We start from the raw sequence: 144179 nt of genomic DNA, 5'->3' as shown, positions 1-144179 counted from the left end.
AAAGAATGTTAACTAAAAACCAAAGAAATTTGCATAGAATATGTGTTTTATATATGTTTCGAAACATCGAAGATTGATATTGGTTCACTAATTGTAACAAATGTACCACATCTTTATGGTGGCCCAAGAAATCTGTTTAGATTATGCTGCATTTAGGAAAAAAAGTACTTCCTAGAGACCATATGTCCTATTAAAAAAATTGTTTGTGTTGGAAGTTGTGTGTAAATCTTCAGCCTTATTATAGTTAAGAAAACCATATGAAGAGTGAAGAAGGCTTACCTAGACCTCACAAGAGAGGAGAGGCTTTGAACAGAAAGGAACTTGAAAGGTCAAAGCTCACCCTGAATTTGTCTGATATGTTTCGGAGACTTGTAACTGAATTGCTTGGATGAAACCATCTGTGATGTGATTCTCTGCTTAGTAACTCAGACATTTGGGAAAGACATTGCTGTGGGTTAGTGTGACATGTTGTTTGCCTGGAGGAGGAAGGTGATGAAATCTAAGCTAAGATCAATGCTTGTGGACTGCAGATGTGGTTTTCTGAAAGGCAAGTAGAGACTATTTGAAATAAGAATAAAAGAATATACTTCTCTCAGAGAGAAAGAAAGGAGGCTCTCAAGATAGAGAACAAGATTATGAACTGAAAGATACTTCCCAAAGGATACGGCAAAGACCTCCCCTTCATCACTCATCCACCCACCCATCCCTCTACCCATCCTCCCATCCACCTGCCCATCCATTCACCCCCCACCCTTCCATCCACCCATACACCCATTCACTTATCCATACACCCATCCATCCATCCATCCACCCGTCCATCTGTCTTCTCTTCATTCGTTGTCTTATCTGGGGCTCTGGGCACAATCCTATTTCATATCCCGCTCTAAGTTATTGTTTCCTCTGTTGGATAAGAATAGTTATTCCCAATGCTGTCATTATATCTGCTATAAGATTTGTATGGTTGGGCTGGAGGAATTAAGAAATACAAGAGGAAAGGGAAGTACCACTCCACGTTTTCCAATCCCCTGATGCCAGCATAGCAGCAGCAGAACCACCTGAAGAAGGATAACAGTTTCAGAGTTTCCGGTACCAGCTGGCAGTGCAGTGAGAGTTGTCCAAGAGGCAGCAGAGAGGAGCCAAGAGGAATATGCAACCCAGAGAAGCAGCTGCCCGTTGGAGCAAGAAACCATTTTAAGACAAATCCCCCTCTCCCAAAATATGGAGGAAGGTAAGCCCAGTACTTGGGTTACACATGGATTATGTCAGATAATATATATTCTGCATATAGTAAGCACTGGATATATGGTAGCTATTAAAATAATAATAATAAATCTAAACGAATTCCACCTGGGACTATTTATCTGCGCAGGAATCTGGAGAGAGGTATGGCAGATCTGGGGGCCTCTGGGAATGGAGTAACATTATTTAAAACATCAACAAATACTGGAAACATAGAAACATTGAATGCCAGAGCTGGGAAACCTGAAGAAGCATTTTAGGTCAACACTCTCATTTTACAAATGTGTAAACTGAGTCCCCAAGAAGTCAAGTGACTGGCTTGAAACCATTCAACAACTGTAGCAACTGAGCTGAACACACTGACTTCCAATTGACTGGGACTTTTTAAAAATTATTTTTCAAAAAAATCCTACAAATCTAAGGTCCATAAGTAAATTCAAGAAAATTCTGGATAATGGCTCTCCTAGATTTAGCTTAATGGGGAAGTTATTGGCAGATATCATCCCAGAAAAGTGGAACCATTCAGTGGGAAAGAAAGTGCATTAGGGTTTCAGTGATAGACATGAATTCTTAAAGGAATGAAAATTCTTCCCCAGAAAATGCTGTAAAGATGCCCATTTTGTGGGTGTCTTGAAAACTTCATTTTCTGTTTTCCATGTTCATACAGTCAGGAAATCTTGCTGAGATGCTAACAAGGGTCTGTAGACCTTCTCCACCCTACAGAGGTGGGAGCATGTGCAAGGAAAATGGACAGAAGCCCAGAGCCATCAGGCTCGTGGTCCATGGGATAAGGAGGGAGCCCCAGGCCAGCAGGTCCTGAGATCAGCTCCGGGGAGAGAGGCTAGTCTTGTGTGTCCATCAAAATCCTCTATCTCCACTTGGAACCTTTCAGCTAGGATCATTTTTTGTCAATAAACATTCATCCTGGGAAGCAACCTTACAAATAGAGAAACACCCTCACTTTTGGGAAGTCTTTGACCTCAAGTTTCAGAACCAAGACGAGAACATAATTTTTTAATTTCTAGGTCTTCCTGGAAAGTCATGATGTTATAGTATCATTGTCAATCCCAGATGAAGGGATTGTTGTTGTCAATCCTAATTCAAGGGACCAAATTGAAGATCAAGATATTATAGCATCACTGTCAATCCCAATCCCATCACACAAAGGTCATTGTTACGTCTGTGGTCCATTGGTTTATTTGCCCTTTAGGTCTGGTTCATGAAATCAACTCTCTCTCAAGTAGTGGAACTGAGTAGTTTAACATGTTCTTTCATTACTCTAAATCCTGGTCAACATCTTAATGACCCAAACTAGCCTATCTCCTAAAGTTTATTATCCTAACCTACAAGTTCCCTTGGATATCATGTAGGTCAGAGCTCATACAGCCTACCTGAGCTTCTAACTATGCAAGCCTTGTCTTCCCTTGTCTCCTAACTTTTTTTTTTTTTCCTGTTGTACCAAACAGATGTTAGTTCCCTGACCAGGGATCAAACCTGGGCCTTTTGCATTGGAAGTGTGGAGTCTTAACCACTAGACTGCCAGTGAAGTCCTTAGGTTTTCTTTCTAGTAAATATCTTTCCAGGTCAGGGCCCCTTAACAGGGATCCTTACTTCAAGTGCTGCCTGGAAACTACTAATTGATGCTAAAGTTTTTTATTATTGCTGTTGTTGGTTTTATTTTGTTTTTTAAGGAAAACTTCCTCCTACAATAGGTGCTAAACAGATTATACGACCTTGGGAGGGATGTGTGTGGCATCCTCGGGCATTTTTACAACTATGACAGCTATTCGTGACATCCCCTGATGGACATCTAAGTTTGGTATGAGATCTGGTGCTAGCCAGAAATTCCCAACTTGGCAGATTCTGATGCTGCTTTAAGTTGCCAAGGATTTTGAGGCTGCTGAGTGTGGAGGGGCGTGTAAGTGATGCGTGTCTTCTCATCCCATTTCCGTTGTTTATTCAAAAAATACATACTGAGCTTATAGCAGGTGTACGAGGCCATACAACACGGGGTCAGATAGTCTGGAATCCCCCCCACAATGACACTCGTGAGAGTCTACAAGAGCCTTTGAGGCAGGCCACAGAGCCTTAGAAAAAATAAAGTGATTCCTCATCAAAGACCATGTGGAGTTTCAAATGCAACTCACTCAGCCATTAGGCATGCTGACATATTTACTGGGGAATCAAAATTTTACTTGTAAATAACATGACTCTCGCCCTCTTGGAAAGTCTTATGAAGCCCATCGAATGAATGTTTGGTGAGTATCTGGATCAAAGGAAGCCATCTTAGGACATAAGAAGAACCTTATAATGGACCCAGACAGGAAAGAGGCCTTGCATGTGAAGGCCAGGTTCAGAGGGCTGCCCGGTGGGAACTGTGCAGGCTCAGGGAAGCTTCCTGAAAGACTTATCTGGGATGGCCTTGGGAATCAAGTGAGATAGGAGGTGGGAATGAGCTAGTGATGAGACAGTTCTGAGCAGAGAAATCAATGAAGAGCAGTGGAGACTAGGTTTGGTCATAGAGTGAAGAAACCCTGAGCATATTTGCTTTGTACAAAAGGAGACCATACAGTCTGACGTTCTGCTTCGAACACCGTGATGGGCTTTTCTATATCTAAGATCAGTTTTGGCTACACTATTGCAAGCTAGTCCTCTCAGGTGGCGCGATGGTAAAGAATCTGCCTGCCAACGCAGGAGACGCACCTTCGATCCTTGAGTTGGGAAGATCCGCTGGAGAAAGAAATGGCAACCGACTCTAGTATTCTTGCCTGGGACATCCTATGGACAGAGTAGCTTATAGTCCATGGGGTTGCAAAGAGTTGGACACAACTGGATGTACACTCTGTTTAAAAAAGGTTCAGTGTTATTACATTTCTCTAGGGACCAGCAGAAGCATTTATTACATGAATGACTATCTTGTGTTTGTTCTGAACAAAGTATGACTTACAAAATCTTTAAGGTTTATTTACCATCAATTTGGAACAACACCCTGAATAGCCATTCCCTTAATATGCAAAAACTTATACAGTTCAGTTCAGTTCAGTTCAGTCACTCAATCGTGTTCGACTTTTTGTGACCCCATTGACTGCCAGGCCTCCCTTTCCATCACCGACTCCTGGAGTTTACACAAACTCATGTCCATTGAGTTGGTGATGCCATCCAACCGTCTTGTCCTCTATCATCCCCTTCTCCTCCCATCTTCAATCTTTCCCAACATCAGGGTCTTTTCGAATGAGTCAGTTCTCCACATCCAGTGGCCAAAGTGTTGGAGTGTCAGCTTCAGCATCAGTCCTTCCAATGAATATTCAGGACTGATTTCCTTTAGGACTGACTAATTTGACCTCCTTGCCATCCAAGGGACTCTCCAGAGTCTTCTCCAACACCACAGTTCAAAAGCATCAATTCTTCAGCACTCAGCTTTCTTTAGAGTCCAATTGTCACAACCATATGTGACTACCGGAAAAACCATAGCTTTGACTAGATGGACTTTTATTGGCAAAGTAATGTCTCTGCTTTTTAATATGCTGTCTAGGTTGGTCATAACTTTTCTTCCAAGGAACAAGCATCTTTTAATTTCATGGCTGCAGTCACCATCTGCAGTAATTTTAGAGTCCCCCCACCAAAAAAATATCTCTCACTGTTTCCACTGTTTTCCCATCTATTTGCCATGAAGTCATGTGCAAAGTTTACACATGAAAACACAATTTAAATAACTTGAAATGTATTGCTTTCCATATATTGTAGTGTATTTTTTTTGTCATGTTCAATTTGACTTTTGTTGTTGTTGTTCAGTTGCTAAGTCCTGTCTGACTCTTTTCAACCTCGTGGACTGCAGCACGGCAGGCTTCCCTGTCCTTCACTGTCTCCCAGAGATCTGGCTTTAGAATGACATTTTTCACTTGATGAGAGTAGTGTGGGAATTACTTTATTTATGCAATACAGATTTAAGGGGGAAAAATGTCTTTGTATTTTTTACAACAGAATCGTACAAACATCCATCATGGAAAAGAGGTTTCCATAGATAGCCTGCATATCAGTACTTTGCCAACAAAGATCCGTCTAGTCAAAGCTATGGTTTATCCAGTAGCCATGTATAGATGTGAGAGTTGGACTATAAAGAAAGCCTACTGCTGAAGAATGGATGCCTTTGTATTGCTGGAGAAGACTTGAGAGTCCCTTGGAAAGCAAGGAGATCCAACCAGTCCATCCTAAAGGAAATCAGTCCTGAATATCCATTGGGAAGACTGATGCTGAAGCTGAAACTCCAATACTTTGGCCACCTCATGCGAAGAACTGGCTCATTTGAAAAGACCCTGATGCTGGGAAAGACTGAGGGCAGGAGGAGAAGGGGGATGACAGAGGATGAGATGGTTGGATGGCATCACTGACTCAATGGACATGAGTTTGGGCAAGCTCTGGGAGTTGGTGTTGGACAAGGTGATGGCATGCTGCAGTCCATGGGGTCCCAAAGAGTTGGACACGATTGAGCAACTGAGCTGAACTGATACTCAGACCTTGTGTCAGCAGAAGGTGCTATGGACTCCACTGTGTCCTCCCACCAAATTCATATGCTGCTGCTGCTAAGTCGCTTCAGTCGTGTCCGACTCTGTGCAACCCCATAAACTGCAGCCCACCAGGCTCCCTTGTCCCTGTGATTCTCCAGGCAAGAACACTGGAGTGGGGTGCCATTTCCTTCTCCAGTGCATGAAAGTAAAAAGTGAAAGTGAAGTCATTCAGTTGTGTCTGACTCTTAGTGACCCCATGGACTGCAGCCTACCAGCTTTAACTCCCAAGGTGACCGTATTTGGAGACAGGGCCATTTTGAAATTAATTAAATTTAAATAAGCCTCTTGAGAAACCTATATGCGGGTCAGGAAGCAACAGTTAGAACTGGACATGGAACAACAGACTGGTTCCAAATAGGAAAAGGAGTACATCAAGGCTGTATACTGTCAGCCTGCTTATTTAACTTATATGCAGAGTGCAACATGAGAAATGCTGGGCTAGAAGAAGCACAAGCTGGAATCAAGATTGCCGGGAGAAATATCAATAACCTCAGATATACAGATGACACCACCCTTATGGCAGAAAGTGAAAAGGAACTAAAAAGCCTCTTAATGAAAGTAAAAGAGGAGCGTGAAAAAGTTGACTTAAAGCTCAACATTCAGAAAACAAAGATCATGGCATCCGGTCCCATCACTTCATGGGAAGTAGATGGGGAAACAGTGGAAACAGTGTCAGACTTTATTTTGGGGGGCTCTAAAATCACTGCAGATGGTGACTGCAGCCATGAAATTAAAAGATGCTTACTCCCTGAAAGGAAAGTTATGACCAACCTATATAGCATATTCAAAACCAGAGATATTACTTTGCCAACAAAGGTCTGTCTAGTCAAGGCTATGGTTTTTCCAGTGGTCATGTATGGATGTGAGAGTTGGACTGTGAAGAAAGCTGAGCACCAAAGAATTGATGTTTTTGAACTGTCATGTTGGAGAAGACTCTTGAGAGTCCCTTGGACTGCAAGGAGATACAACCAGTTCATCCTAAAGGAGATCAGTCCTGGGTGTTCATTGGAAGGACTGATGCTGAGGCTGAAACTCCGGTACTTTGGCCACCTGATGGGAAGAGTTGACTCATTGGAAAAGACCCTGATGCTGAGAGGGATTGGGGGCAGGAGGAGAAGGGGATGACAGAGGATGAGATGGCTGGATGGCATCACCCACTTGATGGACATGAGTTTGAGTAAACTCTGGGAGTTGGTGATGGACAGGGAGGGCTGGCGTGCTGCAATTCATGGGGTCCCAAAGAGTCGGACACGACTGAGTGACTGAACTGGACTGAACTGGACTGAACTGAACTGAAGGTCATAAGTATAGGACACTGTCCTGATAGGGTTAATGTCTTTATAAGAAGAGGAAGCCAAGACTAGAGCTCTCTCACTCTCCACACACCTGCACAGGTGAAGGAAGGACCATTTGAAGACACAGCAGGAAGGTGGTTATGTTCAAGCCAAGAAGAGAAATTTCATCAGGAACGGAATCGTGACCACACCTTGATCCCAGACTTCTCGCCTGAAGAACTCTAAACAATTAATTCTGTTGCTTAAGCCACCCAGGAGAAGGTGTTTTGTTATGGCAGCCCAAGCTAAGACAGAAGGCATTTCAGTAAATAAAAATTTCCAATTTAAGGATAGTCAGTAACTGATAACAGTGATTCAGAAACCTGTGCCTGTTCATAAGGGCTGTAAGTGCAAATATACCATGTGATGTTGCTAATATATTTATTTGTAACACATAGTAATATTAATGTATATTCCTATTTACATCTTTATAAACGTAAAATAGGAAATAGCCTTTCACACGTAGAATATATGGGCTCTTTTTGTAAAAAAGAAGGAATCATTTGCGTAACCGAATGATGAGGTTCCAGTGGCTGATCTTGGAAGCACGGTTCTTTGGGGAAAATTCTTTCATTTTGTGATTTCTGCATCACTTATCTAGACCAGATCTCTTGAGTGTCATCTTAAGAGCTCTCCATAACATCAATCATGCCAAATGGGTAGTAAAACACGCTAGAAGGTAATAGGCTGATTTGAACCATTCTTCTTTCTGACAGTTCATGATGATACCTGCTCTGTGATGGTTGTAAGTCACAGAGCTGCAGTCTGCTCATCAATGTTCTCTGCACACACTCCCATGTAAACTAAAGGGCTGATCAAGACTCCCACAGAGCAGCAGAGCTGTAGCCAAAACTCAGCCTCTATACATGCGTACCCAGAGGAATCTCGGAGACAGAGTTTTGGGTGAAGTAGAAGGCAATGGCACCCCACTCCAGCACTCTTGCCTGGAAAAATCCCATGGACGGAGGAGCCTGGAAGGCTACAGTCCATGGGGTTGCTAAGAGTCAGACACAACTGAGTGACTTCATTTTTCACATTCATGCATTGGAGAAGGAAATGGCACCCCACTCCAGTGTTCTTGCCTGGAGAATCCCAGGGACGGGGAGCCTGGTGGGCTGTCGTCTGTGGGGTCGCACAGAGTCGGACACGACTGAAGTGACTTAGCAGCTTAGCAGAAAAGAATAGCTTTATCCATAGTGTCTTAATGTCCTCAAAATTGAGCATCCCAAACTGGAGAGGGTACTGAGGAGATTTACATCAATAGTAATGGCTGAAAGAGGAGCGTGTGATCAGCTCGTGGACATTCTTCTGATTGGTTGATGTGAGGTCAGCATCATCAACCTTCTTGTTCCAGACAGTCTGTGTTTGTGGGCTGCACACAGTTAACTTCCCCCTCCTGGAGAGGGTTTATCTACAAAAGGGCTCTGTGCATATCTTGAGGTGGAACCAGGACCTGCCTCGAGGCTTCACTGTGGTTTCTTGACCACTCCTCCCTTGTCTCCACTTCCCCTCCCTTCCCTGATTTGCTAAACAGTTGCTACTGTTTGGACCTGCTCTTTGGAAATCAGGGGAGATGTGGAGGCTATAATCAAGATGAGACTCACCTGGGTCACACATCTAGTTAGTGCCAGGGCCAGAACTGGACCCCAGGACTCCTTGTTGTTTGGTTTCTCAGTGGTATCTGATTCTTTGCAACCCCATGGACTGCACCACGCCAGGCTTTTCAGTCCTTCATTATTTCCCAGAGTTTGCCCAAACTCATGTCCATTGAGCTGGTGATGCCATCCAATCATCTCACCCTCTGTCATCCCCTTCTCCTCCTGCTCTCAATCTTTCCCAGCATCAGGGTCTTTTCCAGTGAGTTGGCTGTTTGCATCAGGGGGCCAAAGGATTGGAGCTTCAGCTTCAGCATCAGTCCTTCCAATGAATATTCAGGGTTGATTTCCTTTAGGCTTGACTGGTTTGATCTCCTTGTTGTCCAAGGGACTCTCAAGACTCCTACCCTCCTGTTTACAGATCCTTCCCACATCTCACAGCCTCCTGGAAAATGCAGAGGAGGGTTGTAAAGACCCCACCTTAGTTTCAGCCATGAGACTCTTTTATGTTGGACTCAACATGTAAGCAGAAAAGTTATGTGGCTCTTATTTTCCTCTCTTGAATTATTAGTACCAAGAGCTGATCTTATGATATTGAAACAACATAAACTTGGTATCAGAGTGGGTGGGGCAGGTGCAGAGAACAGAGAGGAAGAGAAAAATCACCGACTTTAGGCAACACTGCCTTGGCTTCAGGGCTTTCAGGCTTAGGACCAATTTTGGAAAGGGCTTTTGATTCCTCCCATGTTAGCTCTTGAGAGTCTTGGAGAAGATGCTGAAGCTGAAGCTCCAATACTTTGGCCACCTGATGCAAAGATTCGTCGCATTAGAAAAGATCCTGATGCTGGGAAAGACTGAAGGCAGGAGGAGAAGGGGATGACAAGAGGATGAGATGGTTGGATGGCATCTCTGACTCAATGGATGTGAGTTTGAACAAGCTCCAGGAGATGGTGAAAGACAGGGAACCCTGGCATATTGTAGTCCATGGGGTCACAAAGAGTCAGACACGACCAAGTGACTGGAAACAATGACAGCGTTAGCTCACCCGTGTGCCCGCTGCTCCCATTGCCTCCAGGCATGAGTAAGAAGACTCCATGAATATCAGCAAAACACTTGCTTTATCACTTCTTCAAGCAGAAGCATTGTTTCAGATGAGAGGTCAAATTGTAAATGGGATGAGGGCTTCCCTGGTGGCTCAGAGGGTAAAGCCTGCAATGCAGGAGACCTGGGTTCGATCCTCGGGTCGAGAAGATCCCATGGAGGAGGAAATGGCCACCCACTCCAGTACTCTTGCCTGGAAAATGCCATGGATGGAGGAGCCTGGCAGGCTACAGTTTATGGGATCTCAAAGAGTCGTACATGACTGAGCAACTTCACTTTGAGGCCTATAGATGGGATGGTAGGTATATGTGTTTAACGGTTAAGCCAACTAAAGAAAAGAAGTTTCACATTGGGAAAAAAAAAAAATAGGGCGTCCATGTTTTTCTGAGAAGTGAATATACGCAGCGATACAGGCCTTGCATTGTGACTTGGTGACAGCTGAATTAACTCAGTTTCTCTCCTCCACTGCTTCACTCACTCACATTACTTGTCTCCTCGGTGGACAATTGACCTGGTGGCCCTTGCTTAAAAAAATGACATGAATTACATAATATTGTTTTCTGCTTACAACTACAGCATGCCCTGAAATTAAAAAAAAAAAAAAAAAAACAGCTTTAAAATTAGATTTCTTTATCGCCAGTTGATGGCAATATTTGCTCCCACTAGACCTGGTCATAGTAGAACTCACATATATATACACACACATACACACACATGCACACATACATACACCCTCACACAGGCACTAGTAGTTAGATCTTTTCAGCCCTTCTTTTCTGCACTTGAGCATCACTGATTCTATAGTATTTCAGCTTTTAGTCCATTGCCAGTTGGAATATAGGCGTTAAATACCTCACTAGCATCTTCCTGGTACTCATTCTGAACCCTAAATATCTTCAAGGGGATTTAAAATTCTGTGGGCATCACTCTTTCCCTAGCAGAGCCAGTGTAACTAGCTCTACTGGAGTAGTGTAACTCTCAGCCTCTACTGGACCCAGCTTTCAGCTCTGACATCAACACCAATTTCCAAAACTGACTGAAACGACTCCTGAAGCACAGTGTTGACCTCAGTTGTCTCCAGTTCCCTCTCTCTGTGCAGCGAGAGTCACCAAGAATGAAATGCACCTTGGGTTAAAGCAAACTGCCACAGAAATAAAGATCAGACTCTTTTACTACGATTTGAAACTGAAACATTCCTCTACCGTAAAATCTGAAAGGTCCCGAAGTTTCATCATTTGCAAACAGACAAACATGTTTTTCTTTTAAGAGAAGGCAGCGGTGACCTAAGTGTTTTATATTCATTCTCACCCTGGGGAAAAATATATTCTTGGAAAGTTTTTACTTTTTTGAGCTCATTCCAAGGATGCGATGAACACGGCTCGATTCTGCGGCTGTATTTCATGAAGTGTCATTATCCTTCTGCCAGAGCAACTAATGGATGGCTGGGAGGAAAGACACAATTTGGAGGCAATTAATTCTGCTTCAAGTCCCAATTCACTGATGCTAAATAGCATTTGAAACGCGATTCAAGATTTAGAGGCCAGTGAAAGTCTGCCTGAGCTGCTCCTCTTCTGGGCTCGTTCTGCAAGGAGCCTCCTTTTGTTCCACTTCCTCTTGGTCCTGGGCTTGGGGGCATTTAGATGAGTGATGGGGCCCTGGGCTTCTTTCTGCCCTGGTTTGCAGTGGGGAGGGAGCCCCAGGTGAGCTGGTACTAAAGATCACTCCACTGGACCCATCCACGTCAGGACACATGCTGCCATCTGCTTGCAACACTGCAACAAAAACCCAACATTTTGTTTCCCTCAGTGAGACTGCTGGGTCCACTCTGCCCTGGAGACGCACCCAGCAAGCCAGAGAGGCTTCACACCAGCTGGCCAGCATTATCCTGAACCCAGGCAGAGCCAGAGGCCAGCCCGAAGATTTCACTGTTGGGAATACAAAGGCATCAACTTCCGCTCATGATTTATGAACAAGCAGAAATAATCATAAAGCAACCTCTGCTGAGAGAGCAGCCATCAGCCCACCTCTTTCCTTCTTCCTCTTCCAGGACAAAGGTACTGTTTGCAGCTCTGGGGAGCAGGAAGTCTGCTAGGAAACTAGCTCAAGTCAAGTGGCCTCCCTTCCCATCAATGCCTTCTAGAAAAGCCACTGGTAACCCCTCACTTGCTCTGTCTCTCGGGTCTCACATTAGACTCGGCCACTCCCTTGTCACCATGGACTCCTCACTCAGCATCCTGTGCCTCTGTTTCCTCATCTTTGTGCTGCACCTGTTGTGGCTGTGCCCAGAATGATGGACTGCATTAAACGGTGCACACGTGGCAGAAGCAGGAGATGTTAGTTATCATCCCCAGGTGGGGTTCCACTCTGACCACCGTGAGCGAGCCAGATTGCAACAGGAGGGTCAAGCAAATCCAGGGCACAAAGTCCCAGCAGTGGGCTTAAGGCCAGTACTTGTGTGCCAGCCCCCACTGAAATCAGTGCGAGGTGGACCCACGCCCTGACAAGGGGGCCCCGGCTAACACATGGTGGCCCTCGGTGCCTGGCGTGGCTCCATGCAGGTCACATATATTAACTGCTTGCCAATTTCATCACAGCCCTGGGAGATTGTAACTATGTGTATCATTTCCCTCATTTCTCTAATGGGGAGGCTAATGCCTTGTGGACATTAAGGAAACTCCTCAGGTCACCTTGGATCCTATGCCTGCCCTACTGGCTTGCAGTATGTGATCTCAACCACACCACCCTCCACCACTCAGAGTCATGGAGGTGGACAGTCCTGGGGCCAGACGGTCTGAGCTGGGCTCAACCTTCTACAGACTAGTTGCATTGAACTCCTTCATTTTGCAGAGGCAGGAACTAGGGGTGAAGAGACAGTTTTGGTTGGTGCCATGTAGTAGGGCAGCCTGAATCAGAGAGGTTGCTGAGAGTTCTAATTGTGCCACAAAACAGCCCCTGACTTCAGAGGGCTCACTAATCACTAAATCACACCTAGGTTTAGATTCCCACAGCTAGGGTCCTGCCTCCTGCCTGCCTCACAAGGTGCAGGGAAGACCCCCTGGGTGATGTGCTGGGCATGGTGAGTGCTCCCTGGGCAGAGGTGGGGCAGCTGTTCTTACCCAGTTTCATACAGTTGAAGCGGTGGAGTCCAGAAGTCTGACCTGAAGACTAACTCCAGCTCCAGGAGGCCTTCTCCTGCTGTATGCTGTCTGGAGAACAGAAATGAAAAATAAAGGCAGAGGTCTAGTGAAGCCCCCTGCCTGGACTTCACCCAACATGGTTTCCAAACCCTGAGAGCCAGGGTGGGTCACAGGAATGGGGGCAACAAGAAAAGGGGCTGCCAATGTAACTTGGGGCTGCCACTATGGTAAAGGGCATGAAAGTTCCTCAAAAAACTAAAAATAGAACTATCATATGATCCAGCAATCCCACTTCTGGGTATGTATCCAGACAAAACTATAATTCAAAAAGATCCATGAACCCCAATGTTCATACCAGTACTGTTCACAATAGCCAAGACATGGAGCAATCTATATGTCTGTTGACCAAGGAATGGATAAAGATGTGGTATGTGTATGCAACTGAATACTATTTAGCCATAAAAAAGAACAAAATAATACCATTCTCAGCAACATGGATGCAACTAAAGATGATAATACTAAGTGAAGTGAATCAGACAGAGAAAGAGAAATACCATACATCACTTATCTGTGGATAGAGGGACCTGAGGAAATGGCAACCCACTCCAGTATTCTTGCTTGGGAAATCTCACAGGGGAGCTAGGTAGTCCATATAGTCACTCAGAGTTGGACATGACTGAGACAGCTTAGCATATGTACATGTGGAACAGAAATGGACTCCCAGACAGAGATCAGGCTTGTGGTTGCCAAGGGGATGAGGGTGGGAGAAAGATGGACAGGGAGTTTGGGATTCGCGGATGCAAACTGGTATATATCGGATGGGTAAACAATAAGGTCATACTGTATAACACAAGGAACTGTATTCAATGTCCTGTGATAAATCAGAAAGAAAAGGAATATGAAATGAATACACACACACACACATATATATATGTATAACTGAATCACCTCAAAATTATCACAGCATTATAAATCAACTATACTTCAATTAAAAAAAGAAAAAAGAGGGCCTGCCTATGGGAGGAGCATTGACAGGGCGAGGAGTAATGAGTCCAAGCCCCGCCCCTCACCCATTGGCCTGGCTCTGCGCCAGAGAAGCCAGTGACCCTCTAGGCGTGCCCTGACCTCCCCTTCCCAGATCCAGGGCTCAGGTTAAATTGGTCCTCTTCCTAGTTACTAGATGTCCATTCTCTAAGGTTCAGTTCATTTCAGAGTTCATCGCCGGGTGCCCCGCTGGAGATACACAGAAGTACACGGGGAACTTAGAAATGGGAAACCTGGAGAGCACCTGGTTACCGTGCATGGTTGGGGGTGCCGTTTAAGCACACAGTGTGGGAATTCTAAGAAGGATGTGGTTAATGCGGTTTGGGGAAGTGAAACGTTGAGCACTTTGTGTATGTAAATGTCTTTCTCAGAGATGAACTTAGTTTTGCAGGTGGAGCTTCAATGACAAAAGTCACGTACTCAAAAGGTCAGAGTTAGATGTTGGGATCTAACTATGGAAGCAAAAATCCACGGCCTTGCTACTATCTCACATTGTTTCTCGGCGTTTATGGAGTATCTACTCTGTACCAGGTACTCTGCAAAACATGTTGCACATATTAGCTTATTTAATCCTCACAGAACCCTTGGGAGACAGATAGTATTAATCCCAATTGCTAGCAAAAGGAAGCTCTAGTAACTTGCCCACGGTCACATCAGCAGGACAAAGAGCAAGATTTGAACAAGATTTGTGGAGCTCCAAAACTATGCTCCTTCAACTACACCCTCATTTTCCCCTTTCTCTCTCTCTCTTTTTCCCTGTAAGTTTTAAACAAAACATTCCCAAATTCCATCAGGAGTTTGACAATAGGCTGCGATTGCTGCAGGTGAGCATAATCCTCACCATCCCTACCAGACCTTCTCTCCTTATTTCAGGGACCAAATATTACCTCTCAAGCCCTACATACCTGCCAGGTCCAATCACTTCCTGTGATGGAAGACATCTAGGTCAAGCAGCTGTGTTGTGACCTTTGCGTACTTAACCCATAAGCATGCCACCTGCCCCCCGTAATCCAAAGGGACCACCCGTAACCCTTCCTTCTACCTGCGTCCTGCATTCCATCAGTTATCAGATCCCTGATGTTCAAAGCCAGGCTCCACCTTTCCACAGACTTCCTCAAATTCAGGGAACCCCTCAGACTACATCTCTCTTTCAAATCTCTCCATTGACCTCAGGTGCCAGATACATAATTTCTAAAGAGCAGTAGAGGAGATATCAGGACAAACTAGCAGAGCATCCTAACTGAAATAGATAGCATGCAGAATGGGCAGTATAGAGAACCAACTGGTTTAATGATTTTCCAGATTATGGAAAGGTGACAAAAATATCCCTTCTCATTCTGAGTCCAGGAAGAAGCTTCTGAGCCTTTTCTCTGTAAAGGCAGCAAAACCCTATTTCTCAAAGAAGCCTTTTTTTTCTGATATAAAATCCACAGCCTCTGCATGATTGTCACCTTCATATGTGTGTGTGTGTATAATTTGATTTATATGTTTATTTTTGGCTATGCTGGATCTTCACTGCTGTGTGTAAGCTTTTCTCGAGTTGTGACCCTCTGTTGTGTTTGCATTATTAAAACTCTCTCCTTTGATGGTTTTCTAGTATCTTATCCAATCCAAAAGGTGATGGAACAGCAGTGCAGCAGCAGGCAGGTGGAAAGGCAGGCAGGTCAGTCCAGGAATGGTCAGCCAGACTCTGCTCCTCAGGTGGGGAGACCGACTGTTCCAGTTTGCCTGGGGACTTTCTTAGCCTTAGAACTGAAAGTCCTACATAATGAGAAACCCCACAGTCATGGACAAATCAGGAGCGTCAGTCACTCTATCTTTCTAAGATGAGAATAGAGAGGGGTAAAGATGTAAAATTAGTGTGAAAAAGCTTTTCCTAGAGTTTCTTCTCCTTGGAGCTAAGGAGACTTTCTAGAGATGGCAATCCCCTGGAAGATGTGCTAAAAACACGGATTGATGCTTTCACACTGTGGTGTTGGAGAAGACTCTTGAGAGTCCACTGGACTGCAAGGAGATCAAACCAGTCAATCCTAAGGGAAATCAACCCTGAATATTCTTTGGAAGGACTGATGCTAAAACCGAGGCTTTGATCCCCTGATGCGAAGAGCTGATTCACTGGAAAAGACCCTGATGCTGGGAGAGATTGAGGGCAGGAGAAGAAGGGGACGGTAGAGGACGAGATTGTTGGATGGCATCACTGACTCCATGGACATGAGTTTGAGCAAGCTTGGAGAGATGTTGAAGGACAGGGAAGCCTGGCATGCTGCAGTCCATGGGGTTGCAAAGAGTTGGGCAGGAGTTAGTGCCTGAGCAACAACCACGCCCACCCTAGTTTCTGCTGTGGATGTCAGGGTAGAGTGGGGAATCTGCATTCCTGGCAAGGTCCCATGTGATGCTGCTCCTCCTGGTCCAGGGACCACGCTTTGAAAACCGGAGAGGTTTACAGATCTCCCCTCCAGAAAGTACAGGATTCCTCCGACTGTGATTACACTGGAACCATCTTGCCACTAGGTCTGACCTTCTACGTGCCCACTGAGCCATTTTATTCTTGCTAAAGTCTTTATTGTTCAGAGAGAGCGAGTGAGTGCCAGGCCAGTGACGTGGCCACCACTGATTAATGAGCCTCCTGCAGCCCTTGCATCTTCGGGAGACCCTGGCATGCGGCTTTTGCCCTCAGAGCCCTGCATTCGAGGGGGAAAGAAATGAGAGGTCTCTTTAGAAAGGCCAGAGGGTGAAGGCTGGAGGGGCCGGGCGAGGCTGCAGATCACTGGAGAAAGACCAACCTGACCCTCTCCAAACCCACAACAAAACCTTTTCTTGAGTGATTAGCCCCAGAGAAAGGTGATTTGTTAAAGCCCTGGGTTCACCGCCTTTGTGTCCTGGGCCTTGGACATCTGGCAGGAGCCAGCGAGTCCTCTGATAGCGGGCTTGAGCCCCCATTCTCACCCAGTGGACTGTGCATCATTGAAACACTGGCTACTTATTCTCATGCTAATCCGTGAACTCGAGAGCAGATGCGAGGCGTTTGGTTCTGTTCTTGCGCGCTTGTAAAGAACGAATGCAACTTTTTGAAAAGGGAAGGGCAGGGTTGGGCTAAGAGAAGGGTGAAGGTGAAGGGGGAGAGGGAAAAGGAGGGGACCGGCGTGAATTCCAGAAAGAAAGAGTTTACTTGAACGACTTTCTCTCTTGGTGGGCAAAGCACTGCACGCAGTTCATGCAAACTCTAACCAAAGAAGTATAGGACAGGAAATGTGATTATTAAAGCTGTGGGACACCTCCAGCTTGCAAAGTGGACAATATTCATAGAATGCAAAGGCAGAAAGGCATAGAAGTTTCTCTCCCAGTAAGCTCTCATGAGTCTTTTTCTCTCTCTCTTGTGCAAAAACTTTATCTTCTGGGGCGTGGAAACTTTATTCCAGCCACTAACAATTACAGGTGGCGCAGTGGTAAAGAATCCACCAACCAATGCCTGCCAACACAGGAAAATCCCCTGGAGGAAGGCATGGCAACCCACTCCAGTATTATTGCCTGGGAAATACAATGGATGGAGAAGCCTGGTGGGCTACAGTCCATAGGGTCACAAAAGAGTCAGACATGACTGAGTGTACACACGCACACACAGATTGCTTGACAAACTCATGGCACCCTTCATTTTATAGTTAGAATGCCATTTGAAAATTGAGATAAGTTAAAGGGGAAGCTGGTAGTTGTTCAAAGAACTATGTCTCTATTTTTATATGCATTTCCTTTTTTCTATCAATAAAAAGATATGTATAGATTTATAGAGAGAAGGACAGATAAATAACTTTCAAAGCTGTCAGGCATTTAATACTGTTATTCCTGTGTGGTTCATTTGACTAAAGTGCCTATATTATTGATTACATTGTAAATCTGTTAATGACAACATCGATTCTGTGGAAAATCTAGATTTGTTTCCTACACTGTCATCAGGACAATTCTTAAGGAGAAAGACTTATGATGCATTTGCTGATGGTGGACTGTCCCTCTTGCCCAGAATTTGTGACCTATTTAATGCACGCCACGGACACAGGCTGACGTCTGCAAAGCATGCCAACTCAAAATTGTTTACAACTCTCCCCCAGATGTCCTCCCCAGGCCACCAGCTAGCATCACTCACTTTAACGGCTCTGCCATGTCAATAGCCTCTTCATGCTAAGTGACCAGACTGCTGCCTTCCACACTTGAATCTTTCAAGAAGTCTCTGAAGTCAGAGTTGTCTAGACTTCCCTAGGGGTGAGAAGAACCTGGAATGCTTGTTACACAAAGACCTCTCTAGAGGGCCCTCCACTACAGATCCTTATTCAGTAGATGAGAGCAGGCAAGGGTCCTAGTATACCTGCCAAGAGTCCCAGGTGACTCTGATCAGCAGACATCTCTGGATCACATTGTCCAAAAGAGCATGTTTGCGACAATCGTGGGGTGAGCAGGGGTCTTGCATGTAACCTGAGCTGCATGCCCTCTGCCCCTTCTCTGCGAATGCTGTCCTCTTTTGTTGGGCAGGTGTTTGGGTGTATAGTGTTTAGTTGTAATTTTTAAAATAGTACACCTGTTTCTTTCATGATCTAATTCTTCAGTACACTTGTGTTTAGCTACCTGTGACTTCTGATACCTGGCATGCCTGTTTTCACTGTACTGCCATTACCTGGGGCTTTTGTCTCCTGGTACCTGGTCCTCGGTCTGTGTCTTGTAGAACGATGGGCACGGGGACATTTGGTGATGAAATATACAGTCCAGCAAGTGTATGGGCTTCCCCGGTGGCCCGGACAGTAGAGAATCTGCCCACAGTGCAGGAGACCCGGGTTCAATCCTTGGGTCGGAAAGATCCCCTGGAGAAGGGAAGGGCAACCCACTCCAGCATCCTTGCCTGGGAAATCCCATGGACAGAGGAACCTGGTGGGTTACAGTCCATGGGGTGACAAAGAGCCCGACACAACTGACTGACTAACACACACAGACAGACAGTAAGCGTATAGTATTTAATTGTAATTTTTAAGATAGTGCACCTGTTTCTTACATGATCTAATTCTTTAGTACACTTGTGTTTAGCCTCCCTTTAGGCGATACAGTGGTAAAGAATCCGCTTGCCAAGGCAGGAGACACAAGCGGCACAGTTTTGACCCCTGGGTCAGGAAGATGCCCTGGAGAAGGAATGGCAACCCACTCCAGTATTCTTGCCTGGAGAATCCCGTGGACTGAGGAGCCTGGCGGGCACAGTCCACGGGGTCGCAAAGAGCTGGATACGACTGTGAACGCAGGAGCATTTTCTCTGAGTCAGTCACTCTATAAAACCTTTTATACGTATTAACTCATTTACTGTTCGTGTCAACTCAGTCATCATAGATAATCATATTACTGTTATCCTCCTGACATAGATAAGGAAACTGAAGCCAGAAGAGATTAGGTAACTTGCCCAAGATCAGGCAGCTGACAGGAGGTGGACTCAGGGTTAAACCCAGGTAGTTCAACTCCAGAACTCAGCATAATATGCACATCAGTTACCCTTTCATATAATCCCTCAGTTCCTCATCTGTAAAATGGGAGTGTTAGATTTGATCTGATGTAACCAAGTTTATTTCTATAATGGGTATATGATCAGAAATTCATCTCTGTATAAATTCCAAGGATTTAACAATAACTTTTACTGAATGAAGAATGTCTACATTTAGTGATTTTGAGATGTGACTCCACTGTGATTCAAATGGACAGGGGGTATATTGTAGACCTATGGAACAACAGACTGGTTCCAAATAGGAAAAGGTGTATGTCAAGACTGTATATTGTCACCCTGCTTATTTAACTTACATGCAGAGTACATCATGAGAAATGCTGGGCTGGAAGAAACACAAGCTGGAATCAAGATTGCCAGGAGAAATATCAATAACCTCAAATATGCAGATGACACCACCCTTATGGCAGAAAGTGAAGAGGAGCTAAAAAGGAGGAGCTAAAAAGCCTATTGATGAAAGTGAAAGAGGAGAGTGAAAAAGTTGTCTTAAAGCTCAACATTCAGAAAACGAAGATCATGGCATCCGGTCCCATCACTTCATGGGAAATAGATGGGGAAATAGAGGAAACAGTGTCAGACTTTATTTTTGGGGTCTCCAAAATCACCGCAGATGGTGACTGCAGCCATGAAATTAAAAGACGCTTACTCCTTGGAAGAAAAGTTATGACCAACCTAGATAGTATATTCAAAAGCAGGGACATTACTTTGCCGACTAAGGTCCGTCTAGTCAAGGCTATGGTTTTTCCTGTGGTCATGTATGGATGTGAGAGTTGGACTGTGAAGAAGGCTGAGCACCGAAGAATTGATGCTTTTGAACTGTGGTGTTGGAGAAGACTCTTGAGAGTCCCTTGGACTGCCAGGAGATCCAACCAGTCCATTCTGAAGGAGATCACCCTGGGATTTCTTTGGAGGGAATGATGCTGAAGCCGAAACTCCAGTACTTTGGCCACCTCATGCGAAGAGTTGACTCATTGGAAAAGACTCTGATGCTGGGAGGGATTGGGGGCAGTAGGAGAAGGGGACAACCGAGGACGGGATGGCTGGATGGCATCACTGACTCGATGGACATGAGTCTGAGTGATCTCCGGGAGATGGTGATGGACAGGGAGGCCTGGCATGCGGCGATTCATGGGGTCGCAAAGAGTCGGACATGACTGAGCGACTGAACTGAACTGAACTGAACTGATTTTCTTTTTGTCAGCAGTCCTTCATTATGTCAGTTTGGTGATGTCAATTTAATGAAGTGAAAGTTCAGCAGTTCAAAACTGTGTGACTAACGACATTGCACTTCAGTTATAATTGGCACTCGATCCCAGAATGCTAGAGGTATACCTGGCAAGGTTACTTCTGCAAAAGAACCAGTGAGACTGGTGGTAAATACTTGCTGTCCTGTGAGGTCACATGTGTTGGCTCAAGTGATAGAGAACTTTTGGTAACAAGCCTCTGGGACACACTGTTGGCCCCCAGGTCACACAAGAGCAGTGGGGGTAGAGGAGCGCACAGCCAGGCTGATCAGCAGGGCATCCTTACTGATACCTGCTCAGCATTTAAAGCATGGTCCAGCATTGAAGATGCTAAAGGAGACCTGTAAGGTTTAGAGTGGATACAGGTAAAGCATCTTGCTAGTATTTGGTGTGGGGTTGTTTGTTTTTAAAATATCTATTTACTAGGCTGCACTGGGTCTCAGCTGTGGCACGTGGGATCTTTAGTTGTGGCATGTGAGCTCTTAGTTGCAGAATGTAGGATCTGGCTCCCTGACCAGGAATCCATCCTGGGCCCCCTGCATTGGGAGGGTGGAGTCTTAGCCACTGGACCACCAGGGAAGTCTCATATAGCTAGTATTTTAGACTTGCCAATTGGTAAAGAGTCTGCCTGCAATGCAGGAGACCCAGATTCAATCCCTGGGTCAGGAAGATCTCCTGGAGAAGGAAATGGCAACCCACTCCAGTATTCCTGCCTGGAGAATCCCACGGACAGAGGAGCCTGGTGGCCTACAGACCATGGAGTCACAAAGAGTCAGACTCAACTGAGTGACTAACACAAACAGTACCAAAAAAGCAGCCTCTATACTCACAAAAGCCAATTCCTTTAAATAAATAGATGAATGAATAAATAAAATACATGGAGACAAAAATGGATGTAAAGATGCATATACGCATATGTGTGTGGGGTTGTGACTTTTAAAAATGTATCTTTTACTCTAGGCCACGGTCAAAACCTGGTGGTGCAGAGGTTAAAGCGTCTGCCTGCAGTGTGGGAGACCTGGGTTCGATCCCTGGGTCAGGAAGATCCCCTGGAGAAGGAAATAGCAACCCACTCCAGTATTCTTGCCTGGAGAATCCCATGGACAGAGGAGCTTGGTGGGCTACAGTCCACAGGTCGCAAAGAGTCGGACACGACTGAGCGACTTCACTTTCACTTTCAAGGTCAAAACCAGTTTTAAAAGTACTCCCTTAGGTCATCTCGTGACCTACAATTGCACCATCTCCAAAAGCCCTGCATCAGCACATGTTATTTTTCTAGTCACTCACTTCAAATTCATTGGTTTTTACTATTTCTCATTGTTTGATGCCCACTCATACCTTCCCTTTTCTCCCACTCAGCTTAGATTCTACAGTTTTCCATGGAATGGTTTTCCTACAATCCCTCCCTTAACTCCCTTTTCTTCTTGGACTTCAGAGTATTTGACAACCTCTACTTCGGAGTCCCTAATCTTGACGCATTTCAGCTGCACCCAGGCAGCTGACTGAACACAACTCAAGAAAACACAACTGTGCTGATCTGCTGTTCATGACAAGTGCCAAGCGGGCTGCTGTGCTTGCTGCGTTTCCCGATAAACTCACTCTCCTACTCTAGGGCGACCCCATTTCACACCTTTGTGTTTCTTTTCGCTCTCAGGCAACTTCTATCCACAAGGAGGCTAAGGTACCTGCCTTCATTTTGTTACATAGCCAAAGACTCCAGCTAAAGACTGATAAACAGTATATATTTTCTGACACTTAGTAAAGGTCTCATGAAAGGTTTTAATTAACTGGGTTTGGGTCCTTTGCCTGTTCATGAGCCAATTACTATGGCCAAGTTCTGGCTTTTGTGCTCACCCCTCTAAATCATGCTGGATCCAGGCTTTCCAGGCCACGAGGACCAAGAATGAGGGGGTGCTCTTTTCCCAAAGAGATATTTGGGGTACCTGCAATGTAAAATGAGACAGACTGTTCTTGCTTTGCATATGAGGTTCATAACACAATGCCCAGCACGCAGCAAAGAAACAGTAGCTCGATGCAAACAACACACAGAAAATCTTCGGGACGTAGACAAAGTTCTACTTAGATAAAAAGCAAAAAACTAAAAACTTGCATCACTGAACGACAAAAAAAAAAAAAAAAGAAAAGAAATAAAATATGATCTCTATTCTTGCTCAAGATTCTAGAACAGACAACAAAATACATCTAAGGAAAGAAGAAAAAAGGAAACAATGGAGTTTCAAGCAAAAATCAATGAATCAGAAAATAGAGAACAGTAGTTTACTCCTCAGTTGTTTTCTCTTTTTTTATGTATAAAGTAAATGAACATATATAACTCTGGCAAGCTTAGTTAAAAGTGATGTGTGTGTGTTGAGTCATGTCTAGCTCTTTGGGATCCCCTGGACTGTGGCCACCAGACTCCTCTGTCCGTGGAACTTTCCAGGCAGGAATACTGGAACGGGTTGGCATTTCCTACTCCAGGGGATCTTCCTCACCCAGACATCAAACCCAGGGATCCAACCCACGTCACCTGCACCTCCTGCATTGGTAGGCAGATTCTTTACCAATGAGTCACCTAAAGGGAGGCTAAACACAAGTGTACTAAATAAGAATTAGAATCATGAATAAACAGGTACAATATTTTAAAAATTATTATTGAATACTATCCACCATTTGAATACTTTGATGAAGAGAATGATTTTAGCATGTTTTTAACGTTCATTGAGCAAATATTATACAAAGGAAACATAAGCATATTGTCGTAGAAAAAAATCAATTACATACAGCAAAAAACAAGAACACTCCCTTTTCTGTCTCTCTAGCACTCTTCTTAAAAATAACCACCATCAAGAGTCAAGAGTTCATTTTTTCTTCCACTGGTACTTTCATGTATGTATGCATTTATGTCTTTGGTGTCATATGGGAAAATCTACCTGTGAGATAATATTATCCGCACTGCTCTGGGACTTACTTTTTCACTTAAGCAAATGAGTTGATGATAAATCTAGTGTTGACATGTAGATCTGTCTCATCTGATTTTACAGCTTCAGCATGTTCCTTAGGAAGGTAGCCTTTTATATGACTTAAACCACTTCTCTGTTGATGGACATTTAGGATGTTAGCAACTTTCCTCTTATAAACATGAAAAATGAGCGTCTCTGCATCTTTGGGCTCAGAGCAAGTATTTCTTTGGAGTAAATTTCTGGAAGGTTTTTATTCTGATGGAGGGTGGCAACCTGTCTTCCTAAAGGTCAACAACTAACTCTTGAATTTTCTTTTTGTTTATTCTTGAAAATATTCTTTGTCATCGATGTTTTTACTCTGCCAATGGGATGAGGACACTCGGTAATTTATCTCAGGCTTTCACTGCTCCCCAGCGGTAACTTCTATTACATATTGATCAGAACAGTCAAAAGATAAAACTGCTTCCTCAGTTTTCATCTCTCCAGACTTGGGAATATTAGTAAAATTTCTCAGGCTTATGTCCATTCACCAGAATGGTCTCTAAGGATTGAAACAAACATAGGCGCAGAATCAAACATTACTGCCCAGCTCTATTCCAATTCGTTTTCCTCTTTTTCTTTCCTTCTAGTAAACTTTGTAATGGGAGAAAAGTAGCTTGTTTCTCAATTTTTACCCTTTTCTTTAGGTAATGAGTAAAAGAAATTACTGTGAACATTTTCTGGGAAAGAGATTTTCTGTGAAGAATTTTCCATCTCAAGGGAGAGATGGAGTTGAATCTTTCTTAGGAATACAATATTCTCTTGATCCTCACTGATGAATTAATTTTGTTGTTGGAAAGTGCTTTTGTTGTTGTTTTTTTCTTTTCTACAATTTACCTACAGATATTGTTTCTTCTTTTAATGCAATTGAGTATCGATCTTTCCTGGTGGTTCAAAGGTTAACCAAATGTCATCACTGATGTTTGGCTATTTTGTAGCCTATGAACACAGTGAATTCATATCTTTCAAGTCTTGTAAGATCCTCTGTTTCTCTGCGTATGCTTTTCTATGTAGTTTGGGCACAGATAGGGTTACTAGCTGAGGTGGGCTGGCCCCTTGAGACCCAGAGCCTCTGAGAGCTTCGCCTTGCTGGACCAGACTGCAAGCAGTGTGGGTGGGAGGGGCAGAGGAAGAAGGCTGAGCATCTCTTCCTGTCTCGTCACCCTGAGGAATTACTCCTCCACTTTAAACCCACCTGTGACTGTGGCCTTGGGACCACACCGCAGCATACTCATCTTACAGCATGTTGGGTAGCACTTGGATCCCTGTGTCTACTGCATTCTCCTGGCTTCCTTTCACACACTCAGCAACAATTCTGGTCTACTCATTACACTTTTGCCTTTCCCCTCAAAGGTAATGAGTGCTCAGATTACCACATTGATCTAAATTTTCATGAATAATTTTAAGGAATAATTACTGAATCAAGAAATGGTGGAAAATCTGAATATAGCAACCATGATTTTTTAAAATTGTCAATGCATACCCTTTCCCATTAGGGCTCCAGATCCAAATTGCTTTGTGAATAATTTTTATATTGCTCTCATATAAATTATTTCTATTCTTGCAGAGTGTGGAGAAAAATATAGACTATTTGGAAAAATATAGATTTGGGGGATCATTTTAGAAATCCAGATTAGTCATAATTAAAAAATGACAAAATTGAATACAATAAAAGTTTAGCCTTTTGAATGAATATTGATATAAGCATCCCAAATAAAATTTTAGCTAAACACATACAATAGCAAAATAAAATAATAATAATAACAATAGTACATTACTAAGAAGGTGAATGTGCACACACTTCCACTTCGACACACACTGATGTAACATGAAACATTACAGAAAACAAATAAAAGAGAACAGGTATCTCAGTATCTGTAAAACATATTAAACAAAATCCCAGTTAATATGCACTTCTACATTTGAAATGAAGTTATCTAGTTCTTTAATAAGATAAAAAAAATCCATAATGGAAAAAGAACAAATATTACATTTTAATGGTCAAAATACAGAATTATTCCATAAATAACACGAACAGAAGGACATCTGATATTTTATTATTATTTTGCCTTGTTATTACAGTTCTAACCAATTCAATGTGGCAAGGAAAATGAATGAGGTGGACAATTTGGAAAGCAGATTTAAAATTTTTGTCTATTAGACATTAAATGATTGTCAACTGAAAAACCATGAAGCTAGTAGGAGTGTCCCCTAAGGGTGCTAGTTATTGAACATATGTGGAAAAGGCAATAGCTTGTTTACATATCAGGGGGAAATCCTGACAATATCTTGAAGAAAGATTTATTTACAAAATGATCATACATCTAACTCACATAGGAATAACCATAACAAAAGACGCAGGAATGTTATGAAGACAATGAAAAATTCATCCTGTGGCCATGCAATATAATTCAACAGAACAGAATAATTGTGGTGCTACAGTGTTCTTGGAAGGGATTACATTTATATGTATGTATATACATATATATGTGTGTTTGGGTGTGTGAATTTCCTCTCAAGCTCAGTAAACTGAATTAAAGTCCAATAAAAATGTAAACAGCATATGCTAAGTCACTTCAGTCGTGTCCGACTCTGTGCGACCCCATAGACGGCAGCCTACCAGGCTCCCCCATCCCTGGGATTCCCCAAGCAAGAACACTGGAGTGGGCTGCCATTTCCTTCTCCAATGCATGAAAGTGAAAAGTGAAAGTGAAGTCGCTCAGTCGTGTCCAACTCTTGGCGACCCCGAGGACTGCAGCCTACCAGGCTCCTCCGTCCATGGGATTTTCCAGGCAAGAGTACTGGAGTGGGGTGCCATTGCTTTTCTAAAACAGCATATAGGGGGGTGGTAATTGATACAACAAACTTCAAATTTCTAGGAAAATAAAGATGTGAGAATAGTCAACACATTCTGAAATGCTAGTCCAGGGTTTAGAGTCTCAAAGTGACAGTACAGAAGTAACACTGTAGCCCTGCCTGTAGCCCAGGCTCCTTTGTCCGTGGGATTCTCTAGGCAAGAATGCTGAAGTAGGGTGCCACGACTTCCTCCAGGGGATCTTCCCAACCCAGGAACTGAACCAGCATCTCCTGTGTTGCCTGCATTGCAAGTGGATTTTTTGCCCACTGAGCCATCATAGAACAAAGTAAAATGTTCCAGGACAGATATGAATATGGATCAAGTTAAATGTGGGCTTTCCAGGTGGCTCAGATGGTAAAGAGTCTGCCTGCAATGCAGGAGACCTGGGTTCTATCCCAGGGTTGGGAAGATCTCCTGAAGAAGGAAATGGCAATCCGCTCCATTATCCTTGCCTGGAGAATTCCATGGACAGAGGAGCCTGGTGGGCTATCGTCCATGGGGTCACAAAGAGTTGGACAGGACTGAGAGACTAACACTTTTCAAGTTGAATGTAGGAGAAGCATGTCATTTCAAGTCAGCAAGGAAAGAATAATTATTAGGAAAACTAGTTCATCTTTTAAGAAGGTAAAGTTTGAAGGTTAACTTGCAATAAGTAGAGAAATTGCTTAGGTAAGAAACATACTCAGAACACCCCATTTCCAGGTAATTTTTCTGTCTTGTTCATGATCTCTTAGGATATTTAGTACACTAGATTGAATTTCCCTGTTTATAAAGGGAAAAAAGAGATCTAATGATATACAAAGAAGAAACTACTTTTTAAAATCACTATAGAGCCATGTCTAGAATGTTATTTCTTTTTCTGGGCAAATGGGTCTATAAAAACCACATTCTTATACAGTCCGGGATTTGAATTATCCCACATTCTTTAAAAGGGTGAGAGCTGTGTCAGAGGCTAAGCTGTAAAAAGCTCAGACATGAGCTTGGGCTTTTAGTGTTTAATTAGTAAAGATAAGCTTTATCTTTGCAGCCCCAGTTAATATTATGCCCGAAGTTGAAAGGCAGAATGCTAAAGAGATGGGGTGCGATCAGATGGATAAAACGACCAAGTCCATGTGCAGAAACTATCAGCAGGAATGAATCTTGCACCCAGTTGCTTAAATATGTCTGGAAAGGGTATACTATTGTGTAGAAACAATAATTGGAACTAAGAAGTAAAATAAAAGCCATTTGTTGAAAGAAGTACTTTGCCTCAGTATGTCAAGGCATGTTCTAATGAGCTAAGCCTAGTGGTCCATACCTACTTCAGAGAGTGTGTTGTTTAGTTGCTCAGTTGTGTCCAACTCTTTGTGACCCCATGGACCATAGCCCACCAGGCTCCTCTGTCCATGGGATTTCCCAGGCAAGAATACTGGAGTGGTTTGCCATTTTCTCTTCCAAGGGCTCTTCCAGACCCAGGGATTGAACCTGAAACTCCTGCATTGGCGGGTGGATTCTTTACCACTGCCCCACTGGGGAAGCCCTCAGTGTTCAGTTCAGTTCAGTTCAGTCACTCAGTTTTGTTCGACCCTTTGTGACCCCATGGACTGCAGCATGCCAGGCTTCCATCTCCATCACCAACTCCCGGAGCTTGCTCAAACTCATGTCCATCACCGAATAGGTGATGCCATCAAACCATTTTATCCTCTGTCATCCCCTTCTCCTGCCTTCAATCTTTCCCAGCATCAGTGTCTTTTCCAATGAGTCAGTTCTTCCATCAGGTGGCCAAAGTATTAGAGTTTCAGCTTCAGCATCAGTCCTTCCAATGAATATTCAGGACTGATTTCCTTTAGGATTGACTGGTTTGTAGTAGTTAAGAGAATGTAGTGGGCACAAAAAAATCTCAAGTTGGAAATCAAGTATTCACAAAGTAAATTTTTTATACTTTTGAAAGCTGAACTGAATTTCCATTTTTAGTGCCTATTTTAACAAGTGGCAAAAATGTAATCATAGTCCATTCTGGGTACCCTTGGACTATGATTACATTTTTGCCATTTGTTAAAATACACACTAAAAATGGAAATTCAGTTCAGCTTTCTAAAGTATGAAAAAAAAATTGGCTCAGACTGTAAAGCTTGAGGCAGCCTGTAAAGTCTGCCTACAATGCGGGAGACCCGGGTTCGATCCCTGGGTTGGGAAGATCCCCTGGAGAAGGAAATGGCAACCCACTCCAGTATTCTTGCCTGGAAAATCCCATGGACAGAGGAGCCTGGTTGGCTACTGTCCATGGGGTCGCAAAGAGTCAGACACAACTGAGCGACTTCACTTTAACAAGTGGCAAAAATGTAATCATAGTCCATTCTGGGTAACTTTGGGGTCTCCTTCTGTCTCCCCTGCTCCCATCCTCTTACCAGTCCCTCTGCTCCCACTCTGTTATCTCTTGTTTGGTCTTAGAGATGCTAAGACATCACAGACAATCTGAGCTTGCGCCATTGTTACTGTCCACTGGGCATCTGACGAGCTGTACTTTGTCCTCCCTGTCCTTGGTCACAGCGCATGCCTATCACAGTTGCATCGTGCCTTGTTCCTGACCTCTAGGCTTCTCCAGACCCTGCATCCTTATCTGGACCCCACTGCCTCCTGGTTGTTGCTTCTTCCATGACTCTGGCGTTTTGAGGGGGGGAGTTGTTGCTGGTGCTTCCTGCTAAGGAATCCCACAGCCCTTCTGCTTTGCTCTGAGGAGGGGGATATCGTTGAGGCTTGCCCTTTCTCTGGGTTTCCCTGGAGGCCGTTGCACAAGTCTCCTTCGCTCTCAGATTCCCTCGGCTCATCTAGAGAGTCTAGCTCCTGCCAGACATAATCTCTGGAGGAGGGTGGACAGGAAGCTTAAGCCTGTTTCTCTTCTACTTTTTTTCTGACTCATATCTTCTCCTGCAATACAGGAAAGGTTAAAAATCTTCTCTAGAAGTGGAAAACTAAGGAAACTCACTCAGAATCACCTTATCATTCACGTTTATTGTTTACGCCTCACATCCTTCTAAAGTTCACCTAAAAGATTAACTCGGTTTGGATCTTCTACCATAAAAACTATTTTTTTTTTAAGGTTGACCAATTTTAAAATATTTATTGAGCTTGTTACGGTATTGCTTCGGCTGCTTTATGTTTTGTTTTTTTTTTTTTTTTTGGCTGAGAGGGACCTAAGCTCCCCGATCAGGGATCGAACACACACTCCCTGCACTGGAAAGAAAAGTTTTAACCACTGGACCACCAGGGAAGACCCTATGATATCTTTTAAATAAAAGAAACACCAATATTATAGTGAAACAAAGAAAATTATGTACTGAGCCTAAAGGAGATCAGTCCTGGGTGTTCATTGGAAGGACTGATGTTGAAGCTGAAACTCCAATACTTTGGCCACCTGATGCAAAGAGCTGACTCATTTGAAAAGACCCTGATGCTGGGAAAGATTGAGGGCAGGAGGAGAAGGGGACGACAGAGGATAAAATGGTTTGATGGCATCACCGACTCAATGGACATGAATTTGGGTGGACTATGGAGTTGATGATGGACAGGGAGGCCTGGTGTGCTGCGGTTCACAGGGTTGCAAAGAGTCAGACATGACTGAGCAACTGAACTCAGTTGCTGAACTGAACTGGGCATCCTCTACTTTCAGAAAAGAAACAGAGAAGACATTACAAACAAAAAACTCACATAACCCACCTTGATTCAACTTTTAGCTCCCTGTAATTTATGTAAATAGGTACCATTTTTCAATTAACTGTTCTTAATTCTTCTGATGCTTAGCTTTTATTGTACCCAGGCGATTTTGAGAACCTGAGCGATCAGTCTACTGAAAATGTCTCTTGATCCTTTTGCATGTTAATTCACCTCTTGATAAGGTGTATTTCCAAACCTGCACCCATTTCTTTCATATGTCACAGAATCAGAAAGAATTGACTCAGAACAGAAGCAAGATACATGAGTAATTATCAACCTTTCCAGTTACTTTTTTTTTTTTTCCAAATCAGTAATTCATGAAAATGACCATTTGTCAAGACCTTAGTTAAAGTCCTGTCCCTCAGGGGAGGTGGATCCCTGGAGAAATAATAGAACAAAGAAAATTCCAGATATATGGGTGGAATGTCCCCCACCTGGTCTCAAAGTAAAGCCAGCCCTCACTATCTGCAGCTGAGGCCCCTGTCTGTTCAGAAAACATTTGTCCTCTGAGGTTCCTGACAACAGCAAGCCTTTATAAAGTTTAGGATTACATTTCTTGAGGCATGTTCTGAGAACAATTAATGTTATGGGATAGGACATGGGTAAGAGGAGTCCATGGTCCAAGAGGCTTGGAAAACATTGGATGAAGCAAATTTAACTGGTATCTTTACTAAAACGTCATCTCAGAGACTGTAACATGCTAATGTCTATTGGGAATACCCAAGAGGGTACAGTCTTTCGAATTTATTCTATTGCAGAATACTTTGCTATGGAATACCCACCAGGATTCGAGATGTAGCTGGGGAAACTCTGGCCTCTTTCAACACTGGAAATGGCAAGAAAAGGCTTGAGCATCCACTCAGAGTAAGACCTGCTAGGAGCAAGCCCCAGCTCCTACCTGGCCTTTAGTAAATATCATTAGTCTCTCTCCCTCATCATCCTTTCTTTTCCAAACTTCAGAGACTAATACTGGCCACTAACAGCAGTAAGACAGCTTCCCCGGTGGCTCAGCAGGGAAGAATTCGCCTGCCAATGCAGGAGACACAGGTTCAGTTCATGGGTCGGGAAGATCCCCTGGAGAAGCAAACAGCAATCCACTCCAGTATTCTTGCCTGGGAAATCCCATGGATAGAAAAGCACGGTAGTCTACAGACCACAGGGGCGCGAACAAGTCAGGCATGACTTAGTGACTAAGCAACAACAAAAACAGTGGTAAAAACACTTCTTCATATGGTCTTATAATAATTTTGCTCATTTCTCAGTCTGGAAATGCCACTATGCTCATCTCCACCTGCAACAATCTTACTCGATCTTCAACAAGGTCCTTCTTCAATTCCGCTTTGGGAAATCTTGGCCATCTTTCAGGGCACATCCAGGAGCTGGATATGAATCTGGTGAGTGGGTAGCACTCAGTCATTTGCTGGAACAGTGTACTGTTGCATTCTAAAGAGTGTGTGCATGTTTTGTCTCATTGAGATTACAAGCCCCTAAGACCTGTGTTAGAGAAGGCAATGGCAACCCACTCCAGTACTCTTGCCTGGAAAATCCCATGGACGGAGAAGCTTGGTGGGCTGCAGTCCATGGGGTCACTAGGAGTCGGACACGACTGAGCGACTTCACATTCACTTTTCACTTTCATGCACTGGAGAAGGAAATGGCAACCCACTCTAGCGTTCGGGGGTCACACAGAGTCAGACACGACTAAAGCGACTCAGCAGCAAGACCTGTGTTTCCCCACATGCAGGACATCGGCTGCTTGCTCATCCAGATCCATGTCACCCCCTGCTTCTGCTCCAGGAGGCTCACCTGGAGAGCTGACATCAACAGGCTTCCCAGCTCTCCGGCTTCCTTGATGGTTTGGCCACTGTGGTGCCAAACACATGCTGGATTTTGAAGACTTTGTATGAAAGGAAAGAACATAAATGACTTCAGTCATTTTTATATTGACATGTTAAAATCTCATTTCTAGGTATGTAGGAGAAGGCAACGGCACCCCACTCCAGTACTCTAGCCTGGAAAATCCCATGGACGGAGGAAACTGGTGGGCTGCAGTCCATGGGGTCTCGGAGAGTCAGACACAACTGAGCGACTTCACTTTCACTTTTCACTTTCATGCATTGGAGAAGGAAATAGCAACCCACTCCAGTACTCTTGCCTGGAGGATCCCAGGGACGGGGAGCCTGGTGGGCTGCCGTCTATGGGGTCGCACAGAGTCAGACACGACTGAAGCGACTTAGCAGCAGCAGCAGCAGGATATATTACTAAAATTAACTTCACCTGTTTCTTTTTACCGTGTTTAAGGTGGCTACTAGACATTTAAAATGACCTATGGGACTTGTATTCACGGCTTATGTTTTATTTCTAAGGTACAGGGCTGCCCTAGAGCTAGATATGGTGTGAGTGGTTCTGAGAACCCCAGTCTCCTACACAGGGTGTGTGTTTAATACCCACGTAAAGGAAATACCTGTACTTGGAATGTGAAAGCCATGTTGGAGCTGAAGCTAGAAGGGAGCTTGGCCACCACCATTTCCAGATGGGAAAACCCAACCATGTTTGTAAACATTTATGGGATTGCACATGTTTTCAGAATAAGTTTAAAATTATCTTCTTCTTTTTTTTTTTTTTCCTGGTCTTACTTCTGCAAGTCAGACTGAAACACCTAGAGATAAACTAAAATATATTAAAGCTCAACTAGATTGTTGACATCCAGTATTAGGACACAATGAGGCATTAAAGCTTGGCAGGACTTACTGCTCATCCTTGTAAAAGCTCATTGCTTTATGGCAGCAGAACCTAACAAACTCTTCACCAGTGGACAGAAAAGGCTGGGATTGGCACTTCATAAACAGAAAACCACGTCCAGCCCTGAGTATTTATCCAGCTGGCACACATACAGCAATTCCACCCAGGCACCCAGAGTCAGAAACCGCCAGATCGCCCTGGAAAGGTTATAAAGACTTCACTTCCACATCAGATGGAACGCGGGAAGGCAAGCGGGCCAAGTCCCCACACTGGGTAGCAGGAGCCCCCCCCCCCCCCGCACCCCAGCTCGGCGGCCGCGGCCAGCCCTGGGCAGCACCCACCGGGCGCCCCGAAAGCCGCCCGCATGGCCTGCAAGGGTGAGGGTGGGGTGGCCAGGCTACCGCCCACATTGTGGGGCATCCTGCTGAGACCAGGAAACCAAGAAATCAGGAACAAATCGGATTGGAATTAAAAACCACCTCATGCAGGTTCCACGGGCCACCTCCCTCCATTAAACAGCAAGGCGATTTGTAGGCCTTTCTGACCCGCTCTCTGAGGAGCGCGGGGAGAGGATGTAGGGTCAGGGGGGGCCAGCGAACCAGGAAACCGCTGCGGGAGAAGACATTTAACTCCTCACTGGGGCGCGCGCACGCTCGCGCACGAAAGCACACACACACACACACACACACACACACACGTACAAACAACACTAAAAGAATTCCTTCATCAAAAACTGGGCCTATGGATTTGGAATCGGAGTTGATTTCTTTAAAAAAAAAATTCTGAATTTCTCCATTTGATTCAGTTATTGGCTCATTTCCTAAGAGGTTGGTCCTTTCCAGGTCCAGGGAAACTTTGATCATCCTAAAGTAACATTCGGGAAACAATGAAATGAAAAAAACTACAAAGCACCAAAAGCTGCTGCGGGCAGAAGGCTTCGCCCAGGAGTCCGCAGTGGACGGCAGGGTAGGTAGGAGGCGAAGCCGCAGCGAAGGAATCCAGTTCGCCCCGGACAGCCGGGGGCGCGGCGCGCGGCACGGTCCCGGGAACCGCCGCCAACGAAACTTCCGAAGGTTGGCGGAGGTGGGGAGCTGGCGGCTCCGGGATCAGGACGGAGCGACCCTGGTGGGAGGGACCCCGAGGACAGGCATCGGAGGGGTCGGGGCTGCGCTGGGCTGAGTGGCGTCGGAGTGGTTTGGGAGCCCCTGATGGAGCGCGGGCCTCGCGGGGTGGAAGTCAGGTCCCGGGGATCCGGCCCCCGCGCCTGCCGGTCAGAGGTCCCAGGAGCCGCCGCAGACCCGGCCTGGCTCCGAGGGGGCGAGGCAGCCGGCTGGGGTGGAGGGGGCGGGGTGGGCGGAGTAGGGAAGGGGCGTCGCCTCGGTCGCCCCCGCCCTCTCCGCGGTCATTGGGCGGCCGCCGCGGGGTCCGCGCCACCTTCTCCCCGGCGCACCCGCCCGCCCCCCCTGCGCTCCTCCGGGGGCTGGTCCGGCCCCGGCCGCTGACGTCACCGGCAAGTTTGCTGCCCTCGGAGCTCCACGTGTGGCGGCGGCGACTGCCCGGGAGGCGGCGGGGAGGCGGGGAGCGCAGTGGCCGCGGCTGCAGACGGGTCCCGCGCAGCCCGGTTCAGCCGCGCCGCTCCCAGGTGGGGCCGAGAGCCGCCGGAGCGGCCGGGCCCGCACGGAGAGGAGCGGACGACTGGGCGCGGCCCCTCTGGCTCCCGCTCCGGCAGAGGGACTCGGGGGACCTCGCCCCAGGGCCGGGAGCGCGCACCCAGGCGGGCCGGACACCGAGCAAGCGGCGGCTTGGAGGCGCTGTCCCCACCGCGGTCTGGAGCGCGCGAAGCCCAGTGGCCCGGGAGCCGCGCGTCCGCTCTCCAGGACCGAGCGAGGGATGCACGATCGCTGAGCTGGGACGCGCGCTGAGAGGCTGCTCCGGCCCGGGGCTGAGACGCACTCCTTCGCCACCCGCCGCCGAGATCCCCGTTCCGGCAACTCTCGGGGACCTGGGGCGCCGAGCGCGGCCCCGGGCTGAGGACTTGGGCGAGTCTAAGACGATGGTTTCTTAAGCACGGCATCACGTCCCCCTTCCCGCCCCCCTCGACCGACCGGAGGCTGGGATCCCGCGCGCGGCTCCGGGGCCTCCATCTCCCGGCGGAGCCCCGGCTGCTGCCGCCGGGGCAGCTCGCACGGCCGCAGGGGCGCAGGGCGATGTGGCCTCGGTCCAGCGCGCAGGAGCCCCCGGAGGATGTCCCGGCACCTGGCGGAGTCCCGGCCTAGCATGGCCCGCGCGCTGCCCGACGTTGCCTCCGGCTAGGATGGCCCCTCCGGGCCCGGCCGGCGCCCACCCCACCTCGGCCGAGCCGCTGTCCCGCAGCGTCTTCCGCAAGTTCTTGCTGACCCTCTGCTCTCTGCTCACGTCCCTCTACGTCTTCTACTGCCTGGCCGAGCGCTGCCAGACCCTATCGGGCCCCGTCGTGGGGCGGTCGGGCAGCGGCGAGGAGGCAGGGACCCCGGGCCGCGGCGTCCTGGCCGGAGGCCCGGGGGAGCTGGCCGCGTGGCCCACGGCCGCGCGAAGGAAGCGCCTCCTGCAAGTGCGGCCGCGGCCGAGGCGCCGGCCGCCCTCCCAGCGAGACGACCGCGAGGAGGCGGCCGGGGAAGAGGAGCCCCCCGGGCTGGCGGGGAGTCTCGGCGGCTCCGGGGCCGGGAGCAGCGTGGCCGAGACTCCGCCGGGGACCTTGGCCCTGCTGCTGGACGAGGGGAGCAAGCAGCTGCCGCAGGCTATCATCATCGGCGTGAAGAAGGGCGGCACGCGGGCGCTGCTGGAGTTCCTGCGCGTGCACCCCGACGTGCGCGCCGTGGGCGCAGAGCCCCACTTCTTCGACCGCAGCTACGACAAGGGCCTCGCCTGGTACCGGTGAGCGGACTTGGGGCAGGGAGGGGGCGGCCGGGGCTCGCGGTGGGGGCCCCAGGAGCCCGTGGCGACCCTCACCGAGTGCATCTCCCTCCCAGATTTCATCAGTGGGCAGAGGGTCACCAGTAGCTGTCCTTAAGACGAGAGGTCTTTCCCCCACCCTACCTCTGTCTAAATATGGAGAAATATTTAGTACTAAACCCCTGTATTTTCCATTTGCCATATAGACATTATTTCCACAGTAAAGTGGATGAGGCCGGGGTGGGGGGCGGTGGATATTTTGGCCTTAGAGACATTTTTCTTCAGGTTTTCGGATTCCTTTCTCCCCAAATAGCCCATCTCTTGATTTTCTCCTACTCTGTGGGAAGGAGAGAGAGAGAAAATGTCCCTGCCAAGTTAGAAACCTGCTCACCAATTACTAGATAAGTAACCTAGTGAGTGGATCCTTTCCCCAAGGAAACCTGTTTGTTTCTCCTTTATCTTCTGGGCGGTTCCCTGGGGTTAATGCAGTCTTTGCCATCGCCTATTTATTTACTTATGTTAACTCTTTGCCAGAGAATTGTCCTGGGTGGTAAGTGATATAGATAATTGTTCCGAGTGGTAAGTAATACAGACACTTAAAGTGTCAGAAACTAGACTCTAGGTTTGGGGGTATGTATGTGAGTGTGTTTTAAAAAAGGCTTTGTTGGCAATAACTTTTGTTTAGGGCAAGGAAATTGTACACAATGCCTTCTGTATTTGTGGAAAAGAGTACCTTTTGTCTCTGGACTGGCAGAAACTTTTCTAAAGATCTTCAAACAATTCCCTTTATAAATGAGGTAGCCGAAATTTTTGTTAAAGGAAGAAAAGTGGAGGAAAAATAGGAATTTTGGTAACGCCGTGAAAAAATCCTCCTAATGCAGTGTAGGAAACAAGGCTGATTTAGATCTTAATCTTAAATTTGCCAGTCTTCTCAAATTCAGACCACCTTTAATAACAGAATAAGCCAAACTCTAATAAATCTTAGTGTCACCTGGGTTTTGTTTGCCATAAAATATTGGTGCTTTTTTTCTCTCCTCAGAGCATAAGGAAAAATATGCTGGAATTTCCCATTTTCTAAAGTTTTATCTTGTCCATTAAATGTGCCTTCTCCTTATTATTTTAACTGAAATGATATTACAAAAGTTACAACACCATTTAAGTATATTTCAAAAGCCCACTCAATTAGCCATTCATCCCCCAAAGAGAAATGGACATGATGTGACAAGTTTATTTACTTGAGAGTCAAGCACAGGAAGCAAATTTACAGTAACCCAACTCAGGAGAAAACGGTTTCGTCCTAAAAGTCAAACTTGAACATTAAACATGTTTCAAACAGTAACTTTCCATTTGTTGGAAAGAAAAACAAACAGCCTTCCTGTGCTATGGGATATATATCATTTAAAATCATCAGCCACTTAAAAAAATCCCCTTGTGTTTCTGTCATTTCTGTTGTATCCTCTGGGAAGTTCTTATAAAAATGACCTGTTGAATCTGGAAACAACAGGTCCTTCTTCTTAGCACAAAGGCAGCTCTGTTTTTTCCATCAAGGACACAAGAAAGAAGTGATTAAAGACCCCCTAAAACTCTTATCTAAAGCAGTTTGCATTGAATGCGGCCCAGTACATGGCTGTAAGTGAACACATTTCAAGCCGACTGCCACAAAACATCTAAGACAATGTTGGACTCTGAGGTGCTTTATGTATAGTGAAATATTTAGTACCAACCCCCTATATTTTTGTTTCGCCACATAGACTTTTTTTCCACAAAGTAGGATTGTTTCTTCCCGTTTCAGAGATGAGTATCTGAGGGTACAGTATATCCAGAGAGCTGGATCTTATTTTCCGTGGACCTTTCTGAGCTTGTGTAAGAGAAGGAAGGTTTCAAGGTAACTAGAAACACAAGTTGGTTTTTTTTTTTTTTTTTTTTTTAGAAGGGAAAGGCAATTTAAAAAAAGAAGAAAAAGTCATAAACTTTTAGGCTGCTTTCTTGCTTGGAAACTGGATGCATGCTGTAGAGTAAATATCTCCTTGGATTGTTTACTTGGGTAGAGGAGTTTTATAAAGCAATTTATGGTGGTTACAAACATAACTGCACAGTAGACTTCATGGTTTGGTGAATTTAATTTTCTAAGTGTTGGAGCAATGTCTTTGTTTTACCATTTGCAATGGTCTTTTATTGGATGCATAAATTTAAGTTTAACTCAATTACATGGAAAACTCTTATTAAAAAAGTCCAACCTATGGAGGCTGGATTATGCGATTATTTAATGAAATTTTGCCACAGTTCTCTTTCATCTTGATTCTGAATTTGAATTTAGATGTTTGTGGAAAAGACTGAAGACTTAAACATGAAAAAGAAAATCACACACAACACCATCTATTAGGCACGTTTTAGCTCTTGTGTTTAGCCAGTATTTTAGGTAAAGGGATTCCTTTTGGACCTTCCTGATTCAGTCCCAAAATTGTAATATAGGATTTCTAACACACAGCTATGAAATGCCACCCCCCTCCCCACACACACAGGAACAGAAAGAAAACCCTATTATTTGAGCCCTGAAGTGAGTTATTCCAAGCAAAAAATAATAATAATAATCTGTACACTATTTTTTAGATGCTCATTGATATGGGGGAATCATCCAAATCTAGCCTTGTTTTTTCACCAAGTGAAGTTGCTCTCCATTTGCCAGAATAGTTTGTTGTGGCAGCGCCCCCTACCGTCCTGATGATGGCACAAGTCTGTTGCTGATGGGAAGTTGGGAGAAAAATCTCTTGGAAATTGAGTTTGATAGTTTAAAACGCTTGTTGCTGGGACGTTTCAATGCATTTCTCTCTCTATGGAAGAAAATTAATGGTACTTTTTAAACTACATCCCAGAAATAGTGTAATCAATGGTTTCTTCGTTTGGACAAGTGTGTAGCAAAGCTTAAGAAAACAAGTTTATTCAAAATCTCTAAAAAGGAAATTATTCATATTGATTTAAAATGTCCGAATAGTTCTCTCAAATCAGTGAAACATAGGGACATTTTAGTATGCCAAGGAATTTGTTAATGATAATTTAGGAAGCTTCAGTGGAGTTTTCTGGGTATGAAACTCCGCCCTGATGGGGTTTAGAAAACATTCCGCATGACTTAATTTAGCCGACATGCTATCAAGGACGACGACAAATGTCTGGCTCACGCATCACGGGAAAGCAGTCTTCACCATGCTGTGTCTCTTCGTCTATCGGATGTGTGGCGGGTTCCTCGAGAAAAGTGGGGAATTATCTCATTAATTTCAAAACTTTAAGATTTCTTCTGAAAGCTAAGACCAGACACCTCTGCTGTAGTTCAAGACCAGGTGAACTTGGAGTTCAATAAGAACCCCCTCGCCCACTGTGTTTGTATATTTGCACCAATTATAATGTATGGTTATTTTTCTCCTAAAAAGATACCTTAGCTTTTATCTTACCTCCTAAGATACAAGATACCTATTTATAAAGTATTTAAAGATACGTGTGTGTGCTTATACATACTATGTATTTATATATGTATGTATATGTCTGCATTCTGTAACACTTCAGTCTTCTACTTTGGGACAAGATAGTTAAGTGTTCGTTGTCTAATTTCTTATGCTAGCATATCTCATTCCTATATTTTGATTCAGTTTTTTTTTTTTTTTAGTGAGACTGGATGATTTTCACAGAGAAAAATGTTGCCAATATTATTTTACTCTGTAGCAGTGGTCCCCAGCCTTTTTGGCACCAGGCACAGGTTTCATCAAAGACAATTTTTCCACGGACTTGGGGTGAGGGGGTGGTTCCAGAATTATTCAAGCGTATTACATTTATTGTGCACTTTATTTCTGTTATGGTTACGTCGGTTCCACCTCTGATCATCAGGCTTTAGGTCCTGGAGTTTGGGGACCCCCGTGTAGTATCCAGGAAGATCAGAGGTGACTCAGCTTGGAGTTCAGGAGATGGTTCTTTCCACGGCTTCAGAATGTGAAACTCTCTGGCTCTTCCCGATCACGGCCTTGTTTATCATCCCCGGGAGAGGCAGGCTGAGCAGAGGCACTTTCGGTTCGTATCGGGGGTGATGGGCGTCTCAGAGCAGCTGGGAGCAGCTGTAGAGCACCCCCGTGTTCGCTTTCCCACCCTTGTGAGCCACCAGCCCTTCTGCAGGAAGGGTGGGGGATGAAATTTGAGCCACAGGAGTCTGGCCACCCATGCAAGGTCCTGGGGGCTGCCGTCCAAAGAGGCCCTGTGTCCTCAGAGGGGAGTGAAGGACCTTGGAAGGGATGAAAGGTTGAGGGGGGAAGAGGGGAGAAGCAGCTTTGGGCACTGAGTCCTGTGTCTTTGGAGGGGGAAAGGGCATCATGTCTTTCATTCATTTGCTCCCAGGAGTCCTCAGTGACGGGACTCGTTCCATCGAGTGGGAGGTTGCAAACAGTGCCTTCGAGACGCCTCATGCTGCCATTTTGTTTTGGGTTCATGCCCTGGTAGACCTCCCCAGCAAGAAAAGTTCAACAGTCTCTTCTGTGTGTGTGTGTGTGTCTGTGTGTGTGTGTGTGCGTGCGTGTGTGTGCGCGCGCGGGCGCACTCAGGTTTGTGCATGAACCCACATTCAAGAGCAGGCACCCAGTAGGTGGAGAAAGTGATAGAACTGATAACAGGAATGTTACTTAGTGGTTAGGAAACTTCTGAGCAGTATCAGACTCAAGTGAAACAGGGTCTAGGATATTGAGTCCAGCCATTAAAACAACAGCAAAGCCATGCTTGGTACAGCCTGGAGTGGGAATGCCCGGTGTGAGTGAGTATTCACTTGGAGCGATGAGCTTCATCACATGCTGATAGAGCGTCTGTGAAGCGCACGGCCATCTAGGAGCAAAAATCCTTTTGTCATCTCCTGCCTTCCCTAAAAAAAAACAACCTAAAAACGCTCTGGCCTAAATATTTGTCTCATGGAAATGTCTGTGGATGGGCCCAGAAAGAGAACATGCCAAATCTGTGTTCTGGAAGGGTCATGAGAACAAAATAAGCTTTTGCAGTTAATGACAAGAGGGAGTGACCTTACACAGGCCAGAAGCTCCCGTCTTAGGAGGAGAGTGTCACAGAGCAAACAAACCCACTTAATGTAAACAACGAAGGCTTGCCTGTCTCTATGGGATGCGTTTGAACATCACACTTACCATCAGGTTGCTGGGTCGGAAACTTCATAGAGGTAGCGCTTTTCCTTAGGGAAAAGCTTTCCCTTTCTTCACCAAGGAACAGGAACTTAGCTGATAAAGAGCTTCATTTTTCCGTGTGCTTCCTAGTAATACTGGCCTTGAAGCTTTGAGAAAGTTTGTTTCTCCTTAAGTGATGAATCCTTATTGTGGAAATGAGGTTTCTTATTAAGGCATATGCCTTTAATATTATAACCAGAGGAAATGCACTTCAGTAATATTCTGGCTCCCTAGTCTTTGCGTTTGTAAGAATGTCTTTAAAATGTTTGCCAGCACTTTAAAATCTTTGCTAATTTGATACAGTTAAAAAGTCTCTATGGGCATAGGGATATTGATACAGTTAATAAATAAGCCTATATGAAATAAACTTACGTGAAACCAGAACCTAGAAATTGAGGAAATGCCGAGTTCAGAGACCTGAAGCATACTCCCAGCTGCTTGCCTCCAGTGGTACAACTTCTGATTTTTTTATATCGCTCATGTGGTCTTGACTGTTACATTTAATCTGTGATCCTTTGAAAGCTGTATTCCAGAAGTTCAGATTTGCTGTCAGATGGCTGTAAACGTGGGCTTCCCAGGTGGCTCAGTGGTAAAGAATCCACATGTCAACGCAGGAGACCCAGGTTCCATCCCTGGGTTGGGAAGATCCCCCGGAGAAGGGAATGGGAACCCACTCCAGTATTATTGCCTGAAAAATCCCATGGACAGAGGAGCCCTGGCTGTTTACAGTCAATGAAGTCCTAAAGAGTGGGACACGGCTTAATGAGCAAACACGCACATAAGGCGGTAAATGTTTAAAAAAAGAAAAGAGGAAATATTTAGTAAGAAGGAAACTTAGTACTTGACGTTAGGCTTGTGATAGTCTTGCAAAATTTAAAAAAAGAAAAAAAATCCTGTTCAGGGACTCTTGAGAGCAGCCCACTTTGAATGTGACATTTAGCGCCACCTAGTGGGAGGGAGAGTCAGCAAGGAACCCAAAGGGCTGAACTTGGAAAACTTCATCATGATCAGAGTATATTTGGTCTCCCTGTTTTTAAAAAACAAAAAACAAGGAGGGAAAATCATGTTGGGTAGCACTTACAGCCTCTCTGCCTGAGCCCACTTTTTCAGGCAGGGAGGTTATCCTTTAGAGAGAAATAAAAAAGACCTGCCTTGACAATAACCCTAAAAAACAAGGTAGAAGTGATTAGGAGATTTGTATTAGAAATGTGCATGCCTGAAAGAAATACCATATGCCCCAGATTAGTTTTGTTAGTGTGTTTTGCCTCTGTTTCTGAAAACCAGCTTCACATGAAAATACTTCCAGATGATTTTTATTTCAACATCAGTCATACAGTCTTATTTCTTCCACCCTGTTGGACAGGATCTTGAGGGGGGTCCCAGGATTCTTAAGGGGTGGCACCCAGAAGCCTGTTTAACCCTTGACATGCCTGAGATACACTTTGGAAGATCTATCCGTGTGAGACAGTCTTATAGGAAGGTCATTTCAGAGTTTCCAGCAGGAGACAGCTTCCTGTGAAGCTGTCCAGGGCCTGGGGAGCAGGGTGGGCAGGCACACAATACTATATATAAAATAGATAACCAGCCATGGACCTACTGTATAGCACAGAGAACTCTACTCAGTATTTTGTAATAACCTATATGGGTAAAATACCTGAAAAAACAGATACGTATGTGTATCTGAATCATGTTGTTCTAGACTTGAGATTAATGCAACATTGCAAATCAACTCAACTCCAGTTTTTTTTCTTTTTTTTTTTTTAAAGTAAGCATGGGTGGTAAGGGGCTTATAGGAATGTTACAGTAGAGGAACCTGGCAGACCCCACCCAATCCAGGTGATGTGAGTGACATCCCCTTGTTTTCCTATTGAGATCTGTGTGTGTGTGTGTGTGTGTGTGTGTGTGTGTATGAGTCAGTCAGTCAGTCATGTCCAACTCTTTGCGACCACATAGACTGTAGCCCACCAGGCTCCTCTGTCCATGGGATTCTCCAGGCAAAAATACTGGAGTGGGTTGCCATTTTCTTCTCCAGGGAATCTTCCCAACCCAGGGAATCAAACCTGAGTCTCCCACATTGCAGGCAGATTCTTTACCATCTGAACTACCAAGGAAGCCCCTGAGATCTTGTATCCCCTGGTGCAGTGCAGGATGAAAGACTTCATGTGCAGGGTTGTCTGCCCCCACCAAATGCTCAACCCCCGGCTGGTCATGAGAAAACATGGACGTATGGGGCAGCCACAAAATACCTGAGCAGCATTCTTCACAAACGTCGAGATCGAGACTAGCAAAGTAAGGGAGCGGACAAAAGAGACTAATTACTAATGAGTACGTAGAATCTGGTACCGTCCACTGGGTCCCGGGAATAGAAAAGGGCGTTGATGAAAAACTGAGGATATGTGACTGGCGTGTGTGGTTTAAGTTCATGGTGTCATAGCAAGGTTAGTTTCCTGGTTTGATCCTTTACCAGGGAAGATGATAACCTCGGGGGAAGCTGTCTGGGTGAAGGGGGTTTCTGAGAAGTTTCTGTACTGTTTTGTTTACAATTTTCTTGTCTAGAATGATCCCAAAACCAAGGGGGAAAAAGCATCATTAACAAAGAAGGCAGAGGGGTGGGATGAGGGTTCAATAAAGGTTCGAGAGGGAGGGATTCTATATGTACTTATAGCTGATTCAGTGTGTTCTATAGCAGAAACTAACCCAACATTGTAAAGCAGTTATACTCCAATTTGAAAAAAAGAACAGAAAAAAAGAAGGCAGAGGGCATGAGGGCTCATTCTGAAACCCTCTACCAAGTGAGCCCTTTGCTCCTCTCCTTCCAGCTCCCCCCACCCCCCATCACGCCCCCCAGCATCGGCTAGCCAGCTCCCCTCCACGCCAGCACCTGTTGCTCTAGACATGCTGATCTTTCCCTCAGCTTATTTCATAATAAAGTTGGCTCAGGGCTCCCCTTCCTTCTCTCTTGTCTCTGAAGCATGGGCAGAGATGGTTTTGTGTTCTTTTTCTGTTCTTTGTGGCTGGCAAGTGTCACGCCACAAAGGTATAAAGTCACCCAGCCCTGACTGAAGCCCTCTCAGGCTGGAGAGCAAAAGCTTTGATGTCGGTGATGGGTTTTTGAGGACACAAAGGGCTGAAGTGGGAGTCAGAGGAAAATCTGACGTGGGCATCTGGCTTTGTCTGTTGTTGCTTCCAATCAAGGAGAAGGAGTTGTCAGAGGTGGGGAAGCTGGCGATGTAGGTTAGAGGGATGGGCAGACCCGTGCCTGTTGGATGTGCCTTAAGCTAGGATGACAACACAGTCTAGATTTTAGGGGTGAGCTTAAATATTCTTTTTTAAAAATACTTATTTATTTGGCTGCACCAGGTCTTAGTTGGGGCAAATGGGCTCTTTAATTGCAGTATGTGGGATCTAGTTCCCTGACCAGGGATCAACCCCGGCCCCCTGCATTGGGAGCATGGCGTCTTAGCCACTGGACCGCCAGGGAAGTCCCCTCAGTTTAAATAGTGCATCTCTTTACTTGACCTTGTGCTCTAACCTTTGGTTTAGACCCTGGCTTGTGAGACCCACTGCAGCAGCAATGCAGATCTGGAACAGCTGCAGGTGTGAAGGCGAGGGAGGAAAGGAGAAAGTCCAGTTTCCATAAACTGGAGTGCTGGAGGGCTGGACCTGGGCAATCGGGGTGGTTCTTTCTGCTGGAACAACTAAGCCTGGGATGCCAGTGTTATCAGACTCCAGGTTCTCGTCTGGGCAGCATACTGGCATTTTCTGCTTCTGTTTTTAAGCCCACAGTTGTGCATCGGAGGCTCTGACTTAATAAAATTATGAAAATCTTCCTCAGAACATCTCCTTTGATATTTTTAACAAAATATCAAATAAAAATTACATTTTTACTAAAGCAAAACAGGAAAACAACTCTGGCTACATCTCGAGACTCAAAGAAGATAACAGTATTTCCTCTTAATCCTTGACTCATTTACCTTGATTTAATCTGTTTTATGAACCTGTGTCGTGCCAAGGACAAGTTATTAAATGCTTGTGTAGATAAAAATAATTTATATGCTTTAATGCTATTCTGGGCTGTTTGGCATTTTTCCACCTTAGGTGGCATACACTTTTCTTCATGCAGTTTGGAACCTTATAAATATACCAAAATATTTGAGCCTGCAATGTACGTTTGATGAAATGTCATTTTAGTTTCTATTTCATTTATTTTCACTCTCATTTTTGTTATTTTCTTCGTTCTAATAACTGTGGTGGTTCTTCTTTTTCTGATTCCTTGCAGGGCAAAGTTAGGTTGTTCATTTGACTTTCTTGAATGCAGGCATTTATCACTATGAACCTCCCTCTTAGAACTGCTTTTACTGCATCCCCTAAGGTTTTGGTGTGTTTCCTTTCCATTTTTATTTGTCTCAAGTTATTTTTAAAATTTACTTTTTGATGTCTTCTCCGACTCATCGTGTTGTTCAGTCTCTACATGTTTGTGGATTTTCTATTTTTCTTCTTGTCACTGATTTCTAGCTTCATACCACTGTGGTCCAAAAAGACACATATCATGATCTCAAGCTTCTTGAATGTGTTAAGACTAGATTCGTGGTCCAGCCTATGACCCACCCAGGAGAATGTTCTGTGATGTTCACAGAGTTCCTCTGTAGGCATATCAGAAATCCTGAGCCATCCAATTGATTTATCACCCATCCATTAAAATATAACAGTCAGCATGGAGGAAAACAAAATCCTCTTTATTTAGTGGTCCAGATGAGCAAGTTTCCTCCTTCTAAATGGCTGCATGGGGATGCCAAAATATTGTCAGAAATATAATGAGAAGGTGGCTGGCTGCTCCTGGAAGTAGGGGGCAGGGTGAGTTGGTGGCTGTACTCATTCTTTAAGATCTTCAACCCTGCTCTCTCTTTTGACTGTGGGAAACCCCCAACCCTCCTGCCCTGAACATGGCTGAGTCATCGCCAAAGTCCACCTTACTCTTTTCTGAAGTATTTCAGATTGACACTTTTATTCTTTAGAAGTGTTAATGCTCCCAGTCAGGCCATAGCCCAGTTTTTACCCCCCCAGCACTCTTTTGTTGACCTTCGTTATTGTTGTTATTAATAACTTTTATCTAATTATTCTGCCAATTGGTCATTAGTAGTGCCAGGCTCTATACTATAGTGGTCAGGTCATTGCCAAATAAGACATGACTGTCGATTTGCATTTCTTTGGTTCTAACAATCAGAAACTGTAAAGAAAATTGGAATTAGAGGGTATCTCAGAGATTGTCTTCTGCCTATGAAAAAACAGGGTGTCTTGCCTAAGATTAAACCAAAGACAAGCACTCAGAACTTCTGTTTTTCATCGTAAAATTCTGAAGACTACAACTGGGAAACCATTGCTTGCTCTGAATTACATAAATTTTATTTTGGAGGATTTGTATCAATGGCAAAAATATTCCAGAGAATGGAACAATTGATAGCATTATTTTCTCTCCTTCCAAGACTGGTGATTAAAACAGTGAATCAAGTTGAGTCAGTGATCAATTCATCTTTGCATTTCTGGCTTTCATGTCAGATGTTTTCACCCAATATTTTGGTGCTTACAGATTTTGGAACCCAGCTAGCACCATTGGCCTATGGATCCTAGTAAGTAATTTGTTTTACGGTTGTTACCTGTTTGTAAAAGATTAGTGGGAGAAATCCAAGTACAGACAGGAGAATGTTTTCTTTTTCTCTCTTGAGCATTTGGAGTAGGAAGTAATCAATCAACTTATAGGAATAAAATTCCTTTCCCTTTTTCAGAGTTCTCGTTTGGATTAGAGCTCTCCTTTCAATAGGAAATATCAAAGTTGCCAGGCTGGTTTGAGTAACAAAGTCAAAAATGGTATGTTTGTTACGGTCATAAATCTTTGCAGATACTCATTACGCTCAGGTATTTTAAAAAGGGAGCTGGATTAAGCTGCAGTGAAAGTTACATTCCCAGAGCTAACTGCTCCCCTCCCCTCATCACCTTCCTTAACTGAAGCCATGTTTGCTCCCAGTGGATGCTTTGAAAATTTCTGGCCCTACAAACAGGCTGCAGTGATGAAGCGATTTCGTTTTACAAACAAAGCTGTCGAGTAAACATCTGGCATCTGGTTCTTTTTCTTAATTTTCTGCTGGACTTTAATTCTTCTTGTAGTTTTTTTCATCAAATGTTGTGGGATTTTTTTTCTTTTTTAAGAAATAAAGGCTGCTTGTTTTTCTTTCTAATGAGGTCTTTCTCTTTCTTCTTGCTATAGGAGGACTTGAGATTACAACAGTATCTGTTATAAAGGCTTTCCCCAAAGCCAGAGGGTCTGCTGAAATGCCCTGCTAAGGTTTAATGATGGAAAGAAAATACATTTAATCTGTTTCATATTTATACCTGGGGAGGTCATGGGGAGCTAATGCTTGTAATGAAAATTCTTGGGGTTTTCAGGTGCACTTGCTCTGTGGCAAAGGGTGGCAAGTTGGAAGCAAATATTGGAGAAACCACTTCTTGGCTCCAGTTGACAGTTAACAGGAAGGTAGACTTCTAATTCGGAGAAGGCAATGGCAACCCACTCTAGTGCTCTTGCCTGGAAACTCCCATGGATGGAGGAGCCTGGTAGGCTGTAGTCCATGGGGTCGCTAAGAGTCGGGCACGACTGAAGTGACTTAGCAGCAGCAGCAGCAGACTTCTAATTGACATACCCTCTGATTTCTCTAAAGAATCTTGGGATATTGATTTTTTAGAAACCATAGTGAGAAATAATTAACATATTCAAAACAAAAACTCAGAAAACCCAAAATTCTGCAGAGAATGGAGTAAATCAACCTCATCTGACCCAGAGCGGCTGCTAGTTTTTAACCTTTGGCTTGAAGTGAAGATTCACGTCACCAGCAAAAATCTGGTGTGTACTAAGAGTTTTTCAAACTCCGAATTGCAAGACATTGGTGTATAATAAAGCCAATCATTATTTTTTAATGGAAAGGGTTATAATAGCATAAAATAGGAGAGTGAATCCCAGGTAGTAACCCAGGCAAATAATACCTTGACAAACTTGCTTCAGGTATGAACACAGATAAGTAGATCAGGTGTGTGCAGGAAGGTTGGAGATCAAATGTACTTGTCAGTAGTGGATCTCGTTAGGAAAAACTTTGAAAAACACTGGCCAGTGTGAGCAGAGGTCCTGCGTGAAAAGACTGCAGTGAACATGCCGGGGGTGTCCCTCCAGAAACTCACCTCACTGTTTGTCCACCTTCTGACTCTGGACCCTGGAACTTTACCTGTCACAGGAGAGATTCACTATTTGTTTCATGAAACAAAAATGATGCCTTAGGTCATGGGTCAGCAGTTTTTTTCTGGAAAGGACCAATAGTAAATGTTTTAGATTTTGTTAGTCAGACGGTCTCCATCACAAGTATTCAACTCTGTTTCTTAACAGGAGAGCAGCCTTGTTGTTTTTCAGTCACTCAGTCGTGTCTGACTCTCTGCAACCCCATGGACTGCAGCATGCCAGGCTTCCCTGTCCTCCACTGTCTCCTGGACTTTGCTCAAATTCATGTCCATTGAGTTGGTGATGCTAGCCATCTCATCCTCTGCCACCCTCCTTTTGCCTTCAGTCTTTCTCAGCATCACGGTCTTTCCCAATGAGTGGGCTCTTTGCATCAGGTGGCCAAAGTATTGGAGCTTCCTTATGTAAATGATGGATGTGGCTACCTCCCAATATGTAAATGAATGGGCTTGGCTATATCCCAGTCAAACTGTATTGACCAAAACAAGCCTTTGGCGCACTGGACATGCTTTTCAGACTTCTAGGACAGGCTAAAAGCTTCATATATGTCCCTGGACCTTCCCTTACTTTACTTATCATGTAACTCTCAGGTGAGTATCCGTCATGAACACTCATGGGAGGTGCTGAGGATGCGTGATGTAGCTGATGGACTCCCCACAAGGTATCACTCAGAAATTACAGCTCCTCTTGGCCAGATGAGGCTAGAAGAGTCCATCCTGGGAGTGACCTGTGGGAACTTTTTGACATATGCAGACTTGTGCAGGACGATGGCATTTCATGTAAAGGTGATTCATGTGCTCAATGACAAACATTTTACTTTAGAAAAGCCATCATATAAACACATCCAATCTTTGGTCTTTTTTTTTTTTTAATATAAAAACAGTTTAATAATGCATTTTGCTGTTTCCTTGACTTTGTACTTGAGTATGTGTTTAATTTACATGTATCTTCCTCCGCGTCTCCATTTGGATGGCTGGGCATCCTGTGATGGGGTCACTTGACCTCTGTCCTGAAATGCATTCCCACCCTGTGGTTTCAGCCAACAGTTTGAGTTTGCAGGTGAGGAGTGAGACGTCAAACTGGGATCAAAGTGTCGGGAAGGATTTTTGAGACTATTTCATGGCATATGTAGGGAGACTAATAATATTTTGATAGAAGCCAATATGCCTGAAATATTACAATTTCAATGCAGAATCAACAGTAAAACATTATCAATGAGATATTTTGCATTTTTGATACAAAATCTTCCAACTCTCAGATGCATTTTATTTTTTAATTTTAAGTTTTACATTTTTTAGTTGTGCCACATGGCACGTGGATTTTAGTTCCCTGACCAGGGATTGAACCCATGCCCCCTGCATTGGAAGGCAAATTTCTAACCACTGCACCACCAGAGAAATCCCTTTTTTTTCTTTTAATTGCAGATTGTGCTCTTTGGATGGATACTTAAGGCTTTCTGCATTAGTTTTTACACACAAGTAGCATCTGATTGATATTCCTATTTAATTTTCTTGAACATTCTGGGAAAAGTGCAGTGGTTAATTTCCAAGGCAGTGCTGCATAAGCCTATTCTAAACTCCATTTCAAGGGTAGAAAGCAAAATAAACTTGCTTTAAGAATCCCTATATTAAAAAAAAAAAGAATCCCTATATTTTTGAAAACTCACTCAAAAATTCCCTGAAAGAATGAAGATATTTGAATACTTTGTGTTTCCTCTTACCAACACTGAAATTCAAAGTTGCAACCATGGATAGTCTTTCATTGGTGACATCTTATTTCTTCTTGATGAATGCCTAATAGTGGACATTGTAATGCTTCTGATATTTTCCTTTCGCTGGTAATTTTGGTGATGATGAGAAAGCATTTTAAAAAAAGGGAGTGGGAGAAAAAACTGAGAAAAGCAAACCAATGTATTCCTACTCTTTGACTCACAAATTTATTGCTTGTGGGAAAAAATTGTTTCTGTAGTGTTCATTTCTCATGTAAGTTGATGGCAGTCATTTCTGTCTGATTTAGAGGCTCATGGAGAAAGGACTTGGAGGACATTGCAAGTAGAAAATGGCTTAAAATAAGGATACTCAAGTATCTAAAGTTCAGAAGCTATTTTCATGGCATCTCTCTAGGTTTAGTCTTGGAATGTTGTAACTAATTAATCTATTTCACTGTGGTGGTCCTTTCTAGGTCACTCAGAAATTGAGGTGGGGGGCCTTTAAAAAGCATGGTGATGGATCCAGGGGATCAATTTGGAGAAGAGGAGGGGAGGGGAGTGTGTGAGACTTGCAGAGAACAGTGGCAGCCCCCTGCAACGTTCTCACCTGGGAAATCCTGGGGACAGAGGAGTCTGGTGGGCTGCAGTCCCTGGGGTCCCAAAGAGTCAGACACAACTTAGCAACTAAACAACAATAAGAATAAACAAATTCCGTTCCAGAGAGTTGAGATTTAGTACAAAGTCTGTGAAACTCAAACAGGAACTGAATATCACAAAACCGAATCCAGTCACACCATTCTGAGCCTACGGTGCCCTCGAGGGCTTCAGTTCAGTTCAGTTCAGTCGCTCAGTCGTGTCCAGCTCTTTGTTACCCCATGAATTGTAGCACGCCAGGCCTCCCTGTCCATCACCAACTCCTGGAGTTCACTCAGACTCACGTCCATCGAGTCAGTGATGCCATCCAGCCATCTCATCCTCTGTCGTCCCCTTCTCCTCCTGCCCCCAATCCCTCCCAGCATCAGAGTCTTTTCCAATGAGTCAACTCTTCGCATGAGGTGGCCAAAGTACTGGAGTTTCAGCTTTAGCATCATTCCTTCCAAAGAAATCCCGGGGCTGATCTCCTTCAGAATGGACTGGTTGGATCTCCTTGCAGTCCAAGGGACTCTCAAGAGTCTTCTCCAACACCACAGTTCAAAAGCAGAAATTCTTCAGCGCTCAGCCTTCTTCACAGTCCAACTCTCACATCCATACATGACCACAGGAAAAACCATAGCCTTGACTAGACGGACCTTAGTCGGCAAAGTAATGTCTCTGCTTTTGAATATACTATCTAGGTTGGTCATAACTTTTCTTCCAAGGAGTAAGGGTATACAAATGACTGCATGGAATCTTCGCTCAGCTAATATCCTGATTAAAATGAAACCAGTCACCCCATAGCCATCTGCATTAGTGCAACAGAACTGGAGAGCGTTGCAGTGTGTGGCCAGATTACTACGTGATTGCAGCAGTGGAGAAAGTAGAACGCTTGAGGGAAAGAGAAAGAGAAACACTTTGGAACGAATGCCTCAGAGGCCACCGATAAAGGGGCCTAGGGACCCACGTGGAGGGGCGTGAGCTGGGAAAGGTGGTTCAGGTCCGGCTGGTGGGCACCCTTGTTCTCGGCAGATTCCTCTAGGGATTTTTGTGTGTCACGGCGTGATTCATGTCCGACAGATTTGTAAGTGAAGTGAAAGTCACACTCTGTCAGTGTGCCTGCTGGGATCACTGTCCGAGACAGCAGAGCTGAAAAAGAGGGTTTGGGGAAAATATGACAGAATGTCATATGTGATTTCTTATAACAGATTATTGATTTCTTGGGGAGAGGGAACAGGAAAATCATGAGTGGCATGATATGATGTGTGAACAGAGATATACAAGATGTCTTAGGTGATTATTATGAAGTCCTTGCAAATCCTGATAGCTCAGTTGGTAAAGAATCCACCTTCAATGTAGGAGACCCCAGTTTGATTCCTGGGTCAGGAAGATCCACTGGAGAAGGGATAAGCTACCCACTCCAGTATTCTTGGGCTTTCCTTGTGGCTCAGTTGGTAAAGAATCTGCCTGCAATGTGAGAGACCTGGGTTGGGAAGATCCCCTGGAAAAGGGAAAGGCTACCCACTCCAGTATTCTGGCCTGGAGAATTCCATGCACTGTATAGTCCTTGGGGGTCACAAAGAGTGGGACACAACTGAATGACTTTGACTTCACTTACGAATCTGTTGGACATGAATCATGCCATGACCAATCCCCTGATTGTTATCAAACTACATGAATGGATATATATATATATATGCATATATATATATATGCATATATATATATATATAACATATACTTGTGCATCCTGAAACTCCCAGATGTAGAGATGTTTGTACCAGTCCCTATAATATATATATATAGGGCTTTCAGTTGGCGCTAGTGGTGAAGAACCTGCTTGCTAATGTAGGAGACATAAGAGATGTGAGTTTGATCCCTGGGTTGGGCAGATCCCCTGGAGGAGGGCATGGCAGCCCACTCCAGTATTCTTGCCTGGAGAATCCCATGGACAGAAGAGCCTGGTGGGCTACAGTCCAGAGGGTCCCAAAGAGTTGGACACAACTGAAGCAAGTTAGTATGCTTCAGGGCTAAGATATACAGATATATATGTATATATCTAAAAGTCTGTATTGATATATAGTTGGATCACAATGTTGTACTAATTTCTGCGATACAGCAGAGCGACTCAGTTATACAAACATGTATTCTTTACCATTATGCTTTATCATGGGTACTGAATACAGTCCCTGTGCTATACAGCAGGACCTTGCTGTCTATCTATTTGGATAGATTATATTTTGACTCTCTTCTTGCAGGCATGTTTCTCCTTTGTTTATACAAAAAAAAAGCAAATAAATAATAGTTCATTTTAACAGCTCTGTTAGTACATAGACTTGAACATGGGACTTCCATGCAACTAGTCTTATAGTCTTAGCACAGTTTTAAAGGTTCAAGTGAAATGGTTCAAAACAGGAAGTTCTTAAAAATTGCATTCTCATTAGATATGTAAACAATTTCAACACAGTGATGTGGGTGTCTGACTTCTGATTGCCTCTTATCAGAACTTAGCAGAATATGCTAGCTCAGTTTTTGAAAGCGTGGGCAAAATCATTTTCCGTAAAGAAAGTACTCTTCGTTCCTCCCCAAGGCCTTACAGATCTGAACTGTTGAACTCAGACTTGAGTAATGATGTCCTATACTTTGCCAAACAAGTTGTTTCCCCGTTTATCACATCCATCAGAAGGGGAAGTGTCCCGCAGGACAAACTGTTTCCCAGGAAAGGCCTTTTCGTGTGTATGTGTCTGTTTTCTTAAGTCAAGGTAAGTTGAAAATCAGAGGAAAATTTCAAGTTGGCTTCCATATCGTTCGCAGGCGATGTTCACGAATCTGAGTCTATGGGTTGTATTCTGTCTGCACCGAAATGCTGAGACATTAATTAAAGAGGAATCTATAATCACAGAAAAATAATGCAGACTGTTTAACAGCACCCGATCATGTAAAAAGGATGGAAATAAGGCATAGTTGCAGCTTTATTCGACACAGCTGCAACTAAATAAAAAATATATTGTAAATATTTTTTTTTAAAACTTGAAAAATTTAGGCTCAGAACAGTGTGACCGAATTTACTTTTACTGTATTTAATTCCTGTTTGAATTTCACAGAGTTTATACTAAAGCTGTCTCTAGAAACTGACCTTGTTTGTACTTATCCCAAAATCAATTATTAAGAAATAAGTACGTGATGGTAAAATCTCATATTAGCATTGGAAATGACCTCCGAGTCATTTGGCCCAATACTTATCTGATAGACCGAAGTTTATTAATATTAAAACGGCCCCATAGCTACTCTGGTCAACAGATCATCTCCTGATACATCTTAAAACACTGATAACGTTTGTGTGTGCTGTCTCTCAGTCATGTCCGACTCTGCGACCCCCTGAACTGGAGCCCGTTGGCTCCTCTGTCCATGGAGTTTTCTAGGCAAAGAATACTGGAGTGGGTTGCCAGTTCCAGTTCCAGTGGATTGTCCTGACTCAGGGATCGAAGCTGTGTCTCCTGCATTGGCAGGCAAGTTCTTTACCACCGAGCCACGTGGGTTGCCCTTTCCTTCTCCAGAGGATCTTCCCAGACCAGGGATCAAACCCTCATCTCCTGCATTGTGGGCGGGTTCTTTTCCACTGAGCCACTGTGGAAGCCTTAAAGGAACACTGCTGCTGCTAAGTCACTTCAGTCGTATCCGACTCTGTGTGACCCCATAAACGGCAGCCCACCAGGCTCCCCCGTCCCTGGGATTCTCCAGGCAAGAACACTGGAGTGGGTTGCCATTTCCTTCTCCAGTGATGAAATTGAAAAGTGAAATCAAAGCCGCTCAGTCGTGTCCAACTCGCAGCGACCCCAGGGACTGCAGAACCAGGCTCCTCCGTCCATGGGATTTTCCAGGCAAGAGTGCTGGAGTGGGGTGCCATTGCCTTCTCCGGAAAGAAACACTAGATGAATGCAGAAACGTGCGCTCAGCTGAACTGAGTCGTGTAAGTCTACGTGAGTCTACGTACACATGCAGATACCTGCCTCTCCTACCCACCGGCCACCTCGGCTCAGCTCCAGTTCTGACCTACATTCATCCGTGTCTGGTCAGCAACTTTCTGTCACGTTTTTGACAACCTTCCTTCAACACTTTACAATAACTCCCAAGCTGCAATCTTCCCAATGCCTACTTCCATGGAAAACACCAGGGCTTTTTCAAGGTTGAGTGTCATATTTATTGTTGTATGTATGAATTTCTTAACCAGTTCAGGTGTGAAAACTGTGCTACCCTCATTGTTAGGTTCCTGCCTTTCCAAAAAGTGTGCCCCTGATAACGTTCGAGAGTGTTGTACCCTTGTTCCGTTTCCCACATAAGCTGTGTGGTTTTTATGATGTGATTTTCTATAGTGGGGGATCTGGGAATGTGTACCGTGAGTTACAGCACAGCTGATTATATACCATCACAGAAAATGTAGCAGATGTGCTACAGACAAGCTTTGTACCAATCTGATGTATTTTTTTTCTCAGGCATTCTACTGTGTATCACATATTTAAAAAATTTTGTTGGTCTAATTAGACTCAGGGCATATGTACAATTTGTTAGGAGTTTTATCATTTAGCAGTTTAATATACACACTTTCTAACTACATTGTTAGACCTTTGATAAATATTGTAATGACTTCTAAGTCCTCTTTTAAGAATTCGTCATAATTTACTTATCATTTAGCCTTTAATCACTTTTTGCTCCTGTTCTGCTGCTCCTTCGTGTCCAACTTTTTTGCGATGCCCCTGGGCTGTAGCCTGCCAGGCTCCTCTGTCCATGGGATTTTGCAGGCAAGAATACTGGAGTGAGTTGCCAATTCCTCTTCCGGGGAATCCTCCCCACCCAGGGGTCAAACCCATGTCTCCTGTGTTGCAGATGGGTTCTTTACCCACTGAGTCATTGGGGAAGCCCAGTTAATCACTTTTTAATTCGGGGCTATTTTGTACTTTGATGGATATCTTTGTGGAGCTTTTTGTTATATTGAATCCAGCTTGTTTGGCATGAACTCTGAGAAGTAGAATCATAAGGTCAAAGGCTATGAATATTTGATACATATTGCTGAATTGATTTCTAAAATGATGGTGTGAATTTATACCCCTGGCAGTGTTGTACAGGTGGAAATGTGATCAAGTTTGTCTGTTTCCAGGATTCTCAAACACAGAAAATTCCATTTGAATAAGAAGACATGATCCCTGCACCTGCAGGATCAGATGCTCAAAACTGCTCTCTCGTTGCCTCTGCTGGCTCCTGCCTTGTTCTTAGCATCCCGGCTTCTTTTAAATCTCATTCTAAAGTGCTCAGGAGTGTTGTCGAGTCCTTTCGAGTCACCTCCTCGAGACCGAGGTCCAGCTGTCCATCCCCTGGGAGACCTGCTCCTGAACCCTTCAGGTGATGACCTGGGACAAGTCCATTCCCCTTGTTTTCTTAAAAAGGGGGTTCGACTCAGTGTTTTCTGAACATATTTGGCCATCTTTAGAGACATGTTCTCAAGGAATTCACAGAAGTAAGAAAGAAATGGTGAAGGATGAGGAGAAGGGAGATGAAGGCAGATGGAAAACATCTATCCCTCCATGAATTAGGGAAGATTGATTTTCAGAACAGCATTTTGTTATGAAACATTTCAGTATAAAGTTAAAAGGATTTTATAGTAAGCGTCCATCTACTCACTACCTAGAGTCTACTTTTAACCTTTTTTTACATATTTCTAGTAATTAAAAAAAACTGTTTTGGCCACACCATGTGGCATCCTGGATCTTAGTTCCCCAACCAAGGATCAAATGTGTGCCCCCCTGCAGTAGAAGGTGAAGTCTTAACCACTGGACTGCCAGGAAAGTCCCACTGTGCTTGTTTTATCCCATTTTTTTCCGACGACTCTGGATTCTCTTTTGTTTTCATAATGCCTCAGGGCACAGCGACTCTCCTCAGACACCACGGGGCTCTGGGAAAGTTGGAGTAGTTTTGGCAATCACTGAAACCACTGGAGTTGGCATACTGGTACCCAGCGCCGTCTTGGATGCCCTCTGAGGGAGATTTTCTCCCTGCAGTTTCATAGAGAAGTGCTCATGCTAAAATAATGCATCAGTTGCAGAGTGTAAAATGTAAAACTGAGGAGACTGGATTAGAAACAACGCAGGATCTGTAGATCCACATGAGCCAAGGTCATCAAGGCCATCTCACTATAGACATTCCGAAGTTGCCACCACACAGAGTATGCGGGTGGGATTTTTTTCTTTTGGAATTCCCCTGAGGACCATACAACTCACAAGAACACTGGCTTTATTGCTCTGGGAGGCACACGCTAGTTAGACTAGTGACGCTGGTCCTCCAAGCCACCCCCAGGCTCCACTTTCTCCCGTTAACTCCAGCTGTGGCTCTTGTTCTCATGACCCATGAGCTTGTGTGGGCTGAAGTCACGAACCCTAGCTGCCTGGGTTTGCAGACATCTGGGAGAGAGCTTTGATGACAGTGAGCTTCTCTTGGCTCTTCGTGCTGCTGAGCAACTCACCATCAAATGCCCGTGTCAGCCTTGCCTTCTCTGTAAAACATGGCCAAGAATTTTTACCTGGCTCGAGTTAGAGGGTTGCTGTGATTTTTTTTTTTAAATGAGACACTTGGGAATCCCAAACTCCTATAAATACATGAAAAGTACATGGGGTAAAATGATTTTAAATAACAGCTTGTGATACTGACGAAGGAGGGCTTGGCAACCCACTTCAGTATTCTTGCCTGGAGAATCCCCTGGACAAAGGAGCCTGAAGGGCTACGGCTCATGGGATCACAATCAGACATGCCTGAAGCAACTTAGCACAGCACACACGATACTGAAATAAAAGTAAGGCAATAAAACCACAAAAGATGAAAAGAAGATACATTAAATGCTAGCATGCTGAAATTAGGTACCAGTGATGATTTCTCTTCCTGTTTCCAAAATTGTTTAGATAGTAAGTCCCCTACAGGGGAAGCTTCAAGCTGTGGGCTTTCAAAGATGGGGACGTGCGTTTCCATGTCCAGTCCCATCAGCTGGTTGATGTGTCCGGAGCATGTTGTCACGTGCGTGCATCCTCTGCAAGTGGTTGTGCTTTGTGTCCTTCACTGTGCAGCGCTGTGTGAAGTACAGTAGCGTAGTATCTTCATTTCAAGCCCAGGCTGTCCCAAACTTCCCAACAGAAGCAAGCGTAAAAGCAGTGGTGATGTAGCTGCTACTGCTGTCCTTTTCAAAGTATGGTAAAAATAAAAATGTCTTAGTTTTCGTTTGTTTGCTTCTAATGTATTATTTGTGTGAGAAGTATTATAAACCAGAGCTTCCCTGGTGACTCAGACAGTAAAGAATGTGCCCGCAATGCAGGAGACTTGGGTTTGATTCCTGGGTCAGGAAAATCCTCTGAAGGAGGAAATGGCAACCCACCCCAGTGTTCTTGCCTGGAGAATTCCATGGACAGAGGGGCCTGGTGGGTTATAGTCCATGGGGCCACAAAGAGTTGGACACAGCTGAGTGATTAACACACACACATGTTGTAAACCTAATAGAGTATAGTATTATGTAGCCAATTGTGTTAGTTTGGTTCATAGGCTGGCTTGTTTGGACTTACAAACAAATTGGACTTCAAAACATATTCTCAGAATGGAACTCATTCATACATGTAGGGGACTTCCTACCTTTATCATGAAAAAGTGTATTAGGACTACGCATCTGTTGTTCTCATCATCTTAGGACAAAATGCAAGAAGTGACTTTTGTAGTAGCCAGTGGAAGAGGGAAGCCATCAGTCTTCTTGGGGAGAGACTGGAACATCCCAGAAATGAACCTCCTTTGCCGGCTAGTAGCCCTGACTGCTGATTTATACCTTCTGCAGCCTACGAGCGTTTGTTTGCTTTGCATCCCTGGGTAACAGGTGGAGTCTCACAAATGTGTTGAGAATATTTGACTGTCAGTTCTGGAAGGTTTTATCATGTTGGAGCTGTTGAGAGACTTTGAGAGGTTAGATGAACCGTTAGGTTAGCCCACTAGCTCCTGTCTTCTGTGCTGTGCCACTTTCATGCGGGGATTAGCAGTGCCCGGAATAGAATTCCCAGGTCCCAGCTTCTGTGAGCAGGAAGGTGGGAGGAGTGGGAGATGGCCAAGACCCGTTTTAGGATTTTAGAGCAGAGACTGTGGATACCAGCCAGGTGGCAAGGGCAGGCATCCTTGAGAGTCTTGAGTATGCTCTCTGGAAGTTCTGTTTTGCCTTCTTTACCCCAGGGGATTGGATGTACATCAGAATTTTACTTCCAGTCTAGTTTCCTGCATTAAAATTTCAGAAGTTGCTAGTTGTGTGAAATGAACATCTTAAAAATCTTGACTGGTCAAGTAAGTCAGATGGAGAAGGAGAGATATCGTATGACATCCCCTATATGTGCAATCTAAAAAGGAATGATACAAATAAACTTACTTATGAAGCAGAAATAAGCTCACGGACTTAGAGAATGAACTTATGGTTGCTGGGGGGAAGGGATAGTTAGGGAGTTTGGGATGGACCTGCACACACTGCTGTATTTGAAATGGATAACCAGCAAGGACCTACTGTATTGCACAGGGAACTCTGCTCAGTGTTAGCTGGCAGCCTGGATGGGAGGGGAGTTTCGGGGAGAATGGGTACATGTATATGTAGTGGCTGAGTTCCTTTGCTGTCCACTTGCAACTACCTGAACATTGTTAATCAGTTATACTCCCATACAAAATCAAAAATTAAAAAAAATTTTGAGCTGGAATATAAAGCATAGATCATGGCTGGTTGTACAGAAAGAGGGGAATGTGATGAGCTGGCAGGAACAGGAGTGGTGACTCATCAGATTCAGTCTAGAGTCAAAGCGAGCATCCGGCTTTGTGCACACAATGGCATTTCAAGGAGTCGGCTTTGGGGGACTTCTGTGCTGTGTGCGTCTGCCGTGTGTTCCCACAACATATGCTGACTTCACTCATGAGATGTGGGACCAATATAGTCTCATAAAAACAGCCTGTAATTATTTCAGAAACACTTGCAAGGGACAAGCCAAGATGGGAAAAGACATGCTTTCCTTTCGGCCTACCCTCCACCCTTCAACAATAAACACACAGGAATGTTGCCTAAAATATAACAACCACCACAATGGCTCAGATGGTAAGGAATCTGCCTACAGTGTGGGAGGCCTGGGTTTGATCCCTGGGTTGAGAAGACCCCCTGGAGGAGGGCATAGCAACCCACTCCAGTATTCTTGCCTGGAGAAGCCCCATGGATCGAGGAGCCTAGCAGGCTGCAGTCCATGGGGGTCGAAAAGCATCAGACACGAGTGAGCGATTAAGCACACAACAAAAACACGTGCACCCAGCCAGAGTCCAGAGACTGGGAATTCCAGCCTGCCAGAGCAGTGCAGACTGAGGCTGTGGTACCGTGATGATTGCCCAGGACGGGGGACCTGCAGCCAGAAGGTGGGGGTTCTGGGATGCGGCCTGTGTTTGCCAGGAGAGACAATACAGTGACCCCTCCTTATGCCCAATGCCTTGACAAACCCCCTGCTCTTTGACCTCATGGCTCACCTCCCAGGCTCAGAAAAATGTGGCAGAGAACCTTGCCTTCTCAACAGGGGTTTGGGCAAAAGAAAAAAACCACCCACAAAAAACTCAAACCACAGTTCTGTATGTTGGCATGTGGTCTGAGCTTATACTTCCTGTGAATGTGAGAAGTACACACTGAGAAGCTGACACAAGAGCTGGTCTCAGGACTGTTGAAACCCCTGGTGCCTTGAGCAGGGTGGGATGGGGGCAGAAACTGCTCTGGATTTTCTACAGCTTGGTTCCCAAGAGAATTCCCCACAGTAGAGGGTGTGGACACCATTAGCAATTTCAGTCACTTGAGAAAAGAAATCAACCATGAATGAAAGACAGGAAATCTGGCAAACCCCAGGCAGACCTCAAAGATAAAACACTCTGAAAGGTGCTTACAGCTTGTTTTAAATTATTAAAGACGTTTTAAAATATGTAAAAATTACAATGAAAAAGTGTGATAGCAGAAAAAGATTTGGGAAAGGACCAAAGAGAATGTGGGAAGAACACTGGAGTTGAAACGAAAGACTCAGTGGCTAGGCTAAGCTGCAGATTAAAACAGAAGAAACAAGCGGTAATAACCAAGAGATCAATCTGATAGGTTTACCAAACACAAGAGCCAAACAGCCAGAACGTATAGATAACTAAAAGATTCGATGAAATTACCAAAGCGATAACAGGATGGGGGACTGGAAGAGGATGGTTTATAGCCACAGATAATAGACTTGCTAGATTCAAGGTACATTTAATAAGATGTCCAGAGAACAGAACGTGAAGAACTTTCAGATAGAGTTAACTACACACAGATTTTTGCTGAAACAACTATTAAATGACATATTTTATCAAGAAAGACTGAATCCATAAGGAACCATGATGTATTAAAAATAAAAGCCATGTGGAGCCAAGGATTGGGTAAACATGCTAGTGCATTTAAAAGAAACTTAATAAAAGTAATAAATGGGTTGGATTATTAGTGAGACTAAGAGGTGAAGTGGGGGCCGTGTTGACAGTGATGTTCACTTTTGATTTTCTTAAGTTAATCATCAGGCCAACGATTTACATGTAACCACTGAAAGAATAACTTCTAACTGGAGGACAGTAAAATAAAATACGTAATAAACTCAGTCAACCCGAAAGAAGGAAAAAAAATGAGCCAACCCCGCCCCCCCCCATAGAATAGGAACAGTAGAGCATACAATAGACATAGAATCTAGAAAGCAGCAGATAAGATGGGATAAAATAAGTCCAAATTTATAAGTAATCAAGCTAAATGCAAATGGATTAAACTCAGACATTAAAGATTCTCCGATTGGATACATTTCTCAGAAAGGGAAGCCTCCATCACAAAGAACCTGAATCTTTGGAGAAAATTTCTACTCCTTTCAAACTTCCTCCATACTTCTGTTTTCTACACCAAGGCATTAAAAATACATGTTGCTGTGCACAGACTGAATAAAGATCAGAGTGTAGAAAAATTATCATTAACACATGTCCTGAGGTGCTGCTGATGGAAGAATGGGTTTTCTTGGATTAACATGAAAAGCTTCCTAAAATCAATCCTGAACTTTTTAGTTTTCTGCAGAGCAGTGGTGATGCTGATTTTAGTCAGGGGGACAAGTCCAGATGTTTCATTGTATAAGAGTATCTTGGGCCATTCATTAGTAATTAATTGACAAAACCTCTGTGCCCAGCGTCAGTGCTAATAGTTACGATTTTGTGACTTTTTAAAATGGGTTTACTGTTTTATTAACATTTAATCTTCACTAAGAGGGAGCTCAAGTATCTGCCTGCCACACATTCACATTTTTAAAAGGAAGATAAAATGGACAGCTTTAAGGGTGCAATGTATTTGTCACTGCACAATATATTTAGCAATTAGACAATCTAGGGGATGGTATAATTGGACAGCAAGAAGATCAAACCAGTCCATCCTAAAGGAAATCATCCCTGAATATTCATTGAAAGGACTGATGCTGAAGCTGAAGCTCCAATACTTTGGCCACCTGATACGAAGAGCCGACTCATTGGAAAAGCCCCTGATGCTGGCAAAGATTGAAGGCAGGAGGAGAAGGGGACGACAGGTTGAGATGGTTGGATGGCATCCCTGACTCAATGGATGTGAGTTTGAGCAAGCTCTGGGCGGTGGTGAAGGACAGGGAAGCCTGGTGTGCTTCAGTCTGTGGGGTCACAAAGAGTCAGACACGACCTAGTGACTAAACCAACAAGTAACTATACACCACAAGTACAGTGAAAAGCTCTGAAATCGGAGGGAAAAAAGCCCACCATTTAGGACTGCACAGAGGCCGTTGGCTGCTGACACAATCTCCCCTTGACTTCAGACTTGAGACAAACTGAGGGAGTCTGTCGGTACACAGAAACTCTAAATTCAGAACAAACAGTAACAGGATATATTGGCCAGAGCCAGTTCAGATTGTGGGGCCCGGTCCAAAGCCAGCAGGGTTGGCTGGAGGCTGAAATGTTGCAGCCGAGGTCCAAGAGAGCAGACATCTTCTAAAAATTGCTTATTTCCCGAGAAGTCCCTAAGAATTCATTTTCTCAAACAGAGAGTTTTGTGCTTTTTAAATTGCCCTCTCATAGTTGATGAAAAGCATCTAAAGAGCTCAGAAACATATAGTCAAGACACGAAGGCACTCCAGCCATGCTCTTTGAGGTGACATTTCCACAACCAGAAAGCGAGAGAACTCGAGCATGGGGAGCCCATGTCTCAAGAAAAGATTGTTTCATGATGCTTTGCCGGGCTAAACGTCTTTGTATCAGTCGTTCCTAGAGGCAAAGCTGGAAAGAACCTTTTGAATTTCCAACCTATCCATCTAGGCCTGAAGGAAGCTAAATGCCCCCAGCATCCCTCCCCCTACCAGCCTGTGCTAGAACCGCAGAATGGCTGGACATCTGTGACCTTTACTTAGTTTGTCCAGATTCCGACTCCTAGATTACCTACACAGATCCTCCTCCTGTTGCCCTGATTCCAGCTGATGTAACATCCTTGTGCATCTCAATCTGAACAGGACGTGGTTACCGGCCAGCACACGGACCCTTCAGGTACCTCCAAGAGCCGAGAATTCGCCATCCTCTTCTGTAGCATACGGCCCTTCTAAGCCCTCCACTTCCCCGGGCTCCAACTTTTGTTTCTTTCAAAACGGTTGTCCCCCTGAACGGATGACCTGTGATCTAACCATCCTCAAGGTTCGAGTGGCGTATCTGAAGGGCTCATCATTTCCTTTCCAAGTGGGGTCCGTCCATCCCCAGAAAAGACTCTGATGCTGGGAAAGATTGAGGGCAGGAGGAGAAGGGAGTGACAGAGGATGTGATGCTTGGGTGGCATCACCAAATCAATGGACATGAGTTTAAGCAAACTCCAGGAGATGGTAAAGGACAGGGAAGCCTGGCGTGCTGCAGTCCATGGGGTCACGAAGAGTCGGACTCGGCTTAGTGACTGAACAACGATGACAGCAATATCCCCAGAGGGAGGAGGGTTGGAACTAGTTTGGGATCAGTGGGTTCTCTCCCCACTGCCTTCCGTCTGCAGTGTGCATCACAGGCATAGGTATTTTTCCCACCTTCAGTGCAGCCCTGAGAACCTGAGGAACCTGGTTGAGAGCCCCTGTCGGGTTGACTCGACTGTGTTATCCCAGCAAAGTGAGCAAACAACAGCTGGCCGATTCAGCTCCTCAGGCTCAGTATCCACTCCCGATACACAATCCCCTTGTAAAAGAAGCTCGGGCCTTCCAGGCACCCGAAGTTAGAGAAAACTCATCTTTTTTATGAACTCGAATACGGTCCTGTCATAGTAAATATAAGATGGTTTACAGTCACAGGGCACGTCGGCTGGCTTCATAAACCCTGCCTCCTGGAGCTCAGCTGGGTGCCTTGATATTTGACTCTACGGATGGAGCTGAGCCCTGGTGGAAATGTTTGCCAGCGATTTCCATCAACGTAGAAAAACAGGACTTACAGCCCATAAATTCTCTGCCCGGCCGGGGGTGGGGACTAGGGTTAGGTACAGAGGGGCCTGGGGGGAGGGTGTTAAAGGACCTCCATCCGGATAGTGTTTCTCCAGTTTTTGAATCTGTCTTTCACGCTGGACATTTTTATAGGGCCATTCAATCCCAGGATGTAAGGAGATCAGAGAGGGCGGGAGGGGGTGGCAATGTCAGGAATAGGATAGGGTTACTGGCCTCGCCCGCTGTTTGTCCGTGAGTGCCCGGCCGCTGCGCTGGTGACAGGATGTAACAGTACTCACAGAAGGGGCTGGAGCCTGTCCATCTGTCTGTCGGAGGCAGATGGATCTGTCGGAGAGAGTCACCCTGGACTCCTCTGGGCCAAATCTGTGTCTGACTCATCTTCTGGCACATGTGGCAGGCTGCAGGCTGCAGCCCCCCCTCCCCTGGACACAGAGCCAAAGACACTGCTGGTCCGGTCCACGCAGGACAGCCCGGGAAGGCCCTGGTAGAGGAGACGGGGCAGGGGCCAGTCCATCACTGGTCCCCGTTTCTAGGGTGTTTGACAGGCTGGGCTTTGCTGGAGGAGTTAGCTGTCTGTAGGGTTGAATTTGCAGCGGGCTTTGGCAGCTGTGGGTGTGTTTCTCCTGCTGGCTCCTGGTGCAGTGTGAACCCTGTCAACGCAAAGAGCTTGTCCTCCAAGGAAGCTGCTGGCGGCTGAGAGCAGCAGCGAGAGTCTCTCCTGGTCACTCCTAATCGGGACCTCTGTGCTGGCAAAATACACAACATTGTGGCTGCTTCAGTGCACAAAAGGGCTGCTGTTTGCGGCTGGGCCCATCTCCCGCTCGAATTCCCCAGTGTCTCCAGCCCTGGGGGGTCTGTGGCCAGTGCCTTTAGGGATGCTCCTGGTCTGGCAACTCCTTGTGAAGAAGGCTTGGGAGAACGTCAGCAGCAGGGAGAGAGAAGTGCAGACCAGCATCACCTCCTGAGACAAGAAACTCCTTGACTCTTGGCAGTAGACCAGAATACTCAGCTGCAGCCTGAGTCTGGGCTGCCTTCCACCCAGGGCACTGGGTCCCCATGTTGGCTGCTTCCTGGAGCCACCTGGGGAGCTGGTAATACTGATGCCCTGGGTCTCCTGCAGAGACTCCTGTCTGAGTGGTCCCAGGTGGAGGCCAAAGCTTCTGGGACCATGTGCATGAAGGGTGGGGGCCGGCCCTGCTTAGATGTGTTCGGACCAGAAATGAGGGTGATGCAGACATTTGCTTCTGGTCTTTTGTGCCTCTTCTACACCCGCATCCCCTTGGGCTAGAAGCATTTCAGGTTTTGTGCTCTGTTGCATGATCTGCTGGAATTTGTTCGAATTTCACCAACCTGTTCTCAGCCCACAAACGTGAGGAAGGCCACTTTAATTCCCCTAACTTTGGTGTCTCTTTCAGTTAAAAGGAGAAAACATTGGAAAGAGTTTTCCTGCCGTTGTTTTATTGTTGTTTAGTCACTCAGTCGTGTCCTACCCCTTTGTGATCCTATGGACTGTAGCCTGCCAGGCCCCCCTGTTCGCGGAATTCTCTAAGCAAGAATCCTGGAATGGGTTACCATTTCCGCCTCCAGGGGATCTTCCCGGACCAGGGATTGAACCCCCATCTCCTGTGTCTCCTACATTGCAGGCAGATTCTTTACCTGCTGAGGCACTGGGGAAGCCCTAATTACTTTTCAGTAACCTTGGCATTTTTTTCAAGTGCTATTTTTGATCTTGGCATTTTGTAAATATTTTTATGACAGTTACCAGACTTCAGTATTTAGCTTGTCTGATGTTAAAGACTTTTATTCTCTGGTGTCTCCTTTATCCAGCTATTTTTAAAAGATATGATACATCAAGCATAAAAATAATACTGATAATTTCTCATGTACCAGACCTGACATTTTGCCATATTTGCGGCAGACATAGGTACAGAAGGATAGAGATGTTTTCAAAGACATAAGCTGGTCATGTAAGTTAATGCAAGTCCCCTGAGTCCCTGTTGGATTCCAGCCTCTCCCACCCTTCCCTTGAGGCAACCACCATCCTGAATTGCTTTTTTTAATCATTCACTTGCATATTTTTATTTTTATTACCTCTTTATACTATAAATAACTGCCCAGTTTTTTTTTTTAATTTCTATAAGGTATTTGAACATGTTATTCCCATTTATCCATATAGTCATTGTAGTCCTTTAATATTTTCAGCATTTTATTATGAGTCTTTCCAATTTTTTTAAAAACCTTCTCTAAAATGAGATTTGTCTTTGACCTACTTCACTTAGTATGATAATTTCTAGGTAGATCCATGTTGCTGCAAATGGCATTATTTCATTCTTTTTATGGCTTAGTAATATTCCATTATTCATTTACTCCTTGGAAGAAAAGCTATGACAAACCTAGACAGCATATTAAAAAAGCAGAGACATTACTTGGCCGACAAAGGTCCGTCTAGTCAAAGCTATGGTTTTTCCTGTGGTCATGTATGGATGTGAGAGTTGGACTAGAAAGAAAGCTGAGCGCCGGAGAACTGATGCTTTTGAACTGTGGTGTTGGAGAAGACCCTTGAGAGTCCCTTGGACTGCAAGGAGATCAAACTAGTCAGTCCTGAAGGAAATCAGTCCTGAATATTCATTGGACAGACTGTTGCTGAAGCTGTAACTGCAGTACTTTGGCCACCTGATGTGAAGAACTGACTCATTGGTAAAGACTCTGACGCTGGGAAAGATTGAAGGCAGGAGGAGAAGGGGATGACAGAGGATGAGATGGTTGGATGACATCACTGACTCGATGGACATGAGTTTGAGCAAGGTCCAGGAGTTGGTGATGGACAGGGAAGTCTGGTGTGCTGCAGTCCATGGGGTCGCAAAGAGTCAGACACAACTGAGCAACTGAACTGAACTGAATATTCCATTGTATATATATATCACATCTTCTCTCTCCACCCGTCAGTGGACACTTAGGTTGCTTCCATGTCTTGGCTATTGTGAATAGCGATGCTGTGAACACTGGGTGTGTGTATCTTATTGAATTAGGGTTTAGTCTGGACATATGCCCAGGAATGGGATTGTTGAATCATATGGCAACTCTTGCTCTTTCTTAGCCTGTCTTTATCCTTAGTATTTCACAATTTATCCATTTCTGTAAAGTCTACATTTAAGTTTGGTGAACTTAGGGGGCAGATATCACTTAAAACTTTCTTCAAGTTTTGTTTATTTACTGTAAATCTTTTTTTCCTCTTCAAAATGTACCTCTGCTCTTCCTTTCTATTTAAGGCTTTGTTCCTTTAATTTTGTGGCTTCTCTTTCTAGAACTGATGTCTGTTGTTATCTGTTGACTCATACTTGAACATTCAAGGTTTTATTCAGGCCTTTAATTTGCTCAAAAAATAGGGGGTGTGATTCACCCCAGATAAACAGGAGGTTCAGTTAATGAAAATCCAGTCTAATTAAGTGATTCAGCAGCTGGGAGGTGGGGGGAAGAGGTGGCATCTCAGAGGACCTACCAGAAAAACATTTCCAGCCTGTCCTCTGACCCCCTGTTTGTTTCTGTGAACCTGCTGGTCTCCATGGCTGCTTTCTGCATGGGCTTTAGCTACTTGGGAGTTTGCTGATTTTGTCTGTTTTCATTCAGTTTGGCCTAGTCGTCTCTAAAGTAGGTGACGTGACTGTGTCTGACATACTTCCTCTGCCTCTACGTGCTCTTTCAGGGAAATTTCTGCTGTCCTGAGGGTTCTGCGGAGTGCAAACCCTGTTGCCATTGAGTTTCTGAGCAAGTCTGTGCTTTTTCTGTGACTTCTTCTTGCTGTCTCACCCTCTCTCCTTCTAAGGAGAGTTGAGGATTTCCTCCAAGGAAGCCACTACCCACTGCTCATACCTGCACTTCACTTAGGAAAGGTGCCCAAGGGTCACGGCCTTCGGTACCCACCCTTCCCATGATTCCACTTGCACCCTGGCTGCAGAAGTACCCTGAAGCTGAAGGTGGGGGCCGCCTTCACTGTTTTTCAGTGCTGAGCAAGGTTTCCAGATCTTTATCCTCCTTCTGTCACTTGTCTAAGCCTGGGTGAAGGATGTGAGAGGGAGCGATTTTAATGACGTCACAGGTATCTTTTACCTTCATGATGGGTTCCTTTGCTTTTATATTTAGAGAATCCTGCTCCAGGAGTTATTGCAGGTGCAGCTCTGTTTTCAGGTTCTCATAGAAAATAGAGTATCTTCCTGTGCACACTTAGGTCTTTTCCCGTCTGGAATTTCCTTTCGTGTGTGGTTTAAGGTACAGAAGGCACTTTATCTCAAATAGTTAAGATTGTCCTGGCACCTTCTGCTGAGTATCTTTCTAACTGTCATGATTTCACTCAAAAGGGCCACCTTTGTATCATAGGTGGATTGTGTCTTGTTTGAATGTGAGATCCATTTTTACAAGGTATTCATTTATTTATTTGGCTGCATTGGCTGTTAGTTGATGGGACACCCTGGCTCAGTGGTTGTGGTGCATGGGCTTAGTTGCCCCGAAGCATATGGGACCTTCCGGGACCAGGGAGCAAAACTGTGTCCCCTGCATTGCAAGGCAGATTCTCAGCCACTGGACTACCAGGAAGTCCCCTGAATATGAGGTCTTAAACTCCACATGTAAGGCAAGTTCTTAGAGACTCAAACATTGCCCTGGGAAACCCTTTGATTGGGTCTGGATTACTGCAGGGTAACGAGCTTCCACCCTGAGGGTCCCCCAGGGGAGGGGGAGACTGCAGAGGTACAGCATCCCTCCTTACTTTCTCAGGAAGCCCCCCTCCCGAATATCAGGACAAATCGCCTGTAGGATTTCAGGGCATCCTGTCTCTCTGTTGCCAAGCTGAATCTGTGTATGTGAAACGGGTGTTTAATGTTGAATACGTCAGCCCTCTAAACAAGAGTGGACCGTGCACCTCCATTGGGAATTCTTAGTCTAACACTGTAGGAACCCTGGGGTCGGTTTACGAGAGCAGGGGTTTGGGGAAGGCCCCTGGAGCAGAGTGGCTGGGGAGGGGGGGAACTGCATGTAGACAGCGGGCTCCACAGAGAGGTGTTTAGGCTTCTACCTGTGCTCAGAGTGCCGGGTGTTTCAGATCAGCAGGAATGTGGGTGGCAAGCTGGGGAGGAGTGGGTGATGGCCCAGGAGAGGTAGGTAGGCTGGGAGTCCCTGGGGGACAGCTGTCACTTCTGGGCTGAAGGGTTGGTTTATTATTTGCTAAGAAGCCAGGTACCTGGAATGGTTTTAAGGGGAATTCAGGAAGAACTATTCAGCAAGGTGAGGGTGCAGGATAGGTTAGAATGATGGCGGTTTGCCTACAAGGAGTTCACTTACGAACAGATCACGTAGTTTAATCCATATAAGAAGCCAGAGAGGAGCTGAGGGTGGACAGATGCTGGCGGGAGGTGACATCTGTTCCAGGGATAGTGTCTTTCCCGCCACCTACCCTGGCAGATGAGAGAAACCTCAATGAACTTCTTATCTTCCTGCTTAAGAAACGAAATCTTTGCCTTTTCTCTCTTTTGGAGGAAGGCTAAGCATGCTTCTAACGAATTTGTTTCTAATGAGGGCTTGGACAAGACAATTCCTGAGTCACCAGCACTGGGTGAAGAAGGCCACGCACTGGTCAGGGCCGTGCAGTGACCCGAGTGCCCCGCGGGTGACCGCAGCCCGGGAATGCCAGCACACGTGAACCTTGAGTGCTCAGATGGCCGCTCTGGTCATGACTGAGTCTGGGAAAACTTGGCGGGTTTGCCGTTCCCCTTGGAGCACTTTTATTTCTCATTTTTATTTTTTAATAAGCCTGATACATTATACATTGCTCATTTACTACTAAAATTGGAACCAGTAGAGCAATAACCGGCAATTACCTCTTTGAGCACTGTGAATTTCCCTGCTACTTTCCTGCAGTCAGCGAAGGCTCCAAGCTGCTCAGACTGCTGGACTCAGGCTGTGGGCTTTGCAGCTGGACCCGTGAAACTCCAAGCCTCTGTCCTGCCTGGTGCACAGGCTGGCCACTCAATAGACGACACATGGACTTCTTGTTCACAGGGCTGGCCTTTGGGCCACAGCGATGCTTGCTCATGAGTTGACTCTGCCCCATGGGAAGGGAAAAAATAAAAAAAGGATTTTAAATTTACTTGATCCTGAAAAACCAGGAAGTAGAAGTCCCAGGGGAACCAAAAGTCCAAATGACACCAAAAGTCTACGTCTCGAAGCAATCAAGAAGCACCCCTTGCTTCAAAAAAGATTTTTCTTGTCTGAGGTGCCTCTGGTCAGCTGATACACTTTTTCTGAATGCTCCAGAGTTTTTTCCCAGGCACAATATGAAATAGTGTTGATTTCTCAGAAAAATATCTCTTTTTACGTTCATCATTCCTAACCTCATTCCCTTACCCTTTCAAGTTGTTATTGTTGTTCAGTTGCTAAGTCGTGTGTGATTCTTTGCCACCCAAGGACTACAGCAGGCCAGGCATCCCTGTCCTTCACCATCTCCAGGAGTTTGCTCAAACTCCTGTCCGTTGAGTTGGTGATGACATCCAACTATCTCATCCTCCGTCTTCCCTCTTTTCCCTTTGCCTTCAGTATTTCCCAGATCAGGGTCTTTTCTGATGAGTCAGCTTTTTGCACCAGGTGGCCAAAGTACTGGAACTTCAGCTTCAGCATCAGTCCTTCCAATGAATATTCAGGATTGATTTCCTTTAGGATTGACTGGTTTGATCTCTTTGCCATTCAAGGGACTCTCAAGAGTCTTCTCCAGCACCACAGTTCAAAAGCATCAATTCTTCAATGCTTAGCCTTCTTTATGGTCCAACTCTCGCATCCATACATGACTACTGGAAAAACCATAGCTTTGACTAGACGGACCTTGGTCACCAAAGTGGTGTCTGCTTTTTAATATGCACCCTTTCAGGTGCTTCCTTTTAAAATTGTCACCGTCTTGGCCTAACCACCCTCATTGTTATCAGATTTTCCTTAAAATGATACCCAGGAGGAATCTTATTCATTTGGAAACCCTTACAGATAGGAACTTCAGAGCAAGGGATGATTTAATAATTTCCCTATAAAAATTCCAGACAGAATTCCACGGGAAAATTAGACACAAGACAAGGGTACAGAAATATGGGAGCTGGAGACCCCAAGGAAAATCAAAGATTCAAAGGAAAAAGAACCTTCTCATAAAGTAACCTGAGTTGGGGCCTTTCTGTCTCATAGATGAGACATCTTATCCATTCGACAGATCACAGGCTTATTCTTGGGGGTTTTCTTGTTTGTTTACTTTGCTTTGCTTTGTTTCTAAGACTTTCTGTTGAGTAGTGAATCTGCTCCGGGCAGGACCGAGGCTCGGGCCTTCACATGTTACTCAAGTTTCTGATTTTTAGCTTGTTGCAGAAAGGTTAGATGTGGGAAGCTGTTCAGCCCAATCTGCAGCTTCCATTTCCCCTTCTCAAGTTCAAGGGCTCAGACATGGCAGGAAGAGAGAAGGTTTTAGCCATCCCTTTCTTTATCTGATGGCTCAAATGGTAAAGAATCAGCCTTCATTGCAGGAGAGGCGAGTTTGACCATCGGATCAGGAAGATCCCCTGGAAAAGGCAGTGGCTACCCACTGTTGCCTGGGGAATCCCATGGACAGACAAGCCTGACAGGTTACATTTAATGCGGTTGCAAAGAGTTGGGTAGGACTGAGCAACTAACACTTTCACTTTTTTCTTTGCTTTAATGTGCATTTGAGAAGTCCCTCCCCTACCCCGTCCCCCAGACCACCGTGAAAAGTTAGTAACAAATGCAATACTGAATGGTCCTGATCTTGGAGTTGGTTGGATCACTCTCTCCCCAGCCAGTAGGCAGAGTTCTGGAGACAAACACATTTCAGTACAGATGGGGACTCTTTTTTAATAAATCAATTTACAAATGAGCTGACACAGCCAAAGCTGGCCACCTAAGAAGAGGTAGAAAGAACGCCCCTTCCACCCTCCTCACGTCTACTTTTCCAGGCCTTGAGGATTCATACCTTCACAGGGAAGTTGTGTTGATCAGTGCCACCATCATATTTTGCCCTGACATACCTTGGCACTTAGATGATAAGTACCGTGGTCAGCCAAGGGAAACTTAGAGTGTTTGAAACTAAAACCAGGGATTGCCAGCCAGATAGCCATCAACTCAGGTCTAAATCAAACCAGTAAGTGCTTGTCAGCTGGACAAAAAGAGGATGAGATGGAAGACCCCCTGGAGAAGGGAATGGCTTCCCACTCCAGTATTCTTGCTAGAGACTTCCATGGACAGAGGAGCCTGGGGGGGGCTACAGTCCACTGGGTCACAAAGAGTCGGACTCAGCTGAAGAGACTGAACGCACAGACATGTGGTCCTTAGAACAAGGCAGAGGTGAGATCCAAACTGGGCTTTAGGACCGTTCAGTGCTGTATGCTTGGTAGAAGGTGGAAGCCTGTCAGGGGAACCTGAACACGCTGCCTGAGCAAATAAATGGTGACCCTGCCTTTATTTAAAAGATTGCTCCTTCGTGATTGATATTTTTGCATCAATTCTTATTTCTGAAAATACTGCATGAACATCTTATTTATTCTGATGACTGAATTTTTGGTGCCCTTGGAATCTTACACCAGAGGAAAGTATCTCAGTCATCTCTCCCTGGTCCTGAATAAATCCCTCAGTTTGAATTTCTCCCTAAACCAAAACCAACCTTTCACTTAGGATTGACTCTCTTAACAGCTTTCATGTGTGATATTTGTTGTTTGTTGTTTTAGTTGCTGAGTCACGTCTGACTCTTTTGCAACCGTATGGACTGTAGCCTGCCAGGCTCCTCTGTCCATGAGATTCTCCAGGAAAGAATACTGGAGTGGGTTGCCATGCTCTTCTCCAGGGGATCTTCCCAACCCAGGGATTGAACCCAAGTCTCCCACACTGCAGGCAGATTCTTTACAGTCTGGGCCACTAAGGAAGCCCCTGAGATCTTCTATCCCCTGGTGTAATGCAGGGAGGGGTCTTCATGGGCGGGCTTTTCTTCCCCCAAATTCTTGACTCCCATCTAGTCATGAGAAAACGTGAATGGATGGGGAAGCCACAAAATACCTGAACAGCATTCTTCACAAATATCGAGATGGAGAATAGCAAAATAGGACTGATGCACTGTCACAGCTGGGAGGGGACAAAAGAGCGAGAAGTGAGAAGGGGGCCATCTGCAAACCAGGAAGAGAGCTCTCAGCAGACACCATATCTGCTACTGCCTTGATTTTAGACCTCACGGCCTCCAAACTGTGAGAAAAGAATGTTTGTTGTTCAAGCCACTCAATCTGTGTTATTGAGTTACAGGAGCCTGAACTGATTGTGACAGTATATAAGAGCAATACAGTGACAAAGTCAGTGAAGACAGTGAGACTTGGACTTGTTAGTATCATTAAATAGCGAGGTGTTAAAAGGTGAGGCATAGGGTCAGATGCTGAGGAAAGGGCTTCAGATGAAGGCTCCTTCTCTTCCCTGACATGGATGGGAGTGGAGGGCAGGTTTCTGTGTAAAAGACAAGGTCGTATGATTTACTAGGTCATAGAATAATGGTGGGAAGTTTGGTCATCTTGGAGTCTGGTGTATGTTCCGTGAGGTTCCTAGGCAACCTGGAAAACACAAGTTCCACAGCGGGATGTTCACTAAAAGTTGCATACCATGGGGTCTTGGAGCTTCATAGTACTTTTTAGAACATCACAGGGTCTGAAAGTCCTTAACATTAAACACATGTATCTCAACTCTCTTTGAACTTATCTGTCTATGAAATCCATGTTTTCATGCACATATATTTTCATTTATTCAACACTTATTTATTGCACATCCTTACATGGCCCTGTGCTAGAAAGGTTAATTGTTCAGAGAATGCAGTTTGAAAAATGATGATCTCATCCAGACTCTATTTTTCGGATGAGGAAAGTAAGCCTCTGAATGGTCAGTAAAGGGAGGAGTTAAAGGGAGGGGCTGAAGAGGAGGTCCAGTTTCCATGGGGAGGTCAGTGGGGATATTCTCTGCAGAATGATGAAAGCTGAGAAGAGTGACATGGAGCCGGCAGGAAGAGAGTAGGGAGGCAGATCCGTTTCCCCCCTGCCCTGCCCCTGTGATGATAAAGGAATGAGAAGATGGAAGTACCTATATCCTAGCTTCAAGGAGAGAGTCTGTATGGTTGTTCCGATGCAAAGTTGTGTCCAACTCTTTGCAAACCCATGGACTGCAGCACACCAGGCTTCTCTGTCCTCCACTACCTCGCAGAGTTGGCTCAGATTCATGTCCATTGAGGTAGTGATGCTATCTAGTCATCTCATTTGATGACACAAGAATGAGTGGAAGGAGTGGTGGAAACGAAGCAGAGAAATACACACAGGGGATCCCATACAAAAGCACCCCCTAAAATTGATAAGAGGCTGGAAATAACAAGTCATCTGATACTTTTTAAGTTACTGGGTTGGATGTCCTGGGTGATGCAGACCAAGCAGGAGGCAGTCCCTTCCAGGACGGAGGTCTCTTCCATGACCTCATGGACAAGGTGATGCCACCCCAGATCCAGAATCCACATTCATCCGTGTCCTGAGCACAGGTTGGCATATTTCAGAGGCCACTCAGCCACAGAAATGGGGCCCACTGGAGTGGGACAGAAAATATGAAAACCTCTTCTGTTAAGAGAGATGCTTAGCCCTCAAGTCTAGAGAAGGGAGAAAAGCTTTCTCAGGTCATGACGGCAAACCAAGGGGAAAGAAAAATCCAGAAATGAAAGCTCCGCCCTGATGATAAGCAAACCATGGGTGGTGGGTTACTGGGGAAAGTGCTCCCTGGAGCCGGCACAGGGTCCATGTCTCCATTCACTCATTGTGCCCTGGTCTCATTACCTGGACACTCTCTGGTGTCATTAAGATATCAGCGTGATGTAGGCATATCTGCATGGGCAGTTTAATGATGTCTGGGGAAGGCACGGTGTTTATTCATGGGTGATCTTGGGCAGTTGTCAGACTCCAGCCTGGAGATAAAGACGCCGGGTCTCTGGGATGTTAATCCTCCCACTGGCACTTGACAAACACGGGAGCCGGCTATTACCAAACTGATTATTTCCGTCATTAACAACCCATCCATCAGTCTCCTTCGCCCGACGTGGCCGCATGCATTCATCTCATCATAAACAATTATCTGACAAGAGTGCCGAGAATTGGTGCTCAGAGGGGAATTGCCCAACCTGGTCTGCCACGAGATGTAGCAAGCTGACCCCCTTGCTAGCACCCTCATTTCATTAATCAGATTAAGACAACAACCCGCGGAGGGAGCGTCTTGTTAAACAACAATATCCAATCAGGGCTCCTTTGTGTTGCCTGCCTCTGCGGCTGCGTTTCCTTTCAGAAGATGAGGCTTTGCAGGTCCCCTTGGAAAACCTGCATCTTTGCTCCTCCGATCACCCACCCATTTATAATAATTACTCGTGTTCCGAGGAGCAGGGTGTGCTGAAGGGCTGGAGTGATGGAGGCACCATCTGCTCCTTATCGCTCACCTGAGTCAGAGTCTCCTGACATCTCTTCTCCACGGCAACGTGAGCCAAGCGGAGCCAGTGAAGAGGCTGGGGCTGCGCCAGAGAAATGATGGATGGAATCAGGGGAGACAGCAGCTCTGCTTCCGGGCAGACGGCCCTTTCCTCCAAAGGGTGACTCATGGCAGAGGCAGTTTTGCCTCAGTTACAAAGGTCGTCCCGGACCTAGTCACGAAGGACTGATGTTTGTTTCTGTGCCCCTGCAGCTTAGACAGATCCCGTTACACCTAGGGGAGACAGAACCCCCTGTCCTGCCTCCCCTCTGCTTTTTCTTTTGGTGTCATGCAAAGTTCCAGGGTTTGGTCTGTCAAGGAGCTTAGATGATCGCCTTTTCAATAAACACTTGTTTATGTTTTTAAAGCAAACCTAGAACAAGAAATAAAAACATTCATCCATTAATATCCATGAGGGATTGATTCCAGGACCCTCCGTGGGTACCAAATCTGAAGATGCCCAAGCTCCATCTCAGCCTTCCATATCCTCGTTTCCACATCTATGGATTCAACAAGCTGAGTATTGCGTAATATTAATATTGAAAAAAAAACTCCCTGTGAATCCACACAATTGAAGTCCATGTTGTTCAGGGTCAGCTGTATATACATGCAGGCAGGACACGAAGATTCATCTGATACTCTTTAGGATTTATCTTTAAGAGATGAATATCTTCTTAAAGAGATACTCATCTTTAAGAGATGAGTATCATCTTAAAGGTACTCTTTAAGATTCATCTGATACTTTTTGTGCTGGATGTTCCGGGTGATGCTGACATGAGTATACTTCAGAGATACTAAAGGTTTGGTTCCAGATCACCAAGATAAAGAATATTGCAATTAAGCAAGTCATGTGGGTTTTTTGGTATATAAAAACTATGCTTACACTGTGGTCTATTAACTGCGCAATAACATTAAGTCTAAAAATCAGTGTACATGCTTTGATTAAAAAATACTTTGTTGCTAAAAGTGCTCATCATTCTCTGAGCCTTCAGCAAATGATCATCTTTTTGTAATTCTAACATCAAAGATCACTGATCAAAGATCACTGATCACAGATCACCCTAAAAATATAATAATAATCAAAAAGTTGGAAATAGCATGGAGATTACCAAAATGTAACACAGAAACACGAAGCAAGCAAATGCTGTTGGAAAAAGGATGCCAATAGGCTTGCTCAAGGAAGAGTGGCCACAAACCTTCAATTTGTAAAAAATGCAAGGATGATGAAGCCTCCCAGGTGTAATAAAATGCATGCCTATTCAGTCATGTCCAACTCTATGATCCCATGGACTGTATAGCCCACCAGGCTCCTCTCTCCATGGAATTTTCCAGGCAACAATACTAGAGTGAGTTGCTATTTCCTACTCCAGGGGATTTTTCTGACCCAGGGATCGAACCCGTGTTTCTTGTATCCCCTATAATGAGGTATGCCTATGTTTATATATGAGTTAGTTAGGGTTAGGGTTTAGGGTTAGGATGGCATTTCATGTGACGACACAAACAACATGTTGATGGTGATGATTTGTTTCCATTCATCTAAAGCTTCCATAATAGTCTTGATTTTCACAACAATTGTACTTGCTTTAAAAAGAGATTTTGGGGGACTTCCCTGGTTTTACAGTGACTAAGACGCTGTGGTGCCGATGCAGGGGGCCGGTGTTCAATCCCTGATCAGGGAACTAGATCCACAGGCCACAGCCAAGACCTGATGCAGCCAAATAAATAAACATTTTTTAAAAAGAAAGACTACGTTTAAATTTTTTTTTGGAAGCTGAGATTAAGAGATGCCATGCAACTTGCCAAGATTATGATCTGGTTAACAGTCATCTTTGATAAGAGGTCTGCTGAGTCCTACTCTTATCACTTAAAATCATCTTAGACTCATAGTAGTCCAGCATTCTACATGATGCTTCAAAATCCTGACAAACGGTTATTTTTGTGAAGGGATCTCATTTCCCTTTGTGTAGAGCTCATTCTTCTTTTGAATGACTTTAACCATTAAAACTTCTTTTTTTATAATTGAGCCCAAATCTTTATCTTTATAGTTCTAGCAGATTCTAGATTTCCTCCTAGGAGCACAGAGAAAAAAAATTAGATTTTCCGTGTCCTAGCCCCTCAGATAAAGACCTAACGACTCCTGGAAATAATCTCTTTTATGATGATTCTAGATCTTAAGGTTTGATGGTTCTGTATTAGTTGGCTGGGGCTTCTCAGGTGGCTCTGTGTGTGCTAACTTGCTTCAGTCATATCCGACTCTATGACACCGTGGACTGTAGCCTGCCAGGCTCCTCTGTCCATGGAGATTCTCCAGGCAAGAATATTGGAGTGGGTTGCTGTGCCCTCCTCCAGGGGGTCTTCCCAACACAGAGATTGAACCCGCACCTCTGGGAACACCCCCGCCTCGCTGCCCCCCCAGCTGAGTGGCTCAGTAGTAAAGAATCCACCTGCCTATGCAAGAGACATGGGTTCGATCCCTGGGTCAGGAAGATCCCCTGGAGAAGGAAATGGCCACCCACTCCAGTATTCTTGCCTGGGAAATCCCATGGACAGAGGAGCCTGGTGGGCTGCAGTCCATGGGGTTGCAGAGAGTCGGGCATGACTTATCAACTAAATGACAACAACAAACAGTTTGTTTGCTAGGGCTGCTGCAAGAGAAGACCACAGACTGGGCGGCCTGAACAGCAGGAAGGAGTTCGTTTGCCCACAGTTCTGAAGGCTGCAAGTCCGACATCAAGATCTCGGCAGGACCTCGCTGCCTGGCTGACAGATGGCCTCCGTCTCATTGTGTCCTCATGTGGCCTCTCCGCTGTGCAGGAGCATCCCAGGGGTCTCGGTCTTGTCTTATAAGGATGTGAGTCCTATTAGATTAAGGTTCACTCTTGTGACTTAATTTAACCTTATCTGGATACAGTCACTTTGGGGTTTAAAGCTTCAACACATGGACTTTAAAGAGACACGGATCCCATAACAAGTACTGTTAGATCAAAGCTTTCATTTCTTCAGCCATGCTTTATTATACATACAAAAAAACTAGAGAAAACCAGCACTTTGCACAGATGCAGAAACACCTGACATGCATCTTCCTTGTCGGAATAACCTTCAGAACTTGTGTCCACCCAATGAGAACTATGTCAACAGCCAACAGATGGCCACCCGGCCATGATGCTTGAAGGCTCAACCTAAATCAACAGTGAAACTAATCAAGCTCCTCCACTAAAGGAGGAGAGTTCTCAAGGAGCATGAGTCTCTTGGAACTGGTGCTGTTCTGTAGCACAGAATGTAAAATTGGAGAGTTGGCCCCTCAAGTCTCGAAGAAACTGGACTCAGGCCTGAATTTCTTAGAATATGTTTGGGAAGGTGGAGAGGGTAATTATACAAACTGGCTCTTCCATTCCCAACATGTACACCAAGAGTGAGTTGAGACAGTGATGAATTACAGAGGATGAGGTTAGAATAATTTAATAAGAAGAGGTGGAAATGTGGTCTTTAATTCCTAACCTTTCGAGCTGTGGCTAAAATCCATTAATAGAACACGGATTAAGAAGTCTAAAGTACGATTACTCAGCAGCTCTCACCAGTGAATCACTCTGGCACTCAGGCCAGAATTAACATCTGAGGATTCTTTCAAACTTTATGGCTGGGTCTTTTTTCTTTTTTCCCTGGCTTGACTTCTTTTGTAGTCTTGGGCTCTTTAGCACAGAGATAGGAAATGTCTGGCATCCATTCAACACTCATTCAAACCACAGGGTAGAAGTATAAAGGAGGCCTTCGGGGATATTCAGGGTCAGTCTGAATAGTTCATATCATAGATTTCAGTAAAAAAAAAAATCTTTTACACCATCAGTAAGGAGAATTGTATCACAATATACAAGTAGATTTAGCAAGATTTACAAATCCACATATGTTTCTTTAAGCAGTAGATTTCAAATATTTGGTGACCTTAGAACTCTCAGTTCAACTGAAATTTTACACTGAGGCAAAATGGAACAAAGCTGGTAAAAGGAAAGTTGCTGTGCTCAAAGAAGGATGTGAGTCTCAGAGACCCACCCCCCTTTCCATTTCCCTCTTTTGGGTAGCCCCCAGTGGAAATAAATGCCAAGATCTTCTAAGAAGATAAATTGAATGCATTTTCTCTGGGAGGTTCTTATTCTACAGTGATTTTCTCCTGATGAACCACAGAGCATGTGTGAGTGGAAGCTGATCATTAAATAGTAAATCACACCTCTCCTTAAGTTTTGAAAAATATTTTGAAAATGATATGTGGTCGTCCAACACAAATGTAGAGATGAAAGGAATCAGATTTTCCCCACTGCAGGAGCTTTTAAAACTCTTTGGCTGTTTAAAGCAAACTGCTAAAACAAGGTATATTTTATCAATTGACCATGCATTTTTTAATCCATCACATCTACAGTGTTGAAGATGGAAAGGACCCTAGAAATCGAAATCAAATGAAATTGTTGCATAAAAGTGCTTTGTAACCTGTAAGGCCTTTTATAAGAATAAGCGCTGATGACAATGATGTTTACTTCTTTAACTGGACATAAAACATTCCTTTGATGAGCACTGCTGAATCGGTTAATTGGAGCTCAGAGAATGGAAAAACATCTTGCCCAGTGTCAAGAAGCTAGTGACACCAATAACACCAGAACAGTATAGATTGTTGCTTGAGAATATTTTGATCAATTAGAAAAGCTTTGTAATCAGAGTCCATCAGAAATTAAAAAGAGAACATTTACTTTCTTTGTATAAAACTGCGTGTCATTTATACTAGATGTATCTCGAGGAATTAATTTTTGCTAGAACTCAAAAGTCTATCAACCTGGACCTGCAAGTCTAAAATGTTTCCATGGAGGGAATTAGGGCTTACTCACCTAAGCCTGGGGGGCAGGGCAGGGCATGTACCCTTTCTTTGTAGTTCTGTGGTGACTTTGTTTTGAAACATATAAGATGGAATCTCATCTTCTGGGTTCATGGTGAGCTTTTAATATCACTGAACTACAGGCAAAATGATCTCTAAGAATCTTTTAGACCCATGGAAGCCCATATATTATTTTTGTTCCTGGAAATTTGGCCAAGAGATTCTTTTTTTTTAAATCTTAATTTTTTTAACACCAAAAATATGTTGTATTAGGGTATGGTAAAAACCAAACCAAAACAAAGAGAGATTCCTTTTTCTGCATTGTTGGAAGCCAGGGTTTCTTTTGAACCACGCAGGGCAGCATAAAAACATTACATGTTTCATTCTCTTTGAGCGTGATCACTAAGTAGTTGAGGAATTGCCCATGATCTGATTCCACTGTACAAATGTCCTGCTTTATCCACAACTTGACTTCTGGTGATAGGACTGATCTGTAACTCAAGCAAATTTGAAATGACTCAGTGATAGCAAACTTGCAGTGTTGTTTAAGGAAAAAGATACTCCTCAGCAACAGGTCTAACCTTTGAAGTGGAATGATGGAGATGACTGACCACAAATCCCCCCACTGATCTTTAGTACCTTCCTCTGAGCTAGGACCTTGGTTTAGAGGAACACTGGGTGATAATCTGGAATTGTGTCCAACAATGCCCACCAACAGTTCCTCCCATCCATATATGTGCATCCCTTTCTCCCATTGAAAGGTGGTTCTTCTCCCTTGGATCTGAGCTGGCTGTGTGACTTGCAGGAGCCAGTAGACAAAGGCAGAGCTGCCAGTTCCAGACTTAGTTATCCATGCGGAGACCTGACAGCTTCTGCTTTTGCTCCCTTGGCACTCTGACCCACAGTGCAAGGAGGCCCACCCTCTGGAGAAGGAGGTCAGCCAGTCCAGCTCCAGTCCCCCTCGGCTGAGGACCCGTACTTATGATGGAAGCTATGTTGTTACTCTAGCCCCAGCTGAGATCCAAGATGAATGAAGCTACATGAGTCCGATTGACATCACATGGAGCAGAAGAACCGCTTAGCCAAGCTCTTCCTAAAATACAAAATGCTTTGTATTGCTTTCAGCATTACATTGTGAGCACCTCATTACACAGCAGGAGATAACTGAGACAATGCCAAGAGGTTACTGATGGATTTGGTTTGGTAGAATTTTCCCTGGCACTTTTCCTTCCTCTTGAGAGACTCTTCTGCTTTTGTATCTTTGGATGCTGCCTAAACTCTTGGTGAAGAAAAGTGAAGGAAAAACAAAACATCAGGGACCTCTCAGTGGTGGACCCTGCAGGACTTCCCTTCCCCCAGAATGGGGCTGGATTGAGGGCTGGAGGACCTGGGCTACTCAGTGGATAATCTGAATGACTGGGAGTGAACCACTGAGCCATTTCAGGGAATGGTAAAAAATTTTTGGAAAAAATGGTGGGATTGCCCTTGTAAACACAAAAGGTGACTGAGCTGTGCAGTACCACAGTGAGCTTTGTTTCAGAAAACAGCTGCTGGATGTCTGACAGTTAAGGGGTAAGACATGTCATTTCCGTTGGGTAGAAAAATACTATAAAATTGATGTGTCACTTAAAATACACAAATATGGCACTTAACAAAAAAGAGATATTTCTTGATAGAAAACACTTTTTAAAAGAGTGGTAGGGGAAAGCAATCTGCTAAAGAATGTTTATTGCATTCGTTGAAAACTCGGTTAAATTCAGTGAGATTGTCACCTAAGAAAACACTGACGTATGGATTTTCATGTTTTTGAAATATTGATGGTATAAAGTGGAGGCTGATGAAATAAAAGATCCTTATTACTTTCAGTACCTTGGAATAACCTTCTACCTGTGAACCCCAGGGTGTGCTTTCCCAGTCTCTTCTCCCCACTCCCCTCATCCCTGTCCTATAAAAGAGGCATCTCTACCCTCAGTTGACAGGTATCTGGTGGAAATTTTATAAGGTTTTTTTAGCGAGGCATCAGTTGTCTTTAATACTTGAAAGGAAATTGAAGGGAAGGATTCAATTACTCGTGTGAAAAATGAACCTTCTCCCCAAGGTTTGGCCACTGCTGGTGTGCTTGTTTTAAAGCTGAATTATAGGTGCAATACGTTTGCCAGAGACATGGGCATTAATTTTCTCAAAGCATTCAAGACGGGGAGGACACAACTGGGGGGAGTAGAGAGAAAAATAAGATAGTAAGAGTTTTACGTTGATTTATTCACCTTTGTGCAAAGTAGCAGGGACAGGCGGGGGACTGCTTCAGGAGCTGTGGAGGGAAGGACTACAGGGCAGCCGGCCAAACAGAAAGTCAGATTGTTGTTCTTAGATGATATAGGGTCACTTTATTTCTCTAGCTACTTTATAAAAATACATATGCATAAAATATGCCACTGATGCAGCCGTTTGGGCCAAGGCCATGCTGTTTATCCAGGAAATGATTGTGTCCCTAACCTGCCTGTCTGTTAGCTCATTCGTGTCATAAAGTTAAACCAGATAGCCTGTGATTCCAGTGCGTTCGAGTCCAGGAGTGCAGAGAGATCAACTTACAGCCCACCCACCCTCTGCGGATAGATGTGTGGATGGGTGGATGGATGTGTGGATGGGTGGGTGGATGTGTGGATGGGTAGATAAATGGGTGGATGGGTGGAAAGAGAGGCAGATGCATGGATGGGTGGATGGATAGTTGGGTGGATAGGCAGATGAATGATTAGATGCATGGATGGATGGGTGGGTGGTGGATGGATGGATGAGTGGATGGGTGGATGCATGGATAGAAGGGTGGATAAATGGATGGAGGGGTGGATGGATGGAGGGGTGGATGGATGGATGGGTGGATGAGTGGATGGATGGATGGGTGGTGAGTGGATGGATGAATGGATGGATGGGTGTGTGGATAGGTGAACGGATGGGTGGATGTGTGAGTGGATAGGTGAATGGATGGATGGGTGGTTGGGTGGGTGGATGTATGGATGGATGGGTGGGTGGATGGTTGGGTGGGTGGATGGATGGATGGATGGATTCTTGGGGCACAAAGGTGATGTGCCACAGGGCTGCAAACGTGAGCTGTCCCTCAGAGGTGGGGTCACTATATGCAGACGTGAGAAGCACTAGACCAGGGATCTGGGGGTGGGTCCTCCCTCAGTCATTAATTATCTCCATGCAGGACCAGGTGTGTCCTTTATGGAGCATGACACAGAGTGAAAATGGAAGAGTCCTTGTTAAGAAATTATTATGAAATTTTAGTTGTAACAGCAGAGCACTGAAAGGAGGGTGGAGCCCTTCTGAGCATGGACCCTGAGAGACTGCGGATCTGATGTCCACAAAGCCCATCGTGACTCTGTGACTTTTGGACAAGAAGCTGCTTCTCCTGTGGAGGGTTCTGTTTTCATGCCTTGAACTAACTGATTGGTTTAATGATATGGTTTAACCAACTGATATGTTTGGCAGCTTTAGCCATAGTTGGGAAGGGGGCAGTGGGGAAGGGACTGAAGTGCTATTTGATGTTCCTGAGCACGGGAAGGCTGTGATATGCTCTATGGAGAAAATCAGTGTGTTAGATAAGCTTTGTTCAGGCCTGAGTTAGTATGTGATTAGCTGCAAGTTCAATGTTAATGAATCAACAAGATATATTCAATGAGATGTATTTAAACAGAAACACACATAAGACAAGATGATATGCTGATTAACTGAAGGGAATTTTATTATCAGAGACTCATGGGAACCCAGTATCACAGCATGATTCAGTATTCGCTGATTCAGTGGTTGAAGGAGGTTGTACAGTGCCTGGAATTACAAAAATAGACTGCATGTTTGAGAGTCCACCTGTTCAGGTGAAGGGTCGGAAGGGCAATGGAATGCATCCCATCGTTAAGGAGTGTTTAATGACAGAACTGATCATTCATGACTCCTGCTCATTCCAAGTATCTTAAATACATCATCCTTGCATTCTGAAAATCAGGCATTTACAGGAACGAAGGTGCGGGTTGACATAGCTACAAAGTGGCCCTTGCAGATGTCATGAAAATAGCCTGTTATGTTTTCTCCCTTTACATCCTGAGTCAAAACCAGTATGTCACTGTACGGTTTACTAACTGCATATATTTCTTAGAAATAGTCGAGGCCACCAAGATTGTAAAACCACCAGAATCTGATTCCAGCATGCCTCTTTTCCATGTTCTTATCATCTTCTGCCTAGATGTCCCAAATCCCACCCTTTCATCTGAGGACAATGGAGGGTGGTGGCCTTTCTCCATCTTAAGTGTCCTGTGAGCAGAGAGAATTCCTTAATTCTCTCCTAAACCCTGCATCTCCAGATTCCTTTTCTGCCTTGATCTCCACTCTGTTCATCTTGCATTCTGAGTCCTCAGGTTCTGGATCCTCCTGGAAGCCTCCCTCCCACCAGGATTTCTGTTTGCTCCTGAAGTGTAGCCTTCTTGTCCTGATTTTGAGAACAGTGGCTTCTTCTGGAACTTGCTTCTGACCCTCGACAGCCTCAGGACCACACTTTTGCCAATTTGAAGTCCGAACTTTCATTGGTCCCTCTCAGTCTTCATCTTGCTCCTCTGGGAGCTAGGAGAGTCCATCTCGATCCCTGTCTCCTGTTACAGGACAGCCAGGTCTTTTGCAAATGCGATTGTAAGTAAACACGTGTACAGAGAATACTTGTGCGTGCAAGGAGATTCCCTCCGCATGCAGGAGCCCACCTTCCGCTGCCCCACTCCGGTCTTGAGAGGAGTCGCTAACTGGTGGACTGGGGTACTCTGGCAAAGAGTGGCCATCTCAACTCATCTGGCTGATTGTGTTTGCAAAGAAGCTTGAGTTTCAACTCTAATTACAGCCGCTAATTCAGCCCTGGCCTTCTGATCATTCATCTTTTAAGTGTTCAGCTTCTGAATCCCATTTGGTTCCCTGTCCTTCCCCCACCCCCTCCCCTTGATGTGGCCAGAATAGTTAACTCAGACAATTAGTAAATGCTGAATCATTGAGTCAGTGAATGAAGCGAGTGTCTGTGTGAGGTATACAACTTCCTGAGTGGGTTTAATGGAAGCCTAAAGAGATTTTTCACAGATTCATGGGTTTTCAAAGGAGAAATTTGCATATTAATAAGAAGCTGTTCAGACTGATTCGCTTAATGTGTTTGGAGTAAGTATAATTAAATGTCAAGGGAGATATATCATGAAGTAATGGAGCTGAAGCCAATTTATCAAAAATAAGGTCTAGGGAGAGACATTTCAAATAATAAACAGTTCTCCAACCTTCCTTTTTAAGGTGATTTGCTTAGTCTGGGCCAAGATTTACACGTTTTTTGAGACTCGTTCAGACAAAGATGCTGGGAACAGAGTGGGGGGGTGGGATAGAAGAAATGAACATTTTTTTTTTTTCTGTTCAAGTTTATAACATTCAAGGCAGTCTTGCCTGCCTGCAACATTTTAAGGGAATCAAACCTTTTTAATGTTTTCTCTCGCAGATATTGGGATGTGGTAAGATCAGCACCTCTGAGCCACCTCCCCCCCATGCACGCAGCTGCCATTTGCAAATTCCTTGTTCTGATGAGAGGGTATGTCACGTTTAGGAGCAGCTGCTCACCCAAAAATTGCAACGATGACAAAAATTGGTTGAACGTTGAAAAGGGTTCTAGATGTTGAAGGCGAGCATTTACTAATAAGCATGTCTAAGGAGTTGACTGTTCTTTGAACAAACTCAATCCATGGGTCTTCACCTTGAATGTACTCTGGAGAGAAGCCATGGTAAAAGGCACACAGATATCTTTTTATGCTTTTCTCTCTAAGTGTTTGAATGGACCAAGACATTCAGGGAAGTAGATGGATTCTCTTGAATTCTGGATATCACTAAGGTGACCTTGGGAATAGATGCTTGAGCAGATCAAATGGAAACGGGTCTTAATTATGTTTATCAAACTATGAAGCCACTGGGGTCATTCCTAGGCAGAGTAGAGTGAGCACACACTCACCGCCCCTCTTCAAAGAGGTTTGGGGTGGGAGAGAAGGACTTGACTCAATGCTGTAAAATCACTGGATGGAAGAGAGGTCATGCCCCCTCATCCTTACGTGTGACACCAACAAAATGAAAAGTCACATTTGCAAACCTTTAAACATGCTTCCACATGCAGTGACTTTGCATGATGCTGACTGTAGCCGTTGGGAAGATTACGTAGAGAAAGCCATTTGAGGATATAAGCTTTTTTAAGTACCGTTTAAATTTTGGTTGGTAGCAGTTTCCTCCAAGTTTTGCAAAGCAAACTCACCTTGAGTTTCATTGGGATTGATCTGCTTTGTCCTGTATCTCAACACGTGTTACCTAGGGTTGTTTTTTTTTTTTTTTTCCTATTTTTTCAATTAATTTTCGATTGGAGGATAATTGCTAGATGTCCGTCAATAGATGAATGGATAAAGAAGTTGTGGTACATATACACAATGAAATATTACTCAGCCACAGAAAGGAGTGAATTTGAGTCAGTTCTAGTGAGGTGGATGAATCTAGGGCCTTTTATACAAAGTGAAGTAAATCAGAAAGAGAAAGACAAATATCGAATATTAACACACATATATGGAATCTAGAAAAATTGTATTGATGAACCTATTTGCAGGGCAAAATAGAGACGCAGATGTAGAGAACAGGTTTGTGGACCCCGAGAACGAAGAAGAAGATGAATTGAGAGAGTAACATTGAAATATATACATTACCATATGTAAAACAGATTGCTAATGGGAAGTTGCTGTACTTAGAGGTTTTTAGAATTACTTAATATGACTTTGTAATAGCAATGCCCATCTTGGGTTTAAGTCCCAACACTCCCTCTTACCCTTTGGGTAACTTGGGACAAGTTGTTGAGTCTCTCTGCACTTCAGTTTTACCATCCAGAAAGGTGGAAGCCTTAGAGATAGTGTATGTGAATTATCTTGTTATTATTGTGATTTTTGGCATTTGACCCATGACCTCATGAAGCCATTGTTTTTGGACCACTCATTTGTAAACATCCTGTACATTTAAAATGACTGGAGACATCGGACTTAACCAGGAGAATCCCCTGGGAACTTCATGTTGCATCTACTTAGAGCAATGAGAAGGAGGACATTTCTTCCCCTGGTCATGTCCCTTTTCCTAATGACAGATAGATTACAGCTCTGTTTTCAAATGTTTGTACAAAACTATGGCACCTCTTACTCTGTGATAGAATCTGTGCTGACTAATGAGGGAGGGTGGGTGTCCAGAGCCCACCTGCTTAACCTCCTTTTTCACTTAGCTGTTGTTCAGTTGCTCAGTCTTTGCAACCCCATGGACTGCAGCATGCCAGGCTCCCCTGTCCTTCCCCATCTCCTGGAGTCTGCTCGGATTTGTGTCAGTGATGGTATCTAACCATCTCATCCTCTTTCATCCTCTTCTCCTCCTGCCTTCAATCTTTCCCAGCATCAGTCTTTTCCAAGGAGTCAGCTCTTCGAATAAGGTGGCCAAAGTGTTGGAGCTTCAGCTTCAATGTCAGTCTTTCCAGTGAATATTCAGTGTTTATTGCCTTTAGGATTAACTGGTTTGATCTCCTTGCAGTCCAGGGGACTCTCAAGAGTCTTCTCCAACACCACAATTTGAAAGCATCAAATTAGTAAGCATATCACTTAGTAGGACATCCCTAACACATTACCAAAGAGCTTTTAGCACTGTATTCAGCCAAATTTGAAAGCATGACTCACTGGCTTACATTTTCTCTAGCTGTGTGGGATGGATTTGCATCATTTTTTTTTAGTAATGTGCCACTTTGTTCATATCCCTAAAACTTCAGATGGACACAGGAATACTGCCATGGGGTCACAGACACCAAGACAGCTCTATACAAACATTCTTTAGTTTTGCAAAATAGAAAGTTCATTCAATAGATGATTGCTTGGCAACTCAACAAACCATAGGCCTGACATTTATTATACCTGCAATGTGTGCTTCCAGCTTGGAGCTTTTCTTTTGACCCTAGAAATACTAAATATAATATTTCCTGGCTCCACCATTCCCTGGACTTTCCACACCATGACCAGCTGGAAGGACCCTCCACGTACCTAGCTGAGAATGAAGCCTATTTAACTTTATCCTTGAGTCCAAAGGCATCAAATTCAAAAATAAAAGATGGAATGTTGTGAAAGCAATGGTTTTGTTTGCTACTATGACATTTCGATAGGAAATGCTTTTGAAATCCTTGAAGTCTGCCAGCAAAATATATTCCCTATAGTGTTTCTTCTCTAGTGTTTGTGGGTGTTATGACGGCAGGAGGATCTTGTGGTCAAATATGAGTGGGAAATGGATTCAATCAACTTAAATGGACTTTAATGGTGGACTTTTAAGGGTTATGTTTCTAGGATTTGCTGTGAAAATTAAGTGAAATTTGTCATGCACAGTGCTTCCCTTGCGACAATGAAAACCCAAAGGACTGTGTGTTTCTTGGGTTTTCGCAAATGAAGTTTGGCAAATGCTGTTTCGTGGGTTGTTTTTTTTAAATTATTTAATTTTGGTTGCTCTGGATCTTCATTGCTGCAATAGCTTTGTCTAGTTGCGGCGAGTGGGGGCTACTCTTTGCTGCAGAGCTCGGCCTTCTCATTGCTGTGGCTTCTCTCGTCGCAGAGCATAGGCTCAAGGCATGTGGGCTCAGTAGCTGCAGCTCATGGGCTTTAGTTGCCCATGGCACGTGGGATCTTCCTGTGTCCCCTGCACTGGCAGGTGGGTTCTTATCCACTGTGCCACCAGGGACGTCTGCTGTTCTGTGTTTTATTGGAACAAATTGTAATTTGTAAAATGAAAACTTTGTCAGGATGGATGAACTTCATTGTTAGAATTTGATAGCAGTCTTAAGGAAGTTATTTTGGATCTCAATGGGCAGATCTTTTTTTCTTCTTCTTTTGAATAAGTAAATGGGGATGGGAGTATTAAGTGCCAGTTTCTTTCCTGAAAACATGAGCCTGGAGGCTGAATTTTACATGATAGATTGGTGTTACGATATGATTGATTTTGCAGTAACATGGGACAAGTAATTCATTTTCTCCCTGACAAATAGCAGGTGGTATTCGTCCAAGGAAACCACCTACATAGGCGTAAAATATCTCTTTTTAGGGCTGTCAGGAGTACCGTGCTATGGAACTTTCCATATTTTATTGCTTTGGGTAGCTTATTCTCCCAGAGTTACCGTTTCCATAGTCTACAAACCAATAGTGTTACTGAAAGTGTTACCAGCTGCTCACCCCTGAAAACAAATAAAGAGGCCAGGCTGGTGGAAAGGAGTGTGTGTGCGCATGCCCAGTTGTGTCCGATTCTTTGTGACCCCATGGATTGTAGCCCCCCAGGCTCCTCTGTCCATGGGATTCTCCAGGCAAGACTACTGGAGTGGGTTGCCATTCCCTTCTCCAGGGGATCTTCCCGACCCAGGGATCGAACCCAGGTCTCTTGTGTCTCCTGCATTGGCAGGTGAATTCTTTACCACTGGTGCCACCCGGGAAGCCCCTGGTGGAAAGGAAAGTTTGCTTTATTTTGGATGCTGGCAACCTGTTGGGGAAGGGCATACACCAGTCCAAAGGCCAGTTCCCCACCCCATCCCCAACTGGTGGGCAAGAGCTTTTATAGGCTGAGGGAGGGGGCTACATGCAGAAACAGCACAGTCAGCTCTGACAGTCATCTTGAAATTGGTCATCAGTGGTCTCACCAGTGTCACCTTGATTGTTTTAAATACAGTTAGTCTTCAGTTTCAGGATCGGTTTGTTTCCACTTCTTTGAGGTCAGTTCTTGGAATTGTGGCAGCTTATGTCGTGGCTACAGTCTGGTCATCATGTAGGTGACTTTTCCCACCTGGTGGAGGCTTCAGTATCTATAAGACAGCTCACAGGATATGGCTCAGAATACTGTCTGCAACCCTTGAGAGGGAACTAAAGGTCCCTGACTTTGTTTAATGACTGAACTATTATTATTTGGTCTCCTTTGATTGTTTTCCTTTGTTTCTGTATATTCTCACCTCTCTGATTAAACTTATTCTTTGGCTAAAGTATTTTCACAGACTAAAGGCAGGCTGAGGACATTGGGGGCAAGGATGATAGAGTCCTGCTTCGTTTTAACAGGACTGTACCTATAGGGTTTCTGTGACGGTGGTGTATCTCGGATCCTGTGTTTTCCAGCTTTACGTTTCCAGTGCCCCCTCCTGCCTCCACCGCTGCAGTTGTGGAATACTCCGTACCCACACAGCGCGCTTAGTCCCACATCTGCATCTTTATATCGTGTGCCTTTTCATCCATTTCTCTGCTGGAAATGCTGAGTTTCTTCTTTGTCTACCCACTGAACCCCCTACTCATTCTTCAGATGTGCTAAGTCACTTCGGTCATGTCCAACTCTTTACGAACCTGTGGACCGTAGCCCGCCAGGCTCCTCTGTCTATGGGATTCTCCTGGCAAGAATACTGAAGTAGGTTGTCATACCCTCCTCCAGGGGATCTTCCCAACCCAGGGACTGAACCCTCGTCTCTTAAGTCTCTTGCATTGGCAGGCGGGAAGCGCCTAGGAAGACTCTTCTAGTGCCACCTGGAAAGCTCATTCTTCAGAGGAAACCTCAGATGCCACTTCCTTCCTGACCATGTTTTCCCACATGGTTGGATTCACCACATCCTTTCCTGAGTTTTATGCCATATTGTTACATCTCATTCTCTGTCATTCTTTGGGTTTTCCCACAGGTGGATCCTGAAGAGGGGTTACATGTATAAAAGATGACTTGGAAAGAGGCTGCCTGTGGAGGAAAAGGGAAAGAACCTAGATTGGGCAGACCCAGTGTGGACCAGACAGTCTCTGCCAGCCCCAGTGGTCCACCCATAGCCAAGATCGCTCATCAGAGGCTTACCGATTTGGGCTGAGCTTCTGTGTCACCACTTTGTCCAGTCACTGAGCAAGAGCTGCCCGGAGCAAAGTCTGTGCTTCCCACTGGGATGCACCCTGTGGGCTCCAACAGCTGGGACCTTTCTGCTGGTCACACAGCAGCCTGCAGGTCCTTTCGTGAAGGGGGATCAGTGTTAACTCATCTCTGAGCCTTCCATGCTTTTCGCTGCTGAACAGAGTTTTTTTAACGTAATTTTATTTCTTTGTTTATGGCTGTGCTGGGTCTTCACTGCTGCGTGGTCTTTTCTCTCGTTGCAGCGAGTGAGGGCTACCCTCTGGGTGCGGTACACAGGCTCCTCTCTGCAGTGCCTTCTCTTGCTGGGGAGCACCAGGCTCTAGGGTGCATGGGCTTCAGTAGGTGCGGCTCCCTGGCTCGAGAGCACAGGCTCAGTAATCGTAGCACACAGACTTACTTGCTCCACAGCATGTGGGATCTTCCTGGATCAGTGATCAAACCTGGCAGGCGGATTCTTCACCACTGATCCACCAGGGCAGCCCTGGTCAGTCTTTTTATTCTTTGACCTGAATACCCAAAGGAATTTCAATGCGAATGCAGTGGAGCCTCTACATTTTACAGACAAAGAGGCAGAGAAACTGCCTTCCTTCATTCTAGGATCCATTCTGAATTGACTCTCAAATCAGAATCTGCTGGATCAATCCAACCATTCCCATTCTTGTTCCATTTCAATGACATTCAAGTATCCATTTTTCCAGCCATCTCACCACCCCTCCCACCCCGCCAGGAGGCACTACCTTTTCCCTGGAGCCAAGAGAGTGAATGCTGATGGATGTCAGGGAAGAAAATGAGGGAATTATTTGTGATATCAGCACTTGGCCCAGTGGTTCAATGACACCTTTACAGAAAACTGCATTGACACTTTAAATATTAGGCTTTTGTGACTTGAAGTCCCCAAACAATTGCAGACAATAAGGGGAGATGAACCCGCAAAGGCAGATGAGCTGCGGCAAGGGTTGGGAGTCTGAGCACAAATTTTTGTTTGTTGAAGAAGGAAGATCGGTGGCAGAATGAGAGTTCATCTCAGGAATGTCTGCCTGCCATCCTGCTATCACTCACTCTTCCTAGGAGCTGCTGGGCTCTGGGGTCTTAGACACACTTGCGGAGAGCTCTACACGCTGGCCGTGGGCACCAGCCCTCCCTCCCCTCCTGTGAGGTCCGCTCTGCTCTGGGGTGACGGTCTTGCCCTGACTGCCAACCCCATAGCAGGTGATGTCTGTCTCCTTGGTCCTGAGGGCCCTTGATGACTCAGTTCTCTCAAAGCAAACACTTTCCACATCAATAATTAAACAGATCAATTAGGGGGAATTTACGAAGTATAATCAGGCAAAATCAACTCTGTGCCCCTCGAGCATTCTATTTTATCATGCCCCATTCCCTCCCTTCCCTTCCCTTGAAGCATTGTTTTGTGGACACAGAAAGTCTCTGTTTTGTGTTTTTATAAAGCCCAGGCAGAAAAGGGAGGTGAGGGAAACAAGCATTTGGAAAGGATGGACGTGAGCAGTGGTAGGTGAGTGCAGACCCAGGCGGTCCAGTCTCCGCTCTCTCCTTACAGCTCCTAGGGCTTGAGGAGTGGAACTGGGGCAGGTTGTTTTGGGGGCGGCACACACTGTGGGGAGGGAAGCCCATGGGGAGGGGGCCCTGGTCCCCAGAACAGTGAAGCTTTCATCCAGAAGCAGAGTGTGTTAGGCATTAGAAGGCTACATATCCCACAAACAGAAAATAGGCCATCTTTTCAAAAGGCTACGAAACATTGATAAAATGTTTATCTGCTTAGGCACAAGAAGGATAATAGGTTTCCTGAAATGTTTAATGTTAAACTCACAGTTTGACCACAAGGGGAAAGTAAGAGTAAAAGGACAAATAAAACGAGTGAAGCCACCACAAGATTCAAAGCCATTTTCCTGAATCCCTGAATAAAAGAGGAAGTCAAATCGGCAGGAAAAGGCTCTTAGGAAAGGGACAAACAGTGAACTAGATACCTGTCGCACTTGTCCAGTCAGTGATACACAAAGGGTGAATTCAAGCCCTCACATGTTTTAATATCAGATTACCAAAGAATGAAATCAATCTTCAGATTCAAAAACCAGAAAATGAGCAAAATGCAAATAAAACAATGAGAATAAATATGGTAAAATATATCAGCGAAATAAGAAAACATACAAAGAAAGTGGGAAATCAGGAAGGTTGTGTGGCTCCGAGATGGCTGTAAGTGTATGGATTGTTCACCCTTGTGATTGTGGGGCTGTCAGGCAACTGTTGCCACCTTGCCCAGCATCACAAGAGGTGGGGGAAGGTGTCCAGACCTTTCCTGAAAAGCACTGTCCTTTGTAATCATTATCCAAGACACTGAAAGAGCCTGCCTCACCTTGGGAAATTGGCAGGGGGTTTGGGGCGGGCATTCTCTGCTTGGGCAGCAAGGGTCCACCATGTTGTCAGAACCACCAGCCTTCACCATCCTTACATCTTTGCAGCATTTGATTTTTGACATTGTTGGTCAGGACCACTTTTTAAAAGGTAGTTTTTTCCATCCCCTGTTTTGTCTTTCATCAACAACAGCCTTCTCCTTCCCTGCTTTGTTTTATCAATTGTTAGCATCCTAGACTCAACCACCTGATCCTGTTTCCTTCTCAAGAAACTAACAAGGTTCTTTGTCTTTTCTTTCTTTCACCCATTTTCTGCACAACTACATGGCCAGATCTTAACATCACTTTTTTCCTAGAAAGGATCAAGTATTGGAGGAAAATGGATAAAACTTGATCTTTTGCCTTATGCTAGAGTCTTCAGTTTCTCCCTATGAACCTCCTCACTTGTGTAACAGCTCACTTTTGACTTTACCTCTTGCCTCCAGTTCCTGTCTTGACCTACTTCTGATCCATTTTCAAACACTCAGCATTGCTAGCTCATTTCAGATGTCTATTTCAGTTTGGGCTTTCCTGGTGGCTCAGTGGTAAAGAATCTGTCTGCCAATGCAGGAGACACAGGTTTGATCCCTGCGTCAGGAAGATCCCCTGGAGATGGAAATGGCAACCCAATCCAGTATTCTTGCCTGGAGAATTCCATGGGCAGAGGAGCCTGGAGGGCTACAGTCCTTGGGATCACAAAGAGCTGGACATGACTTAGCATCTGAGCACAAGTGCACACAGGGAGCTAAGACCCGCCCCCCCCCCCCCCATGCCATGCAGCATGGCCAAAAAAGAAATAAATTAAAAGTAAAAAGTAAAATAAGTGCTTTTCAAAAAAACAAGAATGCTTTCTTTTATGTGATGCTGTCTAATAAATTCTTATCTGGTATTTTATTGTAGTCTATTCTTTTCAGTGCAGGTGGCAGTTTTCTAAAGCAGTGCTTCCCAACCATGGATGAATTTGCTTCCCAGAGGACACTTGTCTGGAGACGTGTTTGGTTGTTGTCATGCCCCAGGGGCCTGGTGAGATGGTTCTGGTGTCTAGTAGGTAGAGGCTTATTGGCTGCAATTGTTTGGGGACTTCAAGTCACCTGCTCACATCCTACAAAACACAGGGTCGCCCACCGCAAAGGATTATCCATCCTGAAATGCCTATAGTGCCAAGATTGAGGAACCCCTCTCTGAAGGGTGTGTCCACAGACCTAAAAACACTTCTCTGCCAGGGTTACCAAGAAGAGGGAACACTGCCCCTAATAACACACCACGTTTCTTCCAAGAGGAATAACAAGGACAAGTTGTGTCTTTCTGGCTAGTCTCATTTGTCCTTCCTTTATTGCGTGGCATCCCCTTTCTTCAAGTGTGTGTCAACTAGTGAGACTTAGGTCTCCAAGGCCACTCGGAGGTTATAGCACTAATGAATGCTCCTCCAAGTGTCCACAGAGGCTGATTCAGCACGCGGGGCGATTAGCAGGGTCGGGTTAGAACTAATGAGCTCCGGGTGCCAGTTGTAGCCATTGGAGCTTAGTGGGGCTTTGAGACCCAAAAGCCCTCAACTTCATTCTGACCGGCTTGGACTTGTATTACTTGAAAACCCAGAAGGGAGAAAACTGCTCAAATGGTAGTTTCCTCCCCATCAGGCTAATTACTTCTTTTCCCAAGATCAAGACTGTATTTGGAAGGGCTGAGACATCTGAAAGCAGAGAATATCCTGCCTACTGGGGCAAGGAAGCAAGGGCTGTTGTGTGCCCCTCAAAAGAGACGAGCGATTAGCAAAGACTCTGAAAGCAGAACGCGAAGTGGAGAGACTTGGAATAGAGTCTGCAGACCCACTCGGCCAAGAAGGAGGTGGTTGTGACTGGAGACACCAAAGCCCAGGCCTGGGAGGTGTGCCCTCTGCTCCTGAGTAGGAAGAAAAGATTCCAGTGGGACTGGAATGGTTCAGCAGAATGCATGAAAGTGGTGGAGAATTTGGAAGGGAGCAGATGATGTTGCTTTTGGGTGGCAGGTGTAAGAGGGCCTCACCAAGCTGTCGGCAAACTCAGCCTAGAGGAATGTGGTTCTAGTTTTCCTATGAATAAGTGATGCGTTTTATTTATCTAAATGGAAATATGTTGCCTATTCTTGAGCATTCTTGTTTGTTTATTTATTTTGGCTTTTCCAGGCCTTAGTGGTGGCACTTGGGATTTTAGATCTTCACTGTGGCATGTGGGATCTAGTTCCCTGACCCAGGGATCAAACCCAGGCCCCCTGCCTTGGGAGCTTGGAGTCTTAGCCACTGAACCACCAGCGAAGTACCCAGCGTTGTTAGCTGTAATCACTATGGATTGGTTCTACAGATGTGCACTGGTTAGGAAGTATTTTAGAGGCTGCTCTGGCTCAGAGCATAGGACCCTGGATTTCTTTATCCTATTTGATTAGTAATGTTCAGTCACTTCAGTTGTGTCCGACTTTTTGGGACCATACGGACATAGCCCTCCAGGCTCCTCCATCCATGGGGATTTTCTAGGCAAGAATACAGGAGTGGGTTGCCATGCCCTCCTCTGGAGGATCTTCCCAACCCAGGGGTCGAACCTGCATCTCTTATGTCTCCTGCATTGGCAAACATGTGTTTTACCACTGGCGCCACCAGTGTTGGGCAAATTATTGTGTGTCTCCCAGCCAGGCTTTTGTAATATTTAAATGCATAGTTGGACTGGTATCTTATGTAAAGCTTTGTTTCTCCTTGAACTTACTATGGATTGAAGAGAACTGGTTGATAACAGAACTGTCCTGTTAGAATAATTTCTTTACATCTTCACCCAAGCTGAATTAGAAATTAAAGGCATATTAGGGAAAGGGGACTTAATAACAAGTCAAAACTTGATTATAAGAACTATGGAGAGTGCCAACAGCAATGATATGTTAGTCAATTCTTCGTAGGTCTTTTGCCGGCTTCTTAGCATTTTGAAGGCAAAAGTAGGGAGATGACAAGTAAGTAACTGAATTTGATTTTTATAATGGGGTTATTTCATTATTTCCATTAAATGAAAGAGGAAGCTGAGACACCAAGAAATTAAGACACTTATGGATCACATAATTATTAGGAAATGGAACCAGATGCTTCTAGTCCCAAACTTGACCCATTTTCACAGTATTTTTCCATCCAACCACCTCTGAGTTCTGTGCTTCATACCAGGGGATGGTCTTCTGATACTTTGAATTTTATGGTTATTTTAAATGCCTTGAAGGCAGTTAACAGTATTTGTTGAAGCTTAATAGGAAGAACAGTCCAGCCCAATCAATGAGTGTCTAGTGACTTGCTCTTTTTCTAGACTTGATGAAGGTTAAATAATAATAATATCTTCTCCCAGACGGTCAGCATGAAGGGAATGAAATAACTATATACATCAGTATCTAGGTGTTTACAAAAGATCTCTCTCATTTTCATCATCTGAAAGTCCAAACTAAATCAAGCTCAAGGAGTTTGAGATGTCATATTATTGTTGTTGTTCAGTCGCTAAGTCATTTCTGACTCTTTGTGACCCCATGGACTGCAGCACACCAGGCTCCTCTGTCCTTCACTATATCCTGGAGTTTGCCCAAATGCCTATCCATTGAGTTGATGATGCTATCTAACCATCTCATCCTCTGTCATCCCCTTCTTCTTTTGCTTCAGTCGTTCCCAGCATCAGGGTCTTTTTCCAATGAGTCGGGTCTTCGCATCCGGTGGCAAACGTATTGGAGCTTCAGCTTTAGCGTCAGTCCTTCCAGTGAATATTCAGGATTGATTTCCTTTAGGATGGACTGAGGGATCATATAGCAGTTGGCCATTTCTGTGGCTAAAAGTAGCCTCATCGCATCAGCATCACATCATCAGCTTCCCCATGCCGAGGCCTTCAGCTTGTTTGCTCGTGCGTGCAGCATCTTAGGCAGCTCTAACAGTTTCTCATCATGGCTTTTCCCATTCCTAGGAGACACAAGCATTATCTTGATGGCCTTACCCACCCCCAACAGGAGCCACACACATCCTTACCAAAAAATAGGCTAAAATAAAGGTTAAATGGCTCCTTCACTCATGTCCAGACCATCAGTGTTGCAGACAGGCACCAATGCTGGCCATTCAAAACATTTTGCAAACCAAACCAGTGCTGTCACCATGTAGACTTCATTTTAAGACATCTGGGATTGGGGTCTATTTTCTTATTTACTCTGCTTTTGGCATTTTAGGACTGAGTTAGGGCTTCTCTGGTGGCTCAGTGATAAAGAATCCATCTGCTAATGCAGGAGACATGGGTTCGATCCTTGGGCTGGGAAGATCCCACATGCTGCGGAGCAACCATGCCCGTGCATCACAACTACTGAGTCTGCGCTCTAGAGCCCAGGAGCCACAGCTACTGAAGCTCACACACCTTAGAGCTCGAGCTTCACAAAAAGGAAAGTCACCCCAATGAGAAGACCTTGCGCTGGAACTAGAGTGTAGCCCCTCGTCTGGAGAAAAGCCCTTGCAGCAATGAAGACACAGCACAGTCATAAATAAATAAAAGTATTTTAAGAATGAATGAGTTGAGGAAGATGAGTCAAAACAGAAGGAGCAATTGTATTTCTTAGAGGGTACAGCAATACTTTTCATGTTGGGACATGTACGTTGATCAGTAATTCCACTCACTAACCTGTTAATAGTTTGGTGAGCATCTGTCCAGATTTTTGGTAAGCCCATATTATATACCAGTATATCATGTCAGTTATTATGGCTAAAATTATGTTTCATAACATTACCACAAGACCTCAGAGACATATGGATGCTTATTGACAAGGCTGCAGGGTTCTTCTGGTCTGGGCTGGCCTGAGATTGCAGCTGGCCTTGTTCACATGTCCACGTGTCTGTGGTCAGCTGTGAGTTGACCAGATGACTGTCTTGATCTTGCCAGGGTCTACCCACATGACTCAGGAATCAGCTGGCTGAAGGCTGGTCTTGGGTAGGCTTAGCTAGGATAATTGGGTGACTGAACTTTGTTCTATTTATTGTCCACCCTCCAGAAGGCTCTCATCCAGACATGACCTCACAGTGGTGGCCAGACGAATGAGTGGAATATGCAGGAGGTTTTTCAAACCTCTTCTTGAAATAACTATACAATGTTATACATTGTATAACTATAACATTGTATAATGTTATAACTATACAATGTTAATGCTCATTGACCAAAGCAAGCCACCTGGCTGAACTCAGTATCCAGTCATGGGAAAATAGATTCCATGTTCATAATGAAAAAGCTGTAAAAGTCATGGCAATTGGCGAGGAAAGTGCGAGGGACCAAGAATCGGGGCCATCAACACACTCAGACCAATAATCACTGAAACATCCTTTAACACACGAGTGTTTTTTTATCATCTGTTTTTACACATATGAGATAATATCTTCATTTTATGGCTTATACGACACTGGAGATCTTTCTTCATTTGAAACATACAGTTATATCTTTTTAACCTTGCACAGGGTTTTTTGGATAGCATATGCAGAGTTTTTACCTAGTCCCCTAATGATGGACATGTAAATTGTTTCTTGTTTTGGGTATTTTGAGATGGTGCTGCTGTAGACACACATTTGCATAAAGTTTTCTGTAATGACACTGCTGTTTCAGTAAATTGAACCTATGGAATCCCTCCTGTTTTATCCTCCAGCAAGACTGAGCCACTTGTAATTCCCTGAATCACCACCTTCTGCGCCTCCATGCTTCAAACCCTGTTTCTTCTAAAATCCTGCTCCCTGGTCCACTTGACTGATAAGCTCTAGGGAAACCCATGAAAAAGTGAATCTGCATGTAACATCTGGAGAAGGCAATGGCACCCCACTCCAGCACTCTTGCCTGGGAAATCCCATGGGCGGAGGGGCCTGGTGGGCTGCAGTCCATGGGGTTGCGAAGAGTCAGGCATGACTGAGTGACTTCCCTTTCACTTTTCACTTTCATGCATTGGAGAAGGAAATGGCAACCCACTCCAGTGTTCTTGCCTGGAGAATCCCAGGGACGGAGGAGCCTGATGGGCTGCCGTCTATGGGGTCGCACAGAATCGGACACGACTGAAGCGGCTTAGCAGCAGCAGCAGCAGCAGCAGCATGTAACATTACTGATGACTGCCTTCACCCCCACCCTGCAGGGTCTCACGTTCATACTGTGTGCAACTGTGCTGTTACTCCAGTCTTCACTGAGGCACCACTGTGTTTGTGAAGCCTTCTCTAAATCCCTTAGGCAGATCCGGTCCTTTGCTGAACATCTAAGCACTCCTATTACAGTCATTGTCCCAAACCCCTTTGCTATTCTGTCTTTCTGTCAAGAGGGTAAGCTCTTTGAGAGCAGGGCTGCTGTCTTTCTGATTCTCATTGTTTCGTTTTCTGGTGGGGTGCTTGACCCAAGTGGACACTTGACAAAGGTTTGCGAAATAAAAATCTTACACTTGGGGTCAAAACTAAAGGTAACCATACAATAATAATTCAATGGATACTTACTTGTTCATTCACTTAACAAATAGTTTTTGAACATGTGCAGTGAATTACATGTGTTTGAAATGGGAAGATGGCAAGAATGTCAGTGTGATTTCTTGACATCAGATGGTGTTTTGAAAGACCCCTTATATCAATATAAAGGAAATAAAATCTAAGAAAAAGGCATCTCAGTAGAAAATAATAGGCCAAAATACATAACCAGGAAATGTCTTTAGAAATAGCATTCTTAATAAATGTCTGGGAAGATGTTCACTGGCTTAAAACATAAGTATTAAATATTTTAAAATTATTTCCATATATTTATTGGCATTAATTATACAATATTCATAATATGCAGTATAAATGAATGCATTAGAAGACATACTTTAATATATTGAAGTAGAACTGAGATATCTAAAATAATATATTAAAATTCAGAGATTAAGTTTAAATGCTTTCATAGAAGGCCAGTTTGCTGTATGATTCAAAAACCTTTAAAATATACACACCTTCCCTTCTACTTCAAGGAAATAATTAAACATGAATGAAATGTTTAACTTTGGAAACAACCTAAGTAGCCAACAGTAAGGAATTCGCTGAATGCCTCGTGGCAGTTCATATCATAGCATACTACACGGTCATTTAAAATTAAGTCAGTATGTATTTAAGGTCAGGAATTTCCTATTTCTAAGTGCACAAAAGCAGTTCAGAATGGTTTACACACATAATGATCTCACTTCACAAGTGTTACAAAGAATTGCATTTAAAAAACAAAGAATTGCATAGAATAGCCTTGGATGGATAGACTTCAAGATACTACATCTGAATGTAGAAGAATTTGGGGCTTCTCTAAACCAAGTTTTCCACAATGAACCTTTTCAATGTGTACATTAAAATTTTTTTTAGTTTAATTTTTAAACAAGGCCTTGGGGACTTCCCTGGCAGTCCAGTGGCTGAGACTCTGTGCTCCCACAGCAGGAGGCCCAGATTTGATCTCTAGTCAGGGAAGTAGCTCCCACATGCCAGAACTAAAGAACCTGAATGCTGCAACCAAGACCCCAGTGCAGTTCAAAAAAAAAAAAAAAAAAAAAGGTCTTTTGAAAAGCTGCTGTTTTCCTCTGGGATCGCACCCTGCAACCTGCGGTGGTTTGTGTCCCTGAACTGATAGGAGGGAGATTCCTTCCTGCTCCATCACACGAAGGTGGTGGCGACACGCCTGCAGCATCTGTGCCGTGGAGAGCCTCCCTGTGAGTCACTTCATTTCGAAAGTCCAGTTCCTGGGGACCCTCAGGCTTGTTTGGAGTCAAAGCTTTGTCTGTCTGCCTTTTTTCTCTGTGATGACCTCTCTGAGGCCTGGTACATCCTCTTTGTGTGCTTAACAGGTCCCTAGACAACATCTAAACATCCTATGCGTCTAAACATTCCCAAAGTGATAAACCAAGCTAATAAACGGTTAAACAAAATAGATTCTGTTCTTCTGTTTTGATAGAAGAAATATTTGAATTTGAAATACTGCTTAATAACAACAAAACAAAAAACAATTGATGCGTAAATCTATTGTTTTTATGTGTCTGAAAGTTTAGGCAAAATACCAGAGGTAACTCGATTTAATTGTTATTGCTCAGTTGGATCTATGGATGGACCAGCGATGTGTGGGTGAGTAATGAATGGAAACACACACACATCATGAGCAATTACATCTTCTGCAGTACAATTCATTTCTCATGCTTCATTTCAGCAAAATACTAATTACATTACCGTCAAGATTTTTATGATAATTTTGTTCTGGTGGCAATAATGACCTAAAGCAGGGGTCAGCAGACATTTTCTGAAAAGGTCAAGATCATAAATAGTTTAGACTTTGCAGGCCATCTGGTCTCTGTCACAAGTACTCAACCTGCCGTCCAAGTTCAGAATCAGCCACAGACTCCTCGTAAGCAAAGGACCTGGCTCTGTGTTCACTATTGGCTACTGAGACAAATAGCTGGATTTGACCCGCGGGCTGCCTGGTCCCTGTTGGAGCCATGATTTTCTCCTCCTGGGCCGCACAAGTGGCAACCTTGTCAATGGAGTGGATCTGTGGACCCTCACTGATCCCTCTCCCGAACTTGGTTTTGTCCATTTGCCTCACTTCACAATGATACCATGATTTTGGAGATTGGTCTCGTCTCACCAGAGTGAGATTATTTTGGAAGTTCTCTTAGTGAGACAGAACGTAGGTCATTTTTTGCAGCTCAGACCCAGGGAAGCAGATGGCAGGTCCTGATGGCACACTTTAGAAAGAACATCCAGGGAGGCCAGGGCCCCAGACCCTGAAAAATTATAGCTTCACGTTGATTTTCCTGCTTTGAACTTTAAAGGCAGGGACTTCTATAGTGTGGGCTTCCCTCGTGGCTTAGAGGTTAAAGCGTCCGCCTGCAATTCGGGAGACCTGGGTTCAATCCCTGAGTAAGGAAGATCCCCTGGAGAAGGAAGTGGCAACCCACTCCAGTACTCTTGCCTGGAAAATCCCATGGACAGAGGCGCCTGGGAGGCTGCAGTCCATGGGGTCGCAAAGAGTCGGACACGACTGAGCGACTTCACTTTTCACTTTCACTTTCTATGGTGTGGCTCAGTGGTAAAGAATCTACCTGCCAATGGAGGAAACACAGGTTTGATCCCTGGTCTGGGAAGATCCAACATGCCAAGGAGTAACTAAGCCCATGTGCCGTGACCACTGAACCTGTGCTCGAGAGCCCATATGCCACAACTACTGGGCCCATGTGCTGCAACTCCTGAAGTCCGAGTGCCCTCATGCTCCACAACAAGAGAAGTCATTGCAGTGAGAAGCCTGCTCGCCGCAACTAGAGAAAGCCCATGCACAGCAGTGGAGACCCCAAGCAGCCAAAAATACATACAAATAAATAAACTTGGCAGGCATATTGCGGAGCACCCTCTCTGTGTCCAGAACCCAACAAACAGAAATCAAGGAAACCAAAACCAACAACAACAAAAAAATGCATCCTTATCCAAATGTAACAAAGAGGCTTTCTAAAATGTCAAGGTTTTTCTCATCCTGCCCCCACGTGTCTCCGCTGCTCTACTGTCCTTAGATTGTCAATTTCAAGCCACGAAAAGCACATTTCTTGCCTTATCTGTAGTGGCACGTATGCGAAGGGCTGATAATTCCAGGCTGATGAGAGGATCTGTCTGCAGCCGCACAGAAGCTGACAGCCCTCAGACCAGTCATTTATAAAAGCCTGTCTGGAGCCAAAATGAGCTGAACTGGGGGTGTGCGTGCCTCTGGCCGTGGCTGCAGCCCTGGCTGTGGCTACAGAGTTAGGAGAGCTGCCCCCACCCTCAGCCCCGGCCCTGCCCGCCCCATGAGGAATTCCACATCTCCTCTGGATGGTTGATCTTGGAACATGGTTAAAAGTACCAGATAGGATGAAGAACAGCCCTTCCTTTGATCGAGGTTCATATTTAATGCATCATTCCCGCCTCAAAAGGACCACAAGGGACTTTCCCCTGCAGGGATGAACTTTATTGTTTAGGGAGTTGAAACCTCAGCATGGCCAAACCCAGAGCTCGTTGTATTTCTAGAATTTGAGAAGAATTTTGAATCGTGGAGACAACAGTGAACCAGGGCTCAGGTGAGCAGGGTCTAAGCCAAGCCTTGGGTCTGTCTAGCTTTGGGTTTTTTCAGAGGTTCCTGCCTCTGTGAAACCACGAGGCTGGGTCGGGGGGTTGCTTTGAAACTCCCTCCAGTTATCCCTCAGTGATGCTGCCCCACAAGAGCACAGTCTATCTACTTCCTTTTCTCCAGCTCTTTTTTTTTTTTTTGGTTTTTACTGTATATTGGAATATGGTTGGGGGCTTCCCTGGTGATTCAAGAGGTAAAGAATCCGCCTACAATGCAGGAGACGCAGGAGACCTGGGCTCAATCCCTGGGTGAGGAAGATCCCCTGGAGGAGGGCATGGAAACCCATTCCAGTATTTTTGCCTGGAGAATCCAGTGGACAGAGGAGCCTGGTGGGCTATAGTCCAGAGGGTCCCAAAGAGACGGACACAACTGAAGCAAGTTAGTATGCTTCAGGGCTAAGATATACAGATGCATCTGTATATATCTAAAAGTCTGTATTGATATATAGTTGATTCACAATGTTGTACTAATTTCTGCGATACAGCAGAGCGACTCAGTTATACATACATGTATTCTTTTCCATTATGCTTTATCATGGGTACTGAATACAGTCCCTGTGCTATACAGCAGGACCTTGCTGTCCATCCACTTGGAGAGATTGTATTTTGACTCTCTTCTTGCAGGCACGTTTCCCCTGGGTTACAGTCCAAAGGGTAGCAAAGAGCTGGACGCGACTGACGCAACTGAGCACTCAGAGTATCGCTGATTTACAATACTGTGTTCGTTTCAGGTGTACAGCAAAATGAGTCATATACATATATCTATTCATTTTCAAATTCTTTTCCCATGTAGGTTATTACAGAATATTGAGTATAGTTCCCCTGTGCTCTACAGTAGGTCCTTGCTGATTATTTTATATATAGTAGGCATTGGATGTTACTCCCAAACACCTAATTTATCCCTCTTCCCCCAGCCTTTCCCCTTTGGTAGCCGTAAGTTTGTTTTCTATGTCTGTGAGTATGCTTCTGTTTGTAAATAAGTTCATCTGTGTCCTTTTTTTAGAGTCCACCTATAAATGATATCAAATTGTCATTGTCTTTGTCTTTTTCTGACTTTCTTCAGCTTATTCTTGATCTCTCTGTCTCTCTGTAATCTCTCTCTCTCACACACACACTTCTAAGAGTTTATAAATATTATTTAGGCTCTAGAGCCTAATTTAATTTCAGTTTATCTCCGTTTTCTGTCAGTTCAGTTTAGTTCAGTGGCTCAGTCGTGTCCAACTCTTTGCGACCGCATGGACTGCAGCACGCCAGGCTTCCCTGTCCATCACCAACTCCCAGAGCTTGCTCAAACTCACGTCCATCAAGTCAGTGATGCCATCCAACCATCTCATCCTCTGCCATCCCTTTCTCCTCTTGCCTTCAATCTTTCCCAGCATCAGGTTCTTTTCCAGTGAGTCAGTTCTTTGCAATAACTCCAGCTCCAATACTGTTTTCTATGGTCATTTTTTATAACTAGATTTAGAAACGTTAAGACATTTCTGTTGTTCAGTCACTAAATCATGTCCAACTCCTTGTGACCCCATGGACTGCAGCATGCCAGGCTTCCCTTCCTTTACTGTCTCCCTTAGTGTTGAAACCTGTGTACCTGGACAGAATAATGATCATCCCTTCCTAGCCTGATGCATAAAGAACACCAGATATTCAGAGATAGACCCACTGTGGACAAGCGGAAAGTCCCTATCTTTTTCCAGGTCCTCTCTTAGACTCTGGTTGTCTTTATAGATTCTGCCACTATTATTAGGTGGTCTGTTAAGTCTAGCTTTTAATGGCGTTAGGGCTTTCTTTCTGGGTATTCTTTGATATTTTGAGAGGACTTTGGAAGAGGTACATCAGTTCCCAAGAGCCAGACACCGTTTTAAAACAGAGTTTGGGGGACTTCCCTGGTGTCCAGTGGTTAAGACTTCGTCTTCCAATGCAGGAGTGTGAGTTCAATCCCTGGTCCCGTAGCTGAGATCCCACATGCCTCACGGCCAAAAAACCAAAATGTAAAACAGGAGCAATGTTGTAACATTCAGTAAAGACTTTGGAAATGGGTCACATACAAAAAACTTTAAAAAGAAATAAAACAGAGTTTAGGATGCTGTAAATGAGGTTAGAAAGGATATTTTCAATCTTATGAACACATGAGTTTCCCAATGAAGTAAACTTAGAAGGAGAAAATAAGAGGGTGAAGCAATGAGCCTTGTAAGATCTGGTCTATTTTTGTATTTCCTATGAGTCCATAGATGAGAAAAATTATAGAATTGCTTGGGAAACTCTGAGATCCCACACAGACATCAAGGATTATGGATTTAATTTATGATCCCAGATAACCCTTGCCTCTTCCCCTTCAGGACTGCCCTTCTCCATGACCTGGATCCAGATGTATTTTCTGCCCTTTCACGAGGCTCCCCCACATTATCAACCAAGAATCCTTGACTTCGCTCTCCTCCCCTGCAGTGCCAAGGAACATTGTGTTGCTTTCTTGAAATAAGCTGGTTTCCTTTGTCCATAAGCCCGTGGAGGATGAGAACCATCTCTTTCTGTCTCTTTACTTGATTGTTCAGATATTTAGAAGGAACACTGGCTTTCAGGGCACTGGGAAATGTATCCGCCTTTAAGTCTGATGCTTGGATATCTCGACGACAGTTTGCTTATCAGATTTGCACATCGAGATTCAATCATTGTGGGAGCCGGTTCCAAAACCATACATCTTCCTTTCCTACAGAAGCCAACTCAAAAAAATCAGCAAGAGTTTTCTTTCCAGCCTCAGAAGGCACGTTTGGAGTGGAGGTCCCGCATAATGCCAGCAGGAAAAGAAATATTGCCATAGCTGCCCTTGGCCCGGGGGACACAGGCCTGGCGGCACGGGGGTTACTCTGCTTCCTCTGCTCCTGGCTCACGCCATCGGGGGTCCCCTGGGAATCACCTTCACTCCATTGCCATGAAAAGAGCATGTTTTCCCTAGAATTTCCTGCTGCCGGAGGTTTCCAGAAACAGACACACAGTTCTGTTTGGTTGCAGAGACTAAAAGGGGAAAAAAAAAAATGTATGTGTACATGGGCCAGATTTATTTATTTCTCAAGGTAAATTACCTTTGCCTTACAGCTCGGGTCCTTCCCCTACGGAAGAAAGCCTTTGAAAAACAGGCAGTGTCTGCAACCTGTTCGCAAGATTCCAGGCAGAATGATTCACGCTCTTGAGGTGGATAGGGAAGTAGTGCCTGTAAGATTCCCTCATTGTGACTTAAGGTCAGCGATGGATCTGCCATCTGCCAGCAGACCCCTGCCCAGGTCGGCTGCCCAGGTCCAGGAAAGTGGAAGGAGTGTGTGCTTTGGGGCAGACTGGACCTGGATTTTCATTCTGTTCCTTTCACTCATTACTGTCTGTCTTTGGACAACTCCTGTTACCTCTCTGAGCTCATTTCCTCCTCTGAGAAATTTCACCAGTAATTCTAGCTGTTGTGAGTTGCAAGAAAGAATATATCAGATCTTGGTCTACAGTAAATGCTAAGTATGGGTTCCTTTGCTTCTGTCTTCATCATATTCTTCCTAAGACACTTGGAATTGAGTTCCTGACTGTCCTGTGCCTGTTATTGGTCTGTTATTGGTCATTCCTGACTGTCCTTTTCTGTGGATCTGACTTTCTAGCAGTGACATCTTGTTTTGCTGTTTTGGCCACAGAGGATGACAGGTGCAGAGATGGGTTTCCCTTGGTTCCCAGGGTTTGGTCCCTGGTCAGGGAACTAAGATTCTACATGCTGCATGGTACGGCCAACAAAAGAAAAAAGCAGGTACAGAGGTGGGTCTCCTTTGTCCCTGTCTTCCTGAAGGCAGAAAGATTACTCAGCTGGTGGCTGGACTAGTTGGTCTTTCTGCTGCCTCCAGGCACCAGGGAGATGCCAGGACAGCCTCCATCTGAACCAGCCTCAGCACTTTGCCTTGGTGTCTGTTACTGGAGCTGCATTCTCTTCAACCTCATTGATTCTGAAATCACTTCTGTTGATGCCAAGTTGCCCTGCTTAATGATTTGCAAAAATCTCTTTATTTGATTGGTAGTCACACTTCAGAAGAGATCAGCAAGTGTGAGGCTGGGCGGAACTTTCAATCTGACAGGTTACTAATGAGTTGAAGCCCTGAACATACATGGAACCTTAGAGCTGGGATGGCCTCTGAGACATGGGAGACGGTGGTCTTATTTTGCTGATGAAGAAACCAAGGCCCAGAGAAGTGATCCACTTAAGGTCACATAGCTTTTAACATCAGAATCCAAGCTGAATCCACACTTCTACTCCCAGTTTTGAGTTTCCTATGAAACTCCATTTTCTTCATGGAGATGTATGATCCATCTGAGCCATGTTTTAGGATAAAAGCAATCATGTGTTGTCTTTTGACTCCATTAGAATTCTTAGGCAGAAATCTTTTTTTTTTTTCCTCATGTGAAAGATTCTTTAGTATCTTCTATTTATTCATTATATAAATTAAGCGATGTATTTCTTCCATTAGTTATTTTTTAAATAAAAATGAGTGTAGCAATGGTCTCGTTTTTTAAAATTTTTTTTAGTATAGCCAATTAACAAACAATATTGTGACAGTTTCAGGTGACCCTCAAAGGGACTCAGCCATCCATACACATGCATTCTCCCCTAAACCGTCCCATCCAGGAGGCCACATAACATTGAGCAGAGTTCCTTTGGCTATGCAGCACAACTGCATTTTTTTTTTTTTTTTGCTATCTGTTTGGGGGGCTTTTTAAAAGTAAAGTTTCTATCATTTTCCACCTGTAAAACTTCGGGATCTTCCTTGAAAACATCTCCTCTGTTCGTTCCATAAGTCAGTTGTGTGACCCTCTACGTCCCCCCATCAGTATTCCTCCCTTTCTCACCACCTTTTCCTTCCTCGCGATCAGCCCCTAACCCAGGTCCTCAGCTCCTCAAGCTGGGATCACACTGGAAGAGCCTCCCCAGATATATCTAACTACCTGCAGGGCTTTCCTGATCCATCCCGACTTGTACGCTGACTCAGATTTAATCTCTCACTGACGTTAATCACACCCTCCCGTTTTCAGTCTAATTTCACGCAGCTCCCCTGTTTCAAACAGACAAATTCCTTCATCTGTGTTGAATTTGGGCCTTTCAGCCTCTTCACAGCCACCCTATGGGGTAACTTTCTCACGTTTTCTGGGTCTGCATCTATCGAACTGGCTCCATCCAAGTCACCTTCTGCGTGTCCTTTTCCTATCGCTCTTGTCTGCTGACTTTTCTCTCATCCTGTGCGACAGGGATAACCTGGCCACGGGCACTGGGAGGACCATCCATCATCTCCCATAGACAACCATGGTAGCTTGGACCTGCTGCTTCTCCTGCCTAAATCTCAGTTTCTTCCTCCGAAAAACTGGAGCATAATGTCTAGCTTATCTTACAGGAGAAAACCATTGATAAATGTTTTGCAAGCATACCACATTCTTCAGCTATCTCTGTGCTTGTGTCCACACTGTAGAGACACATCCTCCGTGACACGGTGAACTCCGAGGTGCTTATAAGTGCTGGGAGAATCTCATCTGGGACAGAGGCAAGGCAGCTCCTGTTCTGATAACTTACCCAGGGTGAGGGGCAAGGGGTCCCTGGGAGGACCACTGGTTCCTAGAGATGGGAGCTCAAACCTTGTCCCTTTATTTACTGAACTTCCACTCATTGTAGATGTAGTTGGTTTAGCAAATGCCCTTCTTTATAAATTATTTACTTATTTTTGGCTGTGCTGGGTCTTCACTGCTGACGGGCTTTTCTCTAGTTGCAGCGAGCAAGGGCTACTCTCTAGTTGCAATGCATGGACTTCTCATTACAGTGGCTTCTCTTATTGTGGAGCATGGGCTCCAGGGTACAGGCCGCAGTAGTTGGATGAGGGATCTTCCCAGACCAGGGACTGAACCCCTGTCGTCTGCATTGGCAGGCAGATTCTTTACCACTGATCACCAAGGAAGTCTCGCAAATGCCCTTCTTGAAATCCATGTGTTCCTTGGAGAATTGTAGAAAACTGGTCCATTTATTTTTACACATGCTCTAAGTTTTTACTGAAGTATAACACCGTTCAGTGAAGGACTCAGATCCTAGGATCTGACTCGGTGATGTTTCACAGGGTGGGTACACTCATGTCGCCAGCACCCAGATCCTGCACTGGGGTATTCCTGATGTTCCAGAAGCCCCTGTGGCCTCTTTCAGTCACTAATCCTGCCCCTGCCCCCCGACCAAAGGCAAACAGCTGAGCTGACATCTAACACTAGAGGTGGGTTTTGCCTGTTTTTGAGCTTTTTGTAGGAGAAATCATCTAGTGTATACATTTTTGTAACTGGCCGTCTGATTCATCTCTATGGATACAATGTGATGTCTTTGTCTTCTGGGTGAGTTCTTTTTTTTAAAAGAAATAAGGCTAAAATAGACATAATATTTGCCATCTTAGCTATTTTTAACTGACCATTTCCCAGGTCAGTAGCAGTAAGTACATTTACATTGCTAAGTGATCACTCTCCTGAACTCCTTTCATCTTGCAAAACTAAAATCCCCATCAAATACAAACTCCCCCTCCCCCTGCCCCCAGCCCTGGCAATCACTATTTTACTTTGTCTCTGTGAATTCAGCTCCTCTAGGAACCTCACACAAGTGGGATCACTCAGTCTGTATCCTTCCGAGCCTGGCTTATTTCACTCAGCATAAAGGCCTCAAGGCCCATCCATGTTGCAGCAGGTGTCAGAATTTTGTTCCCTTTTAAGGCTGCATAATATTCCACAGTATGGCTAGATTGCGTTTTGTCTGCCCATTCAGCCTTCTGTGGACACTTGTGTTGCTTCTACTCTTTGGCTATGGTGAATTCTTCTTTTTTTCTTTGGGGACAAAGAACGAAAGTGTGCCACGCACCTGGTAATAATTCTTCATTTGCTTGTGAAACTCCTTGTGAAACTCCTTCTCCTTGACATCTTCAGGAGAAAACAAATAAGCATCTCTAATTTTTCTTTATAATTCTAGTTTCTACCCTTTTATCCTACCCATTTCTACTATAAAATGTCTCCAAATTATTTTCACTCCTGCAAAGTGAATGGAATAGCCAATCCTGTTTGCCTGGACATTAAGGCATCCTAGGACCCACTCTGTATGCAGAGTACATCATGAGAAATGCTGGGCTGGAAGAAACACAAGCTGGAATCAAGATTGCCGGGAGAAATATCAATAACCTCAGATATGCAGATGACACCACCCTTATGGCAGAAAGTAAAGAGGAACTAAAAAGCTTCTTGATGAAAGTGAAAGAGGAGAGTGAAAAAGTTGGCTTAAAGCTCAACATTCAGAAAACGAAGATCATGGCATCTGGTCCCATCACTTCATGGGAAATAGATGGGGAAACAGCATCAAACTTTAATTTTGGGGGCTCCAAAATCACTGCAGATGGTGACTGCAGCCATGAAATTAAAAGACGCTTACTCCTTGGAAGAAAAGTTATGACCAACCTAGATAGCATATTCAAAAGCAGAGACATTACTTTGCCGACTAAGGTCCGTCTAGTCAAGGCTATGGTTTTTCCAGTGGTCGTGTATGGATGTGAGAGTTGGACTATAAAAAAAGCTGAGCACTGAAGAATTGCTGCTTTTGAACTGTGGTGTTGGAGAAGACTCTTGAGAGTCCCTTGGACTGCAAGGAGATCCAACCAATCCATTCTGAAGGAGGTCAACCCTGGGATTTCTTCGGAAGGAATGATGCTAAAGCTGAAACTCCAGTACTTTGGCCACCTCATGTGAAGAGTTGACTCATTGGAAAAGACTTAGATGCTGAGAGGGATTGGGGGCAGGAGGAGAAGGGGACGACAGAGGATGAGATGGCTGGATGGCATCACTGACTTGATGGACATGAATCTGAGTGAACTCCTGGAGTTGGTGATGAACAGGGAGGCCTGGCGTGCTGCGATTCATGGGGTCGCAAAGAGTCGGACATGACTGAGGGACTGAACTGAACTGAACTGAACTGAGGACCCACCCTGTTCATTATTCACTGGAATTTCTCACCCTGCACCCCAGCTTTTCTGGTCTTTGGACAAACCCACATGTCTTCTCATTGCGCTCACCTCTCTGCTCCCCTCACTTGCCCAGTGTTTCTGAGAAGCTCTCATCATGCTTGAGTGGCTCTTCTATTGTGTGTCCCAGGCTGAGCCCTGATACAGAACAGTCGTAGTACATGCTTCACTTGGGTAAGGAAGGAAGATGTCTAAATTCACCTAAACATTTTGAAATACTATATTCCAACATATATGTGCATTTTGCTTTGTGTGATAAAGGAGCTCTTTCCTGAGCATTAAAATTCAAGTTGCAATATGAAAACAAATCTAAGAATTTAAAAGGGAGATGGCTATTTAAAGAATTCTGAAATGAGTCCTTTTACAAAGCAACAATTCTGTGCAATATAAGCCTCATCAAGGATTTACTTGCACTTGCATTTCTTCCTTTATGAAGAAGGTAGGTGGCAGGCAGCCCCTGCTTCCCTCGGACTCCCCATCCCGTCCACTTTCCTCATCTTGAAGATGACAGTAATTAATGTGTTTTTCCTCTGAAATTCTATTTTAGCTGTTTCCTCTTCAAACTCCTCCTACTTTGGATAGCTCTTTTTCCTACCCTATCAAGATAATTTAAAATAGCATTTCTTTTTTTCAGGGATATGGATAATATTTCCTCTGGGCTGGCACAATCTATGACTGTAATCTCTGCTGACAGGCCGCTGGGGAGTCTACTTCTCCCCGGGGCCGGAGGGCAGGAAGACTGAGATTGCCCACCAGCAGCTCCCATCTGAAGGGTGTTATCTCTATTCTACTGGCAAAATATGAGGTCGAGTGGTTAAAAGTCAGAGATGATAGGAAAGGAGGCAAGAATGCTGACTCTTAAAAAAAATCATGGACTACTCCTCCTTATCATTTCAGTGGTGTCTGATGTGTGCTTTTTTACAGTCCAGAACTTTTTCACACATTTGATCCAATTTTCTTCCCTGAGATAGTCCAACAGTTTCTGTATAGATCTCCTGGCTCATCTTATAAAAGTGTAACTTAGCTTCCAAAGTAGGTTGGTCTAGCGGACTTCTCAGTTCCATGAAGGGGAATATATATGTGTGTGTGGTGGTGGTGGTGTTGTTGTTGTCGTCATTGTTTAGTTGTTAAGTCCTGTTCAACTCTTTTGTGACCCTATGGACTGTAGCCCTCCAGTCTTTTCTGGGCGAGAATACTGGGCTTTCACTGGAATGGGCTGCCCTTCCCCTCTCCAGGGGATCTTCCTGACCCAGGGATTGAACCCAAGTCTCCTGCATTAGAGGCAGATTCTTTACTGCTGAGCCTTGACGGAAGCCCATATGTGTGTGTATATATGTGACGAATCCACATATATACACACGTACATAGTGACAAAATCTGGATTTTGTGTGGCCCCAGCATTACACAGGCAGTTGACCGTCTGTGTCTCCCTTGTGTCAACACAGACCTCCCTGGTCTTTGCTTTTTCTTACCCAGACCTTCGGCTGTATCTAAGAAATGGGGGATGGGGGCACAGTTAAAAGTTCTGAAAAAGGAATTGCAGATTTCTTAAATCAACAAGGAAAAAAGCAACAGGAATCAGATATCTAATTATCATTTCTCCTCCAAAAGAAAAGTAAAGATAAGCTGACTAGAATATCAAAGAAAGCAAATGGTGAGGAGATCTGTATCACTAAACTAAGCCAGCATCAGTGGCTTATTGCCACGAATGTTGAAGAATTTGTGCCAGGTATAAATGCACATGGCAACAGATTGTTTGTGAAGCAATTGACATGATGTCTGAGATAAATGTCAAAGTAATTCATTTGGGGTGATGGGGGAGTTGACACAGAGGGTTAGGAAGGAAATGAAATTGGCAGTCAGTTGCTTTTTGAAGTTGGATGTAAGTTATGTGAGATGTATGTTATAGTACTCTCTACTTTGGGGTATATTTGAAATTTTTCATAATATACAGTTAGCAAGTATACAAGAGGAATAAAATTACAGGAAATCAAACAAAAGCAGACTCAGGTAACACACAGTGCATTTTTTATTACAAAGGTAAAATAGAAATTAATAATAAAATTATGAATGAAACCAGCAAGTCAAGCATCAGAATTTAATAAAAGTAAAAGCAATTCTAATGCCTGGACCAAAAGGGAAAAGTATCAAGTGCAATTACTAAATGTTTGTGAAGTTATGCAAATGGCCAGCAGTACATGTCGAAGTTTGGGGAATCTGATCAAGTCTGTGCTTAAAGGGAAAATAGTAGCTTCAAAATGTTTTTATTACTTGAGATGACTAAACATTCAGTTAATTAAATTGGAAGAGCAAAGCATGAATAGAAAAATAATAAATGTCATTAAAAAAGTAAAATGCAAATAAGTAAATTTGAAAAGTCATCTACCAAACTAGAAAGAAAGAAGGAAAAAACTTCACAAAATTATAGTTGAGACAGGGCATAGAACTGCAACTACTCAACTGGGTGATTTTTAGAAAAATATTAATTGACAAAATTCACCAAAGATGAAGCAGATCATTACAAAGAAACAGTAACCACAGAAGAAACTGTAAATGTGTTTGAAGATTCTAGTCCCTTTCTTATCCTCAACCCCAAAAGCACCAGTTATTAGATGACTTGGGGCTTCCCAGGTGGCGCTGGTGGTAAAGACCCTGCCTGCCAGTGCATGAGACGCAAGACTTGGATTTGATCCCTGGGTCAGGAAGATCCCAGGGATCCAGGATTCTCGCCTGGAAAATCCCCTGGACAGAGGAGCCTGGTGGGCTACAGTCCATGGGGTCACAAAAGAGTTGGACATGACTTAGCCACTAAACAACAACATACAGATACATATTTCAAATCTATGATAAATAGTGGATTTAATGGCAGTACACTTTTCAAAAAATACATAGGTTTTATTTCACCTGCTTATACTTTTGGACTGGCTCTGAAACCCATCCTTTCTCATGCTTGAACTAGGTAGCAATCTCTCCAACAGGACTCCAACAGGAATTTTTTTTCCCCCACATGACAAGTGATTCTAACATTTGTCAGGAAGAATAAACAGACAAGAATCATCAAGAATGTTTTGAACAACAGAGTCAGAATTTACTTTGATGTACATTAAAATATATTACTATAACATGATAGTAACTTAACATGACAATAGAGAGAGACCACGATATTTAAACTATTCTAACAGTGGCATTTCAAATTATTAGATGATAAAAGATGGATTATTTGATAAGTCTTGTTTGTTATAGGAAAGCTCAGAAATTATAAAGAGAAATATTTTGTGTACTAACAATGATATTATGTTGATTATAATTTATTTGTTTATAAGAAAACCACAATAAGGGCTCAGGGTATTTTAACACCATCTCACTGCTGTATAATTATGTTTATTACAATATTCTAATTCACCTAAAAGAGTTTGATCAAGGTTATTTTGTTACAGCCTTGTGGATTGATGATTATAAAAAAATTACATTGCACTTATTTTGTGCCAGGCACTTTTCTAACCTATCAAGGTATATTAATACCTTTAACATTATACAACACCACAACAACCGTAGGAGGTCAAAATAGTATTATTATTTCCCGTAAAGTACATCCATGAGGATCTAGGGGTGCAGAGTGTCTGTGCAGCTTCTCCGAGGCCACAGTCACATACTTAGTAAGGGGAGCGATTGGTACCTCAACTCAGGCCGCCTGGCTCTGGGTGCCTAAGACTTTTGCTCTCCTAGAAAGAAGCTCACAGAGCCCATTTGGGGAAGGCACTCAGGCTCCAGGCTCTAATGTGCCTTTCTGCTCCACCCAGGGACCTGAGGTTCTCAGGTCAGATGTTCAGGACCCTCTAAAAGCTGGAGGCGGCAGAAAGTAAGGGAGAGGTGACACCAGGAGAGGATCTCAGGGAAGGTCGAATCCTACTCCTTGTACTCTGAACTGAGGTGCCTTCACATCTTAGGTGGAAAGAGAATATCTGACCTCCAAGCTTCAGAGGGACGTTCCTGTATCTCTCAGCTCTGAAATTCGGCTTGCTTTTTTTCATGTTTCTACAACTGTAATTAGATGGAGCCGGGATTAAAAGTGTTGACATTGCAGCTTGATGCTCTAGAGGGGTAGGATGGGACCGATGGGTGCGATGAAGGGGAGGGTGGAGGGAGTGGGTATGTGTATATCTATAGCTGATTCACGTTGTGGTACACTAGGAATTTACACAACATTGTATAGCAATTAACCTCCCATTAACAATCAATTTTTAAATAAGTGTTGACTTGGAGACGTGTGGCCAAAGAGCTGTGGCCTCTGACCCGCCCTGGTCTGTTTGCTCCGCGCAGGGACCTGATGCCGAGGACCCTGGACGGCCAGATCACCATGGAGAAGACGCCCAGCTACTTCGTGACGCGCGAGGCGCCCGCGCGCATCTCGGCCATGTCCAAGGACACCAGGCTCCTGGTGGTGGTCCGGGACCCGGTGACGCGGGCCGTGTCGGACTACACGCAGACGCTCTCCAAGCGGCCCGACATCCCCAGCTTCGAGAGCCTGGCCTTCCGGAACCGCTCGGCGGGCCTGGTGGACCGCTCGTGGAGCGCCATCCAGATCGGCCTGTACGCCGAGCACCTGGAGCGCTGGCTGCGCCACTTCCCCGCCCGCCAGATGCTCTTCGTGAGCGGCGAGCGCCTGGTGCGCGACCCGGCCGGCGAGCTGGGCCGCGTGCAGGACTTCCTGGGCCTCAAGCGCATCATCTCGGACAAGCACTTCTACTTCAACCAGACCAAGGGCTTCCCCTGCCTCAAGAAGGCGGAGGGCAGCGGCCGCCCCCACTGCCTGGGCAAGACCAAGGGCAGACCCCACCCCGAGATCGACGCGCAGGTGCTGCGGCAGCTGCGGGATTTCTACCGGCCCTTCAACCGCAGGTTCTACCAGATGACGGGCCACGACTTCGGCTGGGACGGATGAACTTATAATTTAAAAAGAAAAAGAAAGTATCAGAAGATAATATATTTTTTTACCAATCGGTAGAGAAAAAGCAGTTTAATATTTGCGCTGCCGATATTTTGTTTCAGTATTTTTTTTCCCCATGAATGTTAAAGAGATTGTTCTCCTCTCCACCCTCATTGGCATGGACAACCAACCGCAAAGGTTTCGATAAAAAAGGAAACCTGCACGAATCTCCATTTTCCATCTTTATTTTATGTTTTACGTGCACAGTTATGAACTATGAGTGTCAGTTACCGTTAAAACTTTCAAGAAATTCCTGAGAGTATAGCTCACTCTCTTTTTTAACACAGCCCAGATAAAACTGATATCTCTCCTGATGTTTTTCCTCCCTTTAATTTTGTTCCTGTGCCACTTTTTCTTAAACCTTTCCCCGATTAATAATTCTGTATGGTTACCCATCACTTCTCGGATATCACAGTGTTTTCAACTACAGCTTTCTTGTTCGTTATACTCAGCTGTGATTTAACAACATAGATCAGGAAGGCTATTTTCCCCATTTTACAGATAAAGAAACTGAGTATCAGGGAGGTTAAGTGATGTATCTTACTGCCAGATGGTGGACCCTTGACAAAACTCCATCTTCCACTTATTCCCTGTTTTGTGCCACTCTTCCCAGGAAGAATGGAAAAGGCACAGACATCCTTTAGAAATGCTTGGCTAGTTTGGGGAGGGTTTCCTGTTGCTTTGAATTCTAGGCAAGCCTATGGCTTTCAGACATCTTACACAGCTGTGGTCAAGGAAACTGCTCTGTCCTGGACACAACGTCTTTTAAGAGGCAGTCTTGGCTCGCTAAAGCACCCCAAGAGGTGGAAATCCTGACTGAATTGAAGTGAGGGGAATTACTGGATTGTTGCATGGAGAACAAGGTGGCTACCCACACTAGGAGCAGGACAAGCTGTGGTAGGGGCAGAATTTACCTATTCTTGTTTTGATTACCTTATTTTTTTTTTCTTAAAGAAAAACCCACTTCAGTAAGAGTTTGCAAATGTCAACCTCAGTTTTTAACCTCTTTTGTAACAAAGAAAGTCTGCCTCTGTTTATAACATCTTATTTCTAACCTTGGAGCTAGAACTAAAAAAAAAACATCTTATTTACAAGGCCCTCAGTTTTTTATGGGTGGAGGGAGGGCTGTCACTTTGTCACTTTATTTTTCCCCATTTCCTCTTTATACCAATTATAATATAATATTCATTAATATTTGGAAAATACTCTAAGAAATGCAGATATGGGTAAAACAGTGATTTTTTTTTCTATTCTCCCATCTGTTTCTGCCTGTTCCCCATTTAAATAGCTCAAATAAATCAATAGTTTATTAAGAGTGTTCCTTTCCTCTCTGAGTGGGCATTAACCAGATTAGCATTAATGGGAATTAAATTGGTTTAGAGAAGAGCACATATGCACAAACTATATAAAACATTTATAATTAGTCTGTCAGCAACATTTTATTACAGGTTTAAACCCAAGAGGAAAATGTCTCCAATCTCATGGAAGTGTTCCATGTCTGCCAAAACATAAAGGACCAGACACTCCAGTACTCTAAAACAGTATTCTTTTTTCTTCTCAGTTTTGTCAATCAAAAGAACATAACGTTGTTTTGAAATATAAAGTTTTATTGTGCATTTGACAGAGATGCTGTTCTTGAGTGAACTATGTATTTCTTGAGAAGTCTAACACAGGATTAAAATGAAAGAAAAAAAAAAAAACAAGTTTCTAGGTATCCTATTCTTGCTTTAAATCTCTGGATTTATTTATTAATTCTCTTTTATGGGGGTTAAGTAGACCTCAAATCCAGGTCCCCTTTCCCAGCTGATCTCCTTCCCTTCTGTGCCCTCAACTTCCTGACGCTACAGCCTGTTTTTTGTTCTACTTGAATCATCACTACCAGCAACAAGAAATGCGTTTTACACTCTTTTCATCTTTTCTCTTATGTCTGTGCTTCCGATTCTCTCATAAGCATTTGCTTGGCCTCACCCAAAGGTGGCTCGAACAAGGAAACAAGCACATCTAACCATTGTATTCAGCAGCCTTCATCTATTTGTGTTGAGAAATAATAAAAGAACAGATTTGAGTGCAAAGAACTTCTTCTTGAATGTAGATTTTTTGTTTGTTTGTTTTCTCATATGACTTTTTAAATGGATGACTACAGAGCATTCCAGGAAAACCTTCCAAGATTTCATAAGAATGGTAGAAGTTCTTTATCCTAACCAAGTGTATGAATATCTCAGGTCAGTGTACCCCAGAACAGGAATTTTGCATTTCTGCCTTTATGTGATATTTCCCCTTGCTGTGTGTGGACTTGGACTCAGATTTCTTATGTCCATTTGGCTACGTCACCTAAGTCATAGGCTGTGCTCTTGATTTGAGCCTCTTAGTCACCCCTCCTCCAAGCTGTCTGCTCCACAGTCATGTCCACTGACCTGCTGCTCTCCTCTCAGATGTAGAGAACAACCAGAGGTCTGCAGCTTCATTCTGAATTGTTTGCTTTTGAGGCCATGTCTACAGTGTATAAATTCTTCTGATTAGTAAATTCTAAGAGAAATAAATTTTAGTCTATTGACTAGAGATCAATAAGCTTCTAGAGAATGGATATTTATTATTCCTGGAGTATTAATCCCACTCCAATTATCTTATTTTCAAAGATCCTCAAAGTTAGAGTAAACCTTGACAGTGATCAGGATTAAATCCCCATTTGACACTTGAATCCTTTCTTCTGCTGGTTGTGCAGGGGTTTAAAACACTGATGTGTCTATCAATTAACTCTTGATTTTTGCAGTTGTAAAGAGGATAAGTGAAAGTGAAGCTGCTCAATCGTGTCCAACTCTTTGCGACCCCATGGACTGTAGCCTATCAAGCTCCTCAGTCCATGGAATTTTCCAGGCAAGAGTACTGGAGTGGGTTGCCATTTCCTTCTCCAGGGGATCTTCCCAACCCAGGGATTGAACCCAGGTCTTCTGTGTTGCAGGCAGATACTTTACCATCTGAGCCACCAGGGAAGCTGGCTGGTAAAGAGGATACATTTCTTCCAAACACTTCTATCCTGTCAGCTGAGATCTGCCAAATCTGATACCTATGAAGATAAACAGCATTTAATATGTGAATAAATAAAATCTGCCTGTAAAGCAATAATATAATGGTTTATGTGAATGTAGCAGATTACCCATAAAGGCATCTTTTCTCGTTAAATCAACACCTATTTCCACTCACATTCCGTCACTGTACAGATAAGAAAACTAAGATTGAAGACAGTGATTCTCAAAACAATTTTTCATCCCAAGTGATGTCTGGAGATATTTCGGGGTTCTAAATAAGCATGGTAGGGTATAGGGTACTCCTAGTGAATCAGTGCCAGGGATGCTGCCAAATATCTAATAATGTACATGAGAGCCTTCATCACAGAGAATCATCACACCCAAAATGTCCAGTGATGTTCCAATGATGGTTCCCAGCTGAAGAAGTAAACCAGTTACAGCTAGTGTGTGTCCCAACCAGATCTAAAAAGACAGATTTTAATTAATGCTTGACTGGTAATTCTTTCACTCAGCACTCTAGGTTTTCTCTTGAAAACATTTCTCTCTCTCACTCTATAAATGACTCCATTATAGTAAGCAGATCAGAGTTTAAGGGTGTGCCTTGTCAAGAGAAGTACTAAAGAGAAACTTTACTGAGCTGGGTTTTTACAACTGAGACACAGAAGCAGCTTGTAACAAACGGATGGCTGCATTTCTGAGAAGTGGAAACAGCTTCACATGAAAAAATATCATTAAACATTTCTAGAATATTTCTCAAGTTCAAGGCTTACAGCTTCAGTCCTCCTCCACGAGAGTGCCTTGACAGTATTTCTTGTCACCTGATGCAACCAAGTGTCAGGAAAAAGAAGTAAATGCCTAGGCTTCTCTCAGTCTGCTAAATTCAGATGGACCTGCGGTGGTTTATAATTGACCCCTAGTGGATGAGTAATAGCAAAGGAAGATGAATTCTTACTGCTACATTTTCTACAGAGAACGTACGGTTCCCCAAATTAGGAAAATATGGAGTTTTTCAGCCCAGTGAAAGTCTTAGTGTAGGAATTTTCCTGGCAGTCCATTGGTTAAGAATTCACCTTCTGGGACTTCCGTGGTGGTCCAATAGTTAAGAATCCACCTTCCAATGCAGGGGACATGATTCAGTACCTGGTGAGGGGAAGTAAGTTTGCACATGCCACAGGGGAACTAAGCCTGAGCACCTCAGCTAACAAACAATGCAGCCAAATAAAAAATTAAAAAAAAAATTTTTAAAGAATTCATCTTCCAATGTAGGGGATTTGGGTTCAATCCCTAACCGGGGAGCTAAAATCCCACATACCTCATGGCCAAAACCCCAAAACATAAAACAAGCAATATTGTAGCAAATTCAGTAAAGACTGTAAAGAATGGTCCACATCAGAAAAAAATATTTTAAAAAATATGTCTTAGCATAGAAATAAAAACCCCCACCTATGCTTGTGTGGAAGAATGGGACTTTCAAAACCCAAACATCAAGAAGCATCAGTGTAACATGGAGTTTATGGTCCTTGAAATATCTTCATCAATGTGAAAACAGATTTGCATTCAGAGTCTCAGCTACACAGGTAAGAACAGTGGATAGGAAAAGCACAAACCTGTTTGTCACATCATGAAATTTTAGAACCTTTAAAACTTAAAAAAAAATGAATTGGGGAAAATTATAAAGCAGTGCAACCTCAAATACAGAGTAATAAAATAATGGATTTTTATTAAGTCAGGAGGAAATAAAGCTGAAAATAGAAATAGCTTCTAATATAGGAATCCATTGTGGGACATTAAGATATTTAGTGAGTATGTTTCAGGCTATAACCCTAATTTTCTAGTTAAATTTCCAACTGTTGGCTGTGTTCTTTTAATAGCTATATGCTCAACATCTTAACTCTCCTCTAATTTCACTGTCAAAAGGTAATAAGAAAGAAGGATCATACATTCTGCTCTGAGCCCTTTTCATTCCCATCATCCTGGGTCTGATCTTTTAGGTACAAAGGGTCAGACAGGATGAAACGGCGTCCTTTGCTAGCTCTGGCTGGCTGGTATGTGATGAGGCTAGATTTCTAGCTTTCTAATTTCTCAGAGGCGTCAAGGTTACTGTCTAGTCCACACATTGTTAAACTATGGTCCACATGTTTCTTATAGTAAACATCGAGTATTTATCATCCTTGGGGGCTTCTTTTCATTGCAAAGAGAAGTGATGTAGGTTTTCCCCTCTTACCTCCAAGCTCCCTGCTCCCTTCCACTTTCCAAGTACCTTCTCTCCGCCTTCACCTACCTGTGTCCACGGATCCCTGGTGTCCTCATGGGCTTCACCTGCTGGTCTAAGTTCTACCCGCTCTTCAAAGGCACCGTGCTACGTGCTGTCCACTCCACACTTCAGATACTTGCAGTCCCCCTAAGGCAGCTGCTCTCAGCTTCAGCTCTAGGGAAAGTAGTCTGTTTATCTGATATAGACACCAGGAGAGACGAAGGTCAGATGGATTTCAATTTCCCCAGTGGTATTTACATTAGGAAAAACAGGGCCCACAGGAAGATGGATGAAACAGAGGTGAACGTTGGGGGCACGCCTTTGACTAGAGCTGGAGGTGTTCTTGGAAGGACACTTCCCAGGCCTCCAGGGCCCCACCCTTCATCCTTGACCTCAAGGGCCAGGGTCAGCGACTTGGCATTCCACTCCTGAAAGGTCGTCTGCCTCTGGTCTGGGCAGAGGCATGTTTCTCCCACCTGTTTTCCCACAAATCCTTATCTAAGCTCGGATTTCTTTATTTCAAGCCTGCAACAGCTGGTCAACCAAGGAACAGTAGGAAGTGAGAAAACTTGACGGTCATTTCCCTGCAGTTTTTCAGAGGGAACAAGAGTTCTTGATGAGTTACCATCAACTGATACCTCTAGAGCCAAACCTAGTTCTTATTTCAGACCACTTGATCTTACCCTTTAAAGCTCAGATCAATTGTTCTTTGTCACAAAGACTCCCAGTAAATATTCTAGAATAATAATAACTTACCTTTATATAGAATGATTCAAAGCATATTTATACTGTAGTTAGGTCTGAATAGTTTCTTTCATTTCTAAATTAAAAAAAAAAGTTTAGTCTGTTATAGCTCTTCAGCATTTCCAACAAACTCCACATGTCCCATCAACTGAATAACTTACAAATATCTTTGCACCCTTTTCTCCCTCCAACCTTCTTGCTTCCATATCATTTCTCTTCTAGGTGACCTCTTACCCCTCAACATTTTATTACATCTAAATCCTATACCAAAAGTTATCTTTCATCCTTATTTTTTTTAGATTCATTCCTTTGTTTTCACTGAGACTCTTTACTGTTACTTTTTGCTTTTGGTAACCACCTGGCCCCAAAATCATGTTATTTTGTTATTTCTAAACTTGGCCTTTATTCTGCCTTCTTTGATGCTCTTCACCTTTTATTAGAAATTGTCTTTTCATTTTGGGCTTCCATGGTGGCTAAGACAGTAAAGAATCTGCTTGCAATGCAGGAGACATGGGTTCGATACCTGGGTCAGGAAGATCTCCTGGAGGAGGGCATGGCAACCCACTCCAGTATTCTTGCCTGGGGAATCCCATGGACTGAGGAGCCTGGCAGGGTTGCAAAGAGTCAGACATGACTGAGTAACTAACACTTTTCATTTTAGGAAAAGTTCTTTTTAGAGAAAAACACCCTTCCCTCCAGTATCCAAGCATCTGGCATTGAAACCTTTCTTGAGGATGCAGCTTTCTTATCCCTTCTTATCCACAAAGATGCAAAAGCACCAAGCAGCCTCGGCTTTCAACTGTGAAATTATTCTGTACTCAACACATCCAGCTCTTCCTCCACCTAGCCATAAATAATGAGCTCCTCTTCAGACTGTTTGGCCCCTGCTATTTGATGAGGCCATTAATAAAAAGTTCTGTATCAACAGAATGGAAAACTCGACTAGCCTGAGCCATATATAATGAATACACAGAAAAATTGGAAGCAGATCTCTTTTGACCAGCCTCATCCTGTCTCCTAACTCAAGTTGCAAATCTCGCACGTGATCAAAATGTCCAGAGTCCGTCTCCCTCATCAGTCCTTCAGCGTGTGTCCTTAGCTTTCTCCGCAGTCTCTTCCCTCTTTTTCAGGCCAGTTTGTTCCAATGACACCTTCATTATTTAACTGACTCTTACTCTAGTTTCTCCAGCTTTATCATCATCATTTTAATTGTTCTCTGGGCTTCCCTGGTGGATTGATAAAGAATCTGCCTGCAATGCAGGAGACTCAGGGTTCAATCCCTAGGTCGGGAAGATCCCCTGGAGAAGGAGATAGCAACCCACTTCAGTATTCCTGCCTGGAAAATTCCATGGAAAGAGGAGCCTGGTGGGCTACAGTCCCTGGGGTCGCAAAGAGTTAGACATGACTGCATGACTAAACCACTACCACCAGCTTTTTTTCTAGTATTGTTACCATGATGTCTGCTGTGTGTCTAAAACTGTGCTGCCCACCTTTGTCTGACTCTTTATCACCTTTCTAACCAGTTTTTCTCATTTCCTACATTATTTAAATTTTCCCCCATTCATTGCTTCGGGTCAGGGATATAGCCATGCTGATAAATAATAGGATTATACATTCATTAGATTTAACTAACACTTCATTAGATTCATTAGATTTACTTAACTCACCAGGCTCCTCTGTCCACAGGGTTTCCCAGCCAAGAATACTGGAGTGGGTTGCCATTTCCTTCTCTAGGGAACACTTCCTTCTTAAATAGACCATGAAAGGAATCCATGGTTTGTCCAATCCATCCATTTTCTTAACCCTATCTTCTTCCTCTCTCTCTCTTTTTTTTAATGATGTTCCAATTCATCAGCTCTTTCTGTGCCTTCATGATGAAACCCCAGGACTTGTGGATAATTTTGTGAATAGTCTTGATTTGACCAGAAAGGATGAAATCTTGCATGAATCATTCAGTACCACTAAACCTCAATTTTTCTCATTTTCTCTTTAAATGCACAGGATAAACTGTACTGTCAAGTTTATTCCAACTGAAATGTCTGGAAGCATTTTATGGCTGGGGCTGTCACAACGATTTTTCTTCTGTCTCTTAAAATGATTATCATTTCCATCACTTTAACTATTTGCCATAGTCCACTGAAGACTGTCACCAATTGGACTTCTTGGAAGTCCAGGGGTTAAAACTCTGGGCTACCACTGCAAGGGGCATGGGTTCAATCCCTGGCTAGGGAACTTAGATCCCACATGCTGCGCAGCACTGTCAAAAAATAATAAAAAATAAAATACAGTTTCTATATCTGTCCAATCATTTGTCCAACTCACCAAACATTTTTTAAAAATTGTGACTGAAATTTGCTTTTATTAATAAGAATCAGTGCTAGCTTGGCCACCAGACATTTCCTTCCTCTCTTGCTTGGCCACATGTGTCAATGTCAGAGGAGCCACGACTACCCTTGAGCTGTGAGTTACTTCCCATTTTTTCCTGCTGCCCTGGTGTTCTCAATCCTTGACTCTACGGCCATATCTTTTCTGGATTCTGGGGGGAAAAAATCTGTTTAAAAAAAGTCCTTAATAACAGTTTCTAAACTGAGACTTTCTTAATCCATCCATTTTTGGCCCTTTAATTTACAGACTACCTCCCACCTTGAACAGTAAAATATAGCTATGAAGAAACTTATTCATTCTTGTGTTAATCATTGCCTCCATCATCACTTTGATCTGGTCCAGACAGACCATGTTTTTCCACTGACATATGCTATTTTCTGTGGATTTTTTTACTCTGACTTTTTCTACCAACTGCACCATCCATTCCCTGCTTGAGAAAGAGATAGAACCTCACTCTGTGAATCCTTTACTGCTGAGAGAATCACCATTGATAACCTTTTAGAAATGAGGACTCTGCTTCTTGCCTCTTGCTTGCCCAAAGATCACAATTGAGTGACCCAAAAAGACAATATCTATTATTTCATGTCCTGACATCTAAGGTCTTAATAGTTGAATCCACTTGGCTTAAATTTCGTGGGAATTTACTTAGTTTCCAAGGGATCTTTGGAACTCTCTTTTTAAAAAGGGATCTTTAAAAAATACTTTGATAAAATACACTTAAAATCTACCATCTTAAACCATGAAGTGTATAATCTGGTGTCATTAAACATATTCATAATGTTGTTGGGCAAGCATCACCACCATCCATCTCCAGAAAGTCATCCTCCCAGACAGAAACTCTAAACCTAAAGCTCTACACAATAACTCCCCGTCTCCCCTCCCTCACCCCGGGTAGCCTCTGTTCTACCCTCTGTCTCTGTAAATTTGGCTCCTCATGGCACCTCATAGTGCGTGCGTGCCCAGTCACTCAGTCGTGTCCGACTCTTTGCAACCCCACGGACTGTAGCCCACCAGGCTCCTCAGCCCATGGAATTCTTCAGGCAAGAATGCTGGAGTGGGTTGCCATCCCTTCTCCAGGGGATCTTCCTAAACCAGGGATTGAACTCAGGTCTCCCACATTGCACGTGGATTCTTTACTATATGAGCCACCAGGGAAGCCCACAGCCTGGCACATAGCAAATACGATGTAAGTTTCAGCGTTTCTAGTAGCTATTGTTTAGAAGCCTTACAGACTCCCTCTCTATCTTTTAGGACATGACTGTTTGTATGAATAATTTTACACAGGTATATCCGTATCTTCCTATGCATTTCCTGGCCTCTCCACACAGATTATGCAACTTCGGATAACTGCTCTCCATTTTAAGATTATTTCACTCTGAAATTAGAAGACTGCTCAAACACACACTGGAAACTTCTGAATCCTGAAGTTCTCAAAGCAGAGATGGAAGGCGAGAGGAGTAGCATAAACCCACTGACGGAGTTCGTGTTTGAGAGTCCACAGTCACAACCCCCTATTTTGCAGAAACAAATCACGGGCAGCGGGGAGTCCACCTAGGCTTGCTGACTCTAAATCATCCAGCAGGAAGAAAACCCTCAGAGTTACGTGGTGGAGGGACCATGGGTCTCGCCAGAGAAGGGCTGTCAGAAGCCACAAGGAGCAGCCCCCATGGCCTCATGTCCCCATTCTCTCTTGTGACTTTCCATAAATCCTTAAAGTTCTTAGAGGCTCACCTGGCTCCTCAGAGAGTAGGTGAGATGGTCTTAAATGTTCCCATAAGAACATAAGAACATAAGCTTATGTTCTCATAAGCTCTCACTTGTTTTTGTCAAACTTGAAAATAGGATGGCTTGGTGAACCCTAATGATGACACATTTTAATTGTGTCCATGTTAAAGTTTGCTCAAGCCTTTTGATGCCAAATATTAACTTTTTTTTCATCAGCACCCCTGAAGGTGGATCTTTCCATGTTCATCACAGACTATTCCTTGGAGCCCCTAAGTTCAGTGGCACATCCTTTCTAAGACCTTTGCAACCACATGGCAGAGTATTGTCTTTATTTTAAGAATTCTTGTCACTGGCACAGGGATTGAGCAGACTTAATACCAGTGTATACCACATCCCACTTCTGTAATCATCAGGTATGGAGACAATATAAGTTCACATTTCCTGTTTGTATTAGAAGCGGAAGGGACTTACTTAGGGGTCCAGTGGTTAAGACTTTGCGCTTTTAATGCAGGGGTCTCTGGTTTGATCCCTGGTCAGGGAGGTAAGATCCTACTTACTGCACACTGTGGTCAAAAGGGGAAAAAAAGGAGAGGAAGAAAGATGATGGTTTGCCAGTTTAGAATATATTGATTCTTCAAGTGATAACTTTAGGGAAAAAAAGCCTGATGAGAGAAGATAACTCATATACTGGCAAGGGTATTGTTCAACTTCTCCAAATATAAACTAGGTTAATCAAACTGAGAAGCTGTATTTATCAGACTGTTTTGAGGGCATGGAATTAACTCATGATTACAATTGCAAAACCTCAACATGACACAAGTGCTCTTTAGTAGCACTTCTATAAAATGAAGATATTTACCATGAAATAGGACTCATGTGCTATGAAATAAAACTTTACAAGGCTCCCAGCTTTACAGACTAGAACTATTAGCATTTTATATATCTATCAAACTGGTTAAAGAGTTTTAGCTTCGCTGCCTTTTCTGAAATAAAAAGTTGTAATTTTTCAAGGGTACGTCTAGGCTTCCTAGGGATTTTTGTAAATGTATCAAGGTTCATAAAAAACAAGCAAATTAATCGTTTGCCTTGATGGTTGGGTTTTATTAAAGCCGATGGCACATGTTTATTTACTTTATTCCCCCTGGATTGCAAAGGCAACTGAAAGGAGACCATTGGTGGTAGTGGATGTTGGTTCAATGTAATTTATTTTCTCATATTTGTTGGAGTAGAAATTATATTTACATATATGCTATTAAGAGGGCACTCTATTTGAAGTTCCAAGTTGTTTGGTTGTATTTGATGACCATTAACAAAGAAAAAAAAACCTTTCAAAGATCCTAAAAAATATTTTTCTATAACTAAATCATCAAAAAGGTAGCTTTTATGTGCTTTGAATTTTCTTTTCAGTATTGCAAATTTTGCTTCATCTGAGACAATTGACCTTTTCTTTTTCTCTGAGCAAATACAATTTTTCTTCTGTTTTCAGTCCATAATTTTTGATTAGTTCTTACAAAGCTGCTGAGGTCTTTTATTCAAAATGTTTCTCTGAGAATTTTCTTAATTCTTTAACTTATCTACTCTGGTAATTTAAACTAGACACTAATGTTTAATGTGTTAATTACATTTAATGTATTAAGTATACATTTGATGTCATAAAGTTAAAAAAATAATATTATAGGCAATAATAATAAATTGAAATTTTAAGCTTAAGGGACTTCCTTGATGGTCCAGTGGTTAGGAGTCCATCTTTCCACTACAAGGGGCACGAGTTTGATCCCTGGTCAGGGAACTAAGATCCTGAATGCTGCTGGGAATGGCAAAAAAATAAATAAATAAAATTAAGCTTAAAACTGGAAAATCCCATTTTAAATATATTTATTAAGTTGCATCACTATACCAGGTTTCCTATCTCTTTCTAGTAACATGAAATGTGTATGTCTTCTGTGATAGAGATTTAAAGAGTTTAAAACCATCTGTTTGTATGTACTTTGTTGGCCACTTTCTGTTCCGTGTTATTCCTGTTTAAAAACAAAATAGATTTTGTTTGTGTTTTATATTGTGTGTAACAAACGGCACCCATTTCATACAATACAGGGTCTGTTGCTGGCATTCACTGGCGCTTACTTATGGGACAGTCTGTCTTATTTTACGTGGAGATTCAAGTAAATTACTTCTGACCAAGGGCCAGTATTTGGCGAAACTCCTCTCTGAGTCTCCAGCCTCATCACCGTGGACCATCTCTCAGGGCAGTATGTCTGACCCGAGCCTCCCAGGATGGATGGGATTGTTGCTGGCTATGTGAAGGCGCGAGACAGCACAGTGCCGCCACAGAGCAGCGTCTCAGAGCGCCGGAGTTAATGAGCCGGTTTATTGTTCCAGGTCTCTACTGAGGGTCAGTGGAGGCCCAACGGCACCACTGTGGGGGAATGGACGTTACCTGGCTCCCCTGTGTTGTCCACTGCCTCCCACACTCACAGAAGATGCCATTCTCTGTTCATAGTGCAATGATGTATCGAACCCTGAATCCCTGGAAAATCCTCCCCAGGGACATGCTTAGAGAACCTGCTACCAAGTGGCCAAAGCTGCTGCACATGATGACTCTGTCTGCATCCCTGTTGTAGACCTCAGGGCATGAGCTCAAGGGGTCAAATGGGGAAATGGGGCTTAGAAAGAAAGCTGGACAAGATCCCTGGGGTCTCAAAGAGTATGAGACCTCTTTGATAGTATGTTCAGCTTCATCACATTTCAGCTCCTCAGACCTACATCTGGAATACCAGAGCCCAGAGGGTATTCCATCTGGGTTTCCAAAGAGCACAGAGTCAGATGATGGTGCTTTTAATTTGCTTCTCTTTCCTATGTCAATGGAGATATCAATGACATCAGATCCTTAGAATCCTTGTAAAGATTCTGTAAAGTTGTGTGCATTAAGTTCTGAGAGCAGGGCTTGGCGAGTGATGGGTACTTGATAAATGGCAGCTGTCGCTGATATTCACATCACTCAGGACGAAACAGTTCCCCTCCTAGTGAGGTCTGGGGGGCCTCTCTTGTGTGGGCTCGGGGGAACATCACCCCTGCTATAGGGACAAGGCATGTGAAAGAAGTGAAAAACTCCCTCTAAGTTTACCACGTCATGTCAGAATAGCTACATCAGCCGGGTCTATAGTCTTGAGTGAATTTGAATATATTTCCCCAAGGCAACCTGATCCTGGCCCCTCACTGTGCTTTCCATTAACTTACTTCTCCTCTAAGAGACTTTCACAGGAAATGTGGTTTTAAAAGTGTTGGAGGAACTTGTCAGCCAGGACCTCCTTCATTACAGAACCCAGGTGAGTAACCAGGGCAGGAAGACATCTGTTCCTTGGCACCCAACTGCCCCGTTGGGCACGCAGCACCCCGACTTCAGGGGAACAGTTCATAGCTGAGTCCCTTCTCACCATCATATGCCCCCATAAATCCTGCACGTACTGCTCATTAATACCCGTGGAATCCTGGGATGCCATGCTTGATTCATTAGCCACTGGTGAAGCTAGGAATCCAAAGGCCTGCTTTTTCTTCTCTGCTTCATTATGTTCGAGAGCAACCAAGAAAAGCCATGTTGTCATCACAGGCTTGGCCATGAATGCCCTTTCAGTGGGTAAAGCTGTAGCCATGACGCAAAAAAAAAAGGGGGGGTCAGGGGTTTCTATCACATTTTCTGGATGAAGATAATGAAGGCCATTGTCAAAGCCTTTTGGTCTGTATCTCTCAGAGCAGCCTAGTAGGCTACAGTCAAGCTTCCCTGGTGGCTCAGTGGTAAAGAACCCAGCTGCCAATGCAGGAGATGAGGGTTCTATCCCTGGTTTGGGAAGATCCCCTGGAGGAGGAAATGGCAACTCACTCCAGTATTCTTGCCTGGAGAATCCCATGGGTAGAGGAGCCTGGCAGGCCACAGTCGATGGGGTCATAAAGAGTAGGACATGACTGAGCATGCATGCTTTGATATGGACCATTTTAAAAGAACTTAAAAAAAGTGTTTTTAATGTAGACCATTTTAAAAGGCTTCACTGAATTTGTCACAACATTGCTTCTGTTTTATGTTTTGGGTTTTTGGCCAAGAGGCATGTAGGATCTCAGCTCCCTGACCAGGGATCGAACCTATACTTCCTGCATTAGAAGTCTTAATCATTGGACCTCCTGGGAAGCTCCCTAGAGACCACACTTTTGTAAAGAAAACCACGAAGAAAGTTTCATGAGTGAATCCTATTGTCTCCTCTTTCTCTGGTTGTTCATCCCTCATTCATACAGCTATGGGGACCACCTTTCTCTGTGGCAAGTACTGGGGCGCTGGCAGGCTGTCTGGGCCAAGTCAACTGACCTCCAAAGCTAGTGTTGTACAACTCGTGTATCCTTTTCATCCATGCCAGATGTCCATCCACTGTCATCTTTTAATGCACACAGCATCCTGGTCAGAAGTTTCAATGTCAGATTTTTTCTGGAGAGTTGTTCAGTTGCTCACTCATGTTCAGCTCTTTGTGACCCCATGGACTTTAGCACTCCAGGCTTCCCTGTCCTTTACTATCTCCTGGAGTTTGCTCAAGCTCATGCCCATTGAGTCAATGGTGCCATCCAACCGTCTCATCCTGTCGCCCCCTTCTCCTCCTGTCCTCAGTCTTTCCCAGCATCAAGGTCTTTTATAATGTGTTGGCTGTTGGCATCAGGTGGCCAAAGTATTGGTGCTTCAGCTTCAACATCAGTTCTTCCAGTGAATATTTAGGGTTTATTTCTTTTAGGATTGACTGGTTTGATCTCCTTGATGTCCAAGGACAGATAACGAAAAGGATCCTGTTTCTTTTATGTCCCTGACTTCACCCGACCACTATAGTAATGTTCTAGAAACTTCCTGTTCAAAAAATTTTATTAATCCACTATTAATCTTCCCATAATTGGTCTGGATTTTTTTTTTCAGTTGCTATTTTTTGTGATTCCTTTCTTCCTTTCCTGCTACCCATCTGACAGTCCAAGTGTCTGGCTCACGCCTTTTGGAATATTCTACTCTTGTTCTCCTTCCTCCTAATTTCTCTGCAGGTCGTCACACTCTGACCCTTTCATGACCCTGTTGCAATGCTTTTTTTTTTTTCATAATTCCTCCTCCAATCACTCCATGACTTCAGCTACTACCCTTCTCTGAGCTCTTCAGTGAGCCTCTTCTGACTGACACCTGACAATCTCTCTCTCTTTTTAAATATATTCTTTTGATGTTGATCTTGCCCTCTGATTGTTAGGGATGGGGGAGATGATCTTTGCACAGGAGTCCACCCTCCCCCCACATCCCCTCCTGTTGCCAGCATCCAAAATAAAGCAAACTCTCTTTTCCATCCACCTGGTCTTTTTTACTGGCTTTTGAGAGGCAAGCAGTCAGACCCCACATTCGGTTACAATGTTGGTAGCTTGAACTCAACCATGATGAAAGTATTTACACTGTGGAAATTAGCAAACACTACAAATATGGCCTTTCTTTTCTTTGTTTCCTAAGAGAGCTAGTTTACCAAGTTCCATTGAAGCAAGTCCATCTCTACTCCTAAAGACAAATATAAGACAGGAAACCTGCCCACAGGGATGTTATCCCATTTCTCCTGAAACAGAAACTGTATCCTATCTCTTCGAGGCCAAGTCCATATGAGGAAGCTGGGGCTTGCAGCTGACTTCTCCAAGGGAAAGAACACTGAATGGAGCCCCCATCCAGATCAGCATCTTAGTTCCACCCGGGTCTGGCCTTAAGGTACCACATTTTTTCTGCCCCAGAGTCAGATGAGGCTAAGCAAGATGAGGGGGGAAAGTCAAATGGACTGTTTAACTTTTAAAAATGATTTTGTTGTTGTTTTTCTGTTTCTAAGTCCTGTCTGACTTTTTGTGACCCTATGGATTGCAGCACGTCAGGCTCCTCCGTCCTCTACTGTCTCCTGAAGTTTGTTCAGATTCGTGTCCATTTAGTTGGTGATACCATCTTATACTCTTCTGCCCCCTTCTTTTGGCTTCAATCTTTTCCCAGCATCGGGGTCTTTTCCAGTGAGTAGGCTCTTCACATTAGATGGCCAACGTTTTAGAGCTTCAGCTTCAGCCTTAGTATTCAACTTCCAATGAATATTCAGGGTTGATTTCCTTTAGGATTGACTGATTTGATCTCCTTGCAGTCCAAGGGACTCTCAAGAGTCTTCTCCAGCACCACAGTTCAAATGAAGTCAGTGAATGCTTAGGATAGAAGGAGCTGCTTCCACCCCAGCCTCTTGTACATTTCCACGTCATGCCGGCCCTAATGGGGAGTGACAGCTGATGAAAGCTGCTATTCATGGTCATCTGAAACAGCTTTTCCTCCCAGATGAAATTCAGTGTGGCATGAGTCTAAACATGCAGACCAAAGGCCGGGCGAGTGTATTCCCCAGGTCTCTAAGGGCTGGCAGAGGCAACTCAGTTTGTGAAGGGGGCTTCCTGACAGGGCATCACACAGCCCCAGTGTAAACAATAGGAGTCTTTGTGTCCCACCCCCCTGTCTTGAGTTTAAGCCTGAGAGGGTGGTCCTGGCCCTGGACTCTGCCCATCTCAGGCTCTCCTCTTGGTTTGTAATCAGCAGCAGGCACTAGTGTGACTTTTGAGTTCAGTGACTCATGTTTTCCACCACCCTGTGCAACAAAGCTGGGATTTGTCCTCACTGCCTCCTAGGTGAACCACATCTCTGCGGGGAGCCATGTCGGGTGGGCGACACGATGCTTCAAATCCGAGATGGCTATTCTGACTCCTCGTCTGGAAGAACCAAGAGCGAATGCATGTCCAGCCAAAGGGCTTTTTGTGTGGAGTTTGGGGACACTGGATTATTCCAGCAAACTGTAGACAGATCTTTACCAGCCTAAGGCAAGCAGCCACCCCTTGGAACAAGAAGCCAGAGCTTCTACTCTGAGTCTTGCCATCTGACACTGACGTGAAGTTACAAACATATGGTTTCCATCAAAACAGAGTTGGCTCTATTCCATCAGCCTCTGGGATCCAGGGACTTAGAAACTAGGTGGGGGTGTGGGCTCTCATAGTGAGAGGTTGGGCACTTGGAAGGTGTCTGGGCCTCGGGGCCAGGAGTTGAGTCCTTTTGGAAGAACCAATGCACAAGCTCCAAGAGAGTGAGCATAGGCCAAGGTGGCAAGATCAAGAGAATATGGAAGAATGAAATACTGCCATTTGTAGCAACACTGACCGACCTAGAGATTGTCATACTGGCTGAAGTAAGTCAGACACAGAAAGACAAAACATGATGTCACTTACATATGGAATCTAAAAAAAAAAAAAATGGTACAAATGAACTGATTTACAACACAGAGAGTCACAAATGTAGAAAACAAATTTACTGTTACCAGGGGGTAAGGTAGGAGGAAGGATAAATTGGGAGATTCTGATTGACATATACATACTACTATATATTAGACGTGTGTGGGTTAGTTGCTGTTGTGTCTGACTCTTTGCGACCCCCTGGACTGTAGCCCACCAGGCTCCCCTGTCCTGGAATGCTCCAAGGAAGAATACTGGAGTCGGTTGTCATTTCCTTCTCCAGGGGATCTTCCTGACCCAGGGATTGAACCTGCATCCCCTGCATCACTGCAGGTAGATTCTTTACTGAGCCTCCAGGGAAGCTCCATATATAAAACAGGTAACTAACAAGGACCTACTGTATAGCAGAGGACACTCTGCTTAATGGTCTGTAATGGCCTCTATGGAAAAAGCAGCTGAAAAAAGAGGATATATGTATATGTATAACTGTAATGGCCTCTATGGAAAAAGCAGCTGAAAAAAGAGGATATATGTATATGTATAACTGATTCACTTTGCTGTGAACCTGAAATTAACACAATGTTGCAAATCAACTATACGCCAATAATTTTTTTCTAATTCCCCAAAAGGAGAGTCTAGGGCTGAGAGAAAGCTGATTTAGTCCCTCAGCTTTTGCTTCGATCCCGAGTCACCTATCAAAATGCTTCTTCCTTGCCCTGAGATTCAGTTCAGTTCAGTTGCTCAGTCATGTCCAATGCTTTGTGACCCCATGGACTGCAGCATGCCAGGCCTCCCTGTCCATCACCAACTCCTGGAGCTTGCTCAAACTCACGACCATCAGGTCGGTGATACTATCTGTCCTCTGACCTGTTTAAACTACCAGAAATTTGGTTGTGGATGCCCAGCCAGGAGAGGTGAAGCATACTCTACATCACATTGGCAAAGGCAGGCCACTGGGCTAAGAAACCAGAGCAAAACATCAAATTTTCTCTCTTTGTGTCTCCCGACTCCTGCCCTACCCTTGAGATCCCTGAGGAATGATTACTCATCTCAGGCCACAAACTCACCTTCTCAGACATCTTGTTTTCTCCAGCTAATCTTCTTTTATCTTCTAAGATCCTATGCCACTGTTTTCTTTTTTCCTATCCCCAGGAACTTAACACTATGTATAGAAACTCAAGAAATGAGTTCTTGAGTGTGTAAATTTTAAGATCTTTCAGTTCGCATAGCGCTGTGTTTCAGTGTCTTGCCAAGTGCCCAGGCAGGGTGCGCGCATGCGTGTGTGTGTGTGTTGGGGGATGGAGTGTCTGGTCCTCAGTAGAGCCAGCATTTGTTGGGTTTTCCTTCCTTGTCCCGCCGTTTTCTGCAGTTATTTGCCCATCCAGTGTGTTGCTTCATCCTTCCTGCTGCAGACAAAGGTCTCTTCATACACACCTGTTTAACTCCCAGTTAGCCTTTTCTGTGTTTCTCTGGACAGGGGGCAGCGTGTAAGGCAACCCTCTGGTGCCCTTCTTGAGCCTAAGGACTCTGAGTCCTCGAGACACCCATCATGGCCATTTCTTCCCTAGAGCATCAGGGAAAGGGGTTTTAACCTCCCCAAGCTCCACAGGGAAGACAGACACAGATGTCACCACCGTACGTCTCCAGCCCCACTGGAGTGGTCATCCTGCTGACCTGCCTAAGGACCAGGTGGGGAGAGCTGGGCCACTCCTAACCTGGCTCTAACCTCCTTTCTCTCCTCTAATGGGAGAAGGAAATGGCAACCCCTCCCGGATTCTTGCCTGGAGAATCCCCATGGACAGAGGAGGCTGGCAGGCTACAGTCCATGGGGTCGCAAAGAGTCAGACACAGCTAAACATGAGCGTGAGATGGTTGTCTGAACTCATTTCTCCGAAAATACCTTGAATGTAAAGTAGACATTACAAACCAGGTAATCTGGGTGAGAAAACTGAAGTCAAGGAAAAGGGACCTACTCATCCAAAATGTTCTGCTAGGGAAAAACAGCAGACTGATGTCTGTGGAGATTCCGTTTCCCACTTAATGAGTTTAATCAGATTTCTGGTCGCTGGAATAATGGGTGCTAATAGAATAAGCATTTTAATATGGCTTTTACATGAGAACCAGGAATGAATTTGAGTGGTGAGAATTCTAATTTGGGTGTAAATGTTAAGGCTGTAGAAAATACCAGAAGGAAGCTTAAAGTCCCCGGCTACTAGGAGGTGCTAGAGTATGAGTGGGGAAATAGCAGAGATAAATTCTGTGGGTTTTTTATTCAACAGTTATTACAACTATGTGAGCACTGCTGTAGGCATAGGTGACAGGAATATAAAGATGAATAAAACACCATCAAGTAAAATTCAGATGTAGTGGAATATGAGTGTTTCAGCTATCTTTTACAGAGTTCAACTTGATTTTTACTGTTTTCTTTGCTTTATTAGGTTTCATAACACATCTGTCAGAACACATCTACATGGAATCTAGAAAAATGGTAAACATGATATTATTTGCAAAGAAGAAATAGAGACAAAGACATAGAAAACAAATACGCAGATGCCAAGGGAGAAAGGGTGGTGATGGAGTGAACTGGGGACTGGAATTGACACATATACAGTTTTGATACTATGTATACAAGAGATAACTAATGAGAATCTACTATATAGCACAGGGAACTCTACTCAGGGCTCTGCGGTGACCTGAATGGGAAGGAAATCCAAAAATAAGGATATATGTGTATGTATATGTGTAGCTTAGAGTAGGAAAAGTCAGCTCACTCCAATATTCTTGCCTGGAAAATTCCATGGGCAGAGGAGCCTGGCAGGTTACAGTCTCTGGGGTTGCAAAGAGTCAGACACAACTGAGCACACACACAAAAACAAATAATACAATTCCAAGGAATTATTTTTTAAATGCCTTTGAGAAATGATGTCATTTTAATCACGCCCTCACTAGGGTTAGGGTAAGTAGTGATGCATGGGAAGATATTTGACCCCAGAGTTTAATGAATGATTTAGTGATGCGGTAGGTCTGTCTCAGGGTGAGAGAGAAGAAACAAGGTTGCTAGTGAATGAATGAATGAACTCTATGCATCTGTTCGGGACTCCTGGGTGTCTGAGGGCAATGGGGGGAATCAGATAAAAAGGGTATGACCAGCTAGAAATCCTTTATCAAATGCACAAGTTGCCACAATGCCACGTGCTTTCTGAGAGTACCACCCAGTACCGTCAGAAAGAAAATTGCATGTTTTAGAGGAATAAAAGCAGTCATGCCTCATGAACACAAAAAGTTGTTCTCGGAGACGGGAGTTCTGAATAAATAATTGATGCTTCTTTTCGCTGAATGCACAATGGATTTTTTGCATCATAAATAAATGAGCAACCTTTTATTTATCCGGTGAGACTTCCTTGGGTGCACACGAAACATCATTCTTACACCATCATGTTCATTTAAGGGCTAACCAGCTGTTTGCTCTCTGCTCTGTGGGATGGGAGAAATGGTTCAAACAAATGATAACAGCAAGTATGTGTCAGCCACAGGTACTGCAGGGGCCTCAATCAGATGATGTTTTATGGCATTTTCTTAAACTTCACACAAAGAAAAGTGGAACATTGTTTTCTGGGAGATGGGTTTTATATACTTGTATTGGGAGTCATCTTGTTTTGTGAAATTCTCACTTTGTATTATGTGGGTTGCAAATGCAGGACTCAAGAAGGTCATCATTTGCTCCCCGGTGTTCTGCTCATTGCTGAGTGCACAGTTTTGCTTTAGCTCATGTCTCTATGTCTCCTGCATTGGCAGGTGGGTTCTTTACCACTAACGCCACCTGGGAAGCTTACTAGTTGGATAAAGTGAAGCAAATGGAAGTGATGAAATTTTTTCCTTGCCAACACATCCTCTCTAAGATGCAGAGACTGAAATTAAAACACCCTCTGGTGACAACCTAGAGGGGTGGGAGGGGGAGGGAGGTGGGAGGGAAGTTTAAGAGGGAAGGAACGTATGTATACCTGAGGCTGATTCATGTTGATGTATGGCAGAAACCATTACAATACTGTAAAGTAATCATCCTCCAATTAAAAAGAAAATAAGACTCTCTGCGAAACTTGAAGCTATCAAATAGGTTCTCCCAAGGCCTTTGAAAGACAAATAACAAGCCAGGGTTATTGTGGTCTAAAAGAAAGAGCATGTTGGAAATAAGATGAAAAGCCCTTGGAATGGCTGGAGTCTCTCATATGAGGTGATATAAATAGCTGAATCAAAGGATGTCTGTTCTAAGTTGTCCTTTCTGCTGGGTATTCTTGAGGGGAGAAGAGCATGGGGTGGGTCCACTGGATCTGAGGGAGAGAACCAGTGTGGACCAAGAAGCACTGCATTCCTGAAATAAGTCCCACTTGGTGATGGTGGATAATCCTTCTGATATACTCCTGGAAAAGGAGGGATTATTTCTTAAGTAATTAATCTAGTACATAATATGTGTTCTTGTTGTTCAGTTGCTAAGCTATGTCCAACTCTTTGCCACCTGGGTCAGGCAGATCCCCTGGAGGAGGGCATGGCAACACACTGCAGGATTCTTGCCTGGAGAATCCCAGGAACAGAGGAGCCTGGAGGGCTACAGTCCATAGGGTTGCAAAGAGTTGGACACTACTGAAACGACTTAGCATGCATGCATCGAACTAAACAGGCAGGACAATGTGCACGTATTAAGAAATATTAGACATGTGTCTAATTTTAATCATTGATTTGAGAGGTCAGGGAGCAGCGAATTTAAACTAGAATATAAGAAGTCTTACCAGAGCTGAAGCTGGAATCTGCCTGGAGGGAATGGCTGGATGGAACATGGTTTTGTTTGTTGGTTTTGTGAATTTTCTCTGTTCTGTTTGGCTGCTTGCAGCTCCTTTACTACAAGTAGCTGCCTTTTGTGTTAATACCAAGCAGCCCTTCAAATGTGCACTTGCTGACTCCCTGACCTCAATGACTGACGATGCTCTGCTGCCAAGCCCCAGTGTCAACACATCTAGAAAGAGCAGGGGTGACCCGATGTACCTAGGCTTGAAATTTCTGTCTTCCTCACAAGCCCCTGAACTTCAGTATTTGTGACTCTGCTAAGCCGCTAATAGTCAGTCCCCCAAGCTACACGCTTATTCACCCCCTCAACAGTTACTCACCGAGTGTCAATCCCATACCAGGTACCACCACCCTGAGTATCAGGGATGTATGAACCCAAAGAAAAGACCTGATCTCAGCTCCTAAGAGGTTTTTACCACATTCAAGGGAGACACATGACAGATATACAAAATAAGAATCTGAGATTTAGCATCATTTAAATATTATCTTCTGAATTCAAAGGGGCTTCCCAGGTGGCTCAGTAGTAAGGAATCCACCTGCCAATGCAGGAGATGCGGATGTGGTCCTTGGGCCAGGAAGATCCCCTGGAGGAGGAAATGGCAACCCACTCCACTATTCTTGCCTGGAGAATCCCATGGAAAGAGGAGCCTGGTGGGCTACAGTCTGTGGGGTCACAAAAGAGTCACACACAACTGGGTGACTGAGCACACTCTGAAATCAGATTCTATTGATCCTAAAGATTGAGGTTCTGGATGTGGGGTGGACTCAAATTTAACTCAGGACTCTCTGAAGAACTTATCGCTTACTTACTGAAACACTTTTTTTGAATTCTGTTCCCAAACTCCAAAAAAAAGGAATTCTTAAAAGTTGGTTTGCTTTTAGGTTGCTTCCTGGTGGCTCAGTGGTTAAAGCATCTGCCTACAATGCGGGAGACCTGTGTTCGATCCCTGGGTCAGGAAGATCCCCTGGAGAAGGAAATGGCAACCCACTCCAGTACTCTTGCCTGGAAAATCCCATGGACTGAGAAGCCTGGTAGGCTACAGTCCATGGGGTCGCAAAGAGTCGGACACAACTGAGCGACTTTCTCTTCCCTTCCTTCCCTTCTCTCTCTTGGCTAGTGTAAATAACATTGCAGGGATGGGGGGGGGGGGCACGTGTGTGCAGCCATGACCGATTCATGTTGATGTATGACAAAAACCACCACAATATTGTAAAGTAATCATTCTCCAATTACAATAAACACATTTTAAAACAAAACAAAAATAACGCTGCAGTGAACAAAGGGGAGCATATGTCGTTTTGAGTTACTGTTTTTTGTTTCCTCTGGATGAACACCCAGAGGTGGGATGGCTGGATCCTATGGTAGTTCTATGTTTAAGCTTTTTTAGGAACCTCCATGTGTTTTCCAAAGTGGCTACACCATTTCACATTCCCACCAAAAATTAAAAGAATCATTCTTGGTGAGTTTTTAAAGTGTGGATTCTAGATATAGAGCTGAGGGGGAAAAAAGCATGTTTCCATTTCTGTGGGTCTTTCAAGGCTTGGGCGGGAGGGGAAGTAGGGCTTTTTGCACTGTGTCTGTTGCTTCCTTAGTAAAAACAACTGTTCTAGATACCCTATCCTTTCCACAGAACTGATTGGCCCCACAGTGGAAAGGCTTGAAGACTTCAAGCTCTATTTGGTGTTTCTGTATAATGAAGACACAGAGTCTCGCAGCCCAACCCAGGAATTTCTACTCAGAGCCCAGGACTAAAGGAGTGTTCACCTAGCAGGTCATGGAAGCCCCTGTAAACTGGCTAAGAAAGTGAGACTCAACACTGTTGTCATTCTGCCTCCTGGGCTTCGTGAATTCTAAATGAGTATGGGAGAGTCTCAGAGAAAATGAGACCAGTGACCGTAACAGTCACAGAGACGAATGCATGGCTTTCCTAAAACAAGGATGCAAGCTGAGAAAGAGAGATGACAAACACACAGCTTTGGATGGGAATGTTCTTGAAGGCGGAACATTTCGAACGGTCGTTATCATTAACACGACATCATCCTTTCCGCGAGTCTCACGTCAAACAATAACTTTCTCGTTCCCAAATGCAATGCTATAAAACGTATTTTTGAAATTTATGACACTATATATCGAGTTGATGACGAGAGCCAAACAAAAATCACCCACGATCACAACACTTAATGCCTTTTAAATGCAGTTATGGAAATAGATGGAAAACAGCCAGCGTCTGCTCAGCACAAGGATATTTAAATCTGATACGATAATCATAAGTTTATGTTTCTCAGAGCACCCTTCCTCATGTATCAAAAGCCACATGAAATTTAAATAATAGAGTCAATCATCTGGCAAATTTGATTTGGTGGGAAAGGTTTTTCATTAGACTGTCTGGGGAGATTTCACCCTGATAAAACCCCCATTCTCTAGATTCAAAACCCAGACAATGTTTTGTTGACAAAACATGCAAGAAGCAGGTTATTATAAACATCAAGGAACTCATAACCAAACACTGAAGAATTTCTTGGAAGCCATAATAACCACAGAGGCAGGAGATGCCATGTGTAAAATCATTGATTTTTGGAAGCAAAATCAAATGGCAAGCACTCAGGAGGCTATTTCCATTTGGGTCTAATTAGGCAGTTTTTTGGGTATCATTGGAACCTGGGGAACAATTTCCTCCAGATAGATTTAGAAGAGACAGCTCTCTTCTCTTCAGAGTTCTACACAGCATCACGTCAATTTATTAAGCAAAAGTCAGCAAAGGTGGAGACTCCTTTCTGTGCAACCCTCCAACCCTTAGTAAGATTGAAAAAACACAGTCGATGCTTCATGGAAACTGGAAGCCATGTGGAATATCAGGCCCACGTCGTGATGGGAATGAGAAGACTGCTCTGTATTGGGTTGTATTATCCAGGTGGCTCTAGGGGTAAAGAATCCGCCTGCCAATGCAGGACACAAGAGATGCCAGTTTGATCCCTGAGTCAGGAAGATCCCCTGGAAAAGGAAATGACAACCCACTCCAGTATCCTTGCCTGGAAAGTTCCATGGACAGAGGAGCCCACTGGGCTATTACTCTCTTGCAGAGAGTCGGACATTACTGAGCGACAGAGCACACACTCAATACATACCGTGCAACTCGAACAATACAGGCTGATCCTGGACTCAGTTAAAGACTTCTTCCTTGGAGGGGCTGGATCTCTGTGATCTGTCCGACAATTACGTTATGGGCTAAAGCTGCAGGGAAAGTGACGGGTGACGGGGAGAAGCCCCATTCATCCACCAGAGTTTACTTTGGCAAATTACCCAGCCAGGATGGAAAAACGCCATGGGGCCGAGGGGCAGAGAGCATTTAGTTATTATTTCTGCCTTCAACCTTTGAGCTCCTGAAGGAATCCCGGAGGAATTCGGACACTGCGGTCGGCTCAATTGCCTTTTTGAGCCTCATCCATGTAACTGATCACTCCAGCTCGCATGCTGTGGATCACAGATGAAACAGAAATGAAGAGAAATTTTTGTCAACGATTTTCTGGGAAGAGTGTTGGGGACCCTCATAGCTGGAAACAAGGAACAGATTGAGGCTTCACTTCAGCAGGCCAGTGCCAATCCCCTGCCTTAACGACTCACTCCATGTCTTATTGTTGTTGTACAGTCCCTAAGTCATATCTGTTTCTTTCCAAACCCCATGGACTGTAGCCCCCCAGGCTCCTCTGTCCCTGGAATTCTCCAGCCAAGAAAACTGGAGTGGGTTGCCTTTCACTTCTCCAGGGGATCTTCTCAATCCAGGAATCACCCCCAGGTCTCCTACATTGCAGGCAGATTCTTTACTGTCTGAACCACCCTGGAAGCCTCGGGGACGGGGAGGGTGGAATGAATTGGGAGAGTAGGTCTGACATATATACCCTGCCACGGGTAAAGCAGATCACCAGCAGGAACCTGTTGTATAGCATGGGGAACACAGCTCCGTGCTCTGTGATGACCTAGAGGGTGGGACGGGGAGATGGTGTGAGGCTAGGATTGTGCTGGAGTTGTTGCACAAACTCAGCATCAAAAACATTGTCCAAAGGCCTGTAATTCAGTCCCTCTAGTGGTGGCTCAGCTGGTAAAGAATCTGCCTGCAATATGGGAGACCTGGGCTAGGAAGATCCCCTGGAGATGGGAAAGGCGACCCACTCCAGTATTCTGGCCTGGAGAATTCCATGGACTGTTCCATGGGGTCACAAAGAGTCAGACATGACTGAGTGACTTTCACAGTGATGGGAGAACAGAGGGGCAGAAGGGAACCTGCCTCTGTGCTTGGTACCTCTGCCTGTGTGGGTAGAGTCCTGGCCACCCAGAGCTGGGCTGTTGGCTTTTTCTCTATTCCCCATCAGATTTTCTATTCTTCCAACATAAACAAGAAACTTACAACTCTGATAAAAAAAGGAAAGAGGACAGCTGGTCTTCCTCCTTTAGATCCTAAAACATATTTACAATTGTCTTTTTTTTAAATTTTTTTAATTTTTAATTTTTAAAATTTTAAAATCTTTAATTCTTACATGCGTTCCCAAACATGACCCCCCTCCCACCTCCCTCCCCACAACATCTCTCT

At 44.2% G+C, this 144179-nt stretch overlaps 1 protein-coding gene across 1 annotated transcript; it reads left to right on the top strand.

The window, feature by feature from the left end:
• The first annotated feature begins 34627 nt into the window (after positions 1–34627).
• HS3ST3A1 (heparan sulfate-glucosamine 3-sulfotransferase 3A1) lies at positions 34628–119405 on the top strand. The gene is made up of 2 exons (XM_042255686.2): positions 34628–35990; positions 116664–119405. Exons 1-2 carry the CDS (start codon positions 35392–35394, stop codon positions 117283–117285), a joined length of 1221 nt encoding a protein of 406 aa, XP_042111620.1. The 5' UTR covers positions 34628–35391; the 3' UTR covers positions 117286–119405.
• Positions 119406–144179: the final 24774 nt, after the last annotated feature.

This window comes from Ovis aries, chromosome 11, assembly GCF_016772045.2.
Source record: "Ovis aries strain OAR_USU_Benz2616 breed Rambouillet chromosome 11, ARS-UI_Ramb_v3.0, whole genome shotgun sequence".
NCBI lineage: Eukaryota > Metazoa > Chordata > Mammalia > Artiodactyla > Bovidae > Ovis > Ovis aries.
Note: the sequence above shows the minus strand (reverse complement) of the source record. Positions and strands in the feature narration are given on the sequence as shown.

Coding starts and splice junctions, on each gene's coding strand:
- HS3ST3A1 (XM_042255686.2), top strand. CDS start 35,392: ATGGCCCCTCCGGGCCCGGCCGGCGCCCACCCCACCTCGGCCGAGCCG. Junction 35,991..116,663: donor AAGGGCCTCGCCTGGTACCG/GTGAGCGGACTT, acceptor TGCTCCGCGCAG/GGACCTGATGCCGAGGACCC.